General features: G+C 30.7%; 3 protein-coding genes and 1 long non-coding RNA gene across 16 annotated transcripts; 3 read left to right on the top strand and 1 right to left on the bottom strand.

Annotated features, from left to right (window-relative positions):
- The first annotated feature begins 34854 nt into the window (after positions 1 to 34854).
- LOC107439286 (uncharacterized) lies at positions 34855 to 43828 on the top strand. The gene is made up of 2 exons (XM_016051819.5): positions 34855 to 35530; positions 42688 to 43828. The coding sequence occupies exons 1-2, from the start codon at positions 35112 to 35114 to the stop codon at positions 43217 to 43219; spliced, it is 951 nt and encodes a 316-aa protein (XP_015907305.1). The 5' UTR covers positions 34855 to 35111; the 3' UTR covers positions 43220 to 43828.
- A 2415-nt stretch (positions 43829 to 46243) lies between these two features.
- On the top strand, positions 46244 to 52358 carry LOC147808268 (uncharacterized). Its single transcript, XM_087166959.1, has 3 exons — positions 46244 to 46373; positions 47451 to 50654; positions 52312 to 52358. The coding sequence occupies exons 1-3, from the start codon at positions 46244 to 46246 to the stop codon at positions 52356 to 52358; spliced, it is 3381 nt and encodes a 1126-aa protein (XP_087023085.1).
- A 3131-nt stretch (positions 52359 to 55489) lies between these two features.
- On the top strand, positions 55490 to 103991 carry Ipp (inositol polyphosphate 1-phosphatase). Of its 13 annotated transcripts, XM_087166436.1 has the most exons (9): positions 55517 to 55643; positions 57540 to 57621; positions 63889 to 63958; positions 86370 to 86423; positions 90741 to 90841; positions 90940 to 91216; positions 92271 to 92532; positions 96149 to 96326; positions 100860 to 103991. In XM_087166436.1, the coding sequence occupies exons 6-9, from the start codon at positions 90965 to 90967 to the stop codon at positions 101401 to 101403; spliced, it is 1236 nt and encodes a 411-aa protein (XP_087022562.1). In that variant the 5' UTR covers positions 55517 to 55643; positions 57540 to 57621; positions 63889 to 63958; positions 86370 to 86423; positions 90741 to 90841; positions 90940 to 90964; the 3' UTR covers positions 101404 to 103991. The 13 variants fall into 13 exon arrangements, with proteins under 13 accessions (XP_042910992.2, XP_015907311.3, XP_015907314.3 ...); XM_043055058.3 differs by lacking the exon at positions 90741 to 90841 and having other exon boundaries at positions 55490 to 55591; XM_016051822.5 differs by lacking the exon at positions 63889 to 63958.
- Positions 72461 to 80898, bottom strand: LOC147808267 (uncharacterized). Its single transcript, XR_015434815.1, has 2 exons — positions 77164 to 80898; positions 72461 to 72604 (listed from the first exon to the last, which is right to left on the bottom strand). It is a non-coding gene; the product is annotated as an uncharacterized LOC147808267 (long non-coding RNA).
- Positions 103992 to 135081: the final 31090 nt, after the last annotated feature.

Genomic DNA, 135081 nt, shown 5'->3' with positions numbered 1-135081 from the left:
TTTAGAATTTTCAATAATATTTAACGAATCAGCTTATTGAGCCAGCAGAAAATATTGAATCTTTAAGAAAGTGTTGAAAAAGAGGATGTATTCTATTAATATACATTTCGATACTGATCAACTTCTATCTGTGTCTTTTAATTAACTTCTAAAAATATAAAAATTATATTTGTGAAAAACTATATTTATTATCATTTAAAATAAGAAGGTAAAAATTTATTACTATTAGTTAATATTTACTTTGAGAGTTACTTATTTATTACTAAAAATTTTAAACCTGGTATTTATAAAGTCGCAGATAATCTATTTACACTTTATTTTATTTGCTTATAATTTTTTTCTCATAAGACAATTTGAGTATGAATCTATACGTAATACAAATTAGAAATTTTCAAAATAAGTCCTGCTAATTAACAAAAAAAGCTAACTGAAGTATTGCTACATAAACTTTTAATCTCATTGCACTCTTACTTCAAACTATTTTTGGCATAAGTAAGTTTTTATGTAATGAAAATGAGGGAAAACAGTTTCTACACTTAAGAAATTTATAACTTATTCCAATTTTTCTATGAACGAAAAAATAAATACTTAAACAGTTAGAAATTAATCTAACTAAACTCAAAAATTTAAATCCGGAGCTTTTGTTTTAAGACTTGTTCTAAAAGTTTACGAAATACTACTAAAAATATTCTGATTTTGTAAATGTAGGGCTTCAAAATTAACAATCTCTAAATATCAAACGTTAAATAAATGTTTCACAAACCAACTTCTTGAACTACAAAAAATTGAAGAAAGAATAAACTTTGCTTAAAATCTTAAAATTATTTGTATTATGTTATTAAAATAACATTTGTATATTTTATTAATAAATTTATATCCCTACTTTTTTAGCCACTTTAAAATCTATGTTTGATAATGATTAACTTACGGAACTACAACTGTTATCTGTCAATATACTTTTCTGGTTTCAATTGAGTTTAATATGGGTTTAAGGAAACCAAAACGATTTTTACATTTTTAAGCAATGAACAACTTGAATATAAAATATACTATATTAACATGTAACCTATAACCTGTTAAATGGTTATGACCAAATATTCCGTTGTACCCGAACTACTACTGCAATGGGCATTATTACATCTTTGGTCATGGAAATTAATTGAGGTATGGTGTTATTACTCATAACTATGAAGAAAAAATCATCGTAAATTGAGTTGAAGTATAAATACCCGGGTATAAATACCCGGTTAAAAGACTAATATAAATAATTGCATGAAATTTTTTTTCCTTTCAATATCATAAAAAAAACAATCAGTTAATAAGTAATATTTAACAATTTATTAGCTTTAACTTAAAAGATTAATTAGAACAGGAATAAGGTTATTTTATCCCTCATTTCTATTGCATACACACAATATTTTTATAGGCTTAAATTTAAATTTTCATGATTTTTTTCTGTATAAATGAAGCAAAACAACAAGAATAAAGTACCAAAAAAAAGTACAGAAATGGACAATTCTGTATTTGTTGTTCATTTCTTTACCTTTATGTGCAATGTTTTTTATATTTGACTTTATAAATCAATTCATAACTGACATATAGGGTACTGTGAAAAATAATTTTAATCATTTATAAAAAATCATTAAAGCGATCCTTGTTTGACGAATTCAAAAAAAAAAAAATATTTGACAATATATCCATTGGCGCTATTCTTGCAGCTTTTACAGTAACTAAACAAAATTCGTACGTCATTCCGAAGGACAAATTCATTATATTATGGAATGGAAGAGCAATTTTTATAATTGTGGTAAAAATTAAAAATTGTAATATATATATATATATATATATATATATATATATATATATATATATATATATATATATATATATATATATATATATATATATATATATATATATATATATATATATATATATATATATAAATACATGCGGGGCCCGCTGTAGGAATTTCAAATTATTAGGCAGTAAGAAGTATTCGCCAATTTTCGAATGTCTTCGCCAAATGTAAATCCTTACACTTTTTTAAGATAAATTTTTTCCCCATAGAAAACTCCTTTGCGGCAGTTTGAGGTTTATATTATTTGGAACCAATTCTAATTGGTTATCCGGTGCATCTACGAAAATTTCTCCAATTGAACAAAAAAAAAATGATTTGTTTAGAAAAATTCATTCTGACATAATTTATAGAATTGAGTTAAATATATATTTTTCTTTCCAATTTATCGTATTTGGCAAAGAGGCGAATGCTTATCACGGGCACTGTATATATATAATTTGGCACAGATTTATCCAGCCATGAAAATATGAATAAGCCACGAATTTTTGAAAACTCGCGGTTTTTAGACAGGGATTCTTAAAGGGAATTAGTTGCAAGACTATACTTAACTTAATGAAACGTAATTCAAATGGGAGATTTAGATTTGTTAGACAGGTGATACCATTCTGAAGATGGGGAATTTTTGGAATTATCTTAATACGTATTTTATTACCCATTAATTTTGAAAAATAATATTTTAATTGTCATCTTGACTTTTTACGGCTCTTTGTGAGAGAACAATTTCTATGTCTTAAAAGAGAAATCTAATGTAAGCTTATGATTTAATATAGAAAGACAAGAATGCAAATATATATATATTATCAAAATTAATGATTATCATGAACATGTTAATGAAACGTTGATGTTTCATCAGAAATATGTTATTTTCTTTATTTGGTTATTGTGTTTACAGCCAACAAGAGAAATAAAAGGGCGAATATTTACATCCCCACGAGTGACGAACTGTATTTTGACGAATGGAGGGCTAGACTTCGTAGTCAGGCTCTAAAGTATTTTGTTGAAGAAAGTAGTCAGGTTGATGACGGCTTCAAATTTGAAGTTCAGCATGGTTATGAGAGGAGGACTCGTGAATTAATACGATTCCACAGTCTTCCGAACATGCACATTTTGCTCGAATCTTCAGAAAAGAAGTCAGAACCTGAGCAAACCCCAAAAAATATTCTGACTAGCGAAGATTTTATGTCTGATGAGGATTCGAAGTTTGAATCTGGAGTTGAAACGAACGAGGAATTATATGATGAAGACGAGCTCTATAAATTGACGAACACCGATTTCATATTTCGGGAATATAAAAGAATTAAAGGACTTTACAGAGGCTCGTCATACGAATCATTGGCATACGAAGAATGGATTGATAAAAATTATGAAGGGTGTGACTCCTGTTATGGATTTGAAAAAGTAGATGGCCATTGTTCCTCACAATCGCTTGATGAAATTGCTTATAATGCCAGTGATAATTCGGAGGCAAAAACGAGGTATTTTAAAATTTCTTGAGTACTTCAAACATGAATAATATGTTGCAAAATGCTTAACTCTAATGAAAACTACTTTTCACAAAGTTAACCAAGTTTTAACTCCCATCTAACTGAGCAAATTTCCATGATTAATTCAGAATGAATATGCAAAGTAATGCTTTATAAATATTTTTAATAAAAGCTAGGATTAAAACACGAAGATATAAAATACCATCTGCATGGTCCTCAATAAAATATGTATTCTCCTCTTTCCCATTCTCCCTCTTCAAATCCCGAAAAGAATATTTCAAAATTTAACTGAATGTAGAAAGTTGGCTTTTAAAAAAACTAAAAACATTTTTTAAATATTTTAAAGGTACATATTATAGTTCTCTTTTATTATTTATTGATTACTTTTTCTATTCAGTTTTTGTTAAACATGATCTAGCACATTTGTGTATTCAGCAAAATATACATATATTTTCATTCTTTTTTAATTTTTTCAAAAAAGTAACATTGTTTACAGTTTTTTAAGACGTCTTTTTTTCTGCCTGTACTGTTCTTACCGTAATCACCTATCTTAATACATTTTTAAAGTATTTTGCGAACATGATGTTAATGCTTACATCAATGGTCGCGGATAAGAAATTAAGCGACCAAGAACCCAAAATTATTACATCCACACTGAGAGAGACGGAACTGAAATTATCAAAGCATAGTTTGATTGCTTGAAGAAACATTTAGGTATTTCTAAATTATAGTCTTACAGTCTCTCTTCACCTTCCGGCAATCAAACAAATTGTGACTTTAATTTCAGATCCACCTTCCACAGTAAAGTGCTTTTAGTTTTAGTGCTTTTAGTTCTTCCTCATTTTAAGCGTTCATATCGTTTTTTTCAAGGTGTCTGTTTTAAAAACTCCAAAATTAAAATAAATCATAATAAGAAAAAATAATCCTAAAGAATTTCGCCAAAATTAAATTGTAATCATTTAACTCAGCACCAAAGTTTTAAATGAGATCATTTATTCAATTGTTCTTGTTGACTTACATCTGATTAATTTTTCCCCACTTATCTGTGATAAGTTGTTTTGGTGTTATGATCAAGTGATTTGCTTTCTCTTCATTTGTTTAAATACGTTGAGACAAGTAGAAAAACTGGCTTAGAAAACTATCCTAGTATGATAATAAATTTTATTGAATTTGAATGTCGAAGTACAGTTTCAGTTTTTAGAACTCTTTTGAATTATAATAAATTTATTACCAATCAAATTGCTTAGGAAAAAAAATTTATAATACACAAAAATTTTTTTATTTTATTTTTGCAGCATGGATCGTGACATTGTGGAAGAAACTGGTGGTAAATTGAAGCAAGATAAGATCTTGAAAAAGAATACCAAAAAACATGGCTTTCGTTCTTTTTTCAAGAACTTGTACAAAAGGATGAAAAAATCAAAGAAAAAGTGCCACCAGTAATTTTCTTAAAGAATTAAGATTTCCTTGATGTCGGATTTTGGATTCTGATTATGGATTTTCCGATGAGTTTATGGATTATATTGGGATCATTTGCTTGGAGTATTGTAACATACAAATTTTACCAATCTCCACAGATGATTATGTAGTACTGTTTTACGAGTTTGGAATTTTCTTCGAAACATTGTTATGTAGGAATTAGTATTATCTGCAATTCCTCTTGTCTTACGATGTATACTGAGTATTGCTAACAAACATCTTATTTTTAAAAAAACATCTGTATAAGTGTTATACAATTTTTGGTTAAATAAACATGTTTCGAAGATCACGTTATGAATTATTTAATTTTAGAATAAGAAACCTTTGAATGGATAGAAACACAATAAAGTTGATTAAATATTCCCGACATAACACAAAGATACACCAGCTCCTAATTATTGTAAAAAAATGGTAGACTATTAAAATCTCTTAAAACTAGTTTCGTTATACAATTTAATTGTTCCCATATTTTACGCCATAACTGGAACTAAGTAGCGCTTTGTATCAATTTTTGAAATAATTTTAAAGACTGGTTTAAGAATATTTTAACCTCACATCTAAGAAGCCAAGAATAATGTATTAAAACATGACTCTTGCTACTTTGTGAAAAATTCCAGATCAAATTTCTTTATAAATTTACGGCACTTTGGAAGCATCATTCGTAAAATCCATATTACCGTAAAATACTTTTTACTGTAAATTTTGCAGTAATGTTTGTTTAATTGTTTAATTAGAGTGATAGAGTGGTTTTGCGGTCAATATTACTTTATAAATAACGGTTAGTAAGATTTTTTCCTCCATAACATGTTCCGGTAAAAATAAATGCTGCTGCAAAATGTGGAATTTGATCAGAAATTTTTATAACAGCGCATACGTAAAAAATATTCTCTAAAGCGGACTAAGTTGGCCTCTCTATAAACAAAATATTTATCTCAAATTTATGTTTAGAGTTATTAATTTTTCCGTAATACTTTAAAATCATAAAGGACATTTCTTTGAAATTAAAACAAAAAATACATTAAAGAGCAAAATTATTAGTTTTTCTGTTATGGAGAGGGCTGCTTTGACAAGTTATTCTGATTTCGCTTTAAGTATTAGTTATAAATGAAAAAAAGCCCTGATGATTAAATCGTTTATATTATATGAATTTGATGCAATAAAACGGTTAAAATAATTTACTATACTCAATAAAAGCCATCATACAATTTCATAGGTAGTTTGTATGCACTGATATTGCATTATGATTTGTCTTTACTAAATGAGAGCATACATTGAATTTTATGGAATGGGTATTTATTTAATGCATAATTTTAAAACAATAATCTTTTTACTATCGAATAAAAGAAATACATAACTGACCCTTTCCAAGCAAACTAATACTCCCTCGTTTTAATAATTTACCATTTTAATTGCAAACTGTTTTTAATTCATATAAGCCAAACAGATTAAAGCATATAATTAAGAAAGATTATAATAATTGTTTTCCTTAAATACGTACCTGAAAGGAGCTTGAAATTTAAATCACGCAACGGGAAAAAAAGCAAGGTATGAAACTAATATATTATAGTTGAATTTACAGTTTTACTGGCTCTATAGGGACATTGTGAAGTTCTGTAATTTTTGATGAAGCGTTTTGGTCACGACTTTGGTAAAATTAACAATAAAATATGACTTAATAAAACATGATAAAATTTGGTGAATGTGCTAAAGTTTGGTAGTTTTATCTCGAAACCTTAAAACAGAGGTCGCCAAAGTGGTCTATATAGACCCCCAGGGGTCTATTTAACAAAAGCGGGGGTCGATCTGAGACAGGGGGGCGAATGGGGGTCGATCCGAATCGGAAGGGTCGATTGTGGGTTGAAAAAAAAACAGTTCTCAATACGCAAATCACACATACTTAATTAAGTACGTAAAATTTGTGAATTTTTTTAATAATTGACTCAATATTAGTTTTTTTAAAAAACATAAATTAATAAACGCATATTTAGTGGGGTGAAACAAGTATTTACGTACCAAAGCGCAGTGGCATGAACTCAGAGCAGTTTATAAGTCAAATGCATATGTGCGTTTGTCCAAATGTCACGTGTGACGAGCATTGACGTTACAAATGAAAATATCATACGCAGTTTCAGCTATCTTTGCGAACTATGTTGAATATTTGCAGTGTCTTTATTAAAACTTTTATAGTTTTGGATAATTAGTTATTGTTTCGATAAAACCATTCGTTTAGTATAGATATCAATTTTAATTATCAATGCACAAAAAAGAATGTAAGCATTAATAATATGAATTAGTACAGCCCGCAACAAAACTATAGCACACTTTGTATTTTTTTACGAAAATTACAAAATTGACCAATTTTGACGAAAATTAAAATTGACCAATTTTGAATCCAATATAGCGAACCTTGCAAAAAAACACCAGGCACACCCATCTCATTGATCAAGTAGCAGTAAATCTTTAGTTACTTTACTTAGTATATCTACTTATGCATAATTACTTATTATTTAATAATAAGGTATTTAAATTTCAATGTATATATATTTTTCATAAAACTATTGTTACACAATGTACTATTACTTTAATAAATGTTTAGAATCATAAAATAAATGTACAAACACAGTATCTAATAGAGTTTTATTTTAATTAACAGAAAATTACTTTTGTGGGGGTCGATGGTGATTTCGAAAAATTATATAGGGGTCGATGATCAAAAAAGTTTGGCAACCCCAGCCTTAAAACATGATATATACCATTTATCCGATTAAAGTTTCTTTTTAGTTCATTTTTTTTCTAAATGTATGGTAATAAAAACTATAATTATAAAAACAGAATTTTCGGGGAACTGTTACCATACGGACGAAAAAATTACCAAATCAACGGTTTAATTAACATACATTCAGGTTTTATCTATCAGAACTAAGCAGTTTTTTTTTTTTTTTACCAAAAATGTTATTATCCTACATTCTGGTAGTTATACCTTTTTTTCCTCCGTGTACTATTGTGATTTCTTTTTAAGATCGAAATTCATGTTTTAAAATTCGAACATTAATTTTAACTAATTATTTTACTCATCGATAACGGCACTAAAATTTTTTTTTCTTGCACACTAAATTATTTTCCTTTTTTGTTTGCCGTTTTCAACAATACTGTTTATCATTTTTATTTTATTATTATTATTACCTCGTTTATATAAACTTGCCTTCGTGTATGTCTGTCCGGGTGGAATTTTGTAATCGATTTTAAACTAACTTCCCGACTAGCTACAAACTTCAAATTTGGCACATAGTTCAGAATTGGATGACAATGCATGAAAATGAAGAAAAAAAAGACATACAAAGTAAAACAAAATTAAAATTAAAAAAAAAAATTTTTTTTCGAGATTGTCTTTTGTTGTTGATTCCATTATTTTAAATTAGTATTACATGTCAGATGAAAAGATTTTTATTGTCGGAGTGTTTTTATTGACTGAAAAATCACGTGGTAGGATCCAGTTTTTCCTCATTTTCCTCTTATTATTTAATAATAAGGTATTTAAATTTCAATGTTAATATATTTTTCATAAAACTAATGTTACACAATGTACTATTACTTTAATAAATGTTTAGAATCATAAAATAAATGTACAAACACAGTATCTAACAGAGTTTTATTTTAATTAACAGAAAATTACTTTTGTGGGGGTCGATGGTGATTTCGAAAAATTATATAGGGGTCGATGATAAAAAAAGTTTGGCAACCCCTGCATTAAAGGATACTATAAGGAAAAACAATTTTTATTCAGGAAATTTCAAATAATGCTTAAAAACTGGTAAAATCCCGGAAAATTAGTTAATTTTTATTATATTATTTTTTTAAACTCCTTTTACAATACTTTCATGATAGTTTAACAGGTGAAATATGTTGTTCTAAGTATAAAATCAAGGGTGTCTCTTTGTGAATCGAGACCATAATGAAATAAAAAATAAAATAAAATAAAATGGCGGGAAAAAGGATTAAATTTCAAGCCAACCTACTTCCCTTTAATATTAAGTTATAATTTTCAAACTCAGACCGATTATAGGCCTCTATGTGCCGGACCCCTCTACCAAAGCAAAATTTTATAAACCAATTAGGAAGGCGGCAATGGCCCCTTAAGACTTCTGTTTAGCAAACCGGGAGAGGGTTCTTGAAGCTATGTTGTAGCACCATCCTCGTATAAGCGTGGCCCAACGGCTAAGACCATGTGCTAGTGATTTACGCATGGAGCGAGGGAACGTGGGTTCAAAGCCCAGCTGTGGTCAATTTTTAATTTTTTTTATTTTTTTCTTATTTTGTTTATTTTACATTATATTATTTATTTAATGTGTTTTTCGATACATTAAAGGATCCTATAAGGAAAAAAAAAATTTTATTCGGGACATTTCAAATAATGCTTAAAAACTGGTAAAATCTCGGAAAATTAGTTTATTTTTATTATATTATTTTTTTAAACTCATTTTACAATACTTTCATGATAGTTTAACAGATAAAATATGTTGTTCTAAGTATAAAATCAAGGGTGTCTCTTTGTGAAAGAAAGCATAATGGAATAAAAAAATAAAATAAAATAAAATGGCGGGAAAAAGGATCAAATTTCAAACCAACCTACTTCCCTTTATTATTAAGTTATAATTTTCAAAATCGGACCGAATATAGGCCTCTATGTGCCAAACCCCTCTACCAAAGCAAAATTTTATAACCCAATTAGGGGGGTCGCAATGGCCCCCTAAGTCTTCTGTTTAGCAAGCCGGGAGAGGGTACTTGAAGCTATGTTGTAGCGCGATCCTCGTATAAACGTGGTCCAACGCCTAAGACCATGAGCTAGTGATTTACGCATGGAGCGAGGGGGCGTTGGTTCAAACCCCAGCTGTGGGCAATTTTTAAATTTTTTTAATTTTTTCTTATTTTGTTTATTTTACATTATATTATTTATTTAATGTGTTTTTCAATACATTAAATGATCCTATAAGGAAAAAAAATTTTTATTTCGGGAAATTTCAAATAACTCTTAAAAACTGGTAAAATCCCGGAAAATTAGTTTATTTTTATTATATTATTTTTTTAAACTCCTTTTACAATACTTTCATGATAGTTTAACAGGTGAAATATGTTGTTCTAAGTATAAAATCAAGGGTGTCTCTTTGTGAAAGGAAGCATAATGGAATAAAAAATAAAATAAAATAAAATGGCGGGAAATAGGATCAAATTTCAAGCCAACCTACTTCCCTTTATTATTAAGTTATAATTTTCAAACTCGGACCGAATATAGGCCTCTATGTGCCAGACCCCTCTACCAAAGCAAAATTTTATAACCCAATTAGGGGGGTCGCAATGGCCCCCTAAGTCTTCTGTTTAGCAAGTTGGGAGAGGGTACTTGAAGCTATGTTGTAGCGCGATCCTCGTATAAACGTGGTCCAACGGCTAAGACCATGAGCTAGTGATTTACGCATGGAGCGAGGGGGCGCTGGTTAAACCCCGGCTGTGGGCAATTTTTAAATTTTTTTAATTTTTTCTTATTTTGTTTATTTTACATTATATTATTTATTTAATGTGTTTTTCAATACATTAAATGATCCTATAAGGAAAAAAAATTTTTATTTCGGGAAATTTCAAATAACTCTTAAAAACTGGTAAAATCCCGGAAAATTAGTTTATTTTTATTATATTATTTTTTTTAAACTCCTTTTACAATACTTTCATGATAGTTTAACAGGTGAAATATGTTGTTCTAAGTATAAAATCAAGGGTGTCTCTTTGTGACAGAAAGCATAATGGAATAAAAAATAAAATAAAATAAAATGGCGGGAAAAAGGATCAAATTTCAAGCCAACCTACTTCCCTTTATTATTAAGTTATAATTTTCAAACTCAGACCGAATATAGGCCTCTATGTGCCGGACCCCTCTACCAAAGTAAAATTTTATAACCCAATTAGGGGGGCCACAATGGCCCCTTAAGTCTTCTGTTCAGCAAGCCGGGAGAGGGTACTTGAAGCTATGTTGTAGCGCGATCCTCGTATAAACGTGGTCCAACGGCTAAGACCATGAGCTAGTGATTTACGCAAGGAGCGAGGGGGCGTTGGTTCAAACCCCAGCTATGTTCAATTTTTAATTTTTTTTATATTTTTCTTATTTTGTTTATTTTACATTATATTATTTATTTAATGTGTTTTTCGATACATTAAAGGATCCTATAAGGAAAAAAAAATTTTTTTTCGGGAAATTTCAAATAATGCTTAAAAAACTGGTAAAATCTCGGAAAATTAGTTTATTTTTATTATATTATTTTTTTAAACTCCTTTTACAATACTTTCATGATAGTTTAACAGGTAAAATATGTTGTTCTAAGTATAAAATCAAGGGTGTCTCTTTGTGAAAGAAAGCATAATGGAATAAAAAAATAAAATAAAATAAAATGGCGGGAAAAAGGATCAAATTTCAAGCCAACCTACTTCCCTTTATTATTAAGTTATAATTTTCAAACTCGGACCGAATATAGGCCTCTATGTGCCGGACCCCTCTAACAAAGCAAAATTTTATAACCCAATTAGGGGGGCCACAATGGCCCCTTAAGTCTTCTGTTCAGCAAGCCGGGAGAGGGTACTTGAAGCTATGTTGTAGCGCGATCCTCGTATAAACGTGGTCCAACGCTTAAGACCATGAGCTAGTGATTTACGCATGGAGCGAGGGGACGTTGGTTCAAACCCCAGCTGTGGGCAATTTTTAAATTTTTTAAATTTTTTCTTATTTTGTTTATTTTACATTATATTATTTATTTAATGTGTTTTTCAATACATTAAATGATCCTATAAGGAAAAAAAAATTTTATTTCGGGAAATTTCAAATAACTCTTAAAAACTGGTAAAATCCCGGAAAATTAGTTTATTTTTATTATATTATTTTTTTAAACTCCTTTTACAATACTTTCATGATAGTTTAACAGGTGAAATATGTTGTTCTAAGTATAAAATCAAGGGTGTCTCTTTGTGAAAGGAAGCATAATGGAATAAAAAATAAAATAAAATGGCGGGAAATAGGATCAAATTTCAAGCCAACCTACTTCCTTTTATTATTAAGTTATAATTTTCAAACTCGGACCGAATATAGGCCTCTATGTGCCAGACCCCTCTACCAAAGCAAAATTTTATAACCCAATTAGGGGGGTCGCAATGGCCCCCTAAGTCTTCTGTTTAGCAAGTTGGGAGAGGGTACTTGAAGCTATGTTGTAGCGCGATCCTCGTATAAACGTGGTCCAACGGCTAAGACCATGAGCTAGTGATTTACGCATGGAGCGAGGGGGCGCTGGTTCAAACCCCGGCTGTGGGCAATTTTTAAATTTTTTTAATTTTTTCTTATTTTGTTTATTTTACATTATATTATTTATTTAATGTGTTTTTCAATACATTAAATGATCCTATAAGGAAAAAAAATTTTTATTTCGGGAAATTTCAAATAACTCTTAAAAACTGGTAAAATCCCGGAAAATTAGTTTATTTTTATTATATTATTTTTTTTAAACTCCTTTTACAATACTTTCATGATAGTTTAACAGGTGAAATATGTTGTTCTAAGTATAAAATCAAGGGTGTCTCTTTGTGACAGAAAGCATAATGGAATAAAAAATAAAATAAAATAAAATGGCGGGAAATAGGATCAAATTTCAAGCCAACCTACTTCCTTTTATTATTAAGTTATAATTTTCAAACTCGGAATGAATATAGGCCTCTATGTGCCAGACCCCTCTACCAAAGCAAAATTTTATAACCCAATTAGGGGGGCCACAATGGCACCTTAGGTCTTCAGTTAAGCAAGCCGGGAGAGGGTACTTGAAGCTATGTTGTAGCGCGATCCTCGTATAAACGTGGTCAAACGGCAAAGACCATGAGCTAGTGATTTACGCAAGGAGCAAGGGGGCGTTGGTTCAAACCCCAGCTATGTTCAATTTTTAATTTTTTTTATATTTTTCTTATTTTGTTTATTTTACATTATATTATTTATTTAATGTGTTTTTCGATACATTAAAGGATCCTATAAGGAAAAAAATAATTTTTATTCGGGAAATTTCAAATAATGCTTAAAAACTGGTAAAATCTCGGAAAATTAGTTTATTTTTATTATATTATTTTTTTAAACTCATTTTACAATACTTTCATGATAGTTTAACAGATAAAATATGTTGTTCTAAATATAAAATCAAGGGTGTCTCTTTGTGAAAGAAAGCATAATGGAATAAAAAAATAAAATAAAAAAAAATGGCGGGAAAAAGAATCAAATTTCAAACCAACCTACTTCCCTTTGTTATTAAGTTATAATTTTCAAACTCGGACCGAATATAGGCGTCTATGTGCCGGACCCCTCAACCAAAGTAAAATTTTATAACCCAATTAGGGGGGCCACAATGGCCCCTTAAGTCTTCTGTTCAGCAAGCCGGGAGAGGGTACTTGAAGCTATGTTGTAGCGCGATCCTCGTATAAACGTGGTCCAACGGCTAAGACCATGAGCTAGTGATTTACGCAAGGAGCGAGGGGGCGTTGGTTCAAACCCCAGCTATGTTCAATTTTTAATTTTTTTTATATTTTTCTTATTTTGTTTATTTTACATTATATTATTTATTTAATGTGTTTTTCGATACATTAAAGGATCCTATAAGGAAAAAAAATTTTTTTTCGGGAAATTTCAAATAATGCTTAAAAAACTGGTAAAATCTCGGAAAATTAGTTTATTTTTATTATATTATTTTTTTAAACTCCTTTTACAATACTTTCATGATAGTTTAACAGGTAAAATATGTTGTTCTAAGTATAAAATCAAGGGTGTCTCTTTGTGAAAGAAAGCATAATGGAATAAAAAAATAAAATAAAATAAAATGGCGGGAAAAAGGATCAAATTTCAAGCCAACCTACTTCCCTTTATTATTAAGTTATAATTTTCAAACTCGGACCGAATATAGGCCTCTATGTGCCGGACCCCTCTACCAAAGCAAAATTTTATAACCCAATTAGGGGGGCCACAATGGCCCCTTAAGTCTTCTGTTCAGCAAGCCGGGAGAGGGTACTTGAAGCTATGTTGTAGCGCGATCCTCGTATAAACGTGGTCCAACGCTTAAGACCATGAGCTAGTGATTTACGCATGGAGCGAGGGGACGTTGGTTCAAACCCCAGCTGTGGGCAATTTTTAAATTTTTTTAATTTTTTCTTATTTTGTTTATTTTACATTATATTATTTATTTAATGTGTTTTTCAATACATTAAATGATCCTATAAGGAAAAAAAATTTTTATTTCGGGAAATTTCAAATAACTCTTAAAAACTGGTAAAATCCCGGAAAATTAGTTTATTTTTATTATATTATTTTTTTAAACTCCTTTTACAATACTTTCATGATAGTTTAACAGGTGAAATATGTTGTTCTAAGTATAAAATCAAGGGTGTCTCTTTGTGAAAGGAAGCATAATGGAATAAAAAATAAAATAAAATAAAATGGCGGGAAATAGGATCAAATTTCAAGCCAACCTACTTCCTTTTATTATTAAGTTATAATTTTCAAACTCGGACCGAATATAGGCCTCTATGTGCCAGACCCCTCTACCAAAGCAAAATTTTATAACCCAATTAGGGGGGTCGCAATGGCCCCCTAAGTCTTCTGTTTAGCAAGTTGGGAGAGGGTACTTGAAGCTATGTTGTAGCGCGATCCTCGTATAAACGTGGTCCAACGGCTAAGACCATGAGCTAGTGATTTACGCATGGAGCGAGGGGGCGCTGGTTCAAACCCCGGCTGTGGGCAATTTTTAAATTTTTTTAATTTTTTCTTATTTTGTTTATTTTACATTATATTATTTATTTAATGTGTTTTTCAATACATTAAATGATCCTATAAGAAAAAAAAATTTTTATTTCGGGAAATTTCAAATAACTCTTAAAAACTGGTAAAATCCCGGAAAATTAGTTTATTTTTATTATATTATTTTTTTTAAACTCCTTTTACAATACTTTCATGATAGTTTAACAGGTGAAATATGTTGTTCTAAGTATAAAATCAAGGGTGTCTCTTTGTGACAGAAAGCATAATGGAATAAAAAATAAAATAAAATAAAATGGCGGGAAATAGGATCAAATTTCAAGCCAACCTACTTCCTTTTATTATTAAGTTATAATTTTCAAACTCAGACCGAATATAGGCCTCTATGTGCCGGACCCCTCTACCAAAGTAAAATTTTATAACCCAATTAGGGGGGCCACAATGGCCCCTTAAGTCTTCTGTTCAGCAAGCCGGGAGAGGGTACTTGAAGCTATGTTGTAGCGCGATCCTCGTATAAACGTGGTCCAACGGCTAAGACCATGAGCTAGTGATTTACGCAAGGAGCGAGGGGGCGTTGGTTCAAACCCCAGCTATGTTCAATTTTTAATTTTTTTTATATTTTTCTTATTTTGTTTATTTTACATTATATTATTTATTTAATGTGTTTTTCGATACATTAAAGGATCCTATAAGGAAAAAAAAATTTTTTTTCGGGAAATTTCAAATAATGCTTAAAAAACTGGTAAAATCTCGGAAAATTAGTTTATTTTTATTATATTATTTTTTTAAACTCCTTTTACAATACTTTCATGATAGTTTAACAGGTAAAATATGTTGTTCTAAGTATAAAATCAAGGGTGTCTCTTTGTGAAAGAAAGCATAATGGAATAAAAAAATAAAATAAAATAAAATGGCGGGAAAAAGGATCAAATTTCAAGCCAACCTACTTCCCTTTATTATTAAGTTATAATTTTCAAACTCGGACCGAATATAGGCCTCTATGTGCCGGACCCCTCTAACAAAGCAAAATTTTATAACCCAATTAGGGGGGCCACAATGGCCCCTTAAGTCTTCTGTTCAGCAAGCCGGGAGAGGGTACTTGAAGCTATGTTGTAGCGCGATCCTCGTATAAACGTGGTCCAACGCTTAAGACCATGAGCTAGTGATTTACGCATGGAGCGAGGGGACGTTGGTTCAAACCCCAGCTGTGGGCAATTTTTAAATTTTTTAAATTTTTTCTTATTTTGTTTATTTTACATTATATTATTTATTTAATGTGTTTTTCAATACATTAAATGATCCTATAAGGAAAAAAAAATTTTATTTCGGGAAATTTCAAATAACTCTTAAAAACTGGTAAAATCCCGGAAAATTAGTTTATTTTTATTATATTATTTTTTTAAACTCCTTTTACAATACTTTCATGATAGTTTAACAGGTGAAATATGTTGTTCTAAGTATAAAATCAAGGGTGTCTCTTTGTGAAAGGAAGCATAATGGAATAAAAAATAAAATAAAATGGCGGGAAATAGGATCAAATTTCAAGCCAACCTACTTCCTTTTATTATTAAGTTATAATTTTCAAACTCGGACCGAATATAGGCCTCTATGTGCCAGACCCCTCTACCAAAGCAAAATTTTATAACCCAATTAGGGGGGTCGCAATGGCCCCCTAAGTCTTCTGTTTAGCAAGTTGGGAGAGGGTACTTGAAGCTATGTTGTAGCGCGATCCTCGTATAAACGTGGTCCAACGGCTAAGACCATGAGCTAGTGATTTACGCATGGAGCGAGGGGGCGCTGGTTCAAACCCCGGCTGTGGGCAATTTTTAATTTTTTTAATTTTTTCTTATTTTGTTTATTTTACATTATATTATTTATTTAATGTGTTTTTCAATACATTAAATGATCCTATAAGGAAAAAAAATTTTTATTTCGGGAAATTTCAAATAACTCTTAAAAACTGGTAAAATCCCGGAAAATTAGTTTATTTTTATTATATTATTTTTTTTAAACTCCTTTTACAATACTTTCATGATAGTTTAACAGGTGAAATATGTTGTTCTAAGTATAAAATCAAGGGTGTCTCTTTGTGACAGAAAGCATAATGGAATAAAAAATAAAATAAAATAAAATGGCGGGAAATAGGATCAAATTTCAAGCCAACCTACTTCCTTTTATTATTAAGTTATAATTTTCAAACTCGGAATGAATATAGGCCTCTATGTGCCAGACCCCTCTACCAAAGCAAAATTTTATAACCCAATTAGGGGGGCCACAATGGCACCTTAGGTCTTCAGTTAAGCAAGCCGGGAGAGGGTACTTGAAGCTATGTTGTAGCGCGATCCTCGTATAAACGTGGTCAAACGGCAAAGACCATGAGCTAGTGATTTACGCAAGGAGCAAGGGGGCGTTGGTTCAAACCCCAGCTATGTTCAATTTTTAATTTTTTTTATATTTTTCTTATTTTGTTTATTTTACATTATATTATTTATTTAATGTGTTTTTCGATACATTAAAGGATCCTATAAGGAAAAAAATAATTTTTATTCGGGAAATTTCAAATAATGCTTAAAAACTGGTAAAATCTCGGAAAATTAGTTTATTTTTATTATATTATTTTTTTAAACTCATTTTACAATACTTTCATGATAGTTTAACAGATAAAATATGTTGTTCTAAATATAAAATCAAGGGTGTCTCTTTGTGAAAGAAAGCATAATGGAATAAAAAAATAAAATAAAAAAAAATGGCGGGAAAAAGAATCAAATTTCAAACCAACCTACTTCCCTTTGTTATTAAGTTATAATTTTCAAACTCGGACCGAATATAGGCGTCTATGTGCCGGACCCCTCAACCAAAGTAAAATTTTATAACCCAATTAGGGGGGCCACAATGGCCCCTTAAGTCTTCTGTTCAGCAAGCCGGGAGAGGGTACTTGAAGCTATGTTGTAGCGCGATCCTCGTATAAACGTGGTCCAACGGCTAAGACCATGAGCTAGTGATTTACGCAAGGAGCGAGGGGGCGTTGGTTCAAACCCCAGCTATGTTCAATTTTTAATTTTTTTTATATTTTTCTTATTTTGTTTATTTTACATTATATTATTTATTTAATGTGTTTTTCGATACATTAAAGGATCCTATAAGGAAAAAAAATTTTTTTTCGGGAAATTTCAAATAATGCTTAAAAAACTGGTAAAATCTCGGAAAATTAGTTTATTTTTATTATATTATTTTTTTAAACTCCTTTTACAATACTTTCATGATAGTTTAACAGGTAAAATATGTTGTTCTAAGTATAAAATCAAGGGTGTCTCTTTGTGAAAGAAAGCATAATGGAATAAAAAAATAAAATAAAATAAAATGGCGGGAAAAAGGATCAAATTTCAAGCCAACCTACTTCCCTTTATTATTAAGTTATAATTTTCAAACTCGGACCGAATATAGGCCTCTATGTGCCGGACCCCTCTACCAAAGCAAAATTTTATAACCCAATTAGGGGGGCCACAATGGCCCCTTAAGTCTTCTGTTCAGCAAGCCGGGAGAGGGTACTTGAAGCTATGTTGTAGCGCGATCCTCGTATAAACGTGGTCCAACGCTTAAGACCATGAGCTAGTGATTTACGCATGGAGCGAGGGGACGTTGGTTCAAACCCCAGCTGTGGGCAATTTTTAAATTTTTTTAATTTTTTCTTATTTTGTTTATTTTACATTATATTATTTATTTAATGTGTTTTTCAATACATTAAATGATCCTATAAGGAAAAAAAATTTTTATTTCGGGAAATTTCAAATAACTCTTAAAAACTGGTAAAATCCCGGAAAATTAGTTTATTTTTATTATATTATTTTTTTAAACTCCTTTTACAATACTTTCATGATAGTTTAACAGGTGAAATATGTTGTTCTAAGTATAAAATCAAGGGTGTCTCTTTGTGAAAGGAAGCATAATGGAATAAAAAATAAAATAAAATAAAATGGCGGGAAATAGGATCAAATTTCAAGCCAACCTACTTCCTTTTATTATTAAGTTATAATTTTCAAACTCGGACCGAATATAGGCCTCTATGTGCCAGACCCCTCTACCAAAGCAAAATTTTATAACCCAATTAGGGGGGTCGCAATGGCCCCCTAAGTCTTCTGTTTAGCAAGTTGGGAGAGGGTACTTGAAGCTATGTTGTAGCGCGATCCTCGTATAAACGTGGTCCAACGGCTAAGACCATGAGCTAGTGATTTACGCATGGAGCGAGGGGGCGCTGGTTCAAACCCCGGCTGTGGGCAATTTTTAAATTTTTTTAATTTTTTCTTATTTTGTTTATTTTACATTATATTATTTATTTAATGTGTTTTTCAATACATTAAATGATCCTATAAGAAAAAAAAATTTTTATTTCGGGAAATTTCAAATAACTCTTAAAAACTGGTAAAATCCCGGAAAATTAGTTTATTTTTATTATATTATTTTTTTTAAACTCCTTTTACAATACTTTCATGATAGTTTAACAGGTGAAATATGTTGTTCTAAGTATAAAATCAAGGGTGTCTCTTTGTGACAGAAAGCATAATGGAATAAAAAATAAAATAAAATAAAATGGCGGGAAATAGGATCAAATTTCAAGCCAACCTACTTCCTTTTATTATTAAGTTATAATTTTCAAACTCGGAATGAATATAGGCCTCTATGTGCCAGACCCCTCTACCAAAGCAAAATTTTATAACCCAATTAGGGGGGTCGCAATGGCCCCCTAAGTCTTCTGTTTAGCAAGTCTAGAGAGGGTACTTGAAGCTATGTTGTAGCGCGATCCTCGTATAAACGTGGTCCAACGGCTAAGACCATGAGCTAGTGATTTACGCATGGAGCGAGGGGGCGTTGGTTCAAACCCCAGCTATGTTCAATTTTTAATTTTTTTTATATTTTTCTTATTTTGTTTATTTTACATTATATTATTTATTGAATTTGTTTTTCGATACATTAAAGGATCCTATAAGGAAAAAAATAATTTTTATTCGGGAAATTTCAAATAATGCTTAAAAACTGGTAAAATCTCGGAAAATTAGTTTATTTTTATTATATTATTTTTTTAAACTCATTTTACAATACTTTCATGATAGTTTAACAGATAAAATATGTTGTTCTAAGTATAAAATCAAGGGTGTCTCTTTGTGAAAGAAAGCATAATGGAATAAAAAAATAAAATAAAATAAAATGGCTTGAAAAAGGATCAGATTTCAAACCAACCTACTTCCCTTTATTATTTAGTTATAATTTTCAAACTCGCATCGAATATAGGCCTCTATGTGCCGGACCCCTCTACCAAAGCAAAATTTTAAAACCCAATTAGGGGGGCCACAATGGCCCCTTAAGTCTTCTGTTTAGCAAACCGGGAGAGGGAACTTGAAGCTATGTTGTAGCGCTATCCTCGTATAAGCGTGGTCCAACGACTAAGACCATGAGCTAGTGATTTACGAATGGAGCGAGGGGGCGTTGGTTCAAAATCCAGCTATGGTCAATTTTTAATTTTTTTTATATTTTTCTTGTTTTGTTTATTTTACATTATATTATTTATTTAATGTGTTTTTCAATACATTAAAGGATCCTATAAGGAAAAAAAAAATTTTATTCGGGAAATTTCAAATAATGCTTAAAAACTGGTAAAATCTCTGAAAATTAGTTTATTTTTATTATATTATTTTTTTAAACTCCTTTTACAATACTTTCATGATAGTTTAACAGGTAAAATATGTTGTTCTAAGTATAAAATCAAGGGTGTCTCTTTGTGAAAGAAAGCATAATGGAATAAAAAAATAAAATAAAATAAAATGGCTTGAAAAAGGATCAGATTTCAAACCAACCTACTTCCCTTTATTATTAAGTTATAATTTTCAAACTCGGATCGAATATAGGCCTCTATGTGCCAGACCCCTCTACCAAAGCAAAATTTTATAATCCAATTAGGGGGGTCGCAATGGCCCCCTAAGTCTTCTGTTTAGCAAACTGGGAGAGGGTACTTGAAGCTATGTTGTAGCGCGATCCTCGTATAAGCGTGGTCCAACGCCTAAGACCATGAGCTAGTGATTTACGCATGGAGCGAGGGGGCGTTGGTTCAAACCCCAGCTATGGTCAATTTTTAATTTTTTTTATATTTTTCTTGTTTTGTTTATTTTACATTATATTATTTATTTAATGTGTTTTTCGATACATTAAAGGATCCTATAAGGAAAAAAAAAATTTTATTCGGGAAATTTTAAATAATGCTTAAAAACTGGTAAAATCTCGGAAAAATAGTTTATTTTTATTATATTATTTTTTTAAACTCCTTTTACAATACTTTCATGATAGTTTAACAGGTGAAATATGTTGTTCTAAGTATAAAATCAAGGGTGTCTCTTTGTGAAAGAAAGCATAATGGAATAAAAAATAAAATAAAATAAAATGGCGGGAAAAAGGATCAAATTTCAAGCCAACCTACTTCCCTTTATTATTAAGTTATAATTTTCAAACTCGGACCGAATATAGGCCTCAATGTGCCGGACCCCTCTACCAAAGCAAACTTTTATAACCCAATTAGGGGGGCCACAATGGCACCTTAAGTCTTCTGTTTAGCAAGCCGGGAGAGGGTACTTGAAGCTATGTTGTAGCGCGATCCTCGTATAAGCGTGGTCCAACGGCAAAGACCAAGAACTAGTGATTTACGCATGGAGCAAGGGGGCGTTGGTTCAAACCCCAGCTATGGTCAATTTTTAATTTTTTTTATATTTTTCTTATTTTGTTTATTTTACATTATATTATTTATTTAATGTGTTTTTCGATACATTAAAGGATCCTATAAGGAAAAAAAAATTTTTTTTCGGGAAATTTCAAATAATGCTTAAAAACTGGTAAAATCTCGGAAAAATAGTTTATTTTTATTATATTATTTTTTTAAACTCCTTTTACAATACTTTCATGATAGTTTAACAGGGGAAATATGTTGTTCTAAGTATAAAATAAGGGGGGTCTCTTTGTGAAAGGAAGCATAATGGAATAAAAAATAAAATAAAATAAAATGGCGGGAAATAGGATCAAATTTCAAGCCAACCTACTTCCCTTTATTATTAAGTTATAATTTTCAAACTCGGACCGAATATAGGCCTCTATGTGCCAGACCCCTCTACCAAAGCAAACTTTTACAACCCAATTAGGGGGGCCACAATGGCACCTTAGGTCTTCAGTTAAGCAAGCCGGGAGAGGGTACTTGAAGCTATGTTGTAGCGCGATCCTCGTATAAACGTGGTCAAACGGCAAAGACCATGAGCTAGTTATTTACGCAAGGAGCAAGGGGGCGTTGGTTCAAACCCCAGCTATGTTCAATTTTTAAATTTTTTTATATTTTTCTTATTTTGTTTATTTTACATTATATTATTTATTTAATGTGTTTTTCGATACATTAAAGGATCCTATAAGGAAAAAAATAATTTTTATTCGGGAAATTTCAAATAATGCTTAAAAACTGGTAAAATCTCGGAAAATTAGTTTATTTTTATTATATTATTTTTTTAAACTCATTTTACAATACTTTCATGATAGTTTAACAGATAAAATATGTTGTTCTAAATATAAAATCAAGGGTGTCTCTTTGTGAAAGAAAGCATAATGGAATAAAAAAATAAAATAAAAAAAAATGGCGGGAAAAAGAATCAAATTTCAAACCAACCTACTTCCCTTTGTTATTAAGTTATAATTTTCAAACTCGGACCGAATATAGGCGTCTATGTGCCAAACCCCACTACCAAAGCAAAATTTTATAACCCAATTAGGGGGGTCGCAATGGCCCCCTAAGTCTTCTGTTTAGCAAGCCGGGAGAGGGTACTTGAAGCTATGTTGTAGCGCGATCCTCGTATAAACGTGGTCCAACGCCTAAGACCATGAGCTAGTGATTTACGGATGGAGCAAGGGGGCGTTGGATCAAACCCCGGCTGTGGGCAATTTTTAAATTTTTTTAATTTTTTCTTATTTTGTTTATTTTACATTATATTATATATTTAATGTGTTTTTCAATACATTAAACGATCCTATAAGGAAAAAAAAATTTTTATTTCGTGAAATTTCAAATAACTCTTAAAAACTGGTAAAATCCCGGAAAATTAGTTTATTTTTATTATATTATTTTTTTAAACTCCTTTTACAATACTTTCATGATAGTTTAACAGGTGAAATATGTTGTTCTATGTATAAAATCAAGGGTGTCTCTTTGTGAAAGAAAGCATAATGGAATACAAAATAAAATAAAATAAAATGGCGGGAAAAAGGATCAATTTTCAAGCCAACCTACTTCCCTTTATTATTTAGTTATAATTTTCAAACTCGCATCGAATATAGGCCTCTATGTGCCGGACCCCTCTACCAAAGCAAAATTTTATAACCCAATTAGGGGGCCACAATGGCCCCTTAAGTCTTCTGTTTAGCAAGCCGGGAGAGGGAACTTGAAGCTATGTTGTAGCGCTATCCTCGCATAAGCGTGGTCCAACGACTAAGACCATGAGCTAGTGATTTACGCATGGAGCGAGGGGGCGTTGGTTCAAACCCCAGCTATTTTTTAATTTTTTTTATATTTTTCTTGTTTTGTTTATTTTACATTATATTATTTATTTAATGTGTTTTCACGATACATTAAAGGATCCTATAAGGAAAAAAAATTTTTTATTCGGGAAATTTCAAATAATGCTTAAAAACTGGTAAAATCTCGGAAAATTAGTTTATTTTTAATATATTATTTTTTTAAACTCCTTTTACAATACTTTCATGATAGTTTAACAGGTAAAATATGTTGTTCTAAGTATAAAATCAAGGGTGTCTCTTTGTGAAAGAAAGCATAATGGAATAAAAAAATAAAATAAAATAAAATGGCGGGAAAAAGGATCAGATTTCAAACCAACCTACTTCCCTTTATTATTAAGTTATAACTTTCAAACTCGGATCGAATATAGGCCTCTATGTGCCAGACCCCTCTACCAAAGCAAAATTTTATAACCCAATTAGGGGGGTCGTAATGGCCCCCTAAGTCTTCTGTTTAGCAAGCCGGGGGAGGGTACTTGAAGCTATGTTGTAGCGCGATCCTCGTATAAACGTGGTCCAACGGCTAAGACCATGAGCTAGTGATTTACGCATGGAGCGAGGGGGCGTTGGTTCAAACCCCAGCTATGGTCAATTTTTAATTTTTTTTCATATTTTTCTTATTTTGTTTATTTTACATTATATTATTTATTTAATGTGTTTTGCGATACATTAAAGGATCCTATAAGGAAAAAAAAATTTTTATTCGGGAAATTTCAAATAATGCTTAAAAACTGGTAAAATCTCGGAAAATTAGTTTATTTTTATTATATTATTTTTTTAAACTCCTTTTACAATACTTTCATGATAGTTTAACAGGTAAAATATGTTGTTCTAAGTATAAAATCAAGGGTGTATCTTTGTGAAAGAAAGCACAATGGAATAAAAAAATAAAATAAAATAAAATGGCGGTTAAAAAGGATCAAATTTCAAACCAACCTACTTCCCTTAATTATTAAGTTATAATTTTCAAACTCGGATCGAATATAGGCCTCTATGTGTCAGACCCCTCTACCAAAGCAAAATTTTATAACCCAATTAGGGGGGTAGCAATGGCCCCCTAAGTCTTCTGCTTATCAAGCCGGGAGAGGGTACTTGAAGCTATGTTGTAGCGGGATCCTCGTATAAACGTGGTCCAACGTCTAAGACCATGAGCTAGTGATTTACGCATGGAGCGAGGGGGCGTTGGTTCAAACCCCAGCTGTAGTCAATTTTTAAACTTTTTTAATTTTTTCTTATTTTGTTTATTTTACATTATATTATTTATTTAATGTGTTTTTCAATACATTAAATGATCCTATAAGGAAAAAAAATTTTTATTCGGGAAATTTCAAATAACTCTTAAAAACTGGTAAAATCCCGGAAAATTAGTTTATTTTTATTATATTATTTTTTTAAACTCCTTTTACAATACTTTCATGATAGTTTAACAGGTGAAATTTGTTGTTCTAAGTATAAAATCAAGGGTGTCTCTTTGTGAAAGAAAACATAATGGAATAAAAAATAAAATAAAATAAAATGGCGGGAAAAAGGATCAAATTTCAAACCATCCTACTTCCCTTTATTATTAAGTTATAATTTTCAAACTCGGACCGAATATAGGCCTCTATGTGTCAGACCCCTCTACCAAAGCAAAATTTTATAACCCAATTAGGGGGGTCGCAATGGCCCCCTAAGTCTTCTGCTTAGCAAGCCGGGAGAGGGTACTTGAAGCTATGTTGAAGCGCGATCCTCGTATAAACGTGGTCCAACGTCTAAGGCCATGAGCTAGTGATTTACGCATGGAGCGAGGGGGCGTTGGTTCAAACCCCAGCTATGGTCAATCTTTAATTTTTTTTATATTTTTCTTATTTTGTTTATTTTACATTATATTATTTATTTAATGTGTTTTTCGATACATTAAAGGATCCTATAAGGAAAAAAAAAAGTTTTATTCGGGAAATTTCAAATAATGCTTAAAAACTGGTAAAATCTCGGAAAATTAGTTTATTTTTATTATATTATTTTTTTAAACTCCTTTTACAATACTTTCATGATAGTTTAACAGGTAAAATATGTTGTTCTAAGTATAAAATCAAGGGTGTCTCTTTGTGAAAGAAAGCATATTGGAATAAAAAAATAAAATAAAATAAAATGTCGGGAAAAAGGATCAGATTTCAAGCCAACCTACTTCCCTTTATTATTAAGTTATAATTTTCAAACTCGCACCGAATATAGGCCTCTATGTGCCGGACCCCTCTACCAAAGCAAAATTTTATAACCCAATTAGGGGGGCCACAATGGCTCCTTAAGTCTTCTGTTTAGCAAGCCGGGAGAGGGTACTTGAAGCTATGTTGTAGCGCGATCCTCGTATAAGCGTGGTCGAACGGCTAAGACCATGAGCTAGTGATTTACGCATGGAGCGAGGTGCGTTGGTTCAAACCCCAGCTATAGTCAATTTTTAATTTTTTTTATATTTTTCTTGTTTTGTTTATTTTACATTCTATTATGTATTTAATGTGTTTTTCGATACATTAAAGGATCCTATAAGGAAAAAAAATTTTTATTCGGGAAATTTCAAATAATGCTTAAAAACTGGTAAAATCTCGGAAAATTAGTTTATTTTTATTATATTATTTTTTTAAACTCCTTTTACAATACTTTCATGATAGTTTAACAGGTAAAAAATGTTGTTCTAAGTATAAAATCAAGGGTGTCTCTTTGTGAAAGAAAGCATATTGGAATAAAAAAATAAAATAAAATAAAATGGCGGGAAAAAGGATCAAATTTCAAGCCAACCTACTTCCCTTTATTATTAAGTTATAATTTTCAAACTCGCACCGAATATAGGCCTCTATGTGCCGGACCCCTCTACAAAAGCAAAATTTTATAACCCAATTAGGGGGGCCACAATGGCCCCTTAAGTCTTCTGTTTAGCAAGCCGGGAGAGGGTACTTGAAGCTATGTTGTAGCGCGATCCTCGTATAAACGTGGTCCAACGGCTAAGACCATGAGCTAGTGATTTACGCATGGAGCGAGGGGGCGTTGGTTCAAACCCCTGCTGTGATCATGTTTTAATTTTTTTTATATTTTTCTTATTTTGTTTATTTTACATTATGGAATAAAAAATAAAATAAAATAAAATGGCGGAAAAAGGATCAAATTTCAAGCCAACCTACTTCTCTATAATATTAAGTTATAATTTTCAAACTCGGACCGAATATAGGCCTCTATGTGCCAGACCCCTCTACCAAAGCAAAATTTTATAACCCAATTAGGGGCGTCGCAATGGCCCCCTAAAACTTCTGTTTAGCAAACCGGTCGAGGGTTCTTGAAGCTATGTTGTAGCGCGATTCTCGTATAAGCGTGGCCCAACGGCTAAGACCATGAGCTAGTGATTTACGCATGGAGCGAGGGGGCGGTGGTTCAAATCCCTGCTGTGATCAATTTTTAATTTTTTTTAATTTTTTCTTATTTTGTTTATTTTACATTATATTACTTATTTAATGTGTTTTTCGATACATTAAAGGATCCTATAAGGAAAAAAAAATTTTTATTCGGGAAATTTCAAATAACTCTTAAAAACTGGTAAAATCCCGGAAAATTAGTTTATTTTTATTATATTATTTTTTTAAACTCCTTTTACAATACTTTTATGATAGTTTAACAGGTAAAATATGTTGTTCTAAGTATAAAATCAAGGGTGTCTCTTTGTGAAAGATAGCGTAATGGAATAAAAAATAAAATAAAATAAAATGGCGGTAAAAGGATCAAATTTCAAGCCAATCTACTTCTCTTTAATATTAAGTTATAATTTTCAAACTCGGACCGAATATAGGCCTCTATGTGCCAGACCCCTCTACCAAAGCAAAATTTTATAACCCAATTAGGGGCGTCGCAATGGCCCCGTAAATCTTCTGTTTAGCAAACCGGTAGAGGGTTCTTGAAGCTATGTTGTAGCGCGATCCTCGTATAAGCGTGGCCCAACGGCTAAGACCATGAGCTAGTGGTTTACGCATGGAGCGAGGGGGCGGTGGTTCAAACCCCTGCTGTGATCAATTTTTAATTTTTTTAAATTTTTTCTTATTTTGTTTATTTTACATTATATTACTTATTTAATTTTTTTTCGATACATTAAAGGATCCTATAAGGAAAAAAAAATTTTTTATTCGGGAAATTTCAAATAATGCTTAAAAACTGGTAAAATCTCTGAAAATTATTTTATTTTTATTATATTATTTTTTTAAACTCCTTTTACAATACTTTTATGATAGTTTAACAGGTAAAATATGTTGTTCTAAGTATAAAATCAAGGGTGTCTCTTTGTGAAAGAAAGCATAATGGAATAAAAAATAAAATAAAATAAAATGGCGGGAAAAAGGATCAAATTTCAAGTCAACCTACTTCCCTTTATTATTAAGTTATAATTTTCAAACTCGGACCGAATATAGGCCTCTATGTGCCGGACCCCTCTACCGAAGCAAAATTTTATAACCCAATTAGGGGTTCCACAATGGCCCCTTAAATCTGCTGTTTAGCTAGCCGGGAGAGGGTACTTGAAGCTATGTTGCAGCGCGATCCTCGTAAAAGCGTGGTCCAACGGCTAAGACCATGAGCTAGTGATTTACGCATGGAGCGAGTTGGCGTTGGTTCAAACCCCAGCTATGGTCAATTTTTAATTTTTTTTAATTTTTTCTTATTTTGTTTATTTTACATTATATTATTTATTTATTGTGTTCTTCGATACATTAAAGGATCCTATAAGGAAAAAAAAATTTTATTCGGGAAATTTCAAATAATGCTTAAAAACTGGTAAAATCTCTGAAAATTAGTTTATTTTTATTATATTATTTTTTTAAACTCCTTTTACAATACTTTTATAATAGTTTAACAGGTAAAATATGTTGTTCTAAGTATAAAATCAAGGGTGTCTCTTTGTGAAAGATAGCATAATGGAATAAAAAATAAAATAAAATAAAATGGCGGAAAAAGGATCAAATTTCAAGCCAATCTACTTCTCTTTAATATTAAGTTATAATTTTCAAACTCGGACCGAATATAGGCCTCTATGTGCCAGACCCCTCTACCAAAGCAAAATTTTATAACCCAATTAGGGGCGTCGCAATGGCCCCGTAAATCTTCTGTTTAGCAAACCGGTAGAGGGTTCTTGAAGCTATGTTGAAGCGCGATCCTCGTATAAGCGTGGCCCAACGGCTAAGACCATGAGCTTGTGATTTACGCATGGAGCGAGGGGGCGGTGGTTCAAACCCCTGCTGTGATCAATTTTTAATTTTTTTTTATTTTTTCTTATTTTGTTTATTTTACATTATATTACTTATTTAATGTGTTTTTCGATACAATAAAGGATCCTATAAGGAAAAAAAATAATTTTTATTCGGGAAATTTCAAATAATGCTTAAAAACTGGTAAAATCCCGGAAAATTAGTTTATTTTTATTATATTATTTTTTAAAACTCCTTTTACAATACTTTCATGATAGTTTAACAGCTGAAATATGTTGTTCTAAGTATAAAATCAAGGGTGTCTCTTTGTGAAAGAAAGCATAATGGAATAAAAAATAAAATAAAATAAAATGGCGGGAAAAAGGATCAAATTTCAAGTCAACCTACTTCCCTTTATTATTAAGTTATAATTTTCAAACTCGGACCGAATATAGGCCTCTATGTGCCGGACCCCTCTACCGAAGCAAAATTTTATAACCCAATTAGGGGTTTCACAATGGCCCCTTAAATCTGCTGTTTAGCTAGCCGGGAGAGGGTACTTGAAGCTATATTGTAGCGCGATCCTCGTAAAAGCGTGGTCCAACGGCTAAGACCATGAGCTAGTGATTTACGCATGGAGCAAGGGGGCGTTGGTTCAAACCCCAGCTATGGTAACTTTTTAATTTTTTTTAATTTTTTCTTATTTTGTTTATTTTACATTATATTATTTATTTAATGAGTTCTTCGATACATTAAAGGATCCTATAAGGAAAAAAAAAATTTTATTCGGGAAATTTCAAATAATGCTTAAAAACTGGTAAAATGTCTGAAAATTAGTTTATTTTTATTATATTATTTTTTTAAACTCCTTTTACAATACTTTTATGATAGTTTAACAGGTAAAATATGTTGTTCTAAGTATAAAATCAAGGGTGTCTCTTTGTGAAAGATAGCGTAATGGAATAAAAAATAAAATAAAATAAAATGGCGGAAAAAGGATCAAATTTCAAGCCAATCTACTTCTCTTTAATATTAAGTTATAATTTTTCAACTCGGACCGAATATAGGCCTCTATGTGCCAGACCCCTCTACCAAAGCAAAATTTTATAACCCAATTAGGGGCGTCGCAATGGCCCCGTAAATCTTCTGTTTAGCAAATCGGTAGAGGGTTCTTGAAGCTATGTTGTAGCGCGATCCTCGTATAAGCGTGGCCCAACGGCTAAGACCATGAGCTAGTGATTTACGCATGGAGCGAGGGGGCGGTGGTTCAAGCCCCTGCTGTGATCAATTTTTAATTTTTTTTAATTTTTTCTTATTTTGTTTATTTTACATTATAATACTTATTTAATTTTTTTTTCGATACATTAAAGGATCCTATAAGGAAAAAAAAAATTTTTATTCGGGAAATTTCAAATAATGCTTAAAAACTGGTAAAATCTCTGAAAATTATTTTATTTTTATTATATTATTTTTTTAAACTCCTTTTACAATACTTTTATGATAGTTTAACAGGTAAAATATGTTGTTCTAAGTATAAAATCAAGGGTGTCTCTTTGTGAAAGAAAGCATAATGGAATAAAAAAATAAAATAAAATAAAATGGCGAGAAAAAGGATCAAATTTCAAGCCAACCTACTTCTCTTTAATATTAAGTTATAATTTCCAAATTTGGACCGAATATAGGCCTCTATGTGCCAGACCCCTCTACCAAAGCAAAATTTTATAACCCAATTAGGGGCGTCGCAATGGCCCCCTAAATCTTCTGTTTAGCAAACCGGCAGAGGGTTCTTGAAGCTATGTTGTAGCGCGATCCTCGTATAAGCGTGGCCCAACGGCTAAGACCATGAGCTAGTGATTTACACATGGAGCGAGGGGGCGGTGGTTAAAACCCCTGCTGTGATAAATTTTTAATTTTTTTTAATTTTTTCTTATTTTGTTTATTTTACATTATATTACTTATTTAATGTGTTTTTCGATACATTAAAGGATCCTATAAGGAAAAAAAATAATTTTTGTTCGGGAAATTTCAAATAATGCTTAAAAACTGGTAAAATCCCGGAAAATTAGTTTATTTTTATTATATTATTTTTTAAAACTCCTTTTACAATACTTTCATGATAGTTTAACAGGTGAAATATGTTGTTCTAAGTATCAAATCAAGGGTGTCTCTTTGTGAAAGAAAGCATAATGGAATAAAAAATAAAATGGCGGAAAAAAGGATCAAATTTCAAGCCAACCTTCTTCCCTTTATTATTAAGTTATAATTTTCAAACTCGGACCGAATACAGGCCTCTATGTGCCGGACCCCTCTACCAAAGCAAAATTTTATAACCCATATAGGGGGGCCACAATGGCCCCTTAAATCTTCTGTTTAGCAAGCCGGGAGAGGGTACTTGAAGCTATGTTTTATTTATTTAATGTGTTTTTCGATACATTAAAGGATCCTATAAGGAAAAAAAATTTTATTTGGGAAATTTCAAATAATGCTTAAAAACTGGTAAAATCCCGGAAAATTAGTTTATTTTTATTATATTATTTTTTTAAACTCCTTTTACAATACTTTCATGACAGTTTAACAGGTGAAATATGTTGTTCTAAGTATAAAATCAAGGGTGTCTCTTTGTGAAAGAAAGCATAATGGAATAAAAAATAAAATAAAATAAAATGGCCTGAAAAAGGATCAAATTTCAAGCCAACCTACTTCTCTTTAATAATAAGTTATAATTTTCAAACTCGGACCGAATATAGGCCTCTATGTGCCGGACCCCTCTACCAAAGCAAAATTTTATAATCCTATTAGGGGGGCCGCAATGGCCCCTTAAGTCTTCTGTTTAGCAAGCCGGGAGAGGGTACTTGAAGTTATGTTGTAGCGCGATCCTCATATAAGCGTGGTCCAACGGCTGAGACCATGTTCTCGTGATTTCCGCATTGAGCGAGGGGGCGTTGGTTGTCCACCTGTGGTCAATTTTTAATTTTTTTTATTTTCTTCTTATTTTGTTTATTTTACATTATATTATTTATTTAATGTGTTTTTCGATACATTAAAGCAGAGGTCGCCAAAGTGGTCTATATAGACCCCCAGGGGTCCATTTAACAAAAGCAGGGGTCGATCTGAGACAGGGGGGCGAATGGGGGTCGATCCGAATCGGAAGGGTCGATTGTGGGTCGAAAAAAAGACAGTTCTCAATACGCAAATCACACATACCTAATTAAGTATGTAAAATTTGTGAATTTTTTTAATAATTGACTCAATATTAGCTTCTTTATAAAACATAAATTAATAAACGCATATTTATTGGGGTGAAACAAGTATTTATGTACCACCCCGCAGTGGCACGAACTCAGAGCAGTTTATAAGTCATAAGCATATGTGCGCTTGTCCAAATGTCACGTGTGACGAGCAGTGATATTAAAACTTTTATAGTTTTGGATAGTTAGTTATTGTTTCGATAAAACCATTCGTTTAGTTTAGATATCAATTTTAATTATCAATGCACAAAAAAGAAGGTAAGCATTAATAATATGAGTTAGTACAGCCCGAGACAAAACTATAGCACACTTTGTATTTTTTTACGAAAATTACAAAATTGACCAATTTTGACGAAAATTAAAATTGACCAATTTTGAACCCAATATAGCGAACCTTGCAAAAAAACACCAGGCACACCCATCTCATTCATCAAGTAGCAGTAAATCTTTAGTTACTTTACTTAGTATATCTACTTATGCATAATTACTTATTATTTAATAATAAGGTATTTAAATTTCAATGTATATATATTTTTCATAAAACTATTGTTACACATTGTACTATTACTTTAATAAATGTTTAGAATCATAAAATAAATGTACAAACACAGTATCTAATATAGTTTTATTTTAATTAACAGAAAATTACTTTTGTGGGGGTCGATGGTGATTTCGAAAAATTATATTGGGGTCGATGATCAAAAAAGTTTGGCAACCCCTGCCTTAAAACATGATATATACCATTTATCCGATTAAAGTTTCTTTTTAGTTCATTTTTTTTCTAAATGTATGGTAATAAAAACTATAATTATAAAAACAGAATTTTCGGGGAACTGTTACCATACGGACGAAAAAATTACCAAATCAACGGTTTAATTAACATACATTCAGGTTTTATCTATCAGAACTAAGCAGTTGTTTATTTTTTTTACCAAAAATGTTATTATCCTACATTCTGGTAGTTATACCTTTTTTTCCTCCGTGTACTATTGTGATTTCTTTTTAAGATCGAAATTCATGTTTTAAAATTCGAACATTAATTTTAACTAATTTTTTTACTCATCGATAACGGCACTAAAATTTTTTTTTTATTGCACACTAAATTACTTTCCTTTTTTGTTTGCCGTTTTCAACAATACTGTTCATCATTTTTATTTTATTATTATTACCTCGTTTATATAAACTTGCCTTCGTGTATGTCTGTCCGGGTGGAATTTTGTAATCGATTTTAAACTAACTTCCCGACTAGCTACAAACTTCAAATTTGGCACATAGTTCAGAATTGGATGACAATGCATGAAAATGAAGAAAAAAAAGACATACAAAGTAAAACAAAATTAAAATTAAAAAAAAAAATTTTTTTTTCGAGATTGTCTTTTGTTGTTGATTCCATTATTTTAAATTAGTATTACATGTCAGATGAAAAGATTTTTATTGTCGGAGTGTTTTTATTGACTGAAAAATCACGTGGTGGGATCCAGTTTTTCCTCATTCATTTCCAGATTGTTTTGGTTGTCATCAGCATAAAACTAATGAAAGTCGTAAAGGTATGGTTTTTCTATAAAGATTTTTGTATCCCTAATTTAAAATGAAAGTTCTACATATTATTTTAGTAGTGGTCTTGTAGTAGTCTTGACGACTCTTGACTAAGAAAAATGATCTAAATAAAAATATATATTTTTAAAAACCACGTTTTTTGTAGTGAAGAATAATAATTGAAAAGTAATAACTTTTAAAAAATATTAAATAAAAATTAAAGAAATTATAATTTAAAATAAAAAAATTCAAAATAAAAAATAATATTTTTAAAAACCACGTTTTTGTAGTGGAGAATAATAATTAAAAAAAATTTGAAAAACGAAAAACGTGGGGCGCATGAAATACATAACAGTACACATACACATGCATATTCACTTTTTCTTACTAATACATATGCACAGCCACATATACATCCACATACTTATGCATATACACAAACATATTCCACATCCACATTCAGATACAATTACAATTACAGATATACATACACATATTCTCAAGAGCACATATACACACACTAATATAACATTACTGTTATGTATTTCATGCCCCCCACGTTTTTCGTTTTTCAAATTTTTTTTTAATTATTATTCTCCACTACAAAAACGTGGTTTTTAAAAATATTATTTTTTATTTTGAACTTTTTCAAATATTCAGTCTTTAAAATAATCTTTTATAAAAATTTTATCCTTTCGTGCAAAATATTTAAAGAAATATATGAAAGAGTGGAGCAATTTGTTTTTTAATTCCCAAATTCTTGGAATTTATAACACATTGTTGATTCAAGAAGAAGGGGAAGTGTCAAAAAGTAGACGTATTATGCTGGCTTATGTTTTTAGGATGATTCTTACGTTACATCACAATATTAATGAATTTAATTATTTACAAATTTTTAACAATTATTATGAACTAAAATCTAACAGTGCAGAATTGAATTGAATTAAATTTACACTTAATTTATGAAAAGATAAATAATTTACTAGAAGAAACAGGAGAAAAGAACACATAATTTAAGCAATGCAATTCTAAACTTGTTCTTACATATGCATGATGGATTTTGTGTGAAAATAATCAGAGGAATTAATCTAGTCTTTATAAATCAATTATTAACTGTTAAAGCAGCGGTTTGTTTGAACAATTGAAAAAAAAAGTTCTAATTGTTTTATAACAGTCGTTAAATTTGGAGTTTACGACTGGCGATGTTCAACTCCATAGCCTTGTGATTTTGAATCCAATCTAGAAGCAAGGGAACTCCTAGATCAAATATTGGGATTAATTTTGTCATCGCTGAAGATTTTTTGATGGAATTAAACCGCATTTGCTTTGTATGGGGAGGAAACCGAACGTAATTTTTGAACTTTAATAATAGAATAACCTTATTTACTATGAAGCTTCTCTATAACGGTTTCGCTTCACTTAATAAGCAGCTCTTACATACCATAACTACCAAACTAAAATCTGTAACAGCTTTTACTCTATAGTATTTTTTCTCTATCCGCATACGATGCAATTTTTTTTAATCATTTGAAAAATAACTTTCTTAAAATATTAAACGTTTTTTTCGCATTGCCTCCTTTATCTTAAGATGAAGAATAAAACTTTTCTTATCGGGATCACGTGGCATTTAAAACTTTGCACTTGAACGGACAACTGTCATAAAAAACACGTACACTCTTTACAAGTCACATTATTTTCTGATACCATTTTTATTCTTCTTTGGCGAATTCAATACGACTTATTGTTTGAACAGCTGCGGCGACGGCACTAAAACATCTTCCTGGTTAGTTTCCCCAAATTAATGCCGTTCAATCGATCGACATATCATGTTTTATGTCAACAACAACAATAAGGGGGAATTGTTGATGCGATGCAAATAACAATTGCGATTTAAGCATGCCGATGAGCATAATCGGCACCGTAGCTGCCATATCTGCAGCTACAGTTTTGTTTGTCGTTCCGCTGGTCATGAAATATCATGTCTACAAACCAAGTGTCAGGCCAGTGATCGTGGGCGATGTCATAAAGATTGAGAGGACGATCTCGACTGTTTGGTGTCAGGGTGTCTTCCTGCATTCTGAAGCACCCTTTCAGACTTTTGTGTACGATACGGAACCGATTGTGATGGAGGAGGATAGAGAGAAGACGCTGTCATCACATCGCGTCGTGCTTCCAAACAGAGCTCACGAATATTGGGGTTTTCATTTGCTGAAAGGATCTATCGTGGAGCTATCGGCATGTGCCAGGCTTATCGGCGGTGACGTCACAGTAGTGAGAGGTCACAATGGATTACATCAGTGTCTTAATGAACATGAGTAAGCATGCTTTTTAGTGGATATACTCAATTTGTATTTTATTCAAGGGACGCAATTTTTTATTTATTCATTTTTTTAACGTGATATATATATATATATATATATATATATATATATATATATATATATATATATATATATATATATATATATATATATATATATATATATATATATATATATATATATATATATATATATATATTTTAAAACACGTGATTGACGAAATATGTATACATAAAAAAATAAAATAACATAGCTGCCAACTGTTCTGGACTTTGCCACTTTTTCCTTGTCCACTGGTTTAATTAAAATTCTCCTGTTTTTTTTACATTTTAGAAAATCCTCTAAAATTGAATCAGTTTATTTTTATTCAGAACTCTCTTTTAAAGTTAATTAAAAAAAATCTGTTAACTATCTTTGATGAATTGAATGTTTATTAATATTCGAAGTTATGAGTAAACATAATACATAACATTTCAAGTATGTTAATGTCTATCATAACTGGAAAATATGAAGCTTTTCTATCTTGATGACTATAAAAATCCGTAAAATTCCCTATGTGTAGAATATTGAGTACATTATGCAACAATCATTATGAAATTTATATTATTTCTTAAAATCTACAGGATTTGTTTCCTGTCTATGTTGGCAGCTATGAAATGGGTGTGCCGCCTGTGTGATGGTTAATAACACAAAATAAATAAACAAAATGAAATTAACAGTCATGTCACATGACTGATAATTTATATAAAAAAATTAAAAAGAATTGTCACTTCATTGATAAACTACACATTAAAAAATAAACTCGTGCTACAAGAATAATAAATTATAAATGAGTATTAAACAAGCATGCTACAAGATTTCTGAATTCTATACAAAATGTTGAACAATCATGTGATATGACTGATAAATTATGTAAAATATTATAGAGACATATCGTACGATATATAATTACAGAAAATAAACAGGTGTGTGAATTTGATTAATAAATTATATTAAAAAAATAAATCGGCATATCCCATGATGATTAAAATGTATAGAAATTAAAAACAGACATGTCAATTTATTTATAAATTCTGTATAAAAAAGTATTTCCTAACAACTTTTTGTTAAAATTTGAATACAGAGCAAAAACATTATCTAAGAGCATAAATATCATCCCTGCAGACTATGCACAGGGATATATTAACAATATATCCTAAATGTCTATGAATGAATATAAATGACTGGGAAGGAAAATACTCAGGGATGATATATTGTAATTAGAAGCAAAGAAATGCTTTTGTCAAAATGTGGAAGAACTAATTAAACGATTAAAATAGAAAAAAAAAATACACTGAAATATTCTTTTCTACTTTTTTAAGCTTATTTTTTTAATCTAATTTTAATTTAAATATAACATTTACAGACCTGCCAACTTTTTTAAAATTTAATCAGATTTTTTTCTCAAATATTTAAAGCAGTAGCAAATTTTAATATTTTGCGTTATGATTTAAAGCAGATATTGACTACAACAATATTTAGAGGTGTAACTATTATTACAAATAATTCACTAGTATATAAAATATATCTATATTGACATGTCTTATATCCTAGTGAATTGGTATTTAGTATTTGTAGTAGTAGTTATGCCACAATTTAAATAATTTCAATGATCTATATGAAATAACTGATAAGTATTTGGCGAAGCTTTTAAGTACTGACGAAATTTTAAACATATTTAGCTACTTTCATGTCACTATTAATTTAAAGCATTTTTGTAGAGCTAAAATTTCCGGATCAACAGCAATGGGGATAATTTTAACAGCATCTAATGTCACAGAATTTTCCAATTTTCAACTTTTAAATGTAATCTGTTTTAATATAACTTATTGCTTTCTAGAAATGTTCATTAATAACCTTATTAACCGAAAACACATCTTTTCCAGTCAAGTTTTTCTATGTATGTTTATTTTGGCAACTGATAATAGTTTAACTCAGGTTAAAATTTTAAAAGAAAACTTATTGGCGATAAAATGAATCATCAAAACATTAAGAAAGTAGCCGTTATTCAAACAATAGTCGCGACCCAAATATTATCTACTTCATTTGAGCATTAATTTTGTCAAAAAATGAAATTAGTTTAAAAAGTCGACGATTCAGGTTATTTTTAAGCTATCAGAATAATTAAAGCCATTTAACATGGCTAATGTCAAACGCTGATGTAAGCTTTAGTTTGCAATTAAATTTCAGTTAGTTTTTAGTTCAGTTTAAAGTTTTGTTATTAAATTTCATACCATGAATTGCATGTTTTAATGAATCACATTTCCATTCTAATAGTAGACTTTATTGATTGAATCATTATAAAAAAAAAGCAAGAATTTCTATCACCTAATATTTAATATAATAAAAATGAAATATTTTAGAGTTAATATAAATGCTATTGATATTGAAATTTGAACCATTTTAATGATTTTGGAAGGACATAGTTAATAGTTAATTTTTAATTCGTTCAAAAATTAATGAATTTATTCCTAAAAAAAAAAGGGAGCTTAAAATATTGAATAAATGAGGTTTACAAACAATGTAGTTATCAAACAATCTAAATCAGAAAATAAAAACCATGCATAAAACAGCGATATTTAAAATTAAGAATAAGGGTGCATTGTTATAAAAATGAGGAGAAAACTAAAAAATGTGACCACAATGATATAATATTGTCATAGCAATCGAAAATAAACACTCAATAAGTATTTAAAAACGAAAGAACCTAGCACGTCTACCACTCCAAAAATACAATTGCAATTCACTAACATATAAGACTTGTTGACTCAATTCTATGTTGGGGGTATCTTTTCATAGATAAATGTTAATTTTGCCAATAACTACTCTTAACACATTGGTGACCCAGATGTGATGTGAACATGCCTACCTTGACAGAAACTCCCACTTCGATTTGACCACGCCTACTTCGATGGATTGTCCATATTGAACATTAGACTTGCTACTTGTGACTGCGACATTATCTACCTCCTCACGCTGTTGCTACTCAGTCTCGAACAAGCACAACGTCGGCATACATACACTCGACTGCTAATGGCAACACAGGAGCAACCACGACCGTGAACTTAATACAGCTATCACGATCAGCAAGAAGTACGTTGATCTTAATACAGCTCTCCCGGCTTCTCACAAGACAGCAGTGAACCAACTAGTGGTATCCGTTCATCGAATTCTATCACAGATATAATTCTGGTTGGGGAGTACTGTAGTATGTCTACCACTACAAAAATACAAGTATATAAGACTTGTTTACTCGATTCTACAATGGGGTACCTTTTCATAGATGAAGGTTGATATTTACTCTCCCAACAAACATTTTAACAATGAAATAATTTTGATTTAATAAAAACCGAAAACGAACAGCTCCGTTTAGTAAAATAACTAACGCCATAATTCGGAAAACAAATCAATATTATTTAATTATCATCTCAATGTCATAAAGAAAACAAAATAAGGACTCACCCCCCTATTATTAGTCACAACTTCTTTAATGTGTAATCAAATATTTCTTCTTGTGTCATAAGAAACAGATTTTTTAATCAGAATGAAACGGTACTAAGTTAAATAATCACTTTTAAATAATCAAAATTAATTTAAAAATCACCACTTCAAAATTCCTAAAATCACAGGCTTTGAACACTCAACCACAAGATTAAAACCTTTTGCAATTAAAAGCAACACTCATAAAAAATGATCATTTTTGAAAATTGTGTAACTAGTGTGTGAACAAAATTTTTATAGAGCAGAAGTGTTTAACATGTACAACGCGCTCAACAAAAATTAAAGAATTTTAATCGGGTAAAATTTCTTTTACTAATATCTGCGTCAAGTTTTTAAAAAACATTAACTGCTACTCTCAATCGTTGCCAAAGAAAAAAAGAAAAGAAGAAAAGTGCTGCAGCCAGATGTAATAGGAAATTAAAAATCGTTTGCTTTTTGCTATAAAATGCAAAACGATTACAAAAATGCTTAGTTTATGAAACCGTTCACTCAAAAATTATGTTATTTTTCTTTCTCTGAAATAATATTTCTGAATAAGATAAATCTTATTAAGACTGTGGCTATAAAAGTTGTGAAAAATTTGTAATGAGTCTGAGAGAAAATGTAAGCATATACTTCGCTTTTGAAAAACAGTTTCAAAAGGCATCAAATTCTTTTTTCAAATAAATAATATTAAAATGAATTTATTTAAAGATCGTTTCATATTTATGCAAGGAGAATTTATTTTGCATTTAAAATCTTTTTTCTGCAGTGAAAGCGTTTGGGAATAGAGTAATATTGAATGGAACCAGGGTTTTTTTTTAAAAAAATTTTTTTCTTTTAGAAATATTTAAACAGGTCTCCCCTGTGAATGTTGTGAGCATTTGTGGCTCCATTATGGTTTTAATTGTAAGAAATTAGTCGCAAGAAAGATATATATATATATATATATATATATATATATATATATATATATATATATATATATATATATATATATATATATATATATATATATATATATATATATATATATATATATATATATATATATATATATATATATATATATATATATATATATATATATATATATATATATATATGTATGTATATATATATATATATATATATATATATATATATATATATGAAGCATATGTAACAATTAAATTAAAATTCACAAAAGGCACACAAAATAATAGACAATTATTTATAAAAAATTAACAATTAATGCTAAAAAAAAACAATTAATAACCATAAAAAATAAGCTAACAATAAATAACTTGCAAAAAAATTAATAGTCCTGCTTAAACTAACATTTACAACCTAATATAAGTTATTGGTCATCTAATCTGCAACAACATAAGTCCCACTGATGTTACTTTAAGTTGAATTACGCGAATAACTGAAACAATGCAAAATGTCTTTTTTTTTTTTCAATGTAAATAAAGAGTTGTGAGTTGATAGTATTTAGTATTAATATTTTCCCAATAATCACGAAGTCAAATTATTTGACGGCACCTCTATGACCTCATCAAACAATTTTTTAGAAAAAATGGCGCGCTGGTGTATAAAGGTTGGCCACCCCTGCTGTATAGGACACGTTTTGGCTCGGATCGATGAGAGAAAGGGAATCTTTTTCTTCAGTCTACTGTGCTAGCCCCAGAGTTGAGCCTAACTACCCTCCCTGAAATGCGCTATTAATGCTTCCAAAGCAGCAGATGGCCCCAGACTTTGTGGCAGGGGGAGTTCTTACCGTAGACAAACTATAAGTCATGAAATGGTTTCCGTATCCATAGGCGTAGCGTGAAAGAAATTTTCTGAATTTTATGAATCTGAATTTTATGTTTTATTTTCTTAAAATTAAAAGAAAGTTATGGCAAAATAAACGAACCACGCTGAATAGCTTTTGATCTTAATATCGGATCTTCACGTTCTAGGACGCAATCTTAATGGCTCATGGGGAAGACTTCAAACATGTTCATTAATTAGTTTAGACGATATTTTAAGATTAAATCAGATAAAAAAATTTGCTATCTCTGAATAAACATACCGTTTTTTTTATGACGTATTCAAATTTTTATTCCCACAATGATACGGGCAGACACAATTTGGGGAAATATGGTTTCCATACTTTGGTCGAGAGAGAAAACAAAAATAACTTTTAGTTACTATTTAGTATTTTTTTCATTTAATAATAATCAGCTAAATTTTGAATTTTAAGGTATAGATATTTTTACGTTATTTTGAAGAATGTGATTTTATATGATAAAATTCAAAATTTGAGCGAAATCGGTCGAATAGTTCCGGAGAAATCAAATACGAAATATAAAATATTTTTAAAATTTGATTTCGCAGGAACTGTTCAACAATTTCTCACAAATTTTGTATTTTGCCTGAAAAAATTACATTATTTAAAATATTGTAAAAAATTGTTTACCTTGCAACTCAATATTTTTTCAACTATTATGTAAAAAAAAATATTTACTAAAAATTAGTTTTTTTTCATGGATTTATCGTAAGACAAGCGTGGGAATGGCATTTGTGTGCAAATTTTTCTTAATTCGCTTAAAATGTTATCAAGATATGGCAAAATAATCAAAAAGTTAAATTAACATTAAGGGTTTCTAACTTTGGATCGCTCGTCTGTCCAAACAATAGGGGTCATGTTTTACAGATTGAGAGTACCTCCTATATTTTAGGAGCCAGACATCGAAATCGCATTCATACGTCCGCACGTTCCAAGTTTATGAGCTGGAATAAGAGATGTAATAAGAGATGTAATAAGAGAGTACTGTATTGAGATCACGCCTGTGTGATCTTGGGACGCTAGAGTCAGAAAGGCTCGTTTCATCCATGATACCGTGGGCAGTGAAGGGAGAATTACTCAATCACGATCCAAAGGTGAAGGAGCTTGCAGATTTCTGAACTTTTATTTGTGCTTTATTCATGTTGGTCTTGCTTTATTGATACCTATTTTCATTGTTATCACCCTTTGGCAAAATGAGTGTTGTTTTGGGTTTGATGGCGTGCGCACCTTAATTGGACGCCATCATATTTTTCAACTGTGTTCACGAGTAATAGTAAACAGTGCGCATGCGTCGTCATTGCATGTGTTGCTATGGCGACAGCTGCTGTCTGAGAATTCTTTTTTTCACTTTTAATTTTGTTATGCATTAAGTTGGTGAGTTTATTTTGAAGATATGGGACCAGAAAGATCCCATAAATACTTTTTACGTTGTGAATAAAAGAGAATTTCCTCATTTGAACGATATTTTTATTTTCATTGTTTTAATTAAGAATCAGAAATTCTAACCTACAGTTCAAACTGGATCGTTTTCAATACTAATCCAGGTGAATTTCACAAATAAGGAGGGTAAAAAAAATTTGAAAAACAGCCATTGTGCCAAATGGGTATTTTTATTTGAATTAATATTCATATAAGAGATCTAGAATAGATATTATTAAAGACAAATTATTAAAAGTTTTGCTCTATGCACATTCTTATGAGTAAAGCAGAAGTGAATATTTATAAGTATAAAACTGTGTTAAAATTTCTTGCAGCTGACTTTTCTGACAAGTTTTTTTATAAATTGTTTTAAGCTTGTTTTCCTCTCTTCTCGTTTTAGGAAGCATCTCAATGACGAGAATAACAGCGGTGAAATCTCTGAATCGGAGTCAGACGAAGATACATCTTCGATTTCTAGCAGTCAAGGTGCCGTCGTGAATGACACAGAGAATCTGTACGTGTGCAAGAAATCCCTGGAGCACAGGGAACTTCCACCCTCTTACAGGTGCAGCCGTCTCTCACCAGATTTCCCTACCCGCCACATCCTCTCCCTCTATGTCGAAGAGACAGATTACTACTACTTCATTTTTTCTTCCAAAACTTATCTGGAAATCATTCCGAATGAGTTCTTCATCCAGTTCGGGCTGGAGAGAACTCACTATGACTACGAATCCAGCTTCGACAACTGTTCCAGTGGTTACGAGTGTAGCGTCCACCCCGGAAGCGAGCAGCACGTAGTTGTTCAGATGGACAGAGCGAACAGCACCCTCATGCAGAAAGAACTTCAGATTTCTTGCGAACCCAGGGAATGGTTTTTCTTCCTTTTCTATGCAGGATTCTTGCTGGTTATATTTCTTTGCGCCTTCCAGTGACACTTCTCTGGTTGTTTGACTCCTTTCTAGATGGCAGCACCTTAAGAACGGACTCCATTTATAACGGCCTTATCTCTTGAGTTCGAATATGAACTTGAGGGAAATATTTAAGGTGAAAGCGAAACAATTGGGAGTCTCCGTTCAGCATGAGTCGTCCAATCTCTACCTCCGTGAGGAATCTGGAGGGCAGAAATAGGTAATGTTGATAATAATGTACTTCTGCTCAGTTTTCACTGAACAAAATTCAACGGTACCACTTTCTAAACTGTTCGAACTCAACTTGTAAAAGGAGACTCTGTCAATGTATTAAAAAAAAAAAGAACTTCTAACCGAACATAGGGAGAGTCAATGGTAATGGAAAAGAAAAAGAACATTGAAGGGGATCTAAACTCATACAATCATCCCCGTCAGTCTGGTAACCGGTCGATCAATTGAAATTCAATGATTCATTTTCAAAGTCTGAAACTCAATAAAATGTTCAGAACATTGTTCACATATTCACTGTGAAATTGTTCAAGTGCTCACCATGGAAATTTCCACTCATTGAAGAGAATCATCTTTCAAATAATTAGTTAAATAACTAAAAATAAAGTTCTTGTTGTGTTTTTATTTTCTATTATAAATAATATTATTTGTTATCATAATAATACGATTTATTATCAAAGAATAAGTGATATTTATTGATACAAATTTAAAGTAAAATGCACAGTTAAAATTTTGTAGTTTCAATGTTAAACTAAGATCTATCTGTAACAACTATAGGTCTATATGTGAGAAATGGGGAATGTGGAATCTACAATATTTCGATTGTCTCAGTTCATGTATAATCTAAGACACTGCCATCAGCTGTTTAAGTTCTTCGCAGACTGTTTTGGAAAAATATGAAGTATTTTGTTTGACTTTATTAATTATTAATACATTCTTTAAAAATGGGTGAAATTTTTAATAAGTTCTAATTCCGAAAATTCCTTTGAGCAATAAAAATTTCCGCGTAAAACAAGTCCTGTTTTACTCTTTAACAATTAAAATTAAACCGTCATAAAAGTTCTTTTATTTTCAATACTTCACGCCTTCTTTGTTTCGATACTTTATTTCAAAAGTTATTGTAACATCAATTCTTTATCATAATATCATTTATTATTTGTCATTACTTTCATTAATACATAGTGTTACAGCTATACATTATTTTAAAAATTTTGCAGTATTAATAAATGACTTATTAAAAACGAAACTTGCCTAAATGCGACATAATTTCTTACCAGTAAATAAAGACTACTATTTTATATTTTAATACCAGAAGACACTTCCGAGAATATGTAAACTTTGTTACATTTCATTAAATGGTGCACTATTTAAAATTAAAGATTAGGTCTGATCTAGGGCACGAAATTTTGGGAGCCCACTCAAATTTTTTTTTAAACTTTTGAGCAGGGACCGATCAAGACAAGTTCAGGCCCAAGGCCCAGCAAATTTTCCGGGTCCCTTAGAAAATATTTTGAAATTAAATTACTGATGAGTAGTCCTAGCAATAAAAAAGAATCTATTGAACTGCAATGTTCAAGAGACACATTCTAAGAAATTTTGAAAGCAGACAAATGAAGATTATTTTTCGAAGATAAAGTTTACGTATCTATAAATTAAAGCAAAATATAACACAACAAAACGATGCTCTGTCAAAATAAAAATAGTTTGGAGAAACAAACAATTAAAATTAGTGATTTTTGCTAAAAGTCACTAATTAGCTGAATTGCTTTTTATTGTGAGCTGTAATCATTTTTTTATTTAGTGCTTAAACGAACCCAAAGCTAGCCCATCTTTTATTAGACTTTTTACTAATTTCTGAGGCCTCTCAGAAATTGTGGGCCCTAGTCCCATATACCTATTGAGCCTAGGCGATATTCAGCAGGGCCTGATTACCGAAAAGGCACAGGAAGCAAGTGCTTCCCCTGTAAAATTCTAGGGGGAGGGGCTAAAATGACTGAAATTAAGGGCCCAATTTCTTATTTTTTGCAATAAAAAAATGATAAGAAGAAAAAAATATCACACATGAAACAAAAATATTTTTTGTTTCATGTTTGAAAATTATTTGGTATGATTTTTCTGGTGCAGTAACAATAATTTATGCTGAATTAGAATTTTGTGTTGTTTTGCCGCTAGTGAACAAATTGGCGTAAAAAAAGAGACTAATCTTGCAAAGAACCCTTCGTATAACAACAAGTAATTTCATAATTTAATTTAGTGAAATATTTAAATTTTGTTAACATATGTGCTAGCTACTCCCTCGTGTTTTTGTTACTATGAAGCACGTAAAGAAGGGTCCTACATGATTGCATAAGATCTCTGTATTCCTTTCTAAGGTTCTAATACTAGTTTTCACATGGTTCTTGTCTCTTTAAAATGTACTGTTTATGGGCGTTGGGCGAAAAATATCAAAAGTTTCTTTTGCTCATGTTAGGTGTTAAGAATATTCGTATCCAGAAGCGCTCCAGCAGCGCCCCCTATGTAACTGGGATTAATGAAAATTATTATGTCTTGAGTGTCTGTGTTAATATGTATGTGTTTGTGTTGCGTCCCAATAAATGTTTCTAAAAGTAACAATTCGTTTGTCAATTCGAAAGTAATTAGTTTCGTAACAGAAAATTGATGCATCGTCCGTGGAAGCCCATGGTTTGTTCGAATAAAAAATTCGTTTGCAAGAAATAAAGAATGACGGCATGTGGGGTATGTTGTTTTGATTTGATACTTATCCATTTCGTATTGTGTTGAAAGTAGTTAAAAGTCATTGCATTGAAATAGTTTCGATTTGGACATTTAATTGTTTCATATTGTGTCGAATTAGGGTTTATGAGTAGGAAATTGTTGAAATGGTAAAATTGTGTTGTTTATGTTTGATATATATACTTTCGTTTTGAATAAGTACTAGTTTGAATAAGTAGTGTTTGTATTTACTGAACCACATATGCTTTAAAAATTGTTTGATTTGGTAGTGCTTATTAATATCTGAAAAGGAATATAAATTTAGTAATGGCTGAAAAGAAAGAGTTGGATAAGTTAAAAAAGCAACGCACCTCGCATAGAGGACAGGTTACTAAACTGATTACAAAAATTAAAACTTGTTTAGATGAGCAGGGAATTGAAATCGATGAGTTCGAAAGTCTGTTGATCCAATTGCAAACCAAAGACGATCAAATCAAATCTTTAGATGTTAAAATCGAAAATCTTTTAGATAATGATGATATTGAATCAGAAATAGAAAAAATTGATGAATATAACGAAGAAATAGTTTTTACTACTGTTAAATTAAAAAACAAAATAAAATCGTTGCAATCGGATAGCGTAATTGAAAATAAATATAATAATGTGCAAGAAAATCCAGCGAATCGTAGCGGAAATATAAGCGCTAAATTGCCTAAATTAAAAATTCAAACTTATTATGGCGATCCATCAGAGTATTTGAATTTCTGGAATCAATATGAAAATTCAATTGACAAAAATCCTTCTCTCTCAGATGTAGAAAAATTTTCATATTTATTTAGTTGTCTTGGTGGTGAGGCACTTTCTTGCATTAAAGGTTTTGCGATAACAGAAAACAACTATAAACCAGCTCTTAAATTAATTCAAGATACATTCGGTCAAAAAGATGTTTTAATTAACGCCCATATGTCTAAACTGTTAAATATGACCCCTTTAAAAATTTCGTCTAATTTACAGGAATTAAAGAATCTTTATTTTAAATGTCAAACTCAAATTCGTTCTCTTGAAAGTTTAGGTGTAAAATCGGAAACGTATAGTGTAATGCTTAGCGCAATTATTTTGAAACTATTTCCCAGTGATCTTATTTTAGAATTTAGTAAAGAGCAAATTTCAAGTACTAATCATGATCTAAATGAATTAATGAGTTTTTTGCATAACGCTATTATCGCCAGAGAGAGGGCTTTTCACTTGCAGCAGTCTGCGATTTCCCCCCCTTCGCCTCGCCAGGCGTCGAATTTCCATTCAAAACAAATTTCTCGTAAATATAACGGAGGCTCTTGGAATCGGAATAAATTTATATCCTCTGCGAATGAATTGCTGACTAATGCAGCTTCAAATGGTTGTATATTTTGTAATCAAAATCATTTGAGTTCTTTATGTGAGAATTTGAAAGCTCAAAATAAAAGAGAGAAATTATTACGCGAAAGAAGATGCTTATTATGTTGTAATGTTAATTGTTTTGTTAAAAATTGTAAAGGCCCCGCTTGTTCTTTTTGTAATGGTAGACATGCGCGTGCAATATGTTTTAAACTAGAAAACTCTAAAAAGGATAAGGATGAGTCGAAGAAAAACCAAAATGAAGAGAAAAAATTAAATGAAATTGTATCCACTTCTTCGAATCACATAGGGAATAAAAATGGAGGAATTTTGTTGCAATGTGTAAAGGTAGAAATTGTTGGCACTAATTCTTCGGATTTAATATTTTCGTTGTTTGATAATGGCTCTGAACGGACTTTTGTTAAAAAATGTGTTTCCGAAAGATTAGGATTAAAGGTTGTAGGGTTAGAAAAATTGAAAATTTATAGTTTTGGCTCTAAGAATCCTAAGTTGCAGGTTTGTCGCAAAGTGGAGATTAAGTTGCGAAATATTTTCGAAGGTAACGAAGTCGTGATTGAGGCATTGGAGATAGATGAAATTTCGAGAGCGCCAATTCATGTTCCTGATCAAAGGGTTTGCGCTGAGATGAAGGCCAGGAGACTTAAGTTGACATTTAATACTAATGAGCTGTCCAATGATTGTAGGATCTCATTGTTAGTTGGATCGGATTATTATTGGGATTTGACTAAGAGATTTCAAAGGTTAAATTCATCATTAGTTGCTCTTGAAACAGTTTTTGGATGGTCCCTTCAAGGTAGATGTGAAGGTTCAATTGAGTCCGCATCGGTTAATTTCGTTTTTAGTGAGAATGATTCAATCTCTTCGGAGCTTAGACGATTTTGGGAATTGGAAAGTTTGGGAATTAGAGGTGACGAAATAGAGACTTTAGGTAGCAAAGAACAAGATCTTTTGAGGGAATTTAATGATTCGATTCAGTTTGTTGACAATAGATATTGTGTTAAGTTGCCTTGGATAGAAGGGATGCAAGAAAAGTTGGCGAGCAATAGGGAGGTGGCATTAAAACGTTTTAATAGTTTGGTCAAGAGGTTTAAGAGAGATCCATCTTTGTATAAGGAGTATCGGGAGGTTGTAGACGGTTATCTTAAAGAGGGAATAGTTGAATTGTCAGATGATTTAATTGATGAATCTACGTTTTATTTGCCCCACCATGCTGTCATTCGCGAAGATAAAACAAGTAGTCGCCTCAGAATAGTGTTTGATGGTACAGCTCATGCAGAGGGAGAATACTCACTCAATGATTGTCTTCATACTGGAATGAACTTATATCCTAACTTGTTCGAGCTTTTGTTGCAATTTAGACAAAATGCTATAGCATATACAGCTGATGTTAAACAGGCATATTTACAAATTTTGATAGACTCAGATGATCGACGATTTACCAAATTTTTCTGGATTGAAGACCTCAATTCAGACAAGCTTTGTGTACTAAACTTCACTAGAGTGCTATTTGGACTTAAACCAAGTCCTTATCTGCTTGCAGCAACTCTTAAGCACCATTTTGAAAGGTGCCAAAATTTATTCCCAGAAACTTGTGAAGTGTTAAGAAATTCGTTCTGGGTCGATGATCTCGTTGGAGGAACTGATAATTTAGAAACTGCTCATAAAATCAGCATCGAAAGTGTAGAGATAATGAAGAAAGCAGGAATGGTGCTTAGAAAATGGCAAACTAACTCGATACCACTCCGTGAGATGTACAAAAGATCTGGCATAGAAACTGATGACTCAAATGGCATAAGTGGAAATGGTGTACCAAGTAAAGTTCTAGGACTGGCTTGGAATCCTGATGAAGATATAATCTTTTTTGACGTCAGCAAGTTGAAAGACATTGCTGTCAATGGTAGCAGTACCAAGCGATTTGTATTACACCTTCTGGGTCGCATCTTCGATCCCATTGGCTACGTTGGTCCTTTCATTATGAAACTGAAAATTCTTATCCAAGAATTGTGGGCTGCTAATATTGACTGGGATATTGAACTTCCACCTTTACTGGACTACAAGTGGCAGTTGTGGTGCAGTGAAATCGAACATTTGAACGAGATATTCATTCCTAGACATTATTTTTCAGGATTAACTTTATGTGATTTTATTTCATTTGATATTCATTCTTTTTCAGATGCTTCCATGAATGCCTATGGCTGTGTGATCTATTTAAGAGGAATTACTCGAGAAAATCGAGTGATTACTAGCTTTGTATGTTCCAAGAGTAGGGTTGCTCCTATTAAGTCTATCACATTGCCACGTTTAGAGTTGTTAGGATGTTTATTGTCCGCTAGGTTAGTTAAACAAGTTAGTAAATGTTTAAAATTTGAAACTACTCATCACTATTGGACAGACTCAACCATATGCATGTATTGGATTAAGGGAGAGGCCAATAACTACAAAACCTTTGTTAAAAATAGAGTCAATGAAATTCAAAATTTAACTGAACAAACAGAATGGTCTCATTGTCCTGGAAAAGAAAATCCTGCAGATATCCTTTCAAGGGGTATTTCTGCTTCGGACTTAGTCAAAAATTCGTTGTGGTGGTATGGACCACCTTGGTTGAGTCAACCTAGTGAGTTTTGGCCTTGTAAAATTGAAAATGAGAAACCCATTGGAGATTTAGAAGTTAGAAAAGAATGTGAAATAATCTCCCAATGTAAATGTACAGTGTTTGATTCAGAATTTGTATTAGATTTAAATAAATATAGTAACTTAGATAGAGTGTTAAAAACTACAGGACTGGTTAAAAGATTCGTCAACAAGCTCAAAAAATTACCAGTTGAGTTGGGATCTTACACTGCAACTGAGCTCTCAGAAGCTGAGATGGACTGGATAAGGTATGAGCAAAGTCTTGTCTACTCTTCTGAATTGGAATGCATTAAAAATGGTAAACAGGTATCTAAAAAGTCGTCTCTTTATTATTTCGCCCCATTTTTAGATAAAAATAATGTTTTGCGGGTAAGGGGAAGGTTAGAAGAAAGTGAATTTTCAGATAGCGAGATTCATCCAATTCTTTTACCTAAAAAGTCAAAATTTACTGAATTACTAATTTCTAGAGAACATAAAAAAGTTTGTCACGGTGGGGTGTCGGCTACCCTCGCAAAAATTCGCAGTGCATTTTGGATTTCGAAGGGTAGACAAATAGTGAAAAAGGTTTTAAAAACTTGTCTCATTTGTAAAAGGTACTCTTTGAAACCTGCAGAACAAATTACTGCACAATTACCAAAGACTAGAGTTCTTGAAAACCCCCCTTTTACTGTTACTGGAATTGATTTTACTGGTCCAGTCACTGTTCGTTCAGGTAAAAATATTAATCAAAAATCTTATATAACATTGTTTACATGTGCTGTTACAAGGGCTGTTCATATTGAATTAGTCACGGATATGACAACAAAAAACTTAATTTTGTCTTTAAGACGATTTTTGGCGAGAAGGGGAAATTGTAAGGTCATCATTTCGGATAACGCTAAGAGTTTTAAAAATGCAGAAAACATTTTGAAAAGTTTTTCTAAAATTTTGGATGATTCAGAGTTAAACAATTTTGTGGCTTTGCATGAAATAACATGGCAATTTATCCCCCCTCATGCTCCTTGGTGGGGAGGATTTTATGAAAGACTCATGAAGAGTATTAAAGAACCTTTAAGAAAAATTCTCGGTAAATCTTTTCTTAGCTTTGAAGAAATGACGACCATTCTAGCAGAAATTGAATTTGTATTGAACAATAGACCACTTACTTATGTAAGCAATGAGTTAAATGAACCACTACCTCTCACACCATCCCAATTTTTATTTCCTGGACAGGAAATTCTTAGCTATCCAATTCATTTTACAGAAATTTTGAGCAATGAACCCTCGAATAAAGAAAATTTTACTAGACGTAAAATTTACCAAACTAGACTTGTACGTCAAATTTGGCTGAAATGGAAAGCTAATTATTTAATGCAATTAAGAAATGCACACAAATTCGTTAATCCCTTACCAGAAAAGGATCTGAAGGTAGGGGACGTAGTATTGCTCGAAGGAATAACGAAATCTAAATTTTTGTGGCCCCTTGGCATTATTGAAGAAGTAATTATTGACCGAGATGGGCATATTAGATCATGCATTATCAAAACATCTAAAGGTCAGTATAAACGACCAATTCAGTTAATTTACCCCCTTGAAATAAATTAATACTAAAAGGTTTCATGTATCATTGCCTATATTATCCTTGTGTCATTATAATGTTTTTTCTTTCTTTATATTTTGTATTTGCATATAATAGTTTGTAGTAATGTACTCTTAACAGAGTACAGGTGGGGTGTGTTAAGAATATTCGTATCCAGAAGCGCTCCAGCAGCGCCCCCTATGTAACTGGGATTAATGAAAATTATTATGTCTTGAGTGTCTGTGTTAATATGTATGTGTTTGTGTTGCGTCCCAATAAATGTTTCTAAAAGTAACAATTCGTTTGTCAATTCGAAAGTAATTAGTTTCGTAACATTAGGAGGGGGCTAAAATCCTATTATGCTTCCCCTATTTTCAGAGGTTAATCGGGCCCTGATAATCAGGCCCTGCTTTTGAGAAGTTTAGCAAAAACAATTTTCTCTCTCTCCCCCCATCCATCCAACCTCTCTCACTCCTAAAAAAAATATTTTTAGTTTTCAAAATTTTATGATAAAATCCCTGGTTAGGGTGTTGATAATGGCTTACTACATAGATAATGGCTTACCACAAAAAAACAAACCATCTAATATTATTATACTTGGAGTGTTTACAATAAAATACGCTCTTTCAATCTAACTTTCAACGTAACAAACAACAAATGAATTCGGAGGACTCCGCAAGCTTGCTATGAAGCTATTCAAAAAACAACAAAAGGTACTATTTTTCACAAACATAGTCAAATATTGGATAACACTCAAAGCATGACTACAGGACTTTATGTTCTTATATTAATTTTATTAAATTTGTTTTAGGCTCAGGACCTGTTCGAATTTTTAAAATACAGAAAACTCTATGGTAAAATTACGCAGAAGTGTAAACAAGAATAACAATAATAAATCTTCCAGAATATCAAGCCTGTTTACACAACACCACGTAAACATATATGCTTACGCTTATGAGGCCACTTATGTTATAACAATTTGTATTATGCCAGCTAATGTTGTAACATAAGCGGAGAGATACACCGGAAGTTTTCTGCGAAAAATATCTTCATAACCTGTTAAGACAAATCGCGAAATGGTTCTCATGCGAATTTCAAAGTATCAAAATGGCAACAAAGTTTTTAAAAAAATCAAGAGTCATAGGGAATTAGAGGATATATTTATTTTCGTTAGTCCTTTTTCATAATTGGATGGTGTTTTCAATATAAATATAAACAGCAACTATCTCCAGTTCCTGACTTGCTTTACTTCCATTCAGAAAGTATAGAGCTGTTTACTACAGCTTATTCAGCAAGCCGAATTTTAAAGCAGGTAATTTTGTTTTTAATGGATGGTGTTTTCAATACAAATGTGAACAATAACAATGTCTAACTTGATCTGCTCTACTTCCGGTTAGAAAGTATACAGCTGCTTACTACAGCTTATTCTGTGTGGCGATATTTTCGAACAGATAATTTGTTTTTAAGAAAAGAAAATAATTAAATCGATTTTAAGCTCAAATAGGCTGTATTTCATAAGATATTAATGATATAAAGTAATTCTGGTTACTTTGCAGCGAAAATTTGCTTTATTCATTTAAACATATATTGAATATACGTATATTAAACTAAATGTATATTAATTGGGCCAGGTATTATATTACTTAGGAACAGTGTTCCCTACCAAAGGAAATAATTATAGACCCACTAGGGGGTACACAATATGGCCCTGTATTTTACTATATATGTATATCTAAAATAAGTGTTCTGAAAAGCTTAAAATGAGGAAATTCGCCTTCTAAAAAGCTTAAAAAATTCCAAGACATTTTTCAACGTTAACTAACGCAAGGCAAGATATCGGACCTTAATATTGATCCATAATATTTTAATTCGACCACGTATTATATTACAGGGTAATAGTGTACCCTACCGCAGGAAATAATTATAGACCCCATAGGGGGTACACAATGTATATTTAAAATAGTGCATTGAAACAAGGAAATTCGAAGACACTTTTCAATGTTAACAAACGGCACGATATCTGCCCCTAATATTAACTTATAATATTTTAATTTGGCCACGTGTTCTATTACCTAGGAATAGTGTACCCTACCAAAGGAAATAATTATAGACCCACAGTGGGTACACAACGTGACCCTAAAGTTTACTATGTATGTATATCTAAAATAGAGTTGTGTGAAGCTTTAAACTATATTTAGATAGAACTAGCTTTTTTGGCAGTTCTGATACGTCCTATTTTATTTGCTTATTGCTGTTTGTTCTTGGTGCCAGTCGTGCTCCGTTAATAATCCAGTTTTAATATTGTTCGAGCAGCGAGATTATGTTCATTTTGCAAATTATCATTCAGGTTTAAATTTCGATTGTTGTTGTTGTTAATTTACGTCGCACTAGAGCTGCACAATGGGCTATTGGCGACGGTCTGGGAAACATCCCGGAGGATGATCCGAAGGCATGCCATCACAATTTTTGATCCTCTGCGGAGGGGATGGCACCCCCGTTTCGGTAGCCCAACGACCTGCACGCGAAGTCGAGCACTTTACGGTAGCACAGTTTAACGAGGACCAATACCGCACACCGTCGGTCCCTACGCAGACTGATCCAAGTGGGTCAACCACCCGCACACTGACTGCAGCCAGTAATGCTTGACTTCGGTGATCTGCTGGGAACCGTGTCTTAACGATCAGTCCACTGCGGGACGTTTAAATTTCGAAGTTGGTATATTATTAACAAGGTAAGGATTGTTTCATATCGATTATTTTTTCAAGTGACAATTCTTATGTTTTAAAGAGACAGGTCTTCAAATGACGATTCGCATAGTGATTCTTCTTTTAAACACAAATAATAAATCAGAAAACAAATACGCGTATACGTCTCAAAACACGATGATCACGAGGGGAGCCAAATAGCATAAAAACACACCAAAAACAGTAACCTGGAAGTATAGGCAGTCAAGACTTTGCTGTACACCCTAGTTTAGAAAGCACCATCCATGTGAAAATGAAAATATTAGAGTTATTTGATACTCGCGTGTAACAAAAGAAATTTCCCCGAAAATCCTAAAATTACTTCATTCGATAATGGATGTTTGAATGAATGTAAAAACTAGCAACTCGGACTAAAAAAAAAAACTAAATAACTCAGTGTACCCTTCCACTTATGCTAGTCCCGCAGTGGACTGATCGTTAAGACACGGTTCCCAGCAGATCACCGAAGTCAAGCATCACTGGCTGCGGTCAGTGTGCGGGTGGGTGACCACTTGGATCAGTCTGCGTAGGGATCGAGGGTGTGCGGTATTGGTCCTCGTTAAACTGTGCCACCGTAAAGTGCTTGACTTCGCGCGCAGGTCGTCGGGCTACCGAAGCGGGGGTGCCATCCCCTCCGCAGAGGATCAAAATTGTGATGGCATGTCTTTGGATCACCCTCCGGGATGTTTCCCAGACCATTGTCAATAGCTCATTGTGCAGCTCTAGTGCGACGTAAATTAACAACAACCACAATCCCTTATGCTATGCTTACGTGTCAGGCTTAATATTCCCGGAAGTTTTATTAATGTCATCTATGTTTAAATGTATGCGTAATTTTACCATTTATAAGAGCTTCCGGTAATTTATAAATTCCAACTGTTTGTGAACCTAAGACAAATTTGAGAAAATTAATATAACAACATTAAAAGTTGTGAGGTTGGCAATGTTTTGAGTTTTATCCCTTATTTGGCTATATTTGTGTAAAATATCTTCGTTAGTTATTTTTTGTGTTACATCTTGCAGGGCATAGCATGCTTGTGGACTCTTCCAATAACATATGTCATTTTTGTTGTAGAAATTTAAATTAAAAAAAGCTTTATAATGCAAACGCTACAAGTATGATAAAATTTGATGGTGCCCTTTTTCAAATTCAAGCGTAGAAATCGATCGGAAACAGTGATCCAGAAGGCCTACGAGGAATTTTGATTCCTAGCGCCATCTATGTTTTATTTTACAGTGTGAATTTGATCAAAGGCGAAGGTATTTGTAAGCTTCAATCTAATACAATCAATGTGTAAATATCTCGGATAATATTATCAACTGCTTCCAGTCTTCATCTCATTCCGCGTATGTTTTCGTTTATATTTATTGTCAATACTCTGATGAAAAAACATAATGAGTAAATATCAGTAATTTATTATTATTCTATTTTATGTTTGACCTAAAATATTTTTCATTTGTTATTTTTAACATAACCACGACAAGAATAAATGTACCCAACACTTTTTGATTGAGATCGCCTTCAGTAAGAGCTTTTTTGCTGTCACAATTGAGTTTTTTTATTGTAAATTTGATCAGGCGATCTTATCCATTTCGGGGAGCTGTGGGAAACGTTCCCTATTCACCTCGTTTTCTAAATGATAAAACAAATTGCTAGTTAAGCGGAAGTAACTTCCGTGCGAACTTCCGCTACATCTACTAATTAAGTGTTCTCTTATCTTCCAAAATAATGTAAAACAACATGATAACAAAGTATTTGCAGTTACTATTGTGATCTTTTCAAGCCTGAGAAAAAGAAATTGTGTAACTATCAACTTTAGGAAGTGGATCCACAGCAAAAATTTATGAAATACATAATTTGTTTTGCGAAGATTCTCTAAAAATGCTTATTCAGTAGAAAATTCATTAAACTGTGATTTTACTGTATGCTTTGTTTGTTTAATCTTTAAAGTTTTCTCTTTTTGATTTTTTATTATTAATTTAATTTTTATTCAACTTTAGGTAGTAGATTTACTAGCCCTTATAGTTCCCCAACAATAAAATCATGTCAAAGAAAAAAACCTTTAAAGGACAGAAACAAAACTGCAGCTTTTAAATGATAATAGTAATCAATGAAAAAATTAGACACTATTTATTCCTGTTTGTTTTGGTGATCTCTAAGGAAAAGTATAGAATTTATTTTCATCTAATGCATAATGCAGTGAAGTGTGCTGCTATATCAGAATCATTCTGCTTTATTTTTGTAATCAGTAATTTAAATACATATTGACTTAATTAAATTAACTTACCCAAAAAACTTAAATGATTGGATAAGATTAAAGTTACTATGTTTATGTTTTTGCTCCTTTCTAGTGAATAAATTAGAAATTACAGAAATTTAGTCGTTGATCCACAACATTAGTAATGAAAAATATTGCTAGTCTGTAAACATTTTCACTAGTCCATTTGCATGTATCTATTAGACTTTGTTTAAAAAAAAGTTAATAAAGTGATTTCAAAGGAAAAATTTCAATACAGAGAATATGAAATATTCACAATTATGACAAAATATGCTATTTTGTGACAATAAAACAAATCATAACTCGAAATCGAAAATTAAAAAGCTAAAACACAAAATTTAAAAATCAAAACACAAATTGAAAATTAAAAATCCATAATAGCATACCATTTCTTTATAACAATGTTGGTTTGGGGGACCATTTACAATTATAATTTTTTGGTGTTCTGAATCAAATTTTTACCACATGTAATTTTGAGCCCTTTGAATTTTAAATTAATTTGATTCTAATAATTTGAATATTTCTAATCGGAAGCTTAAATAACGGGAGAAAAAAAACAAATATAAATATTTTAAATGTGCCTTATTTTAAATCAAAAAACAAAAAAGAATATTTTGAATTTCTTGCACCTGCCCCATCAAATAGTTTAGTTTAATTAGATAAACTGACATAGAAATGTCAAGTTAATTTGAATAAGATTAACCTGTGTCTAGTTAAGCCAGAATTTTTGATTTACAATATTGATGATGTGATGGTTTTAGAACCATTATCATCTTACTATTAAGAATTATATATTATAAAACAGTTTATCCCCATAAATACATTAATACTCTCATTTACTCAACAATACTCATCTGGATTAAAACGTTTGCAGACTTGCAAACTAGATCACATGAAAACCTTCTCTAATAAGTGTTGTACATTATGATTAATTTTTGAATTACATTTATAAAAAAAATTAGCTGTTTTATTTTTTTTAGTACCTAATATTTTTGTTTGTCTTTTTTTTTTTTTAGAATTTGAAAAGTTAAAAGAAGAAAGTCAAGATAGTGTACGACATTGATGCGTAAAAACCTTTTAAAGCAGTGAAAAGTTGAGGTAAAGGAAACTTTGCTATTTGAATTGTCTAGGTAATAATCTTTTTCCTTCTTTTAACTTAAAAGAGGGTTCCATTTATCACATATTAAATGTTTGGTAAAACTTTTTTTCTCTTCTGTATGCTAGAACTTTCATTTTAAATAAGTAATCTTAATTTAGCTTTTACTATATTTTTAGCATATTTATACCAATTTCACCATTTGTTGATCAATAAAACCATTTTAGTTCCTCAATACAAGTTTAAGAATCACTTGAAATTTTCACTTTTTTCAGGAAGCATCAATTGAGTATCAGTTTTTTCATTATCCTATTTCTTCATTATCAACCTCATTTGCAACTCTTTCAAAAATTTAAATCATTCTTTTGACATTGAATATTCTCGTCAATGTTTACAAAGTCATCACTGTTGATAACACTTTTTTCATGTTAAGCAATTCAAATTTGTTAACTTGGAAACGTTATCCTCAGAATTGCATTATCAAACACTTTCCTTTCGACTGATAGGAAACATGGCAATGCCTTCTCAAAAATAAACCTCATATGATGCATAGAAAAGAAAAAAATCATGGTGACACATACCTGTTAGGCCCCAAATCCTATGAAATTGTTGCATTCACAATTGATTATTTGTTAAGAAACTGAATAAATGTTTTATTCATATAAACACCTGGATGATTAGATTTTTTTTCTCCAACCTAGATGCATTAACATAACTGCCAAGTCTCTTGTTTAACGAAAACTCCTGTAATTTATTACTATCTCCTGTTAATCCGTATATTCTCAAATTTCTCCGTATTTGTAGAAATTTTTAAACAAAATGGCGATAATATATCCGCTGATGGCAGAAATACTTATCTTATTCTCCAATAGCTAGTGCTATAGCCGAGACTGCAGTATGTTAAGTGTTAATAGTTTAAGTAATTATAAATGTTTTTTTTTTATTTAATTTAATTATAAATAGGATATTTTTTAGATTAAGATTTATAAGCATATTTTTTAATTCGCTAAATGTGAGTGCTTATATTATTTCCGATTTTTAATTTCTCTTTTTGACTAACATGATTAAGTATGATGTATCAAAACTACTTTACTCGTAGTCTAAAAAATGTCGCTTGTAAAATCTCTGTTATTTTATTTCTCCAATGTTGGCAGGTCTGTATTAAGTACATAATTCAATTGATTAGAAGATAAAAGGAATTTTCAGTGAGGAAGAGGAATTTAAAGTATTTAATGCAACATTCAGGGATGAGATTTTTCCGTTTTTTAGCGGATTTCCGCTTTTTTCACTTTTATCTCTTAAATTTCAGCTTTTTTATCAAAAATTCAGATTTTCTAAAAATTTCATTTTTTTAAATTAGTATTCTGCTTTTTCAGAAAATTCACCGATTTTCAAAAAGGAACAGAAAATTCAATTTACATAGCTACCAATCCTTTCTCATTTTTACTTATTTTACCTATTTTCTCCCCTTTACACGCAGCAGATAAGATTTTCCGAATTTTTTACCCGCCCTCCAGATGGATCCGATTTTCGTAGTTCAAACGACGCTGCTTCTGACAAGCCTTTCAGAGGTCCCAAGCCTGGAATCTACTAATATCTCGATTCTTATTCTCACGATTTTAATATCAAACATATCTTTTCATATTTGCGTGTTGCGATTTATTTACGAGATTTAAAAATCCGATATTGTGATTCGTATTTACGTCTTTTTAAAAAACCTATGTAGCGATTCGTATTGACGCAAGTTTAAAATTCAATGTGTTGATTTGCTCATGCGGTTTATAATATCAAACATTGATTTTCGTATTTATACGTGATTTTAAAATAAGGCATTGAGATTCGCATTCACGCATTCTAAAAGCTATGCATCATAATTCTTATTTATGCAATCTAAAAATTACGCATCATGATTCGTATTTACGCAATCTAAAAATTATGAATCGTGATTTGTATTTACGCGTTTTAAAAATTCTATATCCCAGTTTGTATTTTCTCATTTTCAAAATCGTATATCTAGTTTCATATTCATGTGATTTCAAAATCCATAATTGTTATTTATATTCACGCAATTTTAAGATCAACTCTCGCGATTCTTGTAAGAAGTAAATTTTTTTAAAATTAGTTACTATAAAGGTGACTGTTTTTCTAACGACGATTATTCGTATATGTAAGTGTTACAACATCAGAGAAACTGGAAGGGAATATATTCAAAACTTGCATTCTGTGCTTGCAAAGAAGAAAAAAAAAGGATTTGTCACAAGATGTTTGAAGATGGACTAACGACTAAATATAACAAACATTAAAGATACAGCAAACAAAAGCAATCACTTAAAAAGGGATTTAATTAAAAAAAAAATTTGGAGGAAAAAGAGTTAATTAACTCATCATCAAAATTTTATTTATAATTGCTGTTATTTATGCTATAAAATGCAAAATTCTTATCAAATACGAAACAATTATCTAAACAGTTGCTGATTGTCATGTAATTTTTCAAACTAAAATAGCAATTTTTGTATAGAAAGAAAGTATTGAGGAATGTTATGGAAGGCGTAGATTGCAGAGATCAAGTGCAATAATAACTGTTAAAGATGTAGTCAAGTTTTTAGTCATGGACAACTTTATGTTGGCCTGTCAAGAGTTAAGTCATTTGACAGCCTTTCAGTAATTGCTCCAAGATGCCAAATCTATAATTGTGTTTTCAAAGAAATTCTGAATGCTTAGTGTTAATTTCTTAGAGCTTTGCAGAAAAAAATGTTTTTTGGAAAAAAATTTAATTGAAAGTTCTATTGGCAGTAGGCAAGGGGAACTGACAAAATCAAAACACCCCGATTAGAAATGCAGCATGGCGACCTCCACGTGGTATTTCTCGGGTGATGCTAACAGCCATGCATTTTAATTTATTGTATGTAAAACATCCTTATTTTGTTCTAAAATGCTATGTACTTTATCACAAATGTTAATTAATATAGAAATTGATTTCAATAATGCTGATTACCAAAAAATATTTCATTTGGCGATAAAACAAATTTTTGTGTTCTTGAAAATGAAAGACTTTTTGAGGGTTATTATCTCAGATAATTTATTTTGCTAATATGTTTCTTATTTAGCTAATGTTTTGATTTTTTCACCATGTACAATCTAAATAGCTAATATACTTTTTTAAAAGCAAATAAGAACATTGATAGAATTCTTCTACATAAGTACAATACTATGTCTTTGAATCAAAGACATAGTATTTTATCATCAAAGACTTTGATGATAAAATACTATGTCTTTGATGATAATATACTATGTCTTTGTGCTAGAACATTGTGTTCATTGGCAAGCGAGCGCAGAGAGCCATGGTTCACAGCGTGAACCACATAGCACGTAGCATAGCATTTTGCATAGCATAGCATTTTGCGTAGCAATTCTCGGGGGTTGGCGAGCGTTAGCGAGCAGGGGGCGGAGCCTCCTAGTAAAATAAATAAAATTTGATGCAAATAGTATAGAGAGTTTTAACACAATTTTCATACTTCTTTAGCTTAACTTCTCTATTTTTATAATTTATCCTTTTTCTTTCATAGGTATTTAAATTAAACAGAATAAATAATTATTATTAAAATTTGCTAATATTTTAAATTTAAAAAAAAAGTAAAATCGTTATTTTTAATTTAAAAAAATTTATTCGAAAATTGAGTAAAAAATAGCATAAAAACATTCTTAGCAATAAATAAAAGGAAATATTTTTTTTTCCAATGCCCACCTGGATAATGACATAGGTCATACAGGCACCTGAAGGGCAGATTTGTTGGCGACTCTTTCAGGGACACCATATTAGATTGGCCATTGTTGCTCCCACAGTAAGGGCAGCTAGTTAATGTATAATGTTAGTATATATAATGCTAGTTATGTTAATGTCAGTAGTTTTAATTTGCTAAACCAGGTAGTTTTTCAAGTAATAACTGTCTCTTATGTGAACTGAGGAAAAATATAATTTCCAGCTTTATTTTTTCAATTGGTAATTTTTTTTTTAATGCTGATGACAACCCAAAAAAAATTTATGCTGATGACAACCCAGACTTATTAATATTATGCTGATGACAACCCAAACTTATTAATTTTATGCTGATGACAACCCAAAAAAACTTTTTTATGCTGATGACAGCCCAAACTTAATTTTATGCTGATGACAACCCAAACTTTTAGTATTATGCTGATGACAACCCAAAAATAATTGTATGCTGATGACAACCCAAACTTATTAATTTTATGCTGATGACAGCCCAAACTTATTAATATTATGCTGATGACAACCCAAACTTAATTTTATGCTGATGACAACCCAAACTTATTAATTTTATGCTGATGACAACCCAAACTTATTAATATTATGCTGATGACAACCCAAACTTTTAATATTATGCTGATGACAACCCAAAAAAAATTTTATGCTGATGACAACCCAGACTTATTAATATTATGCTGATGACAACCCAAACTTATTAATTTTATGCTGATGACAACCCAAACTTATTAATATTATGCTGATGACAACCCAAAAATAATTTTTATGCTGATGACAGCCCAAACTTAATTTTATGCTGATGACAACCCAAACTTTTAGTATTATGCTGATGACAACCCAAAAATAATTTTATGCTGATGACAACCCAAACTTATTAATTTTATGCTGATGACAGCCCAAACTTATTAATATTATGCTGATGACAACCCAAACTTAATTTTATGCTGATGACAACCCAGACTTATTAATATTATGCTGATGACAACCCAAACTTATTAATATTATGCTGACGACAACCCAAACTTTTATCATTATGCTGATGACTATTTTTTTGTTCATATACAGCTATAAGTTAGAAATTATCACTGATGTTATCTTTAAAATATGTTATTTTTGATTAAATAATTACAATTTACAATCATATAAAACTAAAATTATTAAATTTATTTAATGAATTAATATTTGAAAATTAAATTAATATTTGAATACGATATTGTGATTCGTATTTACACCTTTTTAAAAACCTATGTAGCGATTCTCGCAAGTTTAAAATTCAATGTCTTGATTTGCTCATGCGGTTTATAATATCAAACATTGATTTTCGTATTTATACGTGATTTTAAAATAAGGCATTAGGATTCTCATTCACGCATTCTAAAAATTACGCATCATGATTCGTATTTACGCGATCTAAAAATTATGAATCGTGATTTGTATTTACACGTTTTAAAAATTCTATATCCCTGTATGTATTTTCTCATTTTCAAAATCATATATCTAGTTTCATATTCATGTGATTTCAAAACCCATAATTGTTATTCATATTCACGCAATTTTAAGATCAACTATCGCGATTCTTGTAAGAAGTAAATTTTTTTTTAATTAGTTACTATAAAGGTGACTGTTTTTCTAACGACGATTATTAGTATATGTAAGTGTTACAACATCAGAGAAACTAGAAGGGAATATATTCAAAACTTACATTCTGTGCTTGCAAAGAAGAAAAAATAGGATTTGTCACAAGATGTTTGAAGATGGACTAACGACTAAATGTAGAAAACATAAAAGATATAGCGAACAAAAGCAATAACTTAAAAAGAGATTTAATTTAATTTGTTTTTGGGGAAAAAGATTACTGATTATTACTGATATATTTGCTATAAATCACATTACAGTATTTATTAAAAGAAATGAAATATTAATGTATATTCTCAGTAGTTTTAATTTGCTAAACCAGGTAGTTTTTCAAGTAATAATTGTCTCTTATGTGAACTGGGGAAAAATATAATTTCCAGATTTATTTTTTCAGGTGGTAATTTTTATTTTCACTAAAAAATGTTAAGTATCAATGTAATAATTTATATAATGATAGATTAGTACACAATTGTATGTCAACACATTATTTATTACCTTAAACTGTTATTATTAAAGGGTTGCGCTTGCGTAAAATTTACTATCGTGGAAATTCAGCTTTTTGGCTAATCTCATCCCTGAACATTTAAACTTGGGATCTCATTATCTGCGCTGTTCGAATGAAAAGAACCAATGATGCCACTGTTCCGAAATATTTCCTGTGAGCAGTTTCATTTTTCTCTCCTCTTGTATAAAGAAAGAGGACTGGAGAATGATTGATTCTTTAGTAATGAAATAGCTCAGCAATATTTTTAGTTTTGGATAAGACATAAGGTTAACATTTGTAAAAAAATGATGAAAAGGTGCTTTTTTAAAAAAAAATTAAAATTTTTTTTCTTCTCAAATTTAGAAAAAGTAGCTTGCAGTTCAAAAAGATTGAAAATAACAAGGCATTAATGACTGTCCGGTTTGTGAAGAGGGTACGTAATAGTTTATTCATAAAAGATTCAGGGGGAATTTTTTTAAAAAAAATTTCTGTAATGAGAGGTTATTAGGAGTGTCTCTTGTAACATGAGATTTTACTGTGTATAATATTTTATTTGTTTTAAATTTGAACTATTAATTGATTAGTTGTTGTTAAACAATTGTACTGCTCAAATTTAGTTTCTCCCATTTTTTTTTTCCAGTTTTCACTTTCTTCATCTGGTTTTGTATAAATCTCTTTCAGTGTTGGTGCTCCACAGGGAGAGCAGGGAAAACCTGACAGATACAGGAATTCAAAAACCACCAAAATTAACAGGGAATTTTCAGTTATTCCTTACAAACTGGGAAAATACAAGGAATTTATTTTCGTCTTTAAAAAAAATGGTGACCACTTAAAGAGCAATCTATGGGATATTTGAGGATGATATTTCAGCTATACTAAACTATTTCATTTACTATAGCTTTATTCAAATATGTTTAGCTTTTCATTTTTTACCCTTAAGTTTTTCCAGCAATTAAAACTAATACAGTTAGCCCAATAAGGCTCATACTAGAGCACAACAAATTGTTCCTGTTAATATATTGTGTATAATACATACAGGGAACAAAAAAACACACACAACACAGTAATAAACACAGGGGATTTTTTTCTCCAAATTTGAGTGGCAGCCCCGTCTTTATTTCAAAATTCATTTACTTCACTTTTACAATGAGCAACTCATATATTACAGAATATTCTGTGTTTCGTTGGTCCCGCAGTGGACTGATCGTAAAGTCGAACACCGAAGTCAGGCATCATTGGCTGCGGTTAGTGTGCGGGTGGGTGACCACTTTGATCAGCCTGCGTTGGGACCGAGGGTGCATGGTATCGATTCTCGTTAAACTGTACTACTGTAAAGTGCTCGACTTCTTGCGCAAGTCGTCAGGCTACCATTGCAAGGTTGCCATCCCCTCTGCAGAGGATCAAATTGAGATGGCATGTCTTCTGATCATCTTCGGGGATGTTTCCTAGACCGTTGCTAATAGCCCATTGTGCAGCTCTAGCGTGACGTAAATAAAGTACCTACCTGTGTTTTGTGTTACATGCATAAACATTGTAAGTCATGATGATACAGTGGCACTCATTTTGTGGAACTGGGATTGTATCTCTGTCTGATGGTGGCTTGAAGCCCACCCAGTTTCAAATTGATAGGTACTACCAGCATGTTTGGAATGTAAAGACGAATTGACCGCAATCCTGTCCACTGATTACAAAATTATGCCTTGATATCCATAATCTCCCTTCCCTGGCCCACAATGAAGTGTTGCTGCAATGCTTTATTTTTGTATTCAAGCATCACAAGAGGGAGGGATAGGTTTTTCTAAAAAAATGCTTTTAAGTTATTAAGAGCCATAATTTTAGGAAGTATAATTTTAGGAAGTATAATAATACATTTTACTACTCTTGGCCTCCACCATATTCTCCTGAACTTGTGCGAAGTGATATACTCTAAAATATTATCCATTGAGTCCCTATAATTCTCAGTAATTTCCATCTCCATCATCTTACTACTCTTAGTCTCCACCATCTTCTCTTGAACTTGTGGGAAGTGATATACTCTAAAATATTACCCATTGAATCCCTATAATTCTCAGTAATTTCTATCTCCATCATCTTACTACTCTTAGTCTCCACCACCTTCTCCTGAACTTGTGGGAAGTGATATACTCTAAAATATTATCCATTAAATCCCTATAATTCTCAGTAATTTCCATCTCCATCATCTTACTACTCTTAGTCTCCACCACCTTCTCCTGAACTTGTGGGAAGTGATATACTCTAAAATATTACCCATTGAATCCCTATAATTCTCAGTAATTTCCATCTCCATCATCTTACTACTCTTAGTCTCCACCATCTTCTCTTGAACTTGTGGGAAGTGATATACTCTAAAATATTACCCATTGAATCCCTATAATTCTCAGTAATTTCCATCTCCATCATCTTACTACTCTTAGTCTCCACCACCTTCTCCTGAACTTGTGGGAAGTGATATACTCTAAAATATTATCCATTAAATCCCTATAATTCTCAGTAATTTCCATCTCCATCATCTTACTACTCTTGGCCTCCACCATCTTCTCCTGAACTTGTGGGAAGTGATATACTCTAAAATATTACCCATTGAATCCCTATAATTCTCAGTAATTTCCATCTCCATCATCTTACTACTCTTAGTCTCCACCATCTTCTCTTGAACTTGTGGGAAGTGATATACTCTAAAATATTACCCATTGAATCCCTATAATTCTCAGTAATTTCCATCTCCATCATCTTACTACTCTTAGTCTCCACCACCTTCTCCTGAACTTGTGGGAAGTGATATACTCTAAAATATTATCCATTAAATCCCTATAATTCTCAGTAATTTCCATCTAAGTGATATACTCTAAAATATTATCCATTGAATCCCTATAATTCTCAGCAATCTTCATTATTTTACTACTCTTAGTCCCCGCCATCTTCTCCTGAACTTGTGGGAAGTGATATACTCTAAAATATTATCCATTGAATCCCTATAATTCTCAGCAATCTTCATTATTTTACTACTCTTAGTCCCCGCCATCTTCTCCTGAACTTGTGGGAAGTGATATACTCTAAAATATTATCCATTGAATCCCTATAATTCTCAGTAATTTCCATCTCCATCATTTCAGTACTCTTAGTTTCCACTATCTTCTCTTGAACTTGTGGGAAGTGATATACTCTAAAATATTATCCATTGAATCCCTATAATTCTCAGCAATCTTCATTATTTTACTACTCTTAGTCCCCGCCATCTTCCCCTGAACTTGTGGGAAGTGATATACTCTAAAATATTATCCATTGAATCCCTATAATTCTCAGTAATTTCCATCTCCATTATTTCAGTACTCTTAGTTTCCACTATCTTCTCTTGAACTTGTGGGAAGTGATATACTCTAAAATATTATCCATTGAATCCCTATAATTCTCAGCAATCTTCATTATTTTACTACTCTTAGTCCCCGCCATCTTCCCCTGAACTTGTGGGAAGTGATATACTCTAAAATATTATCCATTGAATCCCTATAATTCTCAGCAATCTTCATTATTTTACTACTCTTAGTCCCCGCCATCTTCCCCTGAACTTGTGGGAAGTGATATACTCTAAAATATTATCCATTGAATCCCTATAATTCTCAGTAATTTCCATCTCCATTATTTCAGTACTCTTAGTTTCCACTATCTTCTCTTGAACTTGTGGGAAGTGATATACTCTAAAATATTATCCATTGAATCCCTATAATTCTCAGCAATCTTCATTATTTTACTACTCTTAGTCCCCGCCATCTTCTCCTGAACTTGTGGGAAGTGATATACTCTAAAATATTATCCATTGAATCCCTATAATTCTCAGCAATCTTCATTATTTTACTACTCTTAGTCCCCGCCATCTTCTCCTGAACTTGTGGGAAGTGATATACTCTAAAATATTATCCATTGAATCCCTATAATTCTCAGTAATTTCCATCTCCATCATTTCAGTACTCTTAGTTTCCACTATCTTCTCTTGAACTTGTGGGAAGTGATATACTCTAAAATATTATCCATTGAATCCCTATAATTCTCAGCAATCTTCATTATTTTACTACTCTTAGTCCCCGCCATCTTCCCCTGAACTTGTGGGAAGTGATATACTCTAAAATATTATCCATTGAATCCCTATAATTCTCAGTAATTTCCATCTCCATTATTTCAGTACTCTTAGTTTCCACTATCTTCTCTTGAACTTATCGGAAGTGATATACTCCTGATACACTATTTGATCCCTATAATTATCAAATAGTGATATACTATTGATGTACTCAGTGTGTTATTTGTGATCTGTCTTCTCATCGTTTCCCTTTAGCAATCTCATAAAAAGTCGAAAAAGCGTTATCTTTTGTTATTTGCGCTGTCATTTTTCTCTAATCTTCCCTTTTTGCCTTTCTCAAAACACTCCTGTCATTTGTTTTCTTATATGCAATGTGCTGAGTCTTACTCTCATTCTGATTGGTAGTCCTTTGATAGCTCCTACGACGAGCTATCATCTTTTTTTCTCATAGTTTCCAGGGTCACGAGATATTCAAACGCTTCAGGTGATAGAGAAATTAGGAAATCACCAGAAAATATAGAGTAACGAGTAAGGCATATTTCCTGATCACCTTCACCGAAAAGATTTAAATGGATGACATTTTTATTTATTTCTGCTGTCAAATACGATTAAGCTAAAATCAAATATTGTTTTCTTGTTAGATTTTTAACCCATTATTTTAATAAAGCAATGCGTTTACGACCACCGAGTAAGTTATATTCTTCCCAACAAAAGCAATACTCTGTTATCTTGAATGACCGAAATCAAGAAGAGAATGTCGACTTTCATCGGTGAATGTCAACAATCCCATTGCTGCTTTGATTATACAGCAATGTAAAAAGTATGTATATAAAAGTATATGTATAAGATAGCGATGTAAAAAGTATATTTAAGTTCAAGTAAATCGAAATACTTTTTATAAATAAAGCTCTTTTAATTTTTAAACTATTCAGTCTATTGATTAACGTGTTATTGAAGTAACGTGTAAAATTTGAGGACTAAGTATAATGTCGGGCAAATTTGGTGGATAATTGGAGAATTCCCATCCCGATTTCTAATTTTTTTTCCAGAGATTGTTTTGCACAGTGCAATATTGAAGTATCTTGTGAAATTTAATGAATAAAGGTAGGAGCATTTCAATCACCCATCATAATGGCCCGACATTACACCATCGGATTTCCATATATTCTGATCGCTACAGCATTTTATGTGTGGTAAAAATTTTAAAATGTGGATAATATTTGAAATGCCTTCAGATATTTTTCTCAAAAATGAAATTAAAAAAAAAAGGGAAAAATAATATCGTAAAAAGTATTTTCTTCTTCTAAAGCTAGCCTTTACCAAATGCGGCACCCGCAGCCGTCCCGTAATCCGGTAATTTCAGGCATTATTTATCATAACATAAAGTTTTCTGCCAAAAATTACTTTGGGAGTTAATTTTACCGAAGAAATATCCCTTGAGCCGTGATGGTTCAGGGGATAGAGCTTTTGTCTTCCATTGAGATGAATCGGGTTCGAATCCCAGCGGTGGCTGGTTGAAACGAATTCCGCATCCGGCTTGCACCGACCACAGTGTTGACGTGAAATATCCTCAGTGGTAGGTGGACCAGGGTTAAAGTCCCCTTGCCGTCAGGCTAACCGTGGGATTTTTTCGTGGTTATCCTCCCCGTATAACGCAAAATGATGGTTAGTTCAATCGAAACGTTCTCCACTAACGCAAATTCCTTCAATTATTTGATCCAGGAGTCCCCTTATCATCTGGATTGGGTTCAAAATTACAAAGCTACGGAGTTGAACATTTGATTCATTGACCAATTGATACACGAAGGTAAACAAGTGCAAACCGGTTTCAGCCGCGTCAAAACAATAAAGCTTTGGCCAGGGACTGTATTTAAGTACACAATATATGCAACTCCTGCGTCTTAATATTAAGAAAAATTTAATAGCCAAAATATTTCGTCTAAGTTAAAAAAGGTTAAATAAAACTGATTTGCAAGCTAAAGTACATTTTATTAACCAATTAAACGTGTCTACTAAATGTTAAGACTAATTTTGACTTTTTAACGTAAATACTTATTTACTTTCTTTTAGTTCTTGAAAAAAGCCATTGAGCTAAATAATTTTTTTTGAGGATTTTTCTTCTTTGAAATGTATTGTTCTCTGTGTCAGATCTGTGTCTTCTTTTAATTTAAAAAGAAATTTATAACAGTTAACGGTGGTTTCGCTGAGAAAACCCTTACAAATGAAATTTATTAACTCCTATAATTAATAATAGCAAATAAGCGCACAGTTTGATTTCGACGAAGTTTCTGATTTAATTTATTATCCATCTAAGACGCCATTGAGGTAATTAGCATTTTTCTTTTTTTAAATGTTGATATATAGGTTGTACTAAACATCTTAATAGTAAATGCAAAAAATAAATCTCTCACTTGAACAATTATTATTATATACTTACATTATTATATACTTACATTATTATATACTTTCATATTATATACTTACATATTGTCTTGATTTTTGACTGTACGATTTTTAAATCTGGAAATTCTATGAGTGCTTATTTAAAAGCGAATCAGATGATCGCCCGTTGCGGCTAAGATGTTTTAATAAAATAAAATATAAATATTTATTTGCATGTTAAGTGGAATTGTAAAACACATTAAAAGTATTCAGTTCATTTTTACTATTATTGGGATATTTACGGATAAAATGTGGATATATTTGAATTGTTGAAAACATTAATTTAACATGGTGCGCGTAGCGTTTTTAACACTAAACATACCATAAATGACCGTTTAGGAACTTTTGCATCGAAAATGCGCTTATCATCTTATCGTTTTTGCACATTTGACTTCTTAACTTTTTTCTAAGAATTACATACAGGGCATTTCCACGGAAGTGTCAACTTTTAAGTGAAATTTTTTTATTTTTATGAATTGCATATTTTAATTTTAAAAATATGTTCAAAAACAGCCAAAGTCTACATATTGCCGTTTCACTTTTGATAATTTAAAATTTTTTGAATCTGGCAGTATTCTAAAGTAATCACATGGCTGACAAGTGAATTGTTCACATTTGTGCTCAAATTGTTTTCTTGAAAAATACTTATAAAATAAAAGAAATGTATCTTTCTTTTGAAATATTTTGATAAAAATATGCATATAGAACAAAATTTAAACATTTTAAGTTTAATATAAAAAATAAGAGTAACTTCTTTTACGTCATTCCGTCACATGTCTTAATGATGCATAAATTTCCTGAGAACGAAGATAAGATGTGACATTGGCAAGTTAGATATAAAACCTCTTCAGAGACAACCTAATTTTCAAATTGTTGAAATTTTTACTAATTCTTACATAAATATTAATCCTGTTTATCTGTTACATTCTGTTTATCATTTACATATTAATAAAACATTTTTTAAATGAAGGCTTTCTTCTACTAAACTTTTTGTCATTCCGTCACAGCAAATAGATGTTAATAACTGCTAGCCAACCTGAGGCAAATTTTCCAAATTCACATTTTACATTGCTTACACATTATACTAAAAGTATAAAATAGTTCAGAAAAATAATAGCTGCAAAATTCGCAGAAACTACCACCCATGCAGCAGAGATAAGTATTAATTACGTGAAAATAACGTTATAATGCCACAAGGTTAAAAGCAAAAAAACGTTTCCACCGAACGTTTTATTTACGTTTCAAGTGGTAGTCTCGAATCCGTTAAATAAACGTTAAAATTTGGGTTATTTTTAACGCAAAATTGACGCTTTTTTGCCTCTAGTTTGACTATGGTGAATTTTGATACCAATCTTTGACGTTAATTTAACGAAGTTTGTTTCTTTTTTATCGTATTTTTTACGCTATTTTAACTAAGTTTTTAACGTGAATTTTCAGTTTTATAAGATCCGTCTTTTTCACCATGAATATTTACGTGTTTTTAACGCTTATTTTTATTAAAATAACGCACATTTAACGTTATTTTAACCAAAATACAAACGGATTTAATCCGTACAATTTACGTATTATTATCAATATTTTTAACCCTTATTTTGAGTTAGGTGAATTAATAAACTTTTCGCGTAAATTTAACTAAATTAATTTCAATTTTAACGTAATTTTAATTTTTTTTAACTAAGAAGGGAAGAAACCATTCCGTATTTTAATGTTTACGCTGCACTAAAAAATATAGCATTTAAACTTTTAATTCTTATCAAACTAAAACTAAAATAACGCAAAACAGCCGATATTAATGCTTTTTTTTAAGAATCCTAGAAAAAGCTTTTTGTTTTTAATCTCATACTTTTTGTAAATTTTTACAATTCAAATTATAACTCAACGAATAAGGAATGCAAATCTTACTACCTCTTCACAGCAACATACTAGTTTATTTACGAAGTTTCATGTCTCTCAGGAATTTTTAAAATTTTTCATGCCTAAAAGTTTGTAATATAAAGAATTGGTAGGAGAAAAAATTACTCAATACTTACATGATTTTCCAAACCCCTATGGAAAAAATATTTTTTTTTAAGTTCAAATTAATAATTAAGAAGTCTACTGCTCTCCTTAAATCCATGTTTCCAAATTGCTTGCTTGAAATTATCTACTCTTCTGGAATGCTTTTGGGTTCATTATTTTTTTTTTATTTTTTAGTTTTTAGCTTGAAAAATTTAACTAAAATTTACTTTAACACACACATGAAGTAAAAAAATATATATATTAACCAAATTTACCATTTGATTTGTTTACTTACAAAAATTAAAATTTTTCTAAGTCGTATGTTCGTAAAAATTACAATTTTTAATCCAGATGAGCAGTTAACTTAATAATTTTAAATACAGAAAAAAACATTAAATCAAATAAGATTTATTAAGTTTTATTTATTTTACAACTATCATACAATATACAGATTTACAATTATAACACATCGCCACAGATCTGAAATATATCTATTCATAACTTCTTCCACCCTGCTGTTAGTATCACCTCTTCACTGCAATGTACCTGGAAAACAAATAACTATTTTAGCATATGAAAAAAAAATATGCCGGACAATAATATTAAAATGTTTCAACCAACAGTAGATTTCTAAAACGAAGCAATACTGACTAGATAAAATACAGAGTTAAATAAAATGTAAAAAAAAAAAAAAATATTAAAACTGTTTATTATTTTCATGGAATTTCTACTAAATATATATCGATTGAGTACATCCAAATATTTAGATATAAGAAAATCTATTTTACAAATTTTACTCACATATTACACGACAAAATTACATACATATACAGCACAAATCTGAATTAGAATAGTATTTAACAATTTTTTTTATTTTTTATCCTAGCTAAATCTTACATTGAAGCCAACAGCAAGTTATAAACAAAACAAAAAATTATTTTTTGTGTGGCTCGGAGGAGAACTCCTCCAGGCTTTTAGTCTGGTGTTGTCGGCTGCTATGGTAACAAGTAAGGGCACATTTCTAATGGGGGAACAATGGAGAAATAAAGGTGTCAATTGGTTTACCCCCGCTGATCTAAAATCAAGACAAAACTATTCACAAAACACCCCTATTTGAAATGACTTTTTCTCATAACCACAGTACTTGCCAAGACTTTCTGTTTATTTACTTATCATCAGAATTTTATTTTCCTCTCTCATTTTTTTCTTGCTCCTTAGCTGCAATTTTCATTCCTCTTCGGAATATTTTGCAAGAACTTTGTAGTTCAGAAACACACTTCCATTAGTTTCAGTTACGTAATTTTTAATTTCTCATTTATTAAAACAGTAAAAATACTATGCCTTTTAACACAAACAGTATCTTTAATATACAAAAGGAGTAATTTTAACAAATTCAGTAATTTATTAAACTATATATTATTTAGTTCAAGTGAAGAATTACATTTTACAATTGCCTCTGTTAAAGCTTTTTTAAACAAAAAATGGTTAATTTAAAAGTTCTTTAATTTCTGGAAAATCACTGCTAAAACTTAACACTTTACTCCAAAATACATTAGAAAGCTGTTTGGAGATTTAGAAATTCATTTCCACAACGGAATTCTTAGTAATGGTGGGGCATTAGCTTCCAGGGTGGGAAAAATAGGTTCTGTGTTCCTTGACCCTAGTGTGTTACTATCAGGTTGCTTGGGGGCAGTAAATACCTTATTTGTTTAAACCACTTTAAAAGGACAGGATAAAAAAATTTTACACACAAAACACAGTTTTTGGAGAAATATTTTAATAAATATTTCTTCGAAAAATGTGATAAAATGAAAGGAACACAATGGTGTTAGTTAATTGTAGCAACATGACAGAATGTTTGGAGTAATGCAGTATAGCAATTTTGGACTATAGAAACAATTCGGAGGAACAGCTTTAAACTTAAAATTGTTTAACAAAATAATAATTTTATTCTTGGAACTAATTAGAAATTATCGTTCTTAATGCTGCATATATATATATGAGCAAAACAAAATTACCAACTTTCCACACCCTTGCAAAAAAATTAAATTAAAAATTTTTTTGAACAAGTATAGAGCAGATATATCAAAAAAAGTTTTAACTTATTTAAAGATGTGAAAACAAATATATATTTTTTTGTCAAACTGTAATTCATATAGTTTGTAGTAGTGATAATTTCCATTGCATGAACTACTTAACTTACGAGATATATAAGTTTTCTGCAATATTAGACATTTAACATAAATTTTACTTAATAGTTTTTGTTAAAATAAAAAGTTTGAACATAAGTATGCTAAATGTATACAGTAAAATGCAAGAAATTATAATAAATTAATGAAGACTAGTCAGGCTAACTCTTTTAGAAAAAAGTAAGCATTTTTTGCAACCTTGATATACACAATGAATCGTGTTTTAAAACATTTTAATCATTAATACTTTAACACCAAATAATAAACACAAAAACATTCACTTGGTAAAAATAAGATATTTAGATAAAAGATGTTTTCAAACAGTATGAAATCAAAAATTTTTTCATTTAATGTAAGCATTATAATATAGTGCAGAAGTTATTGAAAAAAAAAACTTTATAAAAATAAAAGTGATTATTAATATTTTTTTATTGTGATGATTATTTACAAAATGCGAAGAAGCAAATAAAGTGTGTGTTTTCCCACCAACAAAATATGAGAATATCACCCATAATGTGATACTATGATACTTTATAAAAATAAAGTATCATAGACAGATATGTCATATAAATAGAAAATATCATAGGTATAGTCATAGATATAAAATCATTGATTAAAGTTAACAATATTGAAAGTTCAATTTCTCATATGCGGAATTGTAGAAAACTGCAGAAGTACACAAATAAATAAATAAATATAAACATATATACAATTGGCTTTTTTAAAAATTGAAACAAGGATAATTTGAAATCTTGTGGCAGAATGTTTTTGAGCTATCTGCGACTAAACTCTCCAGCACTAATATCTAATTGCAAAATACATTTAATACAAACAAACACACATGTTGCTAATTTAAAATGGCAAATACTCTGTGTTAACAAAAAAAAAAATAATACTGATTTTCTTAATTTAGCATGAAATATTTCTTTTTAATATTATGGGTGATATTCTCATATTTTGTTGGTGGGAAAACACACACTTTATTTGCTTCTTCACATTTTGCAAATAATCATAACAATAAAAAAATATTGAATATCATGAAATCCATAGTAGTAATTGCCCCCCTCCCCCCCCCAAAAAAAATATATGATGTAATTATGTAAATTGGACTGCTCAAAAGCGTGTTACACTTTGAAATTAGGTTGTAATAAATAATATCGTATAAAAAATATTAGATTTAAAAACTAAGGAGAAATCAACATCTATAACTTCCAAAAATTAGATAGAATTTCAAAAAAATAAATAGATAGCCTTAAAAAAATAGATACTCAAATGCACGATTCGAGTTTTCCATATTGTTTAAATATATCAAGATGGTTAAGAACCAAATGAAAATCAGTATCAATAACTGCCGAAAATATCATCGAAACGTTACGTCGATTTATGATATCAGTGAAAATTGAGTGTGCCAAAAACTGATTATCAAAATGCATGATTCAAATATTGCATGTTCAAATATTTCTGTAAAAAAGAAATGTAATATTTTCTTCTTTTCAAGAGAAAAATCCATAGCTGCAAACCTCTAGTTATAAAAATGCTGATGATAGACAAGAAAAATGCAGAAGGTTCGCAACTGCATACTAATTACTAATAAATTTATTTTTAAAAAAATACTCCCCTTTTTTTTAAAACAAGAAAAGGTAAAAAAATTTTTTAAAAATTTTGACCAGCTACTTGAAGGTACTATATTCATTTATTAATTCTTGATTAAAGGGAAATATATAAAATTTTAAGACACATTAAAATTAGTTTAATTACACTATAATAGTATGCACTATATATAAACTCAATGGAAATTATGGAGAAAGAATTACATCAAAAAAATTTTTTTTTGCAAAGATCCTTTAGTAGCACCTTTTGCTTTAACTAAAAATTCTTTCAAAACAATGTATTTCTTCTTTAGACTTAATTATTAAAAGTTTTTCGAGCAGACTGCTCATCAGACATTGATGAGCAGAATTGAGTCCTAGTTTTTTTACCACAGAAAACAACCTTTCGCATTCAGCATTGCTGTGGGGTATAGTCAATACAGTCTGACTTAAACAAAATACTAGCTATCGGGCGACCGGGTAAAATGCAGAAGATCTTATCTTCTGAGCGTAAAAGCAGAAAAAAATAGCTAAAATAAGTAAATATGCGGATAGCTTCTGCAAAATGCAGAAGGGTTGGCAGCTATGAAAATCTCTATGCAAGAACTATGTAAAATTCTGCAACAATGTCGCCGTGCCGTTGCGATTCTGCCACGGAGATTTGAAATACTAAGCAATTTGTATAAATCTTAATTCCCCGAGAATTTCCAATTGATGTTGTTAATTCCTTTTATAATTCATTTGAATGTTTGGTTTGAGTAGCCTCAGCCTTTAAATGATTCATCATGTATGATCGCTGAAGAATTCATAAAAGCAAAATAGAAGTTTCAGAATTTGTTTAAACTTATCAAAGACTATGAATAAAAAGACTAATTTAATGCAGATAAAGCACATATTTTTTAAGTGCCAGTGAAATAAAACATTGGAACAGCAAATATAGTGGAGGTAAAAACAGTAACAGTTTACCATTCTACTTGATACTAACGGTGAATCTTACACCAGAAACTTTTATTATAAATATAGTGCAAATGCTGATGATTGTGCATCAAATCATTAGGATTCTACAGTACATGTAAAATATATTTACAATATATGATAATTCATTTTAAGAGACAAGTTTTTGAGTACTTTTATTTGTTGTTATTGAAGCATGGGCAGCCTATGTAAACAATTTTTAATTACTATTTTTAATATCAGTAAAAGTTATTTGAAATAATTTTTAACAGTTGATTTATTCATGTTTATAATTTCAAGAAATTTTTTTTACCCATTTTTAAGTACAAGAAAAAAGGAAACAATTCAAATACAGTTATTTCTTTAGACATACTTAATTCAGGAACCTTCAAATGAGACTTGATGGAGCTTCATACTCAAAGCCAGATCCTTTCCAAAGACCTTCCTCAGAAGTACATCAATAGATTATGAAAAAGAAAATTCATTCAGTTAATATGTTTAAAAACATAGAAATTATTCAAACATATTTTGTTTTGTTTATACGGGCATATTTATTATTCAGAACTAGCGAGGTAAGGAGTAATGGTTTGGCAGAATGTTAGCTAAAAAAATGGTGAAATGCAGAATATATTTCTATAGCAATATTTTTTTTAAAAAAAAATTCATTAATAAATATTTTTTACGAATAAATAAGCTTATTTATAATTGGAAATTACTCCATGCTTATCTATATTAGTGGAATGGGCTAAAGGGAATACAAAAAATTAAACAAGAAATACTTATAAAAAAACTAAAGTTATAAAGTAAAATAGAAAGAAAAAAAAATATCATAATTGTTACAACAAAGCTTCTATGCTAAGAATAATATTTTCTGCAAAGCAGTATCCATAAAGCAACATTAACTAAAATATAATCTATTAGAAATATGTTATTAAAATGCTGTGTTACTAACAAAAACAAAAGATTATATACAAATGTAAAACAGAAAAATCTATTTTAATTCTCAAAATAAAATTTTAAAGCTTTACATCTCAGCTTTCCAATTATCATATTTTCCAGATAAGAATAAAGTCATTAGAAACTTTCTTAATTACTGTGTCATACACTTAATAAAAACAAAGTTTTTTAGAAATGTAAAAAGCTAAGTAAAAACCAAGACAAAAATTGTTTAAAAGAAAAATCTAGCAATAAAAATTTCAATTGAACTTTTTCACCTACAAGTTTTTCTGAGAGGTACCTATTTTGTGAAAATTTAGATATAATTTGTGAAAAATTAAAAACTATATTAAAAAATCAACACAAAAATATGGATTTATCGTTTCTTAAGGAATACGAAAATAAAATTATAAGAAAAAGTATTTTGTGAAACTGTTTTTCCTAAAGTTGATTTTGTGAAGGTACCGCTAAACGGTAGTAAATTCGGCCTAGACAGACCCCTGCCTAGGCTTGTTTTTAGAATACAGTAACTATAAAAGAATTAAAAAAGTTTTAAACAGCAATGTAAATTTAAATAAAAGCTTGAATAAGAATAATTCTAAAGATAATTTAATATTGAAAATTAGTGCAATTATTTTCCTTATCGTGTTAGCTGATAAATTTCAAAAACTGTTTCAAAAATAAGAAGAAAAATTTCCAGTAAATGTTCAACTGGGTGATTTTTTATTATTTTTTTTTAAAGATATCATGTTGCAAAATAAATAGTCAAAAGACTATTTTGTCCATGTGAGATTTTCTCTTGCAATAGCTTGTTAAGACGATACTTCCACGACATTTTGGCTGAAGAACCATCTGCTATACTCTTGTAAAATTTATACCAATCAAGCGTGTTTAACCCTCGGTTCTTTAAAAAGGTAAAGTTAAAAGAAACTGCCATGAATCACAACTGCTACTACTCAACTGTTTTAAAAATGCAACAACTAATAGTTTTTATACTTTATAAGACAATAGTAGGTAAGTAGATAAGACAGCTCAAATTAATAACAATATGACAGGACTGTTTCACACATAAAACTTGTCTCGTCTTATTTGCTAATAAAAATACCATCTCGTACTGAGTAGGCAAAACAGAAATAAAAATGCCCGTATCATGATCTGCCGGTGAATAATCACTATATCTTCTAAGCAACTTCCATGCAGCAACCAGGAGGAACTAAAAAAAATTAACGGACGGAGATCAACTTGAAGAGTATAACTCGTAGCTACATTTTGCACACCTTTACATATTCTTTTAAAAAGTTAGCAGTTGGCATAACTGCTCACAATACAGAAGTAACCCTAATAGGGGATTAAAAGTTTAATGAGTATTTCTATGTTGTTACCTATGGCTAAATATTCATAAACTTCCAACGATCCACGAAAAATTAAATATCTCAGAATGGGAATAACTCAAAGAATATAAGTTGTAGCAACCCTCAGGAAAACTTCTACTACATACTTCTTTTTAAATTTTTGCAAAGTACAAAATCTTATTTTTTTTTTTTTTTTTTTGCTTCAACATTTTTAGTTGGCACAAACTAGTTCAAATAGGGAAACATCCCCTTTTATTTGATTCATTAAATCAGGGGATAAATGAACAACGGCAGAATAATCGGCACGTGTTGGCAACTTCTGGTATCGGAGAAACTGAAAGAAAGAAAAAAAATCACAGAAAGGGACCAACTCGAAAGATATAACTTGTAACCATCTGGCAAACATTTATGTTTTTTTTGTTTTTTTTTAAACTTCAAGTTTATATCTATTTGGTAGCTTGGCTATAGTAGTTTGTGCGACAGATTAAGATACGGAAATATCCCCTAAAATTAGTGAAACTGAAAAATTTACATTATAAATCTAGCTAAAATTCTTTTCTACTCTGGAAAATTTGTTTATCATCACCTGTGGCAGAATAATCAACAAGTCTTGGTAACTTCCAGTGGCTATCATCACACTGAAAACAAAACATGGGTAGAAACTAAGGGTATATCTTGTAGCCACTATCCCCTGGCAAACCTCTACATGTTTTCTTTTTTAAATGTATGCAAGTTTGAAATCCACAATAGTAGGTACAGTACAACAAATCACAGATGGAAAATATCCCCTCTACTCATATTTTTGTGTGTGAAGTCAACCATGATTAATAACATTTAAGTATTATCTTCAGAATAATGCTTATAATTGTTACTTTTTGTTAATTGTTATTTATTATAGCAACAAAATTTGCCAGGTGAATAAAATAATGCAGCATTAATTTAATAATTTTGATAATTAAAGCTTTAAAACGGAAATTTTCTTTACATAAGATCGCAACTAGTTTAACTTATTTCAGATTAATATTCCTTCATTAAGCTTAGGTGCCATCAGAATACTTTTAAAATATTCATGATTTTATTAAAAATATCTCAACTGCATAACAATCGTATATAAGGGTCTGTATTTCATCTCTTTACATTTTATGCTCAGTAAATGAGAATCAACAAATTCTCTTGCTTTTTTCCAAAATCGTTACGTTTTGTCATAGTTTGTTAAACTTCGCAAATGATAGGCTTAGAATATTTGTGTTTATTTCAAGCAGAATTAACTACAATAATTTACTTTCTTTGATAGTGAAGCATTATAATGAATTAACATTCTAAATAGTAATAATTAAAGTAAGGAATAAAAGAACTTACCATTGAATTCGGCGTATATAAATACACTATAGAATAGCTATATCACGCGTGCAACAAATGTAAATAAGCGTTGTCTAGTGTAGGGGTAGCAGTCCTTGTGTAGAAATTGTGCCCACGGAAAAGGAGTGAAAAGTTGAAACTCAGTATCATTTAATGCATTTGTAAAACAAAAACTCAAATAACTGGAAGCAATGTGGAACATTACTTTTGAATCTATATTGTGAATCAATTTATTTCTCGTCTATTTTTGATTTTTCATCTTATTTTTCTTATTATTATTCTAATTAAACCTGGAATAAAATGCTACATTGTAGAATAACTTTCATATAATATTTTTAATAAAGTTAAATAAAACTGTCGAGCATTTTTAAAAAATTATTACTATTTTACATTTTTAAAAAAGTATTACTATTTGTTATGTAGTGTTATTATCATTTCAGAGATATAATAGTATTTTATTTTAACTACTATAATATTATTTGAATAGCTTGTACATAAAAAACCCCAATTTTAATGCTTTTTATAATTTTTATGAATTCATAAAAATTGCTGTTTTATGCTCTGGAAATGTAAAATTTTTATAACAATAATTTATTATAAAAGAAAAACATGGATAAATATTATAAATTAAAATAACTGCTCCGGAAGACATACAAGATTATTTAAAATACGTGATTATTCATTCTAAAACTTTACACTTTTTTGCTTCCTCTAACCAGTAACTTCATTTCCAATCGAAGATTTGATAATTAGAGGATCGTACTATAGTAATTTAACTAAATGAGACATTAACTATGTTATATTTTAAAACTGTAAAACTAACAATGTACATTGATTTTTTTGTGCATCAGATAGGCTGATCAATGAACCATAAATTGTAGGATTTCTATTTCATCTGAAATGAGAGTAAGAAAGATATTGTAGAATACATTCTACGTTAGGTCTTCCATCAAATCAAAAAGATTTAATCTAACTACATCCACCAATATAAAAGTTTTATCGAATAACATAATATGGGATCAACATGTACATTTATTTATCTCTGGTTAATTTTAATTATTATATCGTGATTACACGTTTCTCAAATTTCGTGCTTATTTTTTGTTTTTCTCGCCTGCGTGGGTAAAGATTTTACATACATTAATTGGCATGCATAAATGCATGGTCTCATGATTTAGGTATCATTTTTAGTTGTTGGTGATGACCGTGTTAAAAATAATAGTTTGAAAAAATTCCTAAAATATTTATTACATAAAAAAATACACATTTAAATAAAAAGCACATTTTAAATCACGATTTCAATTGAAAAAAAGAAAAAAAAGAGGTAATATAATGGATTTGAAAACTTTATTATAACAAAAAGGGTAAAAAAGGGCGTCGAGTTGTTAACATTCCCCGTGGATCAAGTTATTTTCATATAATATATTAAAAATTTTATATTTAATTTTAGCTGGAAGGATCCATTTTCGTTGAACGTTCCGTTTCCCCTCTTCAGTGTCTTAGATAAAAAAAATAAAAAAAAGGAAATTTTTATGAATCTGTTTTTTTTGCCTTCCTTTTAAAAGCAATGTATGTATATATTTAAAAGATTTTGTTGAAATTGTATTCCCAGATAACACAGTGTAAACAGATAATTTGTCAACGAACTAATGAAGGTAGGAGTTTTAGTTGCGTCGCTCTAGAGCTGTACATTAGGCTTATCATCCATTTAGACTTAAATCTGAAGGGGTAGGAAATTTTCTCCAGATCCCTGTACATTTGGCACAGCAATGCGACCGACCACAGGCCTCTCGATTCCACAGATTTTAATAGCACATATATCGCATGTACTCGGTGGTGTCGAGAATCGAGCACCGCCCCCGTCAAGGACTAGAATGGCCCTTAAAACCCCTATTAAGTCGGAACTAAGTTTAAACGAAAAAATCTTGGTCAAAGAACATAGAAAAAAATTGTCGCACTAATGTCAAAATGCAAAAAGACAAATATTTAAATCCTTTTCTTTTTTTTTTTTTTTTTTTAAAGGTGGGTTTGTTTTTTTAGGGTCTATGTATTAGCATTGCAAAATTTAGGTCTCAACTAAAATTTTTGAGGAACTTTCTCTTTCCCTAACTTAAATTTTTTTCTTTTTTCTTTATAGGATCTAAATAATTAAAAAACAATTTATTTAACTGCATTAACTATTTAAAACCCTCCAAGCATTGTGTCCATAGGTAAATTCCCTGTTATGTAACATTATTGCCCGATATGGAAAAAAAAACAACAAAAAAAACAGGCTATTCAATGCAAACTAAAACTGACAGTTAGGAAAAAGAAACCGAACTAACGCTCAAACTATTTTTAAAAGTACTTTAATTTCACATACACAAAAACTCACTCATAAATAATATTCTGCGAAGAAATAAAGAATTATCATTACTTGCTCCGATAAAAAAAAATTTTTTCTGACATTACAACAAAACTTACAATTATTATTTATATTTTATGCTATTTTATATTATTTTTTATATTTTATAAATTTATATTATTTTTTACTATATATGATTTTCATAAATAATTTACTCATTGCAATTGAGATTTTATATTTAAATAATTTCTAGATTATAAAATTCAAGATTCAAAGCAAAATTCAATAAATTTGTAAAAATGTTGTTGTGTTGTAAAACGTTTTTTAATAACAACAAATATTTTAAAACTTCCTACACTAAATTTTATTACGAAAACTAATTATGAGAATTCCTTTTTATCTGTCTTTTGATACGTATGCTTTTTTTCTCTTTCAGTAATGAATATATATACTACTTTAAAGAAACAAGATTGATACATTTTTTAGGCGATACAAAAAAACATTAAATCATTATTTTAAAATAAAGTAAATGCTTCTTTCATTGCAATAAGAACATGGAATTTAAAAGTAGATAAATTTCTTTGTAATTTATTATAATTATTTTTTAAAAACTCATATGGAGAGCGATAATTTCAATATAAAAAAAAGAGAATTAATTTTTACATAATTAAAAAAATATATAGTCTTTTAATTTATGATCTTTGAATAAAAAAATTGCAAGATCCGGAACTCAACATTCCACCGAAGTTCCGAGTAGGACCGAACCTACAACAACGTACCTTTGAGGCGAACGCTCTAACCACTACACCACGACTCTTGTACCTGACAAAGAAGATTTAAATTTAAATCATGTGTTTTTACGTTATTATGTTCGTTACATGACAAGTTGTAACAAATTTTTACTTTATTCAGTATTTTGGAAATTCTTTAATTTCATCTTAGTTTAGTTTCATAAGAATTAAAACTCATAGTTTCCTTGTCAGTTATTGACAATGAGCAGACTCAATATTATCAACAAACAAATATTTATCTCCAGTTTAAATAAACAAAAATAATTATAAGTATTTAAAAATAGAATACAAATTGTAATAAAAATCTACACTGTTCAGTTTATTCAAATTTAAGAGAGACGTAAAATAATATCCTTCTTGGGCACTCACATTCTTTTTTAGAAACATTTTTACCATTGAATTTACGTTTATAATCCCAAAAAATTAACGTAAACATAACTATGCAACAAAGCGTAACTTTTTCGTTAATAAAACGTTTTTAAAAATCGGTTAAAAAATGGGTAAAATGTACACGTTAATATAACGTATTTTTAGTACTCATTTTTAACGAAATATTTAAAGGGAAAATTGATAGCGTTAAAATACCGTCATTTTAACGCATACGTTTTAACGAATGAAGAAATGGTGAAAATCATCACGTGAAATTGACGTAATTTTAACGTTAAGTCCAAAACCTTATACCGAACGAACGTATTTTTAACGTTTATTTGCCCCTTCATGCTGCATGGGCAGTTCTAAGCGGCATGCCAAAAGCTTGGTTGCCAAAATGTCATTCCGTCACGCAAATAAAAAGTTCGTAAAATTAAAAGTAAAAAAGATAGAAAATCCTGTTTTTTTTAGTTTATGAAGCGCATTATGCCAATAATAATGATATGCACGAGAAATTTTTTTTTTTATTTGAAATTAGATACATAGAAACTTCAATTAATTGTTATTTTGCAAGTCAAAATGTCATCCCGTCACCTATGGAATTGCCCTACAGTTAATATTCTATTATTATTATTTTTTGTATATTTTGTTTGTTTCGAATAATACTTGTCGCATACCTATTTTTACCACAACCAGCCATTTGACCGAGAGAACAATTTATTACTTTATAAGGTTATCGGATCAGAAATGACGATGTAATGCATGTTCAACGTATTGCATTCGATGAGTTGCACATTTCTTCCAAGACTGTTGCGTAGTTAGTTCAATCAGAATAACTGTGAATTCAAATTTAGTACTTAACATTTTAGATTGGCATTTTTGTGTCAGAAAAAGTGGCAAACACTAAATGTTTTGTTAAGTAGTTTATATTTTATTTTGATAGCTTTACTTCATTTCTAACTAACTGTTAGTTTTTACCCAGAAAAATGTCGAAACCATCAAGACAGCACAAGTTCTTAGAAGAAATAATATTAATTATAAGAATAATTATAAGAATTATAGAAATAATAATTAGAAGAAATATGTTTGCTGAGAATGTACAATGAAAACACCCTATATATGTAAAAAAAAAAAGCTTCGAGCTATGAATTAAAAATTCTTATTCTTTGTGTTTGTAATACATAAAAATTGGAAGTATCGAATTTTGTTTAATTATAATAAAGTTTTTATCCTTCCTAACATCATAATTAAGTTTTGTATTTCCTTCCTAACATCCATATTTCATACATTCAATCACGAAACATTTGACCGGCTATGGTAGAAATCGGTATACATTAAGTGTTGGTATGTTTAGTGTTAAAGGTGCTTATTTTCAATTTTCGTTTTTTTAAAAGCCCTTAAAGATGTTTTTTTTTTTTTTTTAATTTGAGTGTTTTTAAAAAGTGCTTAATTTTTCCTTTTCGAAAATGAGATTGTTTTTTCTTTACCATGTCGATTATGCAAAAGCGTGGTTTTAACATTGTTCTATTCAACGTTTTTACAATTCATTCTAACACAATGCACTTCGGCATACCGTCATTCCGTAGCGTATGATAGCGCCAATCATTTTACATGTTAAGGTGAAATATTTGCTTGTCCGCGTGTGCATATACTGAGCTGAGTTCGGTGAGATTCTTGTACACTGCTGCATTTTGCAAGATACTCTCAATTTCAGGCCACCCTCTGAAAAAGACCCGAAAAATTTCTCGGATCATTTTATAGTGGTTAATATAATCAAGAAAAGAGTTCTTTGTTAGAAACTAGTTATTTTCTCACGATCATGTAAAGTCTTTGGAAATTATTTTGCATTTTGTAATGTCTATAGTGCTCTAAAAATGATTTTTGGTGCTTAAAAAGTACTTAAAAGGTGCTTATTTTTTGTTGAATGATTTGGCTACGCACCCTGTTTGATAGTTAAACGGATATGTTAAATACAAGAAAATACTTTTGAATAGTTTAGTTGATTTAAATTAAGGAAGTAAAATATTCAACGTATTATTTTATAAAAAAAAAAAAAAAACCCAGGTTTAAATCAAAAAAAATCTTTTTTTTCTTTTGTTGTTTTTCTCATATTTTGGTGAGAATTATTTGTTTTCGTCACCTAACGATGGTTATATTGTGAATATAGGTTTACTTCCGCATTGAAGTTAATAATGAAATTCACCAGAGATTCACGTCGTCTGCTCTTTGCGTCACTCAGCCATTCCCCTTTCCCTACTTCTCTCTTCTCTGACGTCATTTCTCGATCGAAACCTTCAAACGAGAACCTATAATCGGGTTGATTTGTTTTTCTCTTGAATTCAAGAAATATCACCTCCTGTCTAGATAAAAATGTAGTTCAGTTTTTCTCTTTATTTTTTGCCTTTGTTAAAATGAATTTATTTTTCAGCATCTTCCAAAGAATGAAAACGTAGTTACAGTTGTAGGGAGTTCTTTGCAGTAGGTAAGTTCTTGTTATTATAAATTTTTTTTTCTCATTTGTTTTAAGAAAAAAATTTACCTGTTGAAAATGGCGATGCAAACAAAAATATTTCCTGTTTAAATTTTTTTTTTTTTCATATTTAACACTGGGAAAATTTATTTACAAACTAAAATTTCTCCCTGATATTTTTTATATGAATAAAACAGTACTGGAAAAAGTCTTTAAATTCTTAATTTAACTTAAGTCTTAAATTAAAAGTCTTAAAAGGTTTTTAATTTTCCCCAAAATGTATATATTTTAAAAATGTGATTGATTTTTATGCTTTAATTTAAAATAAAAACATTTTTAAGTAAAAATTAACCTTTTTTTCCCCTTTGTTCTTTTCATTTTCGTCTTCTTTTTTTTCTCTTTTAAATTGAACTTCTTCTTTCTTTTTTTTTTATCCAAATAAAGCTTGATTTTTTTTTTCACTGCTAACTTTTTATACTTTTGAAAAACGTGGATACGCGTGGTTTTATTCCCTCCAAAAATATGCATATTTTAAAAATCTGAATGTTTTTCATGCTTTATGTCAAGGAAAACATTCTCAAACAGAAATTTAAACTTTTTCTCCTTTTCATTCAAAATAAATTAAAGTTTTTCTTTTCCTTTCTTTTTTTTTAAAAAAAGAAGAAAAAAATAGTTTCATATGTAACATTTTTAACCATCCCAAAATAACTTATATTTTTCATAAATCCTACACATTTTAAGTGCCTGTTTCACCATTTCTATTAATTTTATTTATAGTTTAGTAGTTTGTACTTTAACTTGATCTAATTTTTTGTATGTTGTTAACAATGCTCCCCCTCCCCCTTTGCTCTACTTCAATTCCAATTTAACACTTAAAATGTTTTCTGGAAAAGTAGTTAAAAATCGTTATTAGTATTATCTTCTGTTAATTAACTTAAGCATAACGGTGCTTGTCAGCTAATAATGTGTTAGTAACCAAATTCCTTTTTTTTGACACTTATGACAATGTGACATCATCTCAGAGAAAGAAATTTTTTTTTGCTTAAATTTGACAGAAATTATTTTAAGTATTCATTTCTTTGTCTAGCATTTTAAATTTTGATATTTTCTCTAATACACATACAAGTTTTTTAGTCTTTTTATTTTAAAGTAGTTTTGAGGATATTTCCGTGTGGATAAAACATTTAATTTAACTATGTTATAACATGCACTGTTAACAAATTAAAGTAAAGGGTTTCTATCCATTGTGTTTTGATATTTTTTCTAATACACATGCAAATTTTTTAGTCTTTTTATTTTAAAGTAGTTTTGAGGATATTTCCGTGTGGATAAAACATTTAATTTAACTATGTTATAACATTCACTGTTAACAAATTAAAGTAAAGGGTTTCCATCCATTGTGTTTCGATATTTTTTCTAATACACATGCAAATTTTTTAGTCTTTTTATTTTAAAGTAGTTTTGAGGATATTTCCGTGTGGATAAAACATTTAATTTAACTATGTAATAACATTCACTGTTAACAAATTAAAGTAAAGGGTTTCTATCCATTGTGTTTTGATATTTTTTCTAATACACATACAAATTTTTTAGTCTTTTTATTTTAAAGTAGTTTTGAGGATATTTCCGTGTGGATAAAACATTTAATTTAACTATGTTATAACATTCACTGTTAACAAATTAAAGTAAAGGGTTTCCATCCATTGTGTTTTGATATTTTTTCTAATACACATACAAACTTTAAAACTTCTAATTTTAAAGTAGTTTTGAGGATATTTCTGTGTGGATAAAACATATAATTTAGCTAATAGCATTTACTGATTACTGTTTAAGTAAAGTGCTTCTACCCATTGCGGGGCTTGTGTTTTAGGGGGGTTGCAGCTTTACAATTTTGTGATGATTGTAACAATGTATCTGATCTGAATAAAAGCTGCCACACCTATCCAGTTAAATTGGCACCCATTGATGTGAAGTTGGCTGTCCCTTCAGCAGCCACTCAGGATTAAATGTTATTTTGTAAATTAAGGGCTTGTTAATGTTTGTAAACTGAGCGTTCTGCTCTTTCGTGCCACAGGTCCTTGGTTCGATCCACTGGCTGGACAAGATTGACTCAGCCTTTCATCCCTTCAGTGGGTCATACACTAGGTACACGAGGGGTTCCGCGTTCGGCTGGCCACCCAACTGTTAAGTCTGCTCTTGCACCCCAGAGCCTAAGGTCAAGAAAACTGAGATGGGCACAATTGGCCCTCTATGGGCTGTCACACCACTGAGTTTAGTTTTTGTAAATTATGTTTCTTTATTATTAAGTTATCCTTTGATATTACCCAATTACATATTCTATGATAACCATATATAAATCAGTATAAAACTTATTTACCTTTTTCACAATTGTTAAACAGTTAAGTAAGTTATAGTTACTTTTATAATAAATTTTATGTACAATTGCATCCAGTCAACATACACTAGTAAAATAATGAATATAAATTTGTAGAGCATTATTGTTGGAAATTAATTTTTCTCATCGTTATTTAGCAATCTTTTAGGCAAAAAACAATTAACAATTTTTGTAGTAACCAAAAATCAAGTAAGATATAAACATAAAGTTTCTTGATTTGCAGTGGTAATTAAGCAAAATAATAATTTTATTCTATCTTAATCTGTTGCCAAGCTATGTGAAACCAAAAATAGTAAAAGCTGTGTATTACAAGAAGTCTGCTATTATGATAAAGTTGCATTCCTTAGTGAACTGATCGTATGATGTGGTTCCCAGTAGATTACACAAGACAAGCATCACTGCCAGTTAGTAAGTGAGCAACCAGTTTGATCTGTCTGTGTAAGGACTAAGGGTGCCTGGTATCGGTCCTCTTGTAACTGTTCTATCATAAAGTGCTTGACTTTAGACGCTGGTTGTCAGGCAACCAAAACAAGAGAGCCTACTGCTCTATGTGAGATTAAATTTGGAATGGCATGCTTTATCATGTTTTATTTGGATCATGCTTTAGGATGTTTCTAGGACCATCGTCAATGGTCCATTGTATACCTTTAGTGTGACGTAAATAAAGTACTACTCTTACTATAACTTCCCAAGTCACTGTCAAGGTACTAATATTAAAGATACAAAAATTTTATGTTTATTGTGCCTTGAAAATTATTAGTCTTCCCCTATTACGACAAAAAAAATTAGAAATTTTTTTTCCTGTTAAAATGAACAATATTAATTATTCGAAAAGGATCAAATGAAAGACATTTTTATTTCTAATACCAATACAGAAAAATGAAAAACTACTGTAATTTCTTTCTAAACAATTCTTTATTCTTATAAAGCAACATGTGTGCGACCACCGGCTAATTTATCCTCTTCATGACGAAAGAAAAATAAAGCAATTTTTAGTTCTGCTATTTAACTTCTGCTATATTGTTATTTTAGCATTAAATATGTGTATTTTCTTATAATAACAATTTTATTTGCTATAGTGAATTGCAATTGTAAGGGACTTATTCTCTATGTTGTAATTAATTTTGCAATCATTCGAAAGGATGCTTATTAGTTTTTGTATCGCAGTCTAATATGTGTCAAAAATGTCAAAAAACACAAAACATATTACTTACCAATCAACGAGCCCTGTGGTAGAATTGCAGCGACACTGCAATATTGTCGCAATATGTTACAGAGTTCTTGCAGAAAGATTTGTCTATCGAAAGGTAAAAATTTTTAGTTTTCTTTTCTACAAAAATTTACATGTAAAATTTGAATCATGCATTTAGATAAATCACTTTTTGACGAGCTCCATTTACGTCGATAGTATCATAAATCAATGTAATGTTTCGATTGAATTTTCGGCAGTTATTGATATTGATTTTCACCTGGTTTTTAAATATCCTGATATGTTTCCAACGATATGGAAAATTTGAATCGCTCATTTGAGTATTTACTTTTTAAGGCTATACTAATTCTATAAATTTTTTGGCTGTTATTGCCATTGATTTCTCCATAGATTTTAAATCCGTTATTTTTTATACGATATTATTTATTACCACAACCTAATCTTGAAACAAAACACGTGTTTGAGGAGTCCGATTCGCATGATTTCATCGTCAATCTTTTTTTCAGCTATTACTACTACGGGTCTCATGATTTTTAATTACGTTTTTTATTGTGATGATTATTTACAAAATTTAATAATTTGTCCCTCAACAAAATGCGAGAATATCATCTCAAATATTAAAATAAGAAATTATTATGTGTTCAATTAAAAAGAATTGTACAGTTTTTTTTAATTATTTAAATTAGTAACATATATGTTTGTTATAATTAAAAGTATCTTGCAGAAAGAAATTTGTGCTAGAGAGTTTAGTCACAGATAAAGCTCAAAAAAATTCTGCTACATGGCTTACCAATCAACGAGGTTAATGGGCAAAATGAGCAGAGGGTAAAGCTCTATACTGTTCTCATGAAAAAATTTTAAAAAACAAATTAAATTGTAATTAAAACACAGTCTTTATGTTTTGTTTTTTCTTCTTCTTTTAGTTATCTAACGAATTGAGTAACCATCATGAACAAAACTGCTTCAAGCTCTGACGGTCCATTAGATGAAATTGTACTTAGTGATCTTCTTCAGTGCTTGGTAGAATGTTCTGAAAAGTCTTCTAAGATAGCACAAATCTTTCGCGAGGAGAATGATGTCTTTAATCTTCTAATACAAGAAAAAAGTGAATCAGAGAGCAATAAACGATTTGTTCAAGACTTCAAAACTCTAGCAGATGTTCTTGTTCAAGAGACCATCAAGTTGGATGTCAGCAAAAAAGTACAATAAATGTTATTCCTATTTATGTGTACAGTGAACAAAAAAAAAATCACTTTGAATATTTTTATTTTTTTTGAATTTAAAATATACTTTTTGTAAGTAAGCATACCTTTTCCTGATAGATTTGGATTCCTGACCTTCAAAATATAGCGGTAGCCGCAATCTGAAAACTAAGGTCCTTATGTTTTAGTCAGGAGAGCTCTCAAAAGTTTCGCCTTGTTTAATTTAATTTTTTGCATATTTCATTATGTATCTGAAATATATTTAACAAAATAATTTTTTATAATTATCTTTTATTTTGTTTAATAATGATACTTTAAATTTACTATTATTTACTTTGTGTTTTTCATCATATCTTTCATTTCACAAATGAAAAAGTATTTGCAGCTTCTTTTTCTAAAATTTCAGAAAAATTAAAAAAAAAAAAAATTATTATTGTTAATCAAAAAAAATCTTGTATTGTTATTGATAGCATCTTGAAATTTCGCCATTATAATTCAAAATGGAACTGATCATATTATTCAATTAATTGTTCGAACCATATTTTTAAATTTTTTTCTACCCCCTCCATATTTCTAAAAAATAAGAAATTTGACTTCCGAAAAAAATATATATTTATTCGGATAAATTACTCTTGTGTCTGATTTTGGTTTTTAATTAATTAGTTCATTTAGGATGCAGCTCTCAAACCATAATGAATCTTTAAGATTGAGTCATTTACAGTTGAAATGTTTCTTGCCTCCACTTGGACTCATGGATTCCTACTGGCTATTGTTAAAAGAGCAACAATTCTAGTATCTTCGGAGGTGAAGAATAAGTAATTCAATGTCTGTCGTTAGAAAGGAAAGAAAAGAGAAAGAGATTTGTACAGTTTGAAAAACTTAACGCTATTTCGCAAATGCCCCTTGAATTGTTAATAGGCAATAAGATATTTTTTTACTTGGAGGAAAAAATTAAATAAATTACTCAAAAGCTTTTGTAAATGATTCTCTTTTTCTGCCATTTCTAATTGTATTTCCAAAAATCATTTAGTTCTTCTTTTTTTCTTTTAAAGTTTCCACGACTTGTGCCTAAAATTCAGGGAGAAGAGCAAATTTCTTTTAAGAATGCGCAAGGAGAATCGATCGAAGTTATACTGACAGATTCAGCTGATGAAACTACTTCCATGCTTAGCAAAGTCTTGGATGGAAGGAAGAACTTTGCTAGAGCAATAGCTAATGTTCTACATTCCACGGAGATTCTTTGTGAGAAGAAACAATGCTTTGCTGCTGATACATATCCAATAGATAAATTAGGAATTTGGATAGACCCTATAGGTATATAGTTCATTTCTGAATTTATCAAAGGATGATATTCTTTTCAGCCCACATAAGTGTTTTGTAGTATAGAATATACAATATACATTTCACTAGACAATATACATTTCACAATATACATTTCACTAGATCATATCCAGTAGATAAAATAGAAACTTAGATAGATCATATATGTATGTAGTTTATTACTAAAGGATGATATGCCTGCTCAAGTTTTTTGTAATATATTGTATGTTTCATGCTCGGTGCCTTCTACAGACTATATCCTATAGATAAAATAGAAACTTAGATATATCATATATGTATGTAGTTTATTACTAAAGGATGATATGCCTGCCAAAGTTTTTCGTAATATATATGTTTCATGCTAGTATCTTCCACAGACCATATCCAATAGATAAATTAGAAACTTAGATAGTTCATATGTGTGTGTAGTTCGTTACTAAAGAATGCTATGCCTGCTCAATTTTTTTTTATATGTTTCTTGCTAGTGCCTTCCACACACCATATACAATAAATAAATTAGAAATTTAGATAGATCATATATGGATGTCGTTCATTTTTAAAAGATGATATGCCTACTCAAGTTTTTTGTAATATATAAGTTTCATGCTAGTGCTTTCCACAGGCCATATCCAGTAGATAAATAAATATCCATTGATACATTTGAAAAAGATAAATTAGAAACTTAAACAGATCTCATAGTTATGTAGTTCTTTTCTAAATTTATCAAAGAATGTTATGCTAGTCTAGTCTTTTTAATTTTTTCCTTGTATAGAAGTTTTGTACTACATTTTGTAGACTGTATTCAATAGATAATTATAAACTGATACTGATCCAATAGATAAATAAATATCCACTGATGAATATTCATTGAATAAATTGGGCTTTTGGATATTGGAATGTATAGTTCATAATTAAATTTGCTACAGAGTGAAATGTCATAAAATTTTTCCTAACATACGACAGACCTACCAACTCTCCTGCTTTTTCCTCAAATCTTCGCCCTCAGACCTTCAGGGTGGTTTCTCCTGCTTTTTTTATTTAGTGCACGATAGAGGGGGAAAAAAAAACAATTTGTGCAATTTCCTTCCCAACTTGTGCTTCAGATCATGCTGGGCAATTATTTAGAAAAATTATCCCCTATAGCAACATCGCTAAAAATTACGGTAGTGTGCACGAACCAAAACAACAACAATAACCGATGAAATGGCAAAATCGGATAGGAAATATATCTTTGATACCATTAGGCAAAATGTTTTTTCACTTTCTATAGATGGCAGTTTTTTTTAAATAATGCTGAATCAGCAACATCTGCAGTTATAAAACAGTAGCAGTTTTTTTTAAAAAAAAATAAGACATACATTTATAAAGTTGTATTCATTATTGACATATTTTGTTAATTTTGAACCTCTTCCTAAATTTTAAAAAATCAGAAGATGTGTTTTAATATAATTCTATAGAACCTTATATTTTATAGTAAGAACACATATCTTTATTAGTCCGTGTCAGAATCTTATTGTGGTCTATTTTATGTAATGTAAATAATATATTTTGAAGTAAACTTCTTGTAGGAAATGTGAATCAGGTTTAATTTTCAATATTGCAAATAAAATAGATGTAAAAGGTGTGTCATAATGATCATTCTTTTTGTATGGTAATTCTAAAATTAAAAAATTAAACTAATTGAATAATGAAATTAATTAAATATTAATAAATTAATTTAATTAAGAAATATACTAGGAGATCACTAATTAATGTTTAAGTGAGTGGTAACAAACATGCTTTCAAACTATGACCAATTGATAAACAGAATTGAAGTAAAAATGATAAACAGAGAGATTAAAATCAACTAAAACCAATATTTTTTAAGCTTAAAAAAGATTTCTAATGAAAGCACTTCCAGTTCTACTACACAAATGAACTGGTTTTTGACAATTTTAATAACTTTTATGCTCTTCAAGATTTTCATAAAGAATGGCTAAAGTTAAAAAAAAAATTCTCACTTAAATAATAGATTAAAACTTTAAAAGTGTATTTTTTTAAAAAATTTCATTTTCTATAAAGATACTTAATATATGTATGTTAAGACCTTTGACTCCCAGTATTAACATTTTATTGACCGATACGAGGGCCACTCTAAGGATTTTAAATGATTAGCCTGTAAAATAGCCAAATATCAAAAGTATTCGTCAATTTTCAAAAGTCTTTGCCAATTGCAATTCTTAAAAATTTTATGTGAGAAATTTTTTTCCCATAGAAAACTATTTTACGGTAGTTGTTTTCGGGTTTATATTTTTTGGACCCAATTCTAATGGGTTATGTGGCTCATCTACTGAAAATTACTTTAGTTGAATAAAAAATACTGAAAAATTCATTCTAACGTAATTTAGAGGATTGAGTTAAATATATATTTTTCTTTCCAGTGGAGAAAATCAATCGCCAATACTTACACCAAAACACAATTTTATTTGCCAAATTTAAAATTTTTTCTCATTTGGTGAGGTGGCGAATGCTTAGCACAGGCCCTGAAATATTGAGTTAGTGTTTTGGCTTAGTTTAGAATTTTCTAGTTAGCTTAGGTTAGAATTTTCATTTGCTATTTCATTTTGCTATATATTTTATAAATAACTGGTACTGAACAGTCAACTCTTTTTTGGGTTTACTACTATGTTCGACCCAGTAGTCTCTTAATTTTATATCCAATCTCGAAGACGAAAGAACTCCTAGATCAAGCACTGAGGCAATCTAGCCTTCATGAATAGCATTTTTTGTTCAATTAACCCCCATTTGTTTTATATAAAGAGAAAAACTTTAGTCAGGCTGATGACAAGGGAATTCTAATCCATGATCTGTCTACTACTGAGGATATTTTACGAGAGCACTGTCTTTATTTGAGCTGCAAACAGAATTCTTATTGATCAACCATCGCTTGAAATCAAACATAGGTCTCCACTTTCAGATCGAAATACTCAATAGATTGTGACCACACAGCTCAGGCTATTACATTTTTTTTTATATAACTGTCATTGAACAGCCCACCTAATTTTTGGGTTTGCGACTGCTAATGTTCACCTCCATAGCCTTGTAATTTTGAACCCAAGCCAGAAGACAAGGGAACTTCTGGATCGAGTATTGGGAGAAATATTCCTCGTGGAGGACTTTTTGATGGAACTAACTTGCATTTGCAATTCATACAGAGGAAAACCTCCCACGGTTTGCCCGGTTCAGGACTCTGACCCATGATCCGTCTACTACTGAGGATGTTTTATATGAGCATTGTGACTGGTACGAGTCGGGTGTGGAATTCAAATAAAACTGCAATTGCTGTGACTCAAAACTGGTTCACCTCATTGGAAGGCGAATGCTTAATGATATTTTTTCTTTCTTTATACTTCAATTTTCATTGTATTCTGGAGCTAATGCCTATTCAAACATTTATAATACTCATTCTCCAACCAATAATTTTTTGCAAAAATTAGTTTTTGAGAATGCGTTTTTTCGTTTTTTAAATTTACCTTAACTACATAATTTTAAAATCTAGAATTTAATATAAAAAGTTGTTAAGTGTTGTGAGTGTTAAAGTGTTGTACAAAGCGTATGTATTTTATTTCAGATTCCATTGCTGAATTCATAGAAGGAAAATGCGAGGAGAGTGAAACGGAAGGAACTGAGCAAAATAATGGACTAAAATGTGTGTGTGTTTTGATTGGTGCTTATGATTTAGAGACTTATGTACCAGTCATAGGTGTTGTAAACCAGCCATTCCATTCTAGGTCGTCTGAAAACGCTAAGTATGTTTTACTCTCTTGATCTGTAAACACTTGCTTATCATTTAGAGCTTATTTGTATGCTTATGATTTACTGTTTCACTGTTATTTTTTTTAAAAAATTATTTTTATTCTGTTTGCTGTGACTATGAAACCAAGATTTTTTCCATCGGGCAGCAATAGGGACGTATATTTCCTTTACGGGAGGAAAGTAATTGATTATTTGGTCGCAATTTTCATTAGGGAAATGTTAAAGCTTACTTGCATTTGAGACCATGGTGTGTAGCGTTTTTTAAAAGTGCTTATTTTAGATTTTCGTTTTTTAAAAGCCCTTAAAAGTCCTTTTTTCATGGAATGTTTTTAAAAAAGTGCTTTATTTTCCCTTTTCGAAAACGAGATTTTTTTTCTTTACCTTGCAGTTTTTTCGCTGCATATTATGCAAAAGCGTGGTTTTCACATTGTTCTATTCAATGTTTTCTCAATTCATTCAACAGCAATCCATTTTGGCATACCATCCGTCCGCAGCGTATGATAGCACCAATTATGTCACATGTTTGATGAAATACTTGCGAGTCCGCATGTGCGTCTACTGAGCTGCATTTGGTGAGATTCTTGCACTCTCATATGCAATTCTGATGCATTTTGCAAGATATTCTCAATTTCAGGCTTAATTTTCCTCCTCTGAAATCGAACCGAAAAGTCTGTGCATACTAGAACTAGCGTGTCATTTGTATTTTCACATGTTTATATGGAGTTTCACATGTTTGATTGTGAGCAAAGAATATTTTTTAATATCATCTCTATGGAACAAATCAATTTGCTATTGTTCAGTCATAACTAAATTTGAAACTGTACCTATTATGTAGCTGAACTAGATAAATGGTTTTAGAAAGCATGATAAATACAGGATTATTTTTAACTGTGGGTGTAACACTGTCAACCGAATCTTTGTTTTTAAAGGTTCTCCTAGAATCCAATTAAAAATATAGTTTCATCTGGTACTTTTTTAAAATACATCTGTGATAAATATTTCCTCAGCGCTTTTGATCCATTTGCCATGATTTTGAAGCATTGGCGTCAATATAAGTTTGAAAGATATTTTCTTTAACTCTGGTTCCAAATTTTTCTTTAAGTTCTGGAGTTATGAATAAAGGCCTCAGTAGCTTGCCAATTGTGCTGATTGTTGGCATTACAGTGTATGAATGTGTCATTGCGTGGATAGACAGTGTAGCACTTTAAAAACTGTTTGGAGCCCAACAAATCGAGTTTTCTTCCTGAACAAATTTCCTTTCTCAATTATGTGATCAGTATTAAACATTTGATTATCATTGAATTTCGAATCTTTAAAAAAATTTTGTAAATCATCAACAAATGCTTTTGAAAGATAAGCAGTATTTTCCTTTTTGAGAATGTGTTTTTAAGAGACTGTTAATTTTTCTACAAACAATTCCATATTTTTTATTAAACTTTTGAAGCCATTTTGGTGAAACTTTAAATAATATTTGCAGGGAGAAAACTTTTTCATGGACCCTGTTTTTCAAGTCTGAATCATGGCCGTCTTTATGTTTGCATCCTCAAACTTTTTGAATTTCACCTAATTTATGCATTTTAACCCCCAGAGTGTTTTTCTCTCAAATACGACTAACAAAGGCTATTGACAAATCTATACCTATTTTGTGCAATATACAAAGAAATGTATAAAATAATATAATAATGAATCACTTCTAAGGATGGCATGTCTGAAAAAAATCAAGATCTGTTTGTTTACCAGGTCCAACAAAAGGAATTTGAGTAACTTCTATTAGAAACAAGAGTTTCACCAGAAAATAAATCTGGAGTTGATGTTTTCTAAAAAGCCTTCCTTGAGTGATTTTACAGATTTTAATAACATTTTAAATATTTATTTATATATTTGTAACCCCCTAATGTGCAGAGATGTCGTAAAACAAAAGCTTTTGCGTACACAGATACTGGTCAAAAATTTTTTACAACATGGCATCACAGCGTGAATTTTTGAAATTTTCGTTGATTAACAAAAATTTTGGAAGAAAATTATATTTATATTGCTGAAAAAACACCTTTTGTTATATTCAGGTCACAGCACTATGTCAAAAATCAGTAAAGGTTTTTTTTTTTAAAAAATTGAAAATGAAATGAATCAGTTTCTTTAAATTTGCAATAAAATTTTCTTAGAATTTTTTTAATAATTTTTAAATTTCCTGCAAAATATTTGAACTTTCTGCTCTTTGTGTGTGCTTTTCAAAAGTTTGCTATCACATTTATTTATTTTTTGACAAGGACTCTAATAGTATAAATTGAGGGTGATTATTACTTAGCATCTTGTATATTTTAAGTGAAACTTTTTATATGAGGGAAAAGCAGTGAATTTAACAACCTCAGTTTGCATTAATTTATTACAACAATTTGCCTTGGATTTCTCACGTATGTTTCCCGATTTTAGTGTTATTTTTTTTATTCAAGTAAAGTACAAGAATCAAGCAAGAAAACAGTTATAGGTATTATTTTAAAAGGATGGTTTCTTATTTCAAAAAATAAAATAAATGGTAGGGCAAACTTTCCATTATTACATTGATTTTGTAAATGTGAGATAGTTTTGCCAGCTGTGATATATTGATAATACAAATTCGAAGTCAAAGCTTTTTTCAAAGTTAAAGTGGCAGATTACTGAAAGAAATATACATTTGGTTCATTGGTATAAATAAATATGTGCTACCACTTTTTCTCGTAGATGTATTTTTTATATTTAGACCATTTTTATGACTGGTAATAAATGGGTAAAGTATCTTTAATTATAGTGAAGTAATTAAAATTGAGGTTTACTTGAAACTTATTGAATATTATCACCATAATAAATTCATGTTTTTATTGATTTTTATCTGCTACATAAATTCTTTTAATAATTAGATATAGTATACTCTAGGTATCCCGAACTTCGATATCTCATTAACCTAGTTGTGTCAAAAAATGATTTTTCTCCTTGACATTACATATCTACCTAATGTTTATTTGAATTCCTATATCAAAAAGTTTCTTCTCAAAACCTTGTTATGTCAAATTTTTTTTTGAAGTAGGAAATGAATTTTTTCGGAAAATTAAAATGTAAAACTATTGTAAACCAAATCTCTTCTATTTTATGCACAATAATTTTTGTCTTACTTTTAAAAATAAGATTATCATTGTTGTATTTAGCCTTATATTAAGCTATAATTACATATATATTTATTATAAGCTATTCTCATGTTTCATGACTCTGCTTTAGACTTATATTTTAGAATATATTTTTCTACTTTTTAGAGCATATTTGGTTCTGAGCTTGTAATCTCAAAAGCACACTGTCTCTATTGTAGTGACACTCTGAAGTCACTATTGTAAACCAATTCTCTTCTATTTAATGCACAATAATTTTTGTCTTACTTTTAAAAATAAGATTATCATTGTTGTATTTAGACTTATATTGAACTATAATTACATTTATATTTATTATAAGCTATTCTCATGTTTCATGACTCTACTTTAGACTTATATTTTAGAATATATTTTTCTACTTTTTAGAGCATATTTAGTTCTGAGCTTGTAATCTCAAAAACACACTGTCTCGAAATTTTTTTAGCATCCCTTCAACTTCGAGAGTATACTGTATATATAAATGCGTGTTATTCAAAGCGTAATAAACTAAATTTAGCTTACTGAAGTGAAAGAAATGCATAGTTTGATAAATCATTCTTGACAATTGCAGATTTAAATAATTACCGAATCTGACCACACTATAAAAATTGTCTATCGAGTACTCTATAGATAATGTTTAATCTGCAGAGCGTCAGTAAGCTATATTAACCTTGATCCTTGGCAAAAACTGTATGCAGCTTGCCATTAAAAGTCAAGCACCATACAAATACATTATTTTATTTCAATATTGCTGTAGTGAATACCATAGGAAAGTCCCTATATTCACCGGCTTATCAATACAATGTAATATTCAGCAGAATTTTTCTAATCAAGGATGATATTATCTCCATTACAGTTTTTTAGTATGGTTAAGGCAGAATATCAAATTCAAAAAAAAAGAAAGTTTAAAATGGAAGAAGAATATTTAACTTATTTTAGGTGTTTTTGTACAAATTCAATTTTTATTTTATAATCAAATGTATTCATTCTTAGCATTATTTTAATAAAAAACATATTATAATTTTAAAAATAGACTATCCTCATGTAACGCATAGTTAAAAAGATGAGCATATGAGTATTATTTTTTAGAAATTTCAAAGATTATAATTGAAGTGCAAAAGAGATCTTTTTGTCTTTTTTAAAGTATTGCTGTTAGGAAGTTAGATTTTTGCAATTTGGAGTTTTAATATCAATAAATTTGCTTGTAAAAAAATAACTGCCTAAAAACTCTTGTGATCAGGATTCTCAAAATGGAAATTTTTTTTCTTCTAAAAAAAGAATTATTTTTCTCTGTGGTATCTGCTTAAAATGTTAATGAATTATGATGTTTCATTATACCTATGATTGTAGTTTTAATCTAATTTGTTTCAGATGGAAAAGTAAGTTTTTCTGGGGCATTCATTATAAAAATTCATCTATTGTGTCTTCAAGTGTCCAGTCGACGCCCAACGACCATAATGCATCCGTTAAGGAAGATTCTGACCTTCATCCAGATAAGGACAAAACAGTTTTGACGAGTTCTAGTGAAAGTATCGAATTACTAGAAATCATTAAAAGACAATACAAAGTGGTGCACTCTGCTGGTGCTGGACACAAAGCCCTTCTTGTTGCCATTAAAAAGTCTGACTTGTATATTCTTTCAAAAAGTTCCACCTATTTTTGGGACACATGTGGGCCACACGCCATCCTAATGGCTGCTGGTGGTGGAATGCTAAGACTAAAAGAAGCCATTAATGATTGTGATGAAGTAAACATGGAATTCTTAAAGAGACGACAAGTGAAATACAAACCTGTGTCTTCCAAGACAGGAACTGAAGCCTTTCAAAATCTTGATGGTATTCTAGCTTATAGAGATCCAAACATAGCCTTAAATTTTGTAAGATTCCTTAAGAATTCTGGTTATGTTGTACGTTAATTTAAGATGTGATGTTTACTGATGATGTCTTCCTTAAATACTACCCAAGTCAAAATTTTTAATGGTTTTCCATTGATGGACCAACATAATCTTGATGATAACCATCAATAATTCCATCATGAACCATTATATTTTTTGATAGTAACCAACATAAGTAACCATCACCTCAATGCAGGAATTCTGACTGATTTATGATGGTTCAACATAAGAATAGCAACTTGTTTTGATGGTTTATTCATGGTGAACCATCAGAAATTACCTGCATAGTTTCTTGGAAATCAAGTGTTGTAGCGATCATGAGCCACCACAGAATGTAGGAATTCGGATTGATTTTTGATGGTCATGCATTAAAATCCCAAATTGTTTTGATGGTATATTCCTGAGAACCAACAAGAATTCTCATTAAACCATCATCATGAAAATTTATAGTTTGAACCATCAGAGATTGTTGGTCTATGAAAGTCAAACTTCCCTTGATGGTTAACCATTGCAGTTTTAAAGTAGCATCTTCAATGATGGAAGTTTGTTGGCAGATCAAAAACCATGAACACATGATGGAAAATGTTGAATGATGGTGACCATCAAACGATGTTGGACCATCATAAGTCACACTGAAACCAACATGAACCATCAAAATTGTTTGATGGAACCATCAAGAATTTTGACTTGGGTAATATTGCTAAAATTACTATACAAATATATAATAGCCATTCAAGTAATAAATCATGAAATTTGATCAACAAAATGGCTCATTTTAATTCAAAATCAATAAGGAATTTTCCAATTTCTATTGCCGAAAAAGTTGCACTTTATGGTTTCCGTATACTAGACCAGAGATGGCAAACCTTTTTCTAAAATTACTGCTTGCTATTTTAGGGTGTCTAGTGTGCCCCTTATTATTTTCCTATTTAAAAAATAATCTTTTAACCATTGTATCTTGATTTCAAACTATAGAATTACTGTATTTATGGAATATTTAATTAAATCTGAAACAATGCTGCTTTTTTACAGACAATTAGGCTGAGTTCATTGTTAAAACAACTGCTGACACATTTTTTTCATAATTTGCAATTTAGTTTGGGTTATCTTTTAACATCTCATTGCACTTCTAAGAAAATTGGGATAAGTTTTTGAATTCTAGTGGAGGGGTACTGCAGTTAAACAAAATAACTTCCAAAATCATTCCGAATTTGCCTATAATGATTGCTAATATTGTTGCTTCTGTTTTTTTCTTTAATATTTTTCATTTAATGTTTATGAATAAATTTAATTAAATATGTATTTCTCATATGTTGTTGATGATGTCATAGACCATTAAGGCAAAGGGTGCGGTTGTCGTTTTCCAGTGGCGTCATCTGTGGCCAAGAATTAGACTTCTGCCACACATCACAACCGTTTATGAGGGGGACCCATTCATGCATCCATTCATTCTTTCACAGATCATAATTTTGACCTGAACCAGAGAATGATCAATCTCCAATTTAGTACCCCATAGGTATTTGTTATGGAGACACTGAGGACTTTGTGACCCAGCAAATTTAATGTGCACCAGTCACCATTTTCTACTCGGCCTTTCTTCAGCCGGCTGGATTCAAACTTCCGTTCTCATGAACGAGAGTGTAGTGCCCCGCCAACCTGCCTATCCTGGCCACATTTTTCACTTGACACAGGGATGTGGCACATGTGCCGTAGGTTCGCCATCTCTGTACTAGACTCATATTTTTTTAATTGTACATACTCTTCAACTAATTTCATCTTATGCAAACTGATTTGATAAAGTTTAACAATAAGTGACTCTAAATATTAGTATGTTATATTGAATCTTACTGTGTTCTAGTCAACTTAAGATTGTATTTAGGATTCAAAAAATGAGCGTCTGATTAATGTATTTCATAGTTCACGATTCATGATTTTGTTTAAAACGCTATATGCATTACTGGCAAAGTTGGATATCCGGTATTGTATGCAATGCAAAAAATTGACTAAGTAGGAAATATGATTATTTCATAATTTTAATTAGTGTGACTATGATTTATTGGTATTAGAAAGTAATTTGTTTGTGCAATAAATAAGTTCATATTTTATTTGATGAGAAAGGTATAAATGTTGTATTATTAATAATATAATATTATTTTATACACTAATGTTATTTTAAGGAAAAGGGTCATTAGGTAAGGGCCCAGCATTTTTTATGCTGATGGTTTTCACTGATAACACTGATAGTTTTCTTTATCAAGATTGAAGACTGTTATCTTCCACACTACACTGATGCTTTTCTTAATTGGTAAATTGTTAATAATAACCGAAAAGTGAAATTTGTTATTCTTAAAAACATTTAATTTATTGAATAAAAGAAATATTTTTCTTTGGTTTAAAAAATCATTAATAATTTTCTTTAAAGTAAAGAAAAATAAATGTGCTTCTTTTATTCTCTCTAATTCTAGCATTTCATACTTTGTCTAAAGATCATTTGTCATTGTATACAATGCGTAGGTAATGTATATAATAATTTTCATATTTCATACTTAGATGATAATTGAGTATATGTAATTTATCCAATGTTTAAATAAAGTATATATATAATAATATTCTCATATTTCATTCTTCCCCTAAAGAGTATTTGTCTTTCTATACAATACTTATGAAAAATATGTAATAATTCTCATATTTCATATGTTGTATTAAATTTGATTACAGAATAACAAGGCTCAATTTGGGTGAAAACATGGTTTAATGTAACTTTTTATTAGGAATGCTGAAAATTCAAACCATTTTTATAGTTTAACAAACCAATGCTTTTGTTTGGTGTGCATACATAGTGGAATTTGAAAAGTTTTTTGAATGTTTTTATTGAATTATTTTTTGATAGATCTTATTTAATAATAGTTTTTTTATATTAAATTATATGAAAGGAAAAAAATATTTGTCTAAAAAGAAACGAAGATTTTAACCGCAAAAAATCAATGTTTTTGATGCTAAAAATATCGTTGCAACTCGTTTCGAAATATTTTACTTTGAAAACCACAAGATATTCTCTAACCCATTTGCAAAATGGGTGTTGTTTTGGGTTTAATGGCATGCGCACTTTATTTGGACATCATCACATTTTTCAACTGTTTTCAAGAGTAATAGTAAGCAGTGCAACGGGTCGTCATTGCATGCGTTGCTACGTCTACGACTGCTGTTTGATAATTTTTTTTAGAATTCTTTTTCTCACTTTTAATTTTGTTATGCATTAAGTTGGTGAGCTTATTTTTGAGATATGGGACCAGAGAGATTCCATAAATACTTCTTGAGTTGTGAATGGAAGAGAACTTGATCATTTGAATGCTTATTTTTGTTTTTATTGTTTTAATTAAGAATCAGAAATTCTAACCTACAGTTCTAACTGGATCATTTTAAATAATAATTCAGGTGAATATCTCAAATAAAGAGAGTAAAAAAATTAGACAATAACCATTTTGCAAATAGGTAACCTGTGATCACCTTTCGGCGATCAAAATTTAAAAAAAAAATTGATTTTAAAAATTAAAGAAATTTTAATGATGAACTGTTTCACTTTTTTTCCCCGTTAAGTCTTGATTATTTATTATTGTTGTGAAAAAATTTAACTCCTACTCAGGATCAAACTTTTATAAGCTTGTGCTTTATCTGATGTAGTAAGCAGCAAAATATATATAAATAAATACATACATAAAATAAAAATGCCAGATATCAAATGTTAAAATTTGTAATAAATCTAGAATAGACAAAAGGTATTTCCAATTTGATCTGTTATATAATATAAAGTTATCGATATTTACTGTTAACAAAGTAAAGTTACATATTATTTATTTTTTCGTATTGTGTCGCTAATTCTGTATTTGTGAAATTAATTTTTCTTTTTTTCAAATACAGTTGATTATTTTTGTTAAATCTATGCAATAGTTGATTTGTTACGATTTGTTCACTTTAAGTAAAAAAAACTTGTTTTAAAAACCACTTTTTATTTTTTTATTGATCAAAAAACAGAAACAGTCTCTTGATTGTTTTTTTATAATAAAAATTATGACATTGAAGATTACGGGAAAAATTAAGGTTTAGGAAACTTTGTTGTCGTGTTTTAGCTAAAAACAACTTCTTTTTTTTTAATGATAAAAAGCATCCTCTTGATTTTTTTATGGTTAAAATTATATTTAAAACTATGAGAGAAGTTTTTAGATTTTAGTTACTTCCTGTTCTCTTCAGCGTTTTGGAAAAGTATACTTTTTTTTTCTTCTTCTTCATAATCCTGGTTCTAATAATCTGATTTAACTGTTCAATATTTTCGAAAAATGTAATCCAAATTTTTGAAAGAAGAAAAAAAATGAGCACTTAGAGTTTATTGCTTCTCTTGGGATAAAAGCGTGCTTTTCACATTCTATTCAACGTTTTTACAATTTATCCAATCACTATCTGTTTCAGCGTTGGTACTTAGCATAAGAAAGCGCCAATCATTTTACAGGTTTGATTAAATACTTCCGCTTGTGCATATAATAAGCTGGGTTCGGTGAGATTATTGCACTTTCATGTGCAACTCTGCTGCATTTTGCGAGATATTCTCAATTTTGAGCTTCCTTTATATGTTCATGTATATAGTGCTTAAAAATATTTTTTGAATGCTTAAAATGTGCTTATTTTTTGTTGAAAGATTTGGTTAGGCACTCAGTGTAATTAATTATTGCATTCCATAAAATTTCAAAATACTATGTTAAGTATATCTGGAAAAATAAAGTTATAACGGTAATCACACTGTGAAATATTTCTTTGTACATTTTCTTTAAAAATATTATTAACTAAACAAAATTCATCGCTATGTTTAAGGATTTAAACTGGATAAATGATACCTTTAGCAAAAAAGCGCAATTGGTATCTAACTGAATTGCAAAAATAAATATATAAACCGAAAACATATTTGCTTACTGGAATTCAAATACAAAAATCATTTAAACTAATTTTAATACAATAACACTCATAGAAAAAAGATAATTTAAAAATAATCAGAAACCTCACAGATGGGAGTTGATTTAAGTGGATGAAGTCAAAGCATGCATTTCAAGATTAAACTCTAAATTCAACCAAGTAATCACAAACGAAATAATTACTCTACAGAATAGAATGAAGTTAAGTTGAACTTAAAATAACCAATTACTTGAACACATGGTTCTGGATGTTAAATACAGAAACACATTAACTTAACCGGACACTTAATCGGAATTCAAGTGCAAACATGATTTATTGGGACATGGATATAATGCAATGTATCTAATTAGTATAACTATACATTACATATTCATATTTATATTTTACATGCATATCGGTGGTATTTATATGCTTTCGCACATTCATAGATTATATGTACAGTACGCAAAAAGGAAGGAAAAAAACTGGACCACTCTGAATAACTTTTGATCTAATGATCGGATATTAAAGTTTTAGAACTCAATCTTAATGGGTCGAGGGAGTGACCAAAAATATGCTAATTAATAAATGCAGATAATTTAAGTTACGAAATCTGTCTGACTTTACTAAAGTTAATTTATATGTAATATGTCCTTTTTAGTGCGAAAATTTAATCATTAAGTCAGAAATTTTACTCGGCTGTTTTTTCACCTCCCCACAATTCTCAAAAAGAAAAAAGAATTACCCTGAATAGCTTGTAATTTAATGATCGGATCTTCACGTTCTAGGAGTCATTCCTAATGGCTCAAGAAGGTGAACTCAAGTGTCCTAATTAATTATTGCAGACGTGATTTTAAATTACGAAATCAGACACTAAAACGTACTTTCTCTAAATGAACATACCGTATTTCCGATGTATTCGGATTACTGACCCTCAAAATATAGGGGGTAGAAGTAATATGGGAAATATGGTCCCAATAGTTTGGTCAGGAGGGCGCTCCAAAGTTTCGAACCCTTAATGTTAATTCAACTTTTTGAGTGAATTGAAAAATCTTTGTACAGAATTATAAAATTCGTTTATCCATAGATAATTCAATGCAAAAAATAACTTTTAGTATATACTTATAATTTTATTTAATATAATGGTTGAAAAAATTTTGAATTTTAAGGTATACAATTTTTAGATCTTAAAGAAAATAATTTTACATGGCAAGATATAAAATTTGATCGAAATCGGTCGAATAGTTCCTGAAAAATAACATTTTAAATGTCGGACTTTTTTGAGCTATTAGGATCATAACTTAAACTATTGGGACCAAATTTCCCAGATTGCGGCTAAATCATATATTTCGGGGGTCAGAAGTTCAAATCTGTCGAAATAATAAAGATATGTTTATTCAGAAAAAGTAAGTTTTTTGTGTCTGATTTCGTAACTTAAAATATCGTCTGCATTTATTAATTAACATATTTGAGGTCACCCCTCGAGCCATTAAAATTGAGTTCTAGAACGTGAAGATCAGATCTTTAGATCAAAAGTTATTCAGGGTGGTCCTTTTTTTTGGGCGCACTATACATTGTATATACATATACATATGCACATACTTTTACTGTATGTCTTATCATACATTGATCTGATAATTGTAATTCATATTGTAATTTTATACTTTATATTTTGATTACTTCTAATCATGATTATAAGTAATCATATATTTAGATTAAGCTTAATTATGATTACCTGTAAGCGTTTCTTGATGTCATTAAAAATAATAATGACCATCACAAGTAATCATATAAAAGTAAAAAAGAAGCAAAAAAAATATTAATAAATAAAAAAAAAAAGTGTATAAATGATTAAACGAGAAATCTATATACTATTTATTCTTATTTCTATAAGCTAAAAACTTGTATATAATTCTAATTTTAGGAAGATAAAATAACAAGGGGAGCAAATTTTATATCATTCAATTCAACGCAAACAAATTATTCAATTTTATCAAGCATTTATCAATGCTAAAAAGTTAAAAGACTTGTTTTCTTACTTTTTTTTGTACTCCTATGCATAATTTATTGTTGATGTTAAAAGTTATATGTTGCTGTTAAAAATCTAAATCACGCAAATACTTTAAAAAAAAAAAGTTTCCAATTTTACAAGTTTTGAATATTTGCTGAAACTTTTAAAATAATAATTGACTTCAAATCAATCTCTTATAGAAAATCTGTGAAATGAGGAACATCTTTAGAAAAAGAAATATTGAACATCATATTAAGTTGTTTATGCATAATAAATCTGACAGGATATTCACAGCATTACAGTCTGAGAAATATTTACGCATTATTTAGTACATCCTTTTCAGGGATATATTGATGTATTTTAAAAGGAGCATAAAATAATACATTAAAAAAAAAAAAAAAAAAAAAAAAACAGGAAATAATTGAGATAATTTCATATGTAAAATGCTGTTCTTTTCCAAATCTTTTCTTTCTAGCTATGCTATAATAGCTTTTATTTTATTTTTTAGATACACTATTTTTTTGTGGTCTAATTTGCATGTCAATAATAATAAAATAAGGAATTTCTTTTCTTTTTACATTTGAACCAAAATGAAACAATTAATAATGTTTGACATGTGGTTGCTTTATTCATATTTTTATCAAAATAAAAAAGAATGATGCTTGTTTAGTGTTTTAAAAATTGTTTATCTTACATCTAAATTAGATTTTTCTCACCCCTTTGATCTGAGTCTATGCTTTCCCTATGTACATATTTTCCCTACAGTACGGCCTAGACCAGCGGTCGGCAAACTTATTAGCCAAAGAGCCAAATATGAACATTACAACAATTTTTAAAAAAGTTAGGAGCCAAATCTGCTTGTTTAGTAAACTTTTATTGCATTAAATAAGTAGTACACTAAATAAAACTAAATTTCATACTTAATAAATATTTATTAATGCGAACAATGTGCTTGCATCTCCTTGGAAAGTTTGAGTAAGTCAGGTTTGTATGTTGTTTTTAATTTTAGGCCAATTTGGACCCCCACTACTTTGGAAAAAGTATCACACCGGAATACGCCGAAAACATACGAACAATTTAAGCCGGTAGCTTGTACATGGTTTGCGTTTACGTTTACGAAAATTAATAAAATTAAACTCGATGTTCGTTACGTATTTTTACAACAATATAAAATTCTAATTACCTATCTATCTCTTAACTTAAACAAAAAATTATACATGTTCTCGATTTACAGAAAAATTTTAATTTATCAAAATAAGATGTAATTTTTTTCTTACTAAGTTTTTTTTTTTAATGGAAATATTATTGCGCCTTCCGTGGATATTTGTGCCAGAGCCGCACTTAAGGAGCCAAAGAGCCACATGCGGCTCTGGAGCCGCACTTTGCCGACCACTGGCCTAGACTACATCACATGTAAATTACATGCACAATTTTCTGAAATTGGTATAGAAATATCTATTTGTTTCCCTGAAATTCTAGTATTTCTAAATTTCTCTTCGAGTCTTATTCCCTTAACTCACTAGCGGGGTAAGAATGGGTAATAATAAAAAGTAAAACATCTATGACTTTTCAGGAATAACATATTGTACACGATTAATATCTTGATTAAATGGGATAGTTTCTAGGTTTAGCTTCTGCAGGCCTTCCCTACTCTATCTTACCTCCACTTTCCCCAAAATATATAAATTTTTGTTCCTATAAATGAAACATGATCTTTTTGCCACTGGAAAAGTCATTAAAATTTTTTTTTCTTTATAAACTAGTCCCGCAGTGAACTGATTGTTAAGAAACGGTTCCCAGTAGAACACCGAAGTCGAGCATCACTGGCTGAGGTCAGTAAGCGGGTGGGTGACCACTTTGATCAGCCTTGTTAGGGACCGAGGGTGGTCGGTATCAGTCTTCGTTAAACTGGTCAACAGTAAAGTGCTCAACTTTGCCCGCAGGGAGTCGGGCTGTCAAAGCAGGGGAGCCATCCCCTCTGCAGAGGATCAAAATTGCGATGCCATGTCTTCAGATCATCTTCAGATGTATTTCCCAGACGCCGGCCAGGTGGCCGAGCGGTTAGCGTGCCTGACTCCGAAGCCATAGGCTGCGGGTTCGAATCCCGCTCTGGGCATGGATGTTTCTCTCTCTCTTTGTGCTGTCCTCTGTTGTGTGTGTGTGCATGATGTGTGAATGTGGCCCACCCTATAAACGGGTTTGTGGCAGTGTGGCGTGGGCAACGTTGCTCGCCTCCGTGACTTTGGTTCACAGGTGCCCACTGGGTAACGCGAAATGAGCAACAATTCTGGCATAGTATAGGCAAAGATACAAATTCAGTGCCTGCCATTGGAGAAAAAAAAATATATTTCCCAGACCGTCGCCAATAGCCCATGGTGCAGCTCTAGTGCGACGAAAAATAAAGTACCTACCTACCTTTATAAACTTTATTTAAATAAGACCTAGTTGATGTCAAGAAGGAGGCAGGTTTTATGACCTTATTTTTTTATTTCGTTTAAATTGGAAGTAGACGAAAGTTACTTTTCTTTTATAATTGCATTATTTTTATAAAAATCAAGATTCCAATAAATTAAACACTTTACTCCTCAACATTTTTACTGACGTGCAATTTCTGCTTTTACAGAAAAATTCTGAATTCCTTTTAATACACATGAATGGAAGAAAATACTTTTGCACAAATATTCTTCGGATTTAAATGTAGAAATTTAACTAATTTAGATATGCAAATTCGTGACAGCTTAACACATCTGTATTCAGCAGTTGTAATCACCATTTAACATTTCATAACAGCAGCACTTGAGTGTTTAATATACAAGACACGTTTCTTGAAATGTAATTCAGATAAGAATGTGGGGGTTCTTAGGATAGTGAAGACGCTAATTCGTGAAATATTCCGTTTAATATTTTAAAGGGATCAAAGGCGAACTATGCAAATTAAGTGTTAGGAGGTGATTTATTCTACCAAATTTGTCACGCTAAATTTGTATCCTTTTAAATTAATATTCAGTTATTAGTCTTAATTTTATTTCCAATTTCATTAATGATTAAAATAAAATTATTAATAGTTTAAAAATTAAAGCAATTCTTACTTCTTTTATAATTAAAATAAAATTAATTAATGAAGTAAATTTAAACTGAACATAGTGGCTCAACAGCCCATAGAGGGCCAGGGCCATCCCAGTTTTCTTAACCTTGGGGTCTGGGTTGATGGCGCAGATACCTAGGTTGGGTGGTCAGCCGAACATGGGACCTTCAGTTCCCAAGCAGCTTGGTACTCATTTTATCGACCCAGTGAAATTTAGCATATTTAAAATAAAGTCTACGCTGTACTATGCGTAAAGTATTCATTTCATACTTTTCCCGTTCAATTGCAAAATATGCGAAAACTGTTGTAATATGTGGAGTAACTATACAGACTAAAGTACACTCTTATTATGAAACTTTCATACTGTTGGCTTTGATTTCTAAATTGATCCCTTTCACGTTTTTTGCACCGCCAAATAATCACGAAAATTGCAGTATTTTTTAATCAGATAAATGATAAATATACTTTTTATATAAAGATCCCAGATAGCAAAATAAGGTTTATTTTAACTCAGCAGAAACCTTTTAATGTAAACCTAAAAAGGTTTATTATGCGGTTTACGTGTAAACCTAACCTTAAAACAAGATCTGTGATAATCTGTTCCATTATACAGTGGCGTACGCAGAATTTTTTCTAGGGGGGTGTTCATAATTTTCTGAAACTACTAAAAGAAATTCGAGTCTGTAATAAAGCACTATTATTTCCCTAATTTAGACAGCTAGACAATTTTGACTTTTTATTTAGACAACATTGTTTAGTTAAATTTTGATTTGATTTTTTAAGTTAAAGAACATAATCTAATATCTTCTAAAAAAAGTCCAATGTCATATGGGTGGGAAGTAACACTTTGAGGGTCACTTTCACATTCATCAGATTTTGTTATGCTAGAAACGTTTTCTTCAACGGAAGTATCACATTTCTGTACAACAGAAAAACTTACATTGGTACTAGATGCTGTCACCTCACTAATTTCAGGTCGCGGTTTTTTCTCAAAATAATTAAAAATTGTTCAATTCTTGCGTTTTGACATCCTAAAGATCCAAGAACAGCAAATATATATAAATATGGATTGGTAGAAATATCCGCTATACTACGATCTCAAAGTTTCGAGCTGGACAGAATAACTTTTCAACCAGCACAGTATCTCCTGTGGTATTGTTACCGATTTCCTCACTAGTCGAAATAGTGGCGATGACGGGTTCGGCGATAGAATGAACTTTTTGTTGAGATAAATCAAAACAGATTTAGTGACAAGCTCCGAAAGACAAGCGGCAGAGATAACTCTTAGTCTGACTAACTAACTCTACTGTACTCCGTTCACCCTTTTATATAATTTTTCACCGAATCTCCAAAATTCTCGAATTGTCTCAAAGACGACAGAACGTCTAGGATTTCAGAATCATCGCGTAAAGACCTCGCAAATGACAGCCAATCTCGAAAACTGTACTGGTACGACTGAAAGGAACCAGTCCGTAACAGTATCACGTGATTTTGGTTTCACAAGTACAACCCTATTATAGTAAATGTTTTTTCAGTATTCTGAGAAATACCGTGAGAAAAAAAAAGTAGGAATAAGGCAGATAAAAATATATAGTCTTAAAAAATAATAGCTCGCATAATTTCTACTAAAATTTTTATTTTTGCCATTTTGTCTGAGCTCAAGGGGGGTGTTTAAACACCTAAACCCCTCCCTTGCGTACGCCACTGCCATTATACGTACATTATTACCCTAATACAAAACCTTGGAAAACAAACTTGTATATAAAAACCTTAAATCGAGATTGTCTTAGTGTTTTCAAGCTTGAAAAAAATCCTTTAATAAAGCTAGTCTCAAGGTGAAAATACTCTTAAATCTAGGTAATTATAAGGTTTCTTGTCGCTAAGTCTCGTATGCTCAGCTTGAGCAATTTGATCCCATCGCTAGTGTGACGTCAGCTTAAACGTCATCATGAACCTGAGTGACAATACTTTTTAAAAAAGCTTTAAAAAATATTTTTTAATCCTTTTAGGATGAAAGGTTTGAAATTGGTATACTTTTGGTTTATTGAAAAAAAGGTTTTAAATACAAAGATTTTCGTGACAATAAAAATACAGTAGGGAACCGATTATCCGGAACGATTGGGACCATCGCTATTCCGGATAACTGATTTTTCCGGTTTTCTGAATCGCTACAAAAAGCCGTTTTTTTATTGTTAAACCCAACCAAAAAAAATTTTTTTTTGGGAAATAATCTTAAAAAGAAGAAAAAACGATGAAGTAATACACTAATGATTATTTCCAAAATGATGGTAAGGTGAACATCTTTCAAAAAAGAAAGAAAAATCCTAAAATCTTATGAGGAAAAAAAATTTCTGTTTAAAAAATGGCGGGAAAATTTATCGAATTTCGTTCCGGTTTTTTGGTTTTCTGATTTCCGGATAACGGGTTCTGTACTGTAAAAATTTCGACACAAGGTTGCTGTAAGGTTACATGCTTTTTGAGATACATAATCCATTTAAACAAGTTATGAGATCTTCTGTTGAAAAAGAATATACGATTCCACCTCATTGAATTTATTTAGTATTATATCAACTCAAATAGCTTTGTGTGGATTTTTAATAAGCATCTGAGTTTACCCAAGACAAACGAAGCAAGTATTCATGGTTTCGAATTTTCTCAGATGCTTTTATCAATAAGTTCAAGCTGTAAATAAATTAAGATATTTTCATTCGTTAGAGAGTACAATCATTTAAATGAAGTAAGGAAACTCTTGTAAATTTAATTATCTAATTTACAAATGCTTCACTAGTTATTCGTAAACAAAGCGGAATCGAATTCGAAGGTATAATTTATTGCTCTTTTATTTGGCATATCACGGATTTCTATTAATCATGTATGAGATTTATCTGACGTAATTTACATCAGTGTACTCATCTTCAAATAATTAATTTATTTAACAATTGGATTTAAGACTATTCTAACGCTTGTTTAATTGAGCAGGAGTTGTGTAAACCATGACATTATTTTCCCAAATGGACTTTTTTATTGGTTGTTGAAATAAAATGGTGGAATTAAAAAATGGTTTACATTTCGTAACAATTTAGTTTTTGTGTTAACAAAAAGGTACTTTCGAGTAATTGTATCGATTCGATTCAATTTTAAAACATTTATTTAACTGTGAATAAGAACTAAAGTAAATTTCTTTTATTAGCTTTATTCTTCCAAAAACAACAAATGCTTGAATTCAAACAAGAATAAATAAAAGCAGCTGCTGTTTTGAAAATCTCAAACAGTTTATCTTGCACTTCCTAGAATCTGGGAGACGTCATTTCAGAAAGTCGCATTTTTAGTGTGCAATGTGCATCTGAAAGATACATGTGATATTTTCAGGTCGCTGTGATGCTTTGAATCTAAAAGATGCAAGTCGCTTTCTTTAGGGCGACTGCAATTTTAAAGAAGAACAGAAAGTTTCTTCTTTAAATTGCAGTGTATCTGAGAGATGTATGCCGCTTTTTTAGGTTGCAATGCATTTAAGAGAAGCGGGTCACTTTTTTAAAATTGTAATCTGCCTGCAACAGGTTGCTTTTTTAAGCTGCAATGTATATGACTGATGCAAGTCACTTTTTTAAGGGGCCATTCATCTGATACACAAGCGTGGCATTATTAGAATCTTAGAGATGCACCCTGAAAAATCAGTGTATAAAGAGCAGAAAGCACCTTTTTTAAGATGCTATAGCAATACACTTGAAAGATGTATCTCGCTTTTTCAGGTTACAATGCCCTTCATAGATTTTGTCACTTTTTTTCTAGGTGTAGTGTACGTAAAATTGCTCGAGTAGCCTTTTTAGGATGCAAAAAGCTACAACTCGCTTTTTAAGTTGCAATGCATCTGAGAAATGCAAGTCAATTGCTTAGGGTGCAATTCATCTGATAGATGCGTGTGTATTTTTAAGGTTGCAGTGAATCTGGAAGATGCAAGCTACCTTGAGCTATGCATCAAGAAAAATCAGGGTGAAAAGAACAGAATGCCGCTTTTTTTTTATTTCAGATGAAATAGCAACACACCTGAGAAATATATATTGCTTTTTTAAGTTGCAATGCATTTTCAAGATGCGTGATACCTTTTTTTATAGTTGTAATCTATATGAGTTGGGCGAGTCGTCTTTTTTTAGGATGCAGCAAGTCACTTTTCTAAGGTGCAATGTGACAATCATTTTATTTTAGAATGCAGTGTATACGAGTGACGCAAGCAGGCCCGTAGCCGGGGGGGAGGGGAGTCGGGATAAATCCCCCCCGAAATTCTGGGATTCAAAATTTTTAGTCTTTCTTTGAGCCTCTCAGTAAAAAGAAAAACAAAAACTGTCGAATCAAACCTTTTCCCAGTACACCACCTTCGCTAGTGCATCATCTTCACTTGACCTTGTGGCTCATCTTTCCTTCGGTTAGACTCCTCCCCCGAAATCAATTGTTTTTCAGAATTTTGTAAACATTTTTGATAGAAAAACTGAAAGTATTGAACTGCAAATAAATTCATGTGCCAAAAAAAGCAGAAGAAAATAGAGAGAGACTTGTCCTAATTGTCGAAACCTTAATATTTTGTAGGAGGCAAGAATTGGCTTTAAGAGGAACTAAAGACAGTGAACCCTTAAACTTAGATAGTGATGAGCCCATAATAAATTATGGAAATTTCCGGGCATTACTGAGAATGAGAGCTAAATCTGGGGATGAAACTTTGAAAAAGCATATTAACCAATGTGGTGGTAATAGAATGTACATCAGTCCATCCATTCAAAATGAATTAATAGAGATTTGTGGTACCATTATCCAAGAGACAATTGTTGATAGAATCAATGAAGCAAGCTGTTTTGCTATTCTTGCAGACAGATGGCATAACTCAAACTGAGCAGCTGACACTTTGTGCAAGTTGCATCGATGTGACAGGTGATGCGCCAATTGTTAGAAAAGACTTTCCTCAATTCGTTCGAATTTTTGACTTATCTGGACGCGGAATAACTGATGTTATTTTAAAATCATTAAGAAATTTAGGAGTTAATGTTTCAAAAATTGTCGGACAAGGCTACGACGGAGCATCTGCAATGCGAGGGGACTTTAACGGTGTTCAAGCAGCCATCAAAGAATTACACCCAACAGCTATATATGTACATTGCTCCTCACACTCTTTGAATTTAGCAATTAGTCACTCTTGTAGTATTCAAGCTATTAGAAACTGTGTTGGCACAGTTGAAACAATAACAAAATTCATCAAATCGTCTGCCAAAAGAACAAAAATTTTAGAAGACATCATCAAAACGAATTTGCCGAATGAAAAATACAAAAAAATAATATCTTTTTGCGAAACAAGATGGATAGAAAACCATGATGCAATCATTAGATTTAAAGAACTTTATCCAGAAATAATTCAACTTCTCGAAGAAGTAAAGGCTTCTGGAAACCGCAATGCTTCCTCTAAAGCGGACAATCTTATTTCTACTATCACTAAAAGTGAGTTTTACATTACTTTACTTGTTTGTAGGATATCTAGATTTAGGACATCTAGTAGGATATCAAGGACAACAAATTCATCTAGATTTGAATGGAGTTTTGATACATGTAAAATCAATAAACAACACAGTTCTAAACAAAATGCCGAGTATGAATTTCAAAAGCTATATTCGGAACTCCTTAATACTTTCACAAGTTTGGATCTAGATGTAAAACTTCCTAGATTGGCATCCTATCAAAATCACCGTAGCAATATAAAAAATCAGAACACAGACCCAGAGCAGTACCTCCGTCAAAATATATACATTCCTTTTTTAGATTATTTCGCTGCCCAATCGATTGAAAGATTTTCGAAGCACGAAGATACTCTTGCATCTCTCAATAAAGTGTTACCTAAGTATTGTGTGAACGTTGATATTAATTTTTTGCAATTTCCGAATCGACGCAGATTTCATTGACATCGAAAACCTCATGGGAGAAATGGAAGTAAGGGCATCAAAGTGGAACCTGTGTGAAACCCTTTAGTAGACCAGATACGGCATTTTCAGCGAATGTGACAGTATCTATTTCCCAAACATTTATTGCTTGTTATCAATATTGGCTACGTTGCCAATCACCACAGCAACTGCAGAAAGAACTTTTTCTACTCTTAAACGCGTAAAAACAGCAACAAGAAATAATGCTAAAGAAGAAAGGCTATCAGGGCTAACTTCATTAAGCATATTTCGGGATATTCCGATCTGTCCTAAAAAAGTAATCGAAAAATTTTCTTCTAATCCCCGTCGCATGTCTCTGTAAACTTTGTTTACAAATTGATTATAATTATTATGTAATATTAATTGAAAAATAATTATTATGAAATAGTTTTTGATTACTAGTTTAACTTTTGTAAACAACAGAATAAACAACATTTGTTACAATGTTTTTCCCCTACTTTGCATGTTTGAAACTGTCCTTGCTGCTTACCATATTCCCCCCTCCCTCCCGAAAAAATATCCTGGCTACGGCCTTGGATACAAAGTTGCCTTTTCAGAATTCAATAAATCTGAGAGATTCTAATTTTTTGCAAAAAATAGTGAGCAATGCACCCGCAAGAAATTTGTTGCTTTTTGAAAAGTGCAAAGCATTTGAAAGATGCATGTCAATACATCTGAGATTTGTGAGTCGCTTTTTTAGAATACATTGCATTTGAGCAGCGATGTGCGTTCGCCTTCCAATGAGGCGAACCGGGTTCGAATCCCAGTGGATACGAATTCGGCATCAGGTTAGCACCGACCACAGTGCTGATGTGAAATATCCTCAGTGGTAGACGAATCATGGGTTAGAGTCCTCTTGCCGTCAGGCTAACCGTGGGAGGTTCTCGTGGTCTTTCTCTCCATGTAACGCAAATGCGGGTTAGCTGCATCTCTAGTCCTCCAATAAGGCAAATTTCTCCCAATACTCGATACAAGAGTTCCCCTGTCTTCTGGATTGGGTTCAAAATGACAAGGCTACGGAGTTGAACATTAGTAGTCGCAAACCCATGAAATTGGGTCGGTTGTTCAACGACGGTTATAAAATATAAAAAAATACATTGCATTTGCAGCAGCAGTTTGCTTTTTTACAGTTCAATGCATTAGAGAGATGCACAGTACAAAAAAAAAAAAAAAAAAAAAAGAACTCTGATAAACTTTTGATCTAATGATCACGTTCTGGGACTCAATCTTATCGACTCTAGGGGGGTGACCTCAAATATGCTAATTAATCAGTGCAGACGATATTTTAGGTTACGAAAATCAGACAAAAAAAAAAAAAAAAAAAAACGTACTTTCTCTGAATTAACATTTCCCTTTTATCAACGGATTCAGATTTCTGACCCCCAAAATATAGGGGGTAGCCGTAATCGAGGAAATATGGTCCCAATAGTTTGATCAGGGGAGCTCTACAAAGTTTTGATTCCTTTATGTTAATTTTACTTTTTGCGTATTTCGCTATATCTCGAGATCTTCTTAAGCGAATTAAAAATAATTTGCACACAATTATAAAATTCGTTTATCCAAACTTAATTCCATTCAAAAAATAATTTTTAGTATGTACATATTTTTTTCATTATTTTATTTAATAATGGTAGAAAAAATGTTTGAATTGTAAGAAATACAATTTTTTGTATTATTTTAAAAAAAACGTTGAACGTTGATTACGATCTCAAGGATAAATACATTTTATATACAATTTTTTGTGGCTCAAATTTCAGGTATTTTTACAATTATTTCAAAAGTGCTTTTGCGCATAACAATTTCTGATTTCAGATTTTATGGTTTTTTTAAAAACTCATCCCTGTGGTTTTGAATCAATGTAGAATTCTATAAACATTAAAAAAAAAATCCGTGATTTTCGAACGAAAATCGCAAAAATGGGTAGGCGATAAAAGGTTTGAAACTAGTTAGAAGAATTAATCAATTGTTTTTAATTGAAAGTGTTTTTTTAATCAAAATTTTAATTTCGCAGAAAGTTTTTCATTTTGTCTAAGTCAGGTTGTAAGAGTTTATTTTATTTTACATTAGACTAGTCACCTTATACAATTTTCTCCTTTTGCCTTAACAATAAAGTCGTAAAATAATGCTACAAGAAACATTTGTGAAAAATACATTTTATTCGGTTCTATAGTTATTGAAGTTATCTATTTCATATATGTCATCAAATCTATTAAGTATAAATAGGTCACGTCCTCAAATATAGCCGTAGCTTTTCGACTCACAAGGATATTTTGATTTATTTATTTTATTGTCAATGTCATGACATCCACGAAAGTGGAAACTATTCTGACCATGGTAGAGATATTTTTAGAATCTCCGTTAAATTTACAGAAGTAACTCTCCCAAGTAAAGGAAATAATATATTTTTAGCTATTTTCCATATTTTCTCTTTCTTAACTAGGAAATGACGTTAAAAAAATAATTTAATTATTAAAATTGTAGTAATAAAGTTAGACAAAACCTGATACTTTAGATTAATCTCCCATTTTTTTACTATGAGCAGGACTAAAAGCAATATATTTAAAAAAGTCGTATAGTTAAAATTTAATTTTTCAGGAACTGATTTCGCTAAAATTTTATGTTTTGCCTTGTAAAATTGTTTTCCTTAAAATAATGTTAAAAAGTATATCCTTACAATTCAAATTTTTTTTTGACCATAATAAATAAAATAAAAATTATTTGCTAAAATTTATATTTTTTTGTATGGAGTTATCTTTGAATAAACGAATTTTATAATTGCGTGCAAACATTTTTCAATTCGATTACAAAGTTCTGGAGATATGGCGAAATACGTAAAAAATATATAATACGTGGTCCAATTTGAATATTATAGGTTAAAATTAGAGGGAGATATAGGACCATATTTTTATACAGAATATTGACATCGAATTTCTTCATTTAATCGCTATTCAACACACTATTATATTTATACATACATAGAAAATTAAAGAGCCACATTGTGTACCCCCTTTGAGGTCTATAATTATTTCCTCTGGTAGGGTATACTATTACGCGGTAATAGTATACCCTACCAGTGGTATACCTTACGTGGTCCAATTAAAATATTATGGGTCTATATTAAGGTCTGATATCGGGCCTTGCGTTAGTTAATATTGAAAAATGACTTTGAATTTTTAAAGCTCTTTAGAAGACGAATTTCCTCATTTTAAAGCTTTTCGAAAGACTATTTTAGATATACATACATAGTAAACTACAGGGCCACATTGTTTACCCCTAAGAGGTCTGTAATTATTTCCTCTGGTAATGTACACTAATATCCGATAATATAATACGTGGTCCAATTTGAATATTATAGGTTAATATTAGAGGGAGATATAGGAACACATTTTTATACAGAATATTGACTTCGAATTTCTTCATTTAATCGCTATTCAACACACTATTATATTTATACATACATAGGAAAATAAAGAGCCACATTGTGTACCCCCTATGAGGTCTATAATTATGTCCTCTTTTAGGGTACACTATTACCCGGTAATATAATACGTGATCGTAGCCTGCAAAAAGATGATGAAATCTGCAAAACTTCAAAGGTTTTTTAGTTCGAAAATATTATACACATGCTAATTTGAAAATGTTATGAATAATTTGATGCACTGAATCATCTCATCTTTTATTAGTTAAGTGGATTTTTATTATTCATATTTATGACATTAAGTAATAATCAAGTTAATATAATTTAATATGAAAACTCAAATATGGGTTTTGAGCACTTGTTTAAAAGAGTTTTATTTCTTAGAACTCAGAACATTAAATATAAATAAACACAAGAGAAAGCTCAAGGAGTTCCGAGAATAAAACCTATTCTTTTCTAGTCAACATTTATTTATTTTTAATTTTTATTCAGCTGAAAACTGCTTTTTCTCTATGTTATAACAATAATGATTATGTCTCTAACATATAGAAGTGGGGATTAAGATTTTGTAAACACACTCATATTTTTTTTTTTTTTTTCAAATTAAAGTCTCAAAGTTGAAGGCATTCCTAAAGATTTTCGAGATTGCAAGTTCAGATCTAAATGTGTTTTAAAAAGTAGAAAATACATATTTTAAAATATTACTTTAAACAGTAGAATAGTCACGAAACGTAAGAATAACTACTAATAAATATGTATGTAATGAGAGTTGACTATACGTCTAAACACAACAATGATAATTTTATTTTTGAAAGGTAAGGACAGTAATTATGCATTACAAAGAAAATGATTCCTGTATCGGCTTGCCGATACAGGAATTAAATTTGAGGAACAGGAATTAAATTTCTAGAATTTTGAACAGGGTGTCTTATCTGTTACACCAACAACAATGAAAGCCCATTCCTCTTGTCCAGAGGTTAGTTTTACTCCCATGCTGTTTTCCAGAAAAAAAGATACCTGGAATACGAAAGAGACCGCGATCACTTACTCGCAGTCAGATGGACATTATGAGTAAATAAAAGGAGGTGATAGTAGTAATCGAACAACGTATTGTGCAGCATAATATGACGCCAGGTACTTTTCTTAGAAATTTATCATGTGATGTTTCACTCCCTCCCATAAAACACAAATTTCTCGTAAAGAACTGTTCATTTATATCTAACTAAAACTTGTGAAAGATGAGAACGTGGTGGATGATACTGACGAGGTTGATAAAGTTCCTCCAAATGACACAGCAGTATTGGACTATTCGTGACTATTTACAATTTAATTTTGCCTCTGAAACTCCCCCTTATCCCATTTATATGAACTAGAAAAACTGCTTTTGAAATACGTCGGCAAAAACAAATCCAAACATTTATTAAGATTATTTTGTACGAAAATAAATTGTCTTAAGGTATGTTAAATTTTTTCTTTGTATAATTATAGTATATACCAAAACAGTATGAATATTAACATTTAATCTGTAGAAACATATTTATTCATATTGTCAGTGCAATTGTTTTAGAAATTTGAAGTTTTTCACTTATGCGCCTCTTTCACTTTTTTCTCTTGGTCCCTTACACCGGTGCATAAGTGAGAGTTCACTGTATTTTTCAGTCTGTGCTAGTTTTTAAATTATCACTGGTTCGATTATTGATCAAAGAAAGTAGTTTCGAAAAATAACCATATTATTAATTATAGCAGGGTCAAGTGTCGAGAGAAAGGTAGTGCGTTCGAGTATTTTTTTTTTTCAAGAGCGGGTAAGTATACTATTCAAATTGTAGCAGGTTCCAATCCGATAGATAGTAGTTTCGAGTAACAATAAGAAAATTGGATTTGAATGTTGATTGATTAAACTTGTTTTTGAAAACTGATGCATGTTCGAATAACTGATAGAAACATAGTGAGTTCAAATGCTTAATTAAAAGACTGGTTTTAAGAGCTGGTCAAATAATAGCAGGTTTTAGTATAGATTTAAAAAAAATAGCCGGGTTATAAAATTTTTAAAATTATGGCAGATTAGAGTGCAGCTAAAGCAGGAGGGTTCAAGTCTTGATCGAAATAAATTGCGATTGATAGCAGTTCTTCAGTTCGATTAAAAAATAATGAGTTCGGAAACTGTTCAAATGCTAGTGGGTTTAGGAATCAGTCAAAAAAATTGGGTTCGAAACTTTTTTAATGCTAACCGATTTGGGTACCGACAAAAATTTTGTTAGGCCAGGTATTTGTGTATCAGGTATTTATTATCAAAATAGAATGGTTTTGGATACCGATTAAAGAATATTAGTATAAAAAGAAACCTGTTATAAAAACTCATGGAATAACAGTCTAGTTGTGATAAAAAAAATAAATGGGTACAAAAACTTTACAAATAGCGGTTTTAAAAAAATATGATCTAAAAATGTCAAATGCTAGGGGGTTTGAGTAACAATAAAAAATGAGTTCAAATTTTTTTTATGAAATTATAGTAGTTTCGCATACCGATAAAAAGATAGTGGATTTGACAATTTCGAATACCGATAGTTCGAGTACTGATTTAGGGACAGATTTCGATAGCTGATAAGATAATTGCAATTTGGAGGATCCACAGAAAGTTGGCGGTTACAAGTTTTGATCAAACGAGAATGGATTCGAAATTTTTTTTAATGATAGCCGATTCGAGTACCGATAAAAAGATGGCGAGTTTGAGTATTGGTTCAGAAACTAGTTTAGAAAACTGATCAAATTACAGTGGGTCCCAGTACCGATAAGAAAGAGTGGTTCGAGATTTTTTTTTTAAAAAAAAGGGTTCAAAATTTGGTCATATAGTAGAGGGATTTGGTACCGAAGAAAAGTTAATAGGTTCGAGTACAGGTTAAACGAATTGGTATTGATTGATTTGTTCATTTACGTCGCACTAGAGCTGCACAATGGGCTATTGGCGATGGTCTGGGAAACATCCCTGAGGATGATCCGAAGCCATGCCATCACAATTTTGATCCTCTGCAGAGGGGATGGCACCCCCGCTTCGGTAGCCCGACGACCTGCACGCGAAGTCGAGCACTCTACGGTAGAACAGTTTAACGAGGACCAATACCGCACACCTTCGGTCCCTACGCAGACTGATCCAAGTGGTCACCCACCCGCACACTGACCGCAGTCAGTGATGCTTGACTTCGGTGATCTGCTGGGAACCGTGTCTTAACGATCAGTCCACTGCGGAACAATTGGTTTTGAAAAATTAAGTTATAGCAGATTCAAGCACCGAGAGAAGAATAGTTGATTTGAGCATTAATGTAATTATAGCAGAATTTCGTTACGATAGAAATATAGTGGGCACGAAAACAATTCTCTTGATATATAGTTCGAGTATTGATGAAAATAATAATATAAGTTAAAACCTTTTTCATTTACCACATACTTTTCTATCGGTATTCAAGCCTGCTACAAATTGATCAGTTACTGAAATTCAGTCTGTTTTGACAAATAGTGGAGTTGTCTTTTTGTTGGTAGGTTAATAAACTATTATTAAAACAGTTTTCAAACCTTTTTTTAATTAAATCATTTATCTTTCCATAGATACATCAATCTGCTATAATTTATATAACTCTACCCGCCTTAGTGAATATTTTAACTTACTAGAGTTAATCACATATATTCCGGTACTAGAGCCAGCTGCAACTTGAGTAGTCTTTAACCTGACTTTTTAAAACTGAAATTCATACTACTAGGAGGCTTCGCCCCCTGCTCGCTGGCGCTCGACAACCCCCGGAACTGCTTTCGCAGTTCATTTCGGATAGCTTCGCAATCTGATGCTCGCGCATTGGATACGTTCTTAACGTCTAGCTTTTGTATACTTTTTTGAACACTGAAGTTCCGAAAACTTTAACTGTAGAAAATTCTAAACCTGTGCATTTCAATATTAATTTGAAATTGCAAACAGTTCACATATTTTTCTTGATCACACTATTCTAAATTTCAGTTGTTGAGAAAAGTAACTTTTGTTTTAAATTCTTTCCCACCAGAGGGCTAAAACCATGTGTTGTAAAACAATATGAGATAGTACTGAAAGCCGGATGTAAAGCATCGGCTTCGATGAAGATAATTTTATGAGAATTTTTTTGATAATTCGGTGAGAATTCACCCGATTAGACATATGATACTCACTACGTGCTCTTGCGCGTCGAAGCCTATCAATTAAAACGCATTAGCATTTTATATAATATAGATTAGCCATGTGATGCCCACTACGTGCTCTTGCGCGCCGAATCCTATCATTAAAAATGAAAACTGTTGCCAACGCGAGAAAAGAAATATCATCGGTTTTATTGATACATAGGGGAGAGTTGGATAAAACGGGATACGCCGCTTAGGGACCAGACTATTGCAGCTATCTAGTGGACAACGACAGAAACGTGTTATTCGACCGATATTATTCTCGGTGCGTCCCGTCTCGAGATCACAATTCGATAGAAAGTTGTAGGTCTCAGAACTTTTTTATTCTATTTTCTTGCCATTTTCATCATTTACGTACGTTGTTTTTTACATTGTACTGCCTCTATATATATAGGAATAAAATTCCAGTGAGTATTAAATTTGATTAACCATTTATTTACCAATATTTTTATGTGCAGTCTATCTAATTTTCTTTGCACATTTAGGCAACAGCCATGTTTGTTTCAAAAAGTGTCGGAGTCGGACAAAACGGGACACTTATGAGTTGGATAAAACGGGATAGAGTTTTTTATGTCCCGTTTTATCCACCTATTTATTTGTTGGATTATTACCTTTTAAAATAGCCATATATGAATGCAGGCCTAGGCTTTTTGAACAGCTTATTTATTTTAGCTATCTATATTTTTGAAAAATTTAGTCTCTTTATATAGTAATGCAAAATTTGTTTATTAACGTTCATTATTAAGTATTTTATTTTCGACTCTAGGATTTCACATCTTGCTTCAGAACTAATTGTAATGTATTTCTCTGATGAAGACTTGGGCTTTTTTATATATAAACTTCTTAATTTTCTGGATTGCTCAATGCAATCTACATTCAATTCTAAAATGAATTCTTCTCTTTGTAACTGAAGAATTTAAATGCTTGATTATTAAAGAGTCTTTCAGGGATGTTACGACATCAATGGAGTGAATTAGAAATGGAAGAAAAGGAACGAATTATTAAATTACAAAAAAAGAACCAAGAGAATTGAAGAAAAGGCTGCTAAGAAATGTCTATTCACAATGTACGCACAAGGGACAATGTCTACGCACAAGGGACTTCTGGACAACGAAAATTGCGGAAATAAGCCTTCATGTTTGAAAACTCATAGTCTTTAAAAAGAAATGTAGCATCATATTTTTTTGTGTACTTACTTATAAAACAACAATCTATATAAAAGTGTTAGAACAGTAAAATCCCATGAATATAATTTATAGAAATTTTGCTTTGCAGTTCTCTGTCAGTAAATTATACTTTTCACTTAGTTTTATGCAAAAAATTAAACATTGTAAACCCTATCCCGTTTTATCCAACCCAGGTATGCTAAAACGGGATATGTAAGAGTTTGGAAATTAGTTTTTTTTTTCTATTTCACAGTCATTAAAATTAGTTTAAAATATGTTTTTCGTGTGCTTCAATAAATGCTGTAGCTATAAAAAAAATAATGTATGGTTTTTCTCAACAGATATTCCGTAGTAAATAAAAACAATAATGGTATCCCGTTTTGTCCAACTCTCCCTACGTATTAGCGTTTTATATAATACGAGAAAAACAGTAATATAACAAATTTCACAGTACGTTTCAACTGCGTTGGCTTGAATTATTTTAAATGATCATTTTTACGCATGCTCATTTAAAAAATTAGAAGAATGATGTTTGTTTCATAGAAAAGTGCTTACATTTAAATTAAGTATATCCAATATGTAAGAAGCGCTGAAAGCTGATTTTCTCTTATTCTTTCTCTTTCAGAATTGCTACAATGGCAAATGTGTGCCTTTCTGGAGACAATTGGCTGAGAACCTATGAAATAACTTTCAATGAATATACGGCAGCAAAATATGTTGATATTTTAAAGATTGATTTGTTTTTCAGAAATATTTTGTGTTTTTTCGTTTTATATACAAATTTATTAAACAAATATTTTTTTAACCATGTATTCAAGGAAGTCCAATAAAAATATTATATAACTAGGAGGCTTCGCCCCCTGCTCGCCAACCTCTGGAACTGCTTTCGCAGTTTATTTCGGATTGCTTCGCAATCCGATGCTCGCTGATTGGATACGTTCTTAATGTCTAGCTTTTGTATACTTTTTTGAACACTGAAGTTCCGAAAACTTTTCACTGTAGAAAATTCTAAACCTGTGCATTTCAATATTAATTTGAAAACAGTTCGCATATTTTTCTTAATCACACTATTCTAAATTTCAGTTGTTGAGAAAAGTAACTTTTGTTTTAAAGTCTTTCCCACCAAAGGGCTAAAACCATGTGTTGTAAAACAATATGAAATAGTACTGATCGGCTTCGGTAAAACATCGGCTTCGATGAAGATAATTTTGTGAGAATGCTTTTGATAATTCGGTGAGAATTCACCCGATTAGACATATGATACTCACTACGTGCTCTTGCGCGCCGAAGCCTATCAATTAAAACGCATTAGCGTTTTATATAATATAGATTAGCCATATGATGCTCACTACGTGCTCTTGCGCGCCGAATCCTATCAATTAAAAATGAAAACTGTTGCCAACGCGAGAAAAGCAATATCATCGGTTTTATTGATACATACGTATTAGCGTTTTATATAATATAGATAGATTGCTTTAATCGATACCTTAACTTGGTGCAATTTGAATAGTTTTTGAACCCAATCTCGACTGAAACCTAATATTTTTCTATCGTCACTCGAAGATGATCAATGCACGCTTCCACGATTTGAAACATTCTGGCACCTAGTGTTATTTGATCAGTACTATATTCCACTATTAATCTGACCCAAATAATTATAATGGTTATTGAACCTACAATCAGGGTGCGTAGCCAAAACTTACAACAAAAAATAATACATTTTAGGTACTAAAAGATTATTTTTTTAGCTCTACATAATTTAACTAAATATTAATTTTTAACACGGTCATGTAAAGTCGTTGATAACTAGTTTCTGACAAGGAACTCTCTTTCTTGATTGTATTAGCTATTATAAAAAGATCAAGAGGTTCTTCGGTTCGATATCAGAGGGTGGAAAATGAAGCCGAAATGGAGAATATCTTGAGAAATGCAACAGAGTTGCACACGAGAGAGCAAGAGTCTCACCGAACTCAGCATCATGGAGCTAGGAGTAGACACAAGCAGAAATTCGTGAAGCCGGAAGCTCAGCAATGTTAACCGCGAAATTAACCGTCGGCCATCTTACATACTTCAAAACATTGGCAGTTGTAGCTCGTTTATGCTTGAATTGTCGTATGTTCGGACAGTCATGATCGTTTTTATTTTATTCGTTATTCGATTAGTCTTACTTTGACTTATTATTTTTACTTGGAAATTACGTCTTTTACCAGATAACTATGACTTCTTGAAATCTGAAAATTGATATTTTTAACTGATGTTATGAAAACCAGAAAGTATCCCATTGCATTGCAAATATGAAATAGATAAAAAAATTTAAATTGATTAAAAATCTAATATTATATACAAGTGATTGCATATAATATTAGATAGTAATAAAGTACTCCATGATTATATATACATTTATTCTAAGCTTTATAGTGATGTAGTTTTTGCTTAATGTTAAGGTATTGATAGTTTTTAAAGCGTAAGGTTTTCTAATCCCTAAACAAAGTCCTTTTTTAAATCAAAGTGATTTATTTTAAATTTAGCAATAATCAATTTCCTATTTATAGAGAATATATACAGTCAAACCCCGCTATAGTGAACCTTCAAGGGACCGAAATTTCGGTTCACTATAACCGAGAGTTCACTATATCCGTTACGCAGGCAATTTCACTAATGGTTCCCAAACTCCTTCCTTTTATTGCATTATATTCATATAAATGACTGAAAAATATTATGTAGTAGCAAAAAATGTGCTATTTTTCATCACTCTTCGTCTCGCGTTCGAATAAAAATTAGTAATCTTTAGCTGATGAGCAATCCTCAACATCAGATATGGAAACACTTCCCGACTCTCAGAAAATTTTTCCTGAATTTCTGTTATTCCGCTTTTTGAACCTGTCTAACCTGCCATTCGAGCACATAAAAGTAGTTTCTATAGATGGTTTTAAAAATCGGTATATGTATTTATTTTGAAGAAGAAATTTCATAATTATTACAAAGAAAATGGGGGGGGGGGAGAATCAGTCGAAGACAGAAAAAAGTTCATTATATCCAACTTCCTCACTTTCTTGGTTCACTATATCCACTAAAAATAACATTATACGTGTATAGCATGGCACGGAACCGATCATTTCGTTCACTATATCCGGGAGTTCACAATAAGCCGTGTTTACTATAGCGGGGTTTGACTATAACATTTAAAGTAGCAGCACTCACATTCCAATCTTACCTCATTTTATCATTCTCATTTTCATATATTTAAGGATTTGTGAAGTCAAACCTTTTTAAAGAAATTGTTTATTGCTCTCGGGGCTAAGATATTTTGAGTTAGTCACTAGAATACTGTGATAATATTTTCTCAATCTCTAATTTTTATTTGTTTTTAGAAATATTTTGACCAAAAATTTTTTAAACTAATTTACTTAGTAAGCAATTAAAAGTGTCATATTTTAAGTATTCATAAAATTCTCATAGTATAAATTATTTAGGTATATTAATATGGATTTGTATAGACTAATTTTTAGCAAGAGAAATGAACATAAATTATGTATTGCACTTTCTGAAATTCTTTTTTTAACAAGAAACATCTTTCAATGTTGTGGTATTCAATTTTATTTTCTATATTGAGCTATGAGTTAGCTCCATGGATGTGACATATTCTTAACCGCTCAGAGCTTGTTCTTTAAATTCTAATTTTTCTTAACATAATAAGTTTATCTACCTTTACTAGTATAATAAGTTTGAACTTAGGGTGGTTGAAATTTTACAATTCTTAATAAATTTAATTATATTTTTGAATTTGTATTGATAAATGCATAGCGATTGTAAAATGAAATACATCTACTTTTGTTTTAAAAATTCTCTAAGTTAAAGTTTTTTTTTCTAAATGTTTTTGTTGTATACCTTCATTGAAAACATTAAATGTATTTTTCTCTACATTTAAGAATCTTTTTCTGGATTTTTCTGGAAGTGCAATGCACCCTTCTAAGGAAATTGTTAGTTGCTTTTTGTTGTATACATTAAACGTACGTACCTTCATTGAAAGCATTGAACATGTTTCTCTCTCAATATATATATATATTTATAATTATTATTATTTTTTTTAATGCATAGAATTTTCTAATCCTTAAGCAATTTTTTTTTTCTTTCAAATTTAATAATTTTGAAAACAGCCATTTTCAATTTATAAACAAAATATAATAAGTTTAATAATAAGTTTGATATAAAACTTAGTAAGCAATATTTAAGGATCTGTTTCTAGATTTTTTAATGTGCCTTATTTGCTCAGGTTTAAGAATTTTTTTTTTTTGAATAATCACTAGAATACTGTGATAATATTTTATTAATCTGTAACATATTTTTCCTTTTTTTTAATTAACATTTTGACATAATTTTTTTGAAATTCATTTACTTCGTATGCAATTAAAAACGTCCTATTTAAGTATTCATAAAACTCTCAAAGTATAAATCTTCATATGTATAGATTTATTTTTAGCAAGAGAAATTTGTATAAATTTATGTATTTCACTTTCTGAAATCATTCTTTAACAATAAACATATTTCATTATTGTGGTATTCAATTTATTTCTATATTGAGCTTGGAGTTAGCTCCATGAATGCAACACATTCATAACAATCTAATATTTTTTTTTCTTGTCTTTTCTTCAGGGGTGATTGTGAGCCCAAGTCAAAATTCCGGAAAATTTCTTGAGTTAAAAAAAAAACAAAAAAACAGTTTAAATTGAAAAAAATTTAAACAAGGTTTTTTCCTATATTTCTTAGTTTACTTAAAATATATTTAAAATTTTACACATACCTATACTATTTACACATACCTATCATAACCTGGAGAAGTAATTAAAATTTACAAATATGTCTTTCTTTCTTGAGTTTATGATTATAACAACTATTTACTGATAAAAAATGAATATTAATCATGAATATAAGCTTATAAAGTATCTTTTTGGCTCTCCCTTACAAACAAATAAAATAAACTGTGTTTTTAAGTTCCACCTTTGAAAATTTGATTTCCAGAAACTTCTGTGATAAATGATATTTTGAAACGTCTGGACCTTCGATCTCCGGAAACTTCCAGATCACTGTTAGCGAAAATTCCGGAAATCCGGATTTTTTCCGGAGCACAATCACCCCTGTTTCTTAAAATAATTAGTTACCTGACTTTATGGAATTAAAACTATCAGAGTAATATAAATTTTAAATTTCTAGATAAGAAACTTTTTTATCTTCTTGAAATTGTTTTGAAAAGTGCTTAGTGATTGTTAAATGAACTTGACCTAATATAAACCTTACCAAGAATTCCATTTGTTTTAAAAATTCTGTCAAGTTGAAATGTTTTTTCTAAAAGTTAGAAATACGAAAATTCTAACGGCTAAATAAAAATGGAGAAAGCTTGGATGGATGGATCTCTTATTTAACTTAAAAGACTAAACTCGACACTTTAGTTACTCGACAAACTAAACTCGACAATCAAATTAAGAACCCTTCAAAACAGCCCTCCAAGGTCCGTTAAAAAGCATGGATTAACTACAAATAGAAAGAAGTATGATTAGCGCACAACGACGCAGTAAGTAAGATGGCGACGAACTCTCGCGGTTGCTTCACCTTGAAAGGAGTGGGCCAATGGGAGTGTCTTCTCCGCTTACTCCTAGCTCCATGCTCAGCATATGCAATCCCGCAAGTATTTTATCAGACTTGTAAAATGATTGTCGCTTTCATACGCTACGGACCGACGGTACGCCGAAATGGATTATGGTTGAATAAAATGTGAAAACATTGAATAGAAAAATATGAAAACCACGCTTTTGCCCATTGCGTGGAGAAAATCGACATGGTAAAGGAAAAAAAAATCTCATTTTCGAAAAGGGTAAATTAAGCACTTTTTAATAACACCCAATAAAAAGCACCCTTAAAAAACGCTACGCACCATGATAGTATAATCAGTAATCAAGGGCAAAGGTAGTAGATCTCATTATTACCGAATCCTTTATATTTTTACCAGACTCCTCAGTCAGGTTTTCTCAGTCTACATTATTGTTTACATTATCTACTACTGATTTAATCATTGCTGGAATCCATTTGCTTTTTGTTACCAGGGATAAACTAAGATAATTAGGCAGTCTCTGAAAAGGGTAACAGTGTAAAATACAATATTGGTGACATTAAAATAGACGAGACATTGGTGAAATTAATTCTTTTTGTAACTAAGACCCTTGCCTCAGTTGTCTTAAGCATTAGAATTGTTACAGAATTTGTAATAATACATTTTAGTACTAATCCGTTTTTAAAATTTACTAAAAATCGGTGAGTTGAAATTAACCTAGTTTTTTTAAATATAAGGTAACCAGGCTAAATAAGCTTCAGTTTACAAAACACTGATGTCTCAGTTTATCCTTGCACGCAATGATATTTACTTGATGTAAGCAAATTTAGCATGCGATAACTCTACATAGATATCGTATTTTTCTACACTTACCTTTGAATTTAGTTGATATATTTACCATTGCTAATTTTAACTATTGTTTTCAGCATTATCTTACTGAAATTGCATGTCTTACTCCTGTGCACCACTTCTTTTCAGCGAAGATATTTTTCCCCCATAACCTGTCCCCTTTACCAAATTTTTCTAAATTAAATTTCACAATAAAGTCTAACTTCATTAAATACGTCTAAAAAAACTATTACTTTCCTATTCAGCTAAAATGTTATTCTTTGGTTGTAAAAATGAAACACACACGAAATAATCTTTTAATTACACTGGCTTAGCATATTCATATTAAATATAACCTAAAGAGGAATGGGGATTTAACATTGAGCCTTTTCTAGTCAATAATAAGATTACTGTTATATATTAATACAGTTCATTTTTTTGCATCATATCACTAACATATAGAGTATAAGACAGTAAAAGAAAATTCTCTAAAAGTATGATTCGGTAGATTTCTTTAATGACGGTTTGAAATCGACTTATCTTCTCTATTTATCAGATCGTCAATGGAGAGTGCTTGAGACAAGGTCCAAACTAAGCAGGATGGTGATTCAAAATCGGTGAGTTGAAATTAACCTAGTTTTTTTAAATATAAGGTAACCAGGCTAAATAAGCTTCAGTTTACAAAACATTGATGTCTCAGTTTATCCTTGCACGCAATGATATTTACTTGATGTAAGCAAATTTAGCATGCGATAACTCTACATAGATATCGTATTTTTCTACACTTACCTTTGAATTTAGTTGATATATTTACCATTGCTAATTTTAACTATTGTTTTCAGCATTATCTTACTGAAATTGCATGTCTTACTCCTGTGCACCACTTCTTTTCAGCGAAGATATTTTTCCCCCATAACCTGTCCCCTTTACCAAATTTTTCTAAATTAAATTTCACAATAAAGTCTAACTTCATTAAATACGTCTAAAAAAACTATTACTTTCCTATTCAGCTAAAATGTTATTCTTTGGTTGTAAAAATGAAACACACACGAAATAATCTTTTAATTACACTGGCTTAGCATATTCATATTAAATATAACCTAAAGAGGAATGGGGATTTAACATTGAGCCTTTTCTAGTCAATAATAAGATTACTGTTATATATTAATACAGTTCATTTTTTTGCATCATATCACTAACATATAGAGTATAAGACAGTAAAAGAAAATTCTCTAAAAGTATGATTCGGTAGATTTCTTTAATGACGGTTTGAAATCGACTTATCTTCTCTATTTATCAGATCGTCAATGGAGAGTGCTTGAGACAAGGTCCAAACTAAGCAGGATGGTTGATTCAACTGCGAATAGGTCTAGAGGCATTGTTTGAAGTATTAGGTCACATCATTTTCCGGAGGTTGATTTTTAAATATGTACCGGTGAGGAAACTTGGCAATAATGATCCTCCACTCACAATGGATTAACTCTATGCTACCGTCAGAGCTCTATAATCAGGTAAGGCGTCGGGTGGAAATTTTCGGAGATATCTTCTATATCAATCGCCATTGGCACCTGGAGTTCTTCAATAAATGTCTGAAAGTGGGAACTTTAAAAAAATAATGGAAAATTAAATAACACGGTCGCCCTTATTGGTAAATTAAAGATAGATCCAAGATTGCCTGAATGCTGCAGGCTCATCTCCCTTCTCTTGGTCTGGGGCAAGATTCTCGACAAATTGCTTGCCAAGAGACTAGTCTATTATCTCGAATATACAAGTTAATTGATCCGGGAGAGGACGGATGACACACTCCAATGCTTAGTAGACTTTGTTACATCATCCGAGCAGGAAAATAAGAACACAATTGGGGTGGCTCTGTACATTAAGAATGCCTTTAATTACGCTTTAACTGGGCAATTCTCTAAACCGAACTGAATAAGATTGAGCTTCCAGACAATATACTTTTATTTTCAACTTTGTGGAAGAAAGACAATCACCAGAAAGATTATTTATATGGGAGTGCCGCAGGGCCCGTCGTTTGTCTCTCTGTACTCTGGTTGGTCCTGGTAAACACAGTTTTTCATCGGCTTTTAACTATCAACTTTGCTTCTTTTAGGGATTATTAATTCTCAGAATAATTATCGCTTTTGCAGACAATCTTCTTTTAACTAAGCACTTTATTTCATATCGATTTGATCAATTGGCCAATCGCATTCTCAATGAACTTAGAGCCTGGGCCGAGTCACACAAACTAAATTTCGGCGAACGTAAAACCAATATGATCACTTTCCCGAACTGCATTGGCCAGGTTAAGATGCTGCCACATTAATTGTTTGAAATTTGTCAACAGGAAAAAGATTTTTTCACCTTGCTCTTGAATTTGTCCTTTCTTCTTCTGCTCTTATCTATAATTGTATGGGTGCCTCTGACAGACTGCTGTGAAGTAAGAAGTATGATGGACAAGTGGAGCTGTAGGATGTCCTGGACCTGATCTAAG

This window comes from Parasteatoda tepidariorum, chromosome 6 (assembly GCF_982258835.1).
Source record: "Parasteatoda tepidariorum strain Cologne lab strain chromosome 6, Ptep-v5.0, whole genome shotgun sequence".
In the NCBI taxonomy this organism is placed as follows: domain Eukaryota; kingdom Metazoa; phylum Arthropoda; class Arachnida; order Araneae; family Theridiidae; genus Parasteatoda; species Parasteatoda tepidariorum.
Note: the sequence above shows the minus strand (reverse complement) of the source record. Positions and strands in the feature narration are given on the sequence as shown.

Bases quoted from the DNA above. Each gene is read 5' to 3' on its own strand.
- LOC107439286 (XM_016051819.5), top strand. From the start codon at position 35,112: ATGCCGATGAGCATAATCGGCACCGTAGCTGCCATATCTGCAGCTACA. The intron at 35,531-42,687 runs GTAAGCATGCTT...TTCTCGTTTTAG, and splicing joins CAGTGTCTTAATGAACATGA to GAAGCATCTCAATGACGAGA.
- LOC147808268 (XM_087166959.1), top strand. From the start codon at position 46,244: ATGGCTGAAAAGAAAGAGTTGGATAAGTTAAAAAAGCAACGCACCTCG. The intron at 46,374-47,450 runs GTCTGTTGATCC...AAAATTGTAAAG, and splicing joins TGAAATCGATGAGTTCGAAA to GCCCCGCTTGTTCTTTTTGT. The intron at 50,655-52,311 runs GTAAAAATATTA...AATTTGTTTTAG, and splicing joins TCCAGTCACTGTTCGTTCAG to GCTCAGGACCTGTTCGAATT.
- Ipp (XM_043055058.3), top strand. From the start codon at position 90,965: ATGAACAAAACTGCTTCAAGCTCTGACGGTCCATTAGATGAAATTGTA. The intron at 91,217-92,270 runs GTACAATAAATG...TTTCTTTTAAAG, and splicing joins AGTTGGATGTCAGCAAAAAA to TTTCCACGACTTGTGCCTAA. The intron at 92,533-96,148 runs GTATATAGTTCA...ATTTTATTTCAG, and splicing joins AATTTGGATAGACCCTATAG to ATTCCATTGCTGAATTCATA.